Below are 144,179 nucleotides of genomic sequence, written 5' to 3' on the forward strand. Positions count from 1 at the left end.
GAGGAAGAGGAAGAAGTGAAAAAAGAATGAGTTTTGTAGCCCAGATAGCTATGTGGTAACATTAAGTGGCATCAAGGACCTGGGGAGAAAAAAGAGGTACAAAGGAAGAAGAGTGAGTTCAGTTGGGGACATGGAGAATCTCAGATATCCTGAAGACAACTTTGTGGAAATCCCCAGAAGACAGATGGAAACCCAAGACCAAGTCAGAGATATTTGGGCTCAAGAAGAGGTGGGGATTTGCGAGTTGACAGCATCAGGGAGCCTGAGAAGGAGACTGAGAAGGAAACCCAAGGGAATGCAGAGCTGATAACAGAGAGCACAGACAAGTCCTTGACAGCTAAAGATGGCGAAGCCACCCATAGGTAATCAGAGTCAAAAAAAAGAAATCTAGGAGGGATGGGACAATGAGAAAGTGGAGCCCCAGAGTATACAATGTTGCTTCAACTCCCAGGGCCTATGTGGGAAATAAGAATTTCTACTTCTGTGAGAGGCATAGGAGTGTTGAGAAAAACAACATGCGAATATTCTGAGTTATTCAGAAAAGATCAGATGCTCACGCTATAATCCCAGCACTTTGGGAGGCGAAGGCAGGTGGATCACTTGAGGTCAGGAGTTCAAGACCAGCTTGGCCAACATGGCAAAAGCCCATCGTTACTTTAAAAAAAAAATGCAAAAAATTAGCCAGGTGAAGTGTCATGCACCTGTACTCCCAGCTACTCAGGAGGCTGAGGCACAAGAATTGCTTGAACCTGGGAGGCAGAGTTTCCAGTGCAGAGAGAGATTGCTCCTCTGCACTCCAGCCTGGGTGACAGAGTGAGACTCTGACTCAGAAAAAAAAAAAAAAAAAAAAAAAAAAAGATGCATTCAAGGTGGTATGACTGTAGACTATTCTGAGTTATTCAAAAAGAAGATTTATATACCTCAGATCATTATGACTTTGCTCTCTTCAGATTAATCCTGTCCTAATGAAATAAAACAAAATCTTTTTTCATCACTTTATAATCATAGATATGTGAAAGGAAAATAAATCTTGGGACCCCAAAATCACTAAGCCAAAGGGAAAAGTCAAGCTGGGAAGGGCAAACCTGCCTCTCATTCTATTCCCTAAAAAGATAGCTACTAAGATTAAAAAGCTATATACCTACCTCACAAGGAATTTCCTTGTGGACAAAGGAAAGACAGAACTCAAAATCATCTCTCTGCTCACTGAGGTAAGTGCATATATGATTGCCTCCTTTTGAAAGGCTAATCAGAAACTCAAAAGAATGCAACTGTTCATCTTTTATCTACTCATGACCTGGAAGCTCCCCTACCCACTTCAAGTTGTTCTGCGTTTCTGGACCAAACCAATGTTCATCTTACATATATTGATTGATGCCTCATGTCTCCCTAAAATGTATAAAACCAAGCTGTGCCCCAACCACCTTGGGCACATGTCATCAGGATCTCCTGAGGCTGTGCCAAGGGCATGCATCCTTAACTTTGGCAAAATAAACTTTCTAAATTGACTTAGACCTGTCTCACATATTTAGGGTTCACAGATGGTTGAAATATTATAAAGAAATAAAAACTTCCATTAATATAACCTCCATCCTTCATTGGTTCCAGCCAAAAACATTGTCATCGTTGTCAACTCCTCCCTCTGTTTCTACTGCATATTTAACAGAACCACAAAGCTTATAAACTCTCTTTGCAAATGTGTCCAGAATCCAATTCTTCCTCATAATGTCTGCTGCAGCCAGACTGGTCCATGCCTCTGTCCCCTCTCACCTGTGCGTGGCCACAGCCTCCTGGCAGTTTCACTGCTGCTCCTAAAAATCACCTCTCCACTCAATAGCCAGAAAGGTCCTAATAAAATGCAGGCAGGGCCTTGTCACTCTTTAGTTCAAACTCTGACTGACTTTTGTCTTAGTCTGTTTGTTCTGCTATAACAAAATACCTGAGATGGTATTTTATATATAATGGAAATTTACTTCTCATAGTTCTGGAGGCTGGGAAATCCAAGATCAAGGCCCTGGGCAGGTTTGTTGTCTTGTCAGGGCCCTCTTGCTATGTCCTCACATAGCAGAAGGGCAGAAAGGACACATGAGTTAGTTCCCTCCTATCATTTTATAGGCACTAATCCATTCATGCAGGCAGAGCCCTCATCACTTAATCACTTTCCAAAAAGGCCCCATCTCTTAATACTATCAAAATGGGGAGTAAGTTTCAACATGAATTTTAGATGGTACACCATCATTCAAACCACAGCAACTTCCCATCTCACTAGAGTAAAATCCAAAGTTGTTCAAATGACCTAAAGGCCTGACATAACCCAGCTCCTGCTCTCTCCCTCCATCTCTCTCCCAGCTGTTTCTAAACTTCTCATGTCTGTGTTCCTGTGCTTCCTCTCCTTACCTGCTCTCCTCCTGAATATCCACCCAGCATATTCCTCTACGTTTTTCAGGTCTTTACTCTAAGGCCATATTCTCAGAGAGACCTTTTCAGACCTTTCAATTTACAATTGAACCCTTACCCCTTCTCTACACACACACCTCCTCTCCTTATCCTCTCCCCACCCTCTGCTTTATTTCTCTTCTTATAAGATGCTGTCGATACTACATAATTTACTCATGGTATTTGATTACTTTCTGTTTCCCTAAACTAGGATGTTAGTCCGTAAAGACAAGGATATTTGTCTTTTTTGTTCACCGGTGTGTCCCGAGGACTAGAAAAGTCCCTGACACCTTGTGGGTGCTCAAACATCTATGTAGAATGACTGACTGCAGCCTATGGGATGATGCCACCTTCTATGGCAGCTGTGATGAGTTGCCCCTCGTTCCATGCCAGGTTCTGCCAATAGAGGGCACAAGCAGCAGTTGAATCCACTTTGCAGTTTCTCCTGTATTTGTGGAATCAGCCTTCTCCTCGTGGCATAGCTTGGTCCTCCCCAAGACACCAATTCATCAGAGGTCTGAGTTTCAGCTCGACAGGGTCTCTTTTTAAAGTTTTAATAATTCCAATTTCATCCCTTTGTTCACTCAGCCCCACAGGCAGTGGCTTCCTCCTACAGTTGTTAACTCCGTGACACCCTGAAGTGCTTTTTTTTTTTCTTTTTTGAGACGGAGTCTTGCTCTGTCGCCCAGGCTGGAGTGTAGTGGTGCGACCTTGACTCACTACAACCTCTGCCTCCTGGGTTCAAGTGATCCTCCTGCCTCAGCTTCCTGAGACAGGCGCATGCCACCACGTCTAATTTTTGTATTTTTAGAAGAGATGGGGTTCGCCATGTTGGCCAGGCTGGTCTCGAGCTCCTGGCCTCAAGTGATCTGCTTGTCTTGGCTTCCCAAAGTGCTGGAATTACAAGTATGTGCCATTGTGCCCAGCCTGAAGTACTCTTTTTATCCATTCAGTTACTAGTTACAATGTTATACTTTCTTGACAATTTGTTGCATTAAATTCTTTCTGTCCAAATAACTGGTGCAGTTTTAGTCTCCCAATGGATGGACATGGCAGATACAAGCCACCATTCAGGATAACCACCTGCGCCTACAGCCTTCCTGCCTGGCCTCATACCTGTAACGCAGGCACAGAGGATGGGCAAGGGCTCCCTGGCCCTCCCAATCCAGCTTCCATTGGAGGCAACTCCTGTTTCACACTCTCCTCTGTTCCACAGACTCTCTTCTGAACCCCAACATGAAGCTCGTGCTTCCCTGTACCCTCACCACTCCCTACACCTGTCCCCACCATTGCTCCTATCATCTCATTTTGAAGCTGCTTGTTTTTACACCTGTCCATCTCTTCAGACTGGCGACGCACCCAAAGGCAGGGCCATATGGTATTCATATCTGTAGCCCTACTGCCCTGCATACTTCACCCTTGCCCCACTCATAGTAGCTGCTCGGTAACATTCAATGAGCTTAATAAACATTTGACAACCCAGATATTTCAACAGGATATGAAAGCCACTCATTTTAATGAACAGTCCAACCTGACATAAATATTAAAAAAAATCCATATGGCAGTAAAAACCAAAAAAAAAAAAAAAAAAGAAAGAAAAAAGAGAGAGACAGAAAGAAACCAGAGTCTTTGCTTTAATCACCCCCATGCAAAACCAAACCTTCAGATAAAAAGAAATATGGCCAGTCTTCGGTGAGTCTCTTTCCTCATAATGTTGGGCCATAATTATGTTTCATGGGGTCTGCATGTTATTATTTATATTTCTGTGTTGATATTTGCACAGTTGTCAGAGTTTTTGAGGAAGCCTTTTCTCTCTAAGCCCAGAGATGGCTGCACATCTCTTGGAAGGGATGCTGAGGTCCCAAGACAGCCAGCCTCCCTCCTGAGACTAGAAAGCATTATCAGCCAGGCTTTTCTTCTCAGTCTCAATCCGTTCATCTCTCTCTCTCTCTCTCTCTCTCTCTCTCTCTCTCTCTCTCTCTCTCCTTCCCTCTCTTCCTTTCCCCTCCCTTCCTCCCTCCTCTCCTTTCTGATAGAGCATCTAATAGAATCACTTGTGCAATAGATAACAACCCTGTTATAGCTGCTGGTGCTTCCCCTGTGAAATTAGGAAGTGCATTGTTGTGTAATTCAGAAATTAATTAGTAGTAAATGTTTCAAGAATGCAGGTGGAAGTGGGAGCCGACTGCGTTCCATCAGTCTTGCATCTGGATTGCTTTCCAGCTCCAGGGAAGCATCTTGGGCTCACCCAGGGACATCCGCCGTAAAGGACACCACCTGGCCTCTATGGTTCTGAGGGTTGGCACTCCCTTCTTCACCCTCAGCGGTGAGGATATAGCTACAAAGGCCACAAGCTGGCTGCATATCAAGGTGCTCTGACCCACTGCTAGGCAGCAGCCATAGAAGGTGTCTCTTGCTGCCCAAAGAGCTCTCAGGGCCCTTCCAGCCCAGGGAATGGATGGGGTAGATGTTACCATGCAACCTGAATCTTGGAGAGTCCAAAGATTTTCCTCTATCTGGGGAGTAGCCTGAAATTATTTCTCTGAAATAGAAAGGAAAATTATCACATTGGTAACATAGACAGGATCATGGAACAGAAGACAGGACTAAGCAAGGAAGACGACTGCTTCCTGGCCCTGGCTGTCCTGTTGGGGCTGCAGTGACAGTCTCAAAGACAAGGTGAAGCTCAATCTCCTCCAGAAGATTGTGGGCTTCCCCACGCAAGCTCCAGTTTATCCCATCCTCTTGCCTTCTCTCATGCTGTTCCCTCTGTCTGGAATACCTTTCCCTCTCCTTTCCCAGGGCCTCACACAGTACCTAGACTATAGCTGATGCTTAATAAATATTTACTGGATGAATGAGTGAAATTCTACCTGTCAAATTTCTACCCATCTTGCATGAAGCCTGCTTTGTTTCCTGAGTCAGCATTAACCTCTCTCTCCTTTTGGCTGGCTTGATTTTTCTGTATGTCTCCTATAGCACTTACGCTATGCCTTTTCAAATTACTACTACCTGTATATGGACCTGTCTTCTCCATTCAATGGCAAGCTTACTGGGGGCAAGGACTTGTCTTATTCATCTTTGCATCTCTTTTCAGAAACTCTCCGTGCAAACACTGAGCCTGACATGTAGTTGGTGCTTAAGAAATGTTTATTGACAGAATTACTGAGCAGAATTAAAGACAGTGACTCAATCACCTGAGAGACTGTCCACTCCCCTCGGGGTGGTGGGGGTTCCCATTTCAGGTAGCCAGGAGAAGCTGAAGAGCCAAGCAGGAGCAGCCCATGCCTGCTGGGTAAATCCACTGTGCAAATCCACTCATTTGTATCCACAAAGTTCTGGAACAGACTCCCCAGCAATCCCTTCCAGAGCATACACAGGATAATTTTGACTGCGGGATGATTTTTGGCTTGAATTTCATCACCAGATCATGCCTCTCATCTCCTAATCCTCCCTTCCTTGTTGAACTGAATTCAATTCAACATGCCTAAATTGAAGGCTTATAATATACACAGAACCGCAGAACCTTCTAAAATCCCGGCGAGTTTCCATCTGCTTTCCTCTGTTTTTACTAACAGAGCTATTCCCTTCCGTGGAAATTGAGAAGCTGATTCTCTTTGGCAATGCCCTTCCCCTGAGCCTGGCATCTTCAGAGCCTCAGACAGGCCAGGATTAGCACAGCCCTGCCCCCACTGGCCAACAGGAACACTTGATAGTACAACTCTGAGAATATCGCTGAACCTCAAGATCCTCTGTCTTATATTGAAAACTGATCAGGACTAAAGGGAAGCCCAGCAGACAAGGCTCCATAGATGCTAAAGAGACCTGAACTCTGCTTCTAACAATAACTACAAAAGCAATAATAATAATCACTGATATTTACGGCGTAAATCCTGGGGAATGGGCACTTTCTGCATGCCTTTGTACAGTGTCTCACTAATCCTAACAACAATCCTATAAGGTATATATCTATTACTATCTCATTTTACCAGTAAGGAAACTGAGGCACAGGGAAAGGAAGATGACAGTTGAGGAAATCCGTAGACAACTTTTTGAAGAGGGGGGAGGTGGTAGAAATCAAATGTTTTAATAGTGAATGAATCAATGAAATGAAATTTCAGCCCAGGGGAGCCCTTTCAGGGACTGTAAACTTTCTCTTCTTCTCCTCTCTCCACCAGTGAGCTGCTTCTTTAATGGGCAGCGTAATTCACGATGGACTCAAGCTTCCTTCCCTCTGCGTTCAAGTCAGCGGGTGGTCAAGCTGTGTGCTCTCTGGCCTCAGGGGACAACATGACCAAGAGAAGCAGCCCGAGGAGAATGCCTTTGGGATTTTTCTTCTTTCAAAGCTGAAGCTCTGGGAGGGAGTCAGGAGTAGTCAGAGAGGAAAGATTCAGAGGAAAGGGGGATTCTTAGAGTCCAGGAAAAAGATTCCCACAGCAGAGACTCGTTCCCACACCCAGGCAGCGGCTCCCAGCCCAGTTAGTGTTGGAGCCCATGGGGCCGAAGCAGGAGATGGCACCTCCAAGGACAGGCAGGCTTCGACAGCAACCACGGCGGAGGGAAAATTAGACACCCTTTTCCCATTTTGCTGCCCCTGTAAACCATTCTGTGTAGCCCTGGGGAGAGGGAGGAAGCTGGGCAGAATGGGAACTTCGCGTGAGATTTAGTTAGACTGAGAAACATGTAAAGCACATTCATATTGCCAGAGCCCCCTTTTTAAAAGTCCAGTTATTTGTTAATCACTCAATCTAGATTGCTCTAGATTAAAAGGTGCAAGCTAAGGGTCTTCTTTGAGTCCTCATCCAAATAAACTAACTATAAGAGTACATTTTGAAGCCAATCAAGGAAATTTGAATATAGATTCGTTATTCGATGTGATTAAAGAATTCTTGTGAATTTTGTTTAGCTGGAGAATGGTGCTGTGGTTGTGTCATAAAATGTCCTTTCCTAGACATCTATAATGAAGGGTAAAATGTCATAGTATCTGTGATTTACTTCAGCAAAAAATGACAAAATAGGTATGATAAAATATTAACATCTTTTTTTTTGAGATGGAGTCTCGCTCTGTCCTAATTCATAATGACGGGGCTTCAATATACTGTTCTTTTACTTTTACTTATATTAGATTTGTATAATATAAGTAATATCTGGGGCAGACGCAGTGGCTCACACCTGTAATCCTAGCACTTTAAGAGGCCGAGGCAGGAGGATCACTTGAGGCCAAGAGATGGAAACTAGCCTGGGTAACACAGCAAGACTGTGTCTTTACAAACAATTTCTTAAGTAGTTGGGTGTGATGGCGCATGCCTGTAGTCAGTCCCAGCTACTTGGGAGGCTGAGGTGGGAGGATCACTTGAGCCCAGAAGGTCTAAGCTGCAGTGAGCCAAGATCATATCACTGTACTCCAGCTCTGGGCAACAGAGCAAGACCATGTCTCAAATAAATAAATAATATCTAAATACATAAATAAATATATAAATTTGTATATAATTTGACAAGTACATAATAAACAAAATGATTTATATAGAAATAAAAATGTTAAATATAAAGATATAAATATAAATGTTTTCACAAAGAAAAAGAAAAGTGTCAACAGATGGTGGTTAATGAAAGGATCACCCCACATTCCTCCAGCCCCTGGCTCTGCTCCAAAGCATAATGAGGGAGTGAGAGATGCATCGGCAGCCTTCAGCAGACCTTAAGGAACTCAGTGACCAGAACCATGCCTCTGCCTTATTTCCATTCCCCATAAGGTCCTACACTTAACTGATGAACCCTTCCAAAATTGTGAAGAGCCAACATCTGTCTTCACAGCTTGCAAACTCCAAATGATCACCCTGTCCCCCATTAGTGAGCCCTCCTTCTCCGTGCAACTGCCACTAGTAAGTGACTAACGTTGTCTTTTCCAAAGACAGAAGCCAATGGAATAAGCTCAGACATGGAGTGCCACACATCAGACCGGATTCCTGGCAGAGGACATCCAGGACGCGTCTCTTCATCCTTGTTGTCTTAGTCCGTTCTGGCTGCTGCAACAAAGTACTGTAAACTGGGTGCCTTATAAACAACAGAAATTTGTTTCTCATAGTTTTGAAGGCTGAGAAGTCCAAGATCAAAGCACTGGCGGATCTGGTGTCTGTGAGGGCCCCCTTCCTGGTTCATAGAGGGCCATCTGCTCACTGTGTCCTGGAAGGGTGGAAGGGACTAGGAAGCTCTCCTGTGCCTTCTAGAAGGGCACTAATCCCATTCATGAGGACTCCACTCTCATGACCTAATTACCTCCCGAAGACCCCACCTCCAAACACCCTCACAGTGGGGGTTAGAATTTAATGTATGAATTCAGGACTGGGTTACCTAGCACAAACCTTCAGGCCATAGCACTTATTGTAACACATAGATGGCCTCTATAGTCACACCACTTACAACCTACGCCAGGCGTGGTAGCTCATACCTGTAATCTCAGCACTTTGGGAGGCTGAGGTGGGCGGATTGCTTGAGTCCCAGAGGTCAAGACCTGCCTGGGTAACGTGGTGAAACCCCATCTCTACCAAAAATACCAAAAATTAGCTGGGTGTGGTGGTGCATGCCTGTAGTCCCAGCTACTCAGGAGGCTGAGGCAGGAGAATTGCTTGAGCCCAGAAGGTAGAGACTGCAGTGACCTGAGCTCACGCCACTGCACTACAGCCTGGGTGACAAAGCGAGAGCTTGTCTCAAAAAAAAAAAGAGAGAGAGAAAGTGAAAAGGTGGCAGAGGGGTCCATCTCTAAGTGGGTTCTTTCTGATGCTATCTTTTCTGAAGTGGAGAGGTCAGTGGGCATCTTGGTTATTCACCATCAATGATGTCAACTCCCAAGGTCAGCCAACCTCATACGTAAATTGAAGGAAAGGGTTAACATATGGATGGAAGACATGGTTGGGAGACTGAGAGGAGAGCAGAAAAGAGGTAGGTTAGGGTGTGGTGGAACTGCCACATCCCAGAGCCAGAGCTAGAAGCAATGACAGGGGCTGGGGCTCAGAGGGAATTAGAACATCCAAAGCTGCAGAGATGCTGGACATCGGAGAAGCTGGCGGGCTGAGCCTGCCCCGACTCAGAATAACAGCTGGTATGAGAGAGAAGCCAGTCAATGAGGCAGACAGAGACCACCCAGGCAGGCGGGGAGCCTGTCTGCCAGTTGTGCTGGGCCCTTGTGCATAACCCCGCAGAGCCGGGCTGCTGAGACATGGCTGTTGTCAGGACCTTGGCCAGGAAGAGCCTCCTGTTGCCTGCGGATGGGCTGTCTGCCTGGCTCTCCCAGCCCTGCTCCAAGCTGCTTCTGTGATTGTGCATAATTACAAAAAGTCCTGCCTGGGCAGGTGGATGTGAGGAGAAAGCTAATCCACAACTCTCAGCAGGAAATGGGAGCTCACTGAAGATGGTCTTGTTGTGGTGGAATTACCTAGAATATTTCAGACACCCCAAACACCTTTCACCGAAATGTCAGCTTCCGTGTTCCAGAAGGTCTCAGTTGAGTCTGGGAGTTGACAGTGCTTGTGTTTCTTCCTATTTACTAATAAGGAAACAAACTGTGCCTTTAAGAGGTGACACGAATTGACTCTGAAGGCTAGGGAGGGTGGGAGTGCAACAGAGGAAGACCCCCGTGACTCCAGGCTGACTTCACCCCACCCCTACTCCCACTGGGGGAATCAGAGCTCCCTGGGGTTCTCTGAACAAATCAAAGACCCCTGACATGGGAGGCAGCCACGGCTTTCTCTCCTCCTGGAATTGTCAGGGTGGGGAGAAGCTTGGGGAGGGAAGGGCTCAGCAGGACACCCTGCAGGGGCCACATCTCCTCCCAGAGCTCCACAGTCTTTCAACTCCCAGCACCTCCCTGCCAAAAGAGACCCAGCTTTGATGAATCTGCACATCAATGGCAGTCCCCACTGGGGCTTCTGCTGTCAGGCGCTGCTGTGTCATCTGTGAGGGACCAGTGCAAACACAGCCTCTCTGCTGGGAAAACACAGAGAGGCACCTGCTCTGCAGTCTACAGAGCCTCCTCTTCTGCAAAGGGAAAGACAGAGTTCACATTCATTAAGCACCAGGCATTGTTCTAGGTTTTGAGGGAACAAGGGAAACTCCATCTCTGCATCCACAGACTATCCAACTGGAGTGGGGAAGACAAGCAAGTCACCATGTTAATGCAATAAAGTGTGGTGCTGGCTCCCGGAGGGGAAGTGCCGGGCACTGTGGAAGCTGTGGATTCCAGGAGACACTGAGCTTTCCCAAGATGCAGCCACATCTAGGGGCAAGGACGAGGCCATGACTAAAAGCATCATCTCCCACAGCCTTCATCTTTGGGGAGAAGGAAGCAAAAGGCACAGTCTCATGCGTTTGAGAGGGAAAGTGTAGTGCTAGGATCTTTAACCTGCTTCTTGGGCTGTATTGGTAAGGAGTCCCCAGGACAGTCCTTACCTCAGACCCAGGACCCTGAAAGCAAAGGATGTTTTGTAATGAGACAGTATTTTATTTATTACCAGACTATTCCCTCAAGTAGTTAACCCTGCAGGGCTTCAAAAAAAAACTACCTGTTGCAAGTTGATTATAACATAGCACTTTCTACTTAGGGAGAATTGGTTGTGGTCCTCTATAGTGGGTAGAACAAAGACCTGTTCCTGGTTGGCATGTCGATGAGCATGAGAATCACACCAGCTGGGCACAGGAGCAGGCTGCATGGCCTCTCCAGGCAGCTGGAGCATGGCGGGGCACACACCTGCTGAGTCCTGCTGCCGAAGCATCTCTGTCTTATCCCTGACTGGACGAGGAAGGACCCCTTTTCTTCTGGGACCCACAGGCTGCTAAAACAACTATATCTCTTTCTCTCCCATCACATTAACAGAGCCCTCCCTGCAGTGGTGTGATGGCACAGCCCCTCCCTGATCAGTGAGGGCCCAGAGCTTTTACCTCCTCTCTTCAGTGAAGGGCCTGCCCCTTCCTCCCGACTGGGTCTTGGGAGACTCAAAGGCAGCATTGAAGCCAACTAGTGCTTGCCATACTTAGGAGTCGTATTCCTGTAAGGAACATTCATCTACATCTACTTCCAGAAAGAGAAAATTAATCCATAATCAATCAGACTGATCCAGGGCCAAGGCGTGTGTGTGTGTGTGTGTGTGTGCGTGTGTGTGTGTGTGTGTGTGTGTTCTCCTTGATATTTCGTGTCTGCATAGAACAACCAGCCCTGTCCCCATTCCTCCCTTAGGACACCATGGCTGTGCCATCTATTTTCTTACCAACAACAAAGATGCCAGCGTTCAGCTGTGAGCAAAACTAACCTGAACTGCCTTTCCCCTCTAGCTATTTGCCAGGTAAGAATTTTCCTCAGTACAGTCCAGCAGCCTCCCGTGTCTGCAAATAAGGAAGAAAGCCCTGTTCTCCCAGCATCCCATCCCTGCTCCCTTCCTGGGCTCCTTTCCTGAAGGTGGCCTCCGGATGCCTCTCGGTCCACAGAAGACCTCTCCTCTGAGAAATTAACCTACATTTTGTATCTTTCAGCAGTTTTGTATTGTGCCATTTCCCAAGAACATCTTCTTTCCTAAAGCATAAAAAGCCCAGGATACAGCCCAGATAGCATATCACGAGAGAAAGGCGGAAACCATTCTGGCTCACAACTTTAATTGATTGCTTTCCCTCCGCTGGGCCCACCGGGTCGGCTTATATAGCTCATAGCTCAGTGCTGCTGAAAGAGACCCAGGGCAAGAAAGGTATGAACAACCAGTGAATGCCACTGGAGCATAACTGTTCACAAAATTGTAGAGAAGGGGTGACAAGAGGCAAGCAGTGGGGCAGGGAGTGTCACTGATGTCCGAAACCCCAGGTCAGACCAAGACGCAGCACAGCCACTGCAAAGGAAAAGGATGAGATTGAGTTCTTGGCTTCTCAGGGGCTGGGGTGCTTTCACCATCAATGCTCTCCTGCCTCACATGGCAATGATCTTTTTATCTCCATTCTCCAGTAAGTGCCTTGCTCAAACATGGGAAGCAAGGAAGGCCTTCACTACGTCACTAACTCCTGAACAAGGGCACTACAGAAACGTGACTCAGAAAAAGCTCTAGACCCAAAGGGAGCTCCAAAAATAGGTATGTGCATGTTTATTCATATACACACACACATATATACACACAATAGTGTATACTAATATATACACACACATATGTACACAATAAATGTGTGTATATATCTCTATAGATTCCTATATATGTGTATATATCTTTTCTTATATATGTATTTGTTTCTATATGTGTATATATATTCCTATATATGTATATTTGTGTGTGTGTGTATATATATGTATATTTTATGCACCCACACAACCACACTCCATTTTAGGTTCCATACTATTGTCCAGGTATCTGTAAGAATCCACAGGTCTATTTCTAGGAAGGCCTTTCCTGGGCTACAGGAAAGAGGTCAATGGCATTCCCACTTTAGAGAAGAAAAGAAAGTGGATGGGCACAGACAACTGGGCACAGCCAGTAATAACCTGGTGCTCTAGTTCTAGCGCCTCAGAAGCAAGTCAAAGGCCAATGTCTTCCCCTGCCTGGACCCTAGAGATATCTCCACACTTCCTGCTGTCCCCTCTGGCCAGTAAAGGCCTCTGCCATACAGGGATGCAGTGTCCACAGGGGAAGTACTCTGATTTTTTCTGCAAAAACATTATGTGGCTTGTACACAGTAAAAACACTCATTCATTTTGCATCTTCATTCTACCTGTTGCAATTTCGTTTTTGTTTCCTACATCCTTCCATGGGTCCCTCTAAGACAGCTGGTCCTAGAAGCCAGATACTTTATATTGTGCCCACCACCCACAGCTCCATCCAAATTAACAAGGGCTTGCATCTCTGAAATTACCTGAAATGTAGCTATAGCTTTATGGTTACAATAACAATAATAATAAACAAAAATGTTTGGAAAACTGTATAACAGTTGCCTTCCTTCCCCCAGTGCCTGCCACAGAATGTGCACGGTATTCACATGGACCTAAGACAGTCAACAGGAATAAGCACCACTCGGCAACTACATGGTCCAAGAATTTCAGCCAGCAATTCATCAAACCTCAAGACACTTACCTCAGCCAGAGAGAGCTGCACCATGCCGTCCTTGTCTTTGTCCAGAAGGCTGAATAGTTCTAAAACACCAGAGAAGGAATGAAATTAGATAAAGCTGTTCCTGGACTTGGGAACAGTCAGAGAGCTGCCTCTGTCTACCCCATCCCCACCTGGGGAACTCCCCTTTCCCTTACAACCCCTTCCCCTCCAGTCCCCACCTAGCCCCAGGGGCCTCAAAAAGCTAGATCCAGGGCACACGATGAGCTTTTGGGGGATCAGATGCCCCCCGCCAAAACAGACAAACCCCGTTGCCAGCAGAGATGGTCCCTTTGGCATCTCCATCCTCAGAAGCTTTATATCAGAAACATGCAATTACTTTATCAAGGTGCAGTGTTGTCAAACAGATGGTGGTTGTCTTGCGTGTGGGTAATCCAGCCCCTTAGCATTGTCTCTGGCTAACTGACCTTGACTCACTAGAACATAACACCTACCAAACCTCAGTGCAAGGAAAAAATCCCTCCCTAATAAGATATCTAATCTCAAGGCCCAATATGGCAGGAAAATGCCTATTGCCTTCCAGAGGGCCCCCTCCATCACTTCACTGGGAGGAATGCTCTCAATATGATCCGTATTGAAAAACAAATATAAATAGACATTAAAAGCCATCTAAGAACAGTTACTGGGACTCGTTCATCTTGGCCTAGTGACTGCACACTGTAGATACACGATAGTCTGGATGGCAGCTTTGTAAGTCTCCAAAAAAAGGCAGCCTCCGTCCTGGATCTGGCCAGGCTGGACTTCCTCAGCCCCTTCAGGTCCAGTTGCCCCTCACCCACAAGGTGCCAGCATTACAGAAACCCTGTCTATCGTTTTCTGGGCCCCTGGCCTCCTAAAAGCAATGTCTGCTTCTGCCCCTTGGTCCTGCCCCTGCCCCACCTTGCACCTTGGGATTAGTAGGATGGCGCTGGAGGACAGAGTGACTCACTGAAGAGGGTCTCTAGGCGGATCATACAAGCCACGAAGCTGTCAAAGTTGATGCCAAGCTTGCTGCACGCATACCGCAGGGCAATGGTCTGCTGCACCTGGCTATTGAGGGTGAAACCTGAGGGCAGAGGGGGCCTGGGTCACGGGTGGAGCGGAGGACTCAGCACTGTCTCCCATAAACATTCAAGGAGCTGACATCGCAGGGGCCCCTCTGTGGTTCTGTATCAATCTGCAACCCAGGTCTGACTCTGCCTTCTCCAGGGGATCCCGGAAGGCGTCCTGCCATCCATCCCTTTCCTTGTAGCCACTCCTCATCAGGTTCAGCCTCATTCCACATCCAGCACTAGCACCAGCACCAACTCAGCCATGGGTGACATCAGCAAGCGAAAGCAGAGAAGGTGAGCCAGCTGCCTGTCTGGCCAGTTCCTCTCTGTCTCCTTCATAGCCCCATCCTCTGTAATTGCTGTCACCTTCCCAGTAACAGGCAGATATCTTGGAAAAATTCTAAAATATTATGCTATATGGAATCCAGCAATATTCTCCCTTTCCTGGACAGGGAAGGTACTCAACAAAGCTCTGTTGTTGCCTTGATATCCCATATAAGATAGCTACAAATGATGATCACTAGCAATCATCATCATGAGAATAAATATTTACAATGTGCACACCTGGATCCCAAGACCCTGTCTACAGGATGTGTCCTCACCTGCCTTCCTGAGGGCTGTCCTCATCTCGTGGGCATCAATGGTGCCCGAGTGGTTATAATCAGTTTCCCGATAGATCTCCTAAAGCAGGAAAGAAATCCCAAGTAGAAAACAGCCATTCACAGCCCCTACCAGAATCATCTCCCTCCACCACACTGCTTCCTCAAAAGGCCAGGGACACATTCAAAAAGAGACCCTATTGACTCCTCCCAAGAAGGTTTCAGAGCAAAGATAAGAGCTTGGCCAATGCTGGCCCCTTTGCTGTCTGAACAGCAGGGCTTTCAGGGCAGTGGTTGGTATGAGAGTCTCTCATTGCCTTCTTGTTCCTTCATGACCAGTGTGCCCAGGTCTCAATAGTTTTGACCATGATTAAGGATGTGGTCAGACTATGATGGACCAGGAATGAGTGTAAGTGAGGATTAGAACAGAAGAGAGGATGCCCAGAAGGAAGAGAAGAGTTACCAGATACTTCTGAATCTTCAGCCAGAGCGTCTTGAATTCCACCAGCCCCAAAGTGCCCGTTCCATTACTCTAGGCACGTTAAAGACCAACATGATTGAGTCCAAATTCTACATGCCTTAAGGATTTCTTTCTCTTGTGAGCTTGCACGAGTGCCTTAAGGCCTTAGTGAACCTTCCATGTCTGTGGCAAGCAGAGCAGTAGGGGTGACAGTGTGTAACAAGTTCAAATAAAGATTTAAAAGTCAAACACGCACCAAGACCCTCCTCTGAGGCCAAGCACAGAGCTAGGAAAAAAGGGCAAGTCATGAGCTGGCCAATCTACAAAATCATGAATACCCTAATCATCCTGGTTTATTTACAGGGTGGAGCTGTATGATTTGTAAATTCGCTTCTAGATTTACATTTCTGTGATTGATCATTCAGCTAATTGGAGTTTATTGGAATGTCAAAATATTATGGGAAAAGACATCAGGAGCCAGGAACCATGGGACTGGGAGTCTAAGCCACAGGATCTGCCGATAGGCCAATATACAACCAAACAGGAGGATATTATGAGGGATTTTCTGTGTCCAATTTACATTTACTCCACAACATTTTTTTTTTTTTTTTTTTTTTTTTGAGACGAAGTCTCACTCTGTCGCCCAGGCTGGAGTGCAGTGGTGTGATCTCAGCTCACTGCAACCACCGCCTCCAGTGTTCAAGCGATTCTCTGCCTCAGCCTCCCGAGTAGCAGGGATTACAGGCGCCCGCCACCACACTCTGCTAATTTTTTTTTCTTTTTTTTTTTTTTTTAGTAGAGATGGTTTCACCATGTTGGCCAGGCTGGTCTTGGACTCCTGACCTCAAATGATCTGCCTGCCTCAGCCTCCCAAAGGGCCACAACTATTTGTTTTTTTTAACACTAGTCAACAGGGGTTTCGTTTTGAACTGCACTTACACTCCTAAAGTTAAGTCTCTTAGAGACTCTGCAATTTTCTCACCAATCACAACTAATCAATAAACAGTATGTACATTACAGCACCAATGTTAAAATTTTGAAATAGCCCCAGATACTCGGGAGGCTGAGGCAGGGGGATTGCTTGAGCCTAGGAGTTTGAGGCTGCGGTGAGCTCAGATCGTGCCTATGAATAGCCACTGCACTCTAGCCTGGGCAACATGACAAGACCCCATCTCTGAACAAATCATTAGAATTCTAAAACAGACTATCACTCTCACCTCCTTTAACTAGGCAAACAAAAAGTCTTGTAAGCCTCATCCTTTAAGAAAGTCGGTGTTATTGGATCTATAATCTGCACTGAGTGTTGAATGCATCATAGCCTTCAAATCCTTACTAATAATTCAACCAACACATCTCAGAAGAGTAGTTTGCAAAGGAAGCTAACATTCGGGTCTAGGTACTCTACAGACTTGTATCTCATTTCATCCTAACAATAGCCACACAAGCTAGGTATCATTATCCCATTTTCCAGGAGAAACTGAAGTTCAGAGCATTTAGCAACCTCCTCAAATGTATACACCTCAATAAGTGGTAGAGCCAGAATTTGGACCCCTGTCTGTTTCTAAGCCTTTATCCCAGAACACCAGTGGTCTTCAATTCCAGACAAAATTGCTTGCAGAGACCACACCTACGGAATCAGGATCTCCAGGAATCAGGGGTTTTTGTTTGTTTGTTGTTGTTGTTGTCTTTGTTGTTATTGTTTGAGACAGAGTCTCACTTTCTCACCCAGGCTGGAGTGTAGCAGTGCGACCTCCGCTCACCGCAACCTCTGCCTCCCAGGCTCAAGCGATTCTCGTGCTTCAGCCTCCCGAGTAGCTGGGATTACAGACATGTGCCTCCATGCCCGAGTAATTTTTGTATTTTCAGTAGAGACGGGATTTCACTGTGTTCCAGGCTGGTCTCGAACTTCTGGCCTTAAGTGATCTGTCTGCCAATGCCACCCAAAGTCCCGGGATGACAGGCATCAGCCACTGTGCTCAGCCAATTTTTATAATTGTTTTCTATCACTTTGTAGGACATGTGAAAGCCTGTATTTTTAACTGTATTTTTAACACCCCATGGGTGATAAAGTACTGATGCATGCTATAGTACGTGAAACATCATGTTCAGTAAAAAAAGCCAATCACAAAGGACCACATATTGTATAATTTCATTATATGAAATGTCCGCAATAGGCAAATTTACAGAGACAGAAAGTAGATTAGTGGTTGCCTAGGGATGGGGGTGGGGGTTGGGGGAAATGGAGAGCGACTGGTAATATGAGTGCAGGGTTGCTTTTTAGGGTAATGACAACGTTCTAAATTATGTGATGATGGTTGCGCAACTCTGAATGCACGAAAGGCATTGACTGATATACTTTAAATGAGTGCATTGTATGGTATGTAAATGATATCTCAATAGAGCTGTTATTTTTTTAAGGATTCCATGGGTATTTCTGCTGATTCAGAACCACTGCCCCATACCACCTAAACTGTGGAACACAAACTCCTGAAGAGTGGCAGAGAGTCACACTCCTCTTGGAACTGTGAAAGACACAAATACCATTGGGAATAATGAATGGGTAGATTACAAGGCAACTCTCAAATCTAAACTGAAGTCAACAGACAGGGTTTGATGACAGTGATTCAGAAACCAAGGAACTATTTGCAGTAAAGTGAATCAACACTTAACAGTTCCTTGTGGCCCACAAATTAAATTGTTAAGCGTGGAGAAAAGACACGAGGGCTAAAGAGCCCCAGCCTTTTGCAGGGAGTGGCAGCCTGAAGCTCAGAGGCCAAAAGATAGCACCAGCCCTCCATGGCAGATCAGCCATGCAGAGGTGGGCACACACGCTCTGTCATCCAGGACCACTCTGCATGACAACCACGCAAAGGAAAATCCTTCCTCCCCTGCAGTTAACGAAAGAACCCACAGTAAAGATCATCATGGATTAACAGAGCTCGTCATGGATGCGGCCCCAAGGAACGGAGAAGGACCCTCCAAGGCTTCAATTTTTAAAGAAATCACCTTCACCATCAGCACTGTGATGAATGGCAACCTGGACCCACCGTAGGCAAAGCTCTAAGGAAGTGATGTTACACCACTCACCCTCTGTGCCTTCACACCTAGAAGGTTCGTTCCACCTAGAATGCCTTAACCTTCTCCATTCCTCCCAAAAACTACTGCCCATTTGCTATAGACTGAGTGTTTTTGTCCCCCAAAATTCATATGCTGAAACCCAATCCCCATGTGAGGGTATTAGGAGATGGGGCTTTGGGAGGTAATTAGGTCATGAAGGTAGAACCCTCAGAAATGAAATTAGTGCCCTTATAAAACAAACACCAGGAAACTCCCTCACGCCTTCTGCCATGTGAAGTTATAGCAAGAATATGCCATCTATGAACTAGGAAACCAGCCCTCATCCACCACAAAATCTACCAGCACTTTGATCTTGGACTTCGCAGCCTCCAGAACAGTAAGAAATAAATTTCTGTTGTTTATAAGCCACCCAGTTTATGGTCTCCTGTTATAGCAGCCAGAACAGCCTAACACATCACACTTCAATATCAAGTGAGGGTTAAATTAGATCAGGGAGAACAAATAGGTTTTATCTTGTATGATAATTCTAAACTATCAGTAGTGGCTGTCCACAAGCCATGTTAACATTCTGAAGCAAAGATCAGATAGTGATGTGGATAGCTCAGGAAGCAGGGAGCAGTAGAGGGTGGGGGTGGGGATGGGTGGAAATGAAGGAGAGGAGGAAGATGAAGAGATGAACAGAGTGTGGAGGGAGGAGGTACGCAAATGCCCCATGCTTGCTACCTCCAGATTACATGATTTTAAATAAGTCACCTAAACACTGCACACCTCGGTTTCTTCACCTGTGAAACGGAGATAATCTCAAGCTTTTTGAGGGACATCCATGATATGATACATTTTTCCTTTGAGGCTTCAAGTACAATCCCTGACATATGCTCCATGCCTGCTCGTTCCCCTTCTCATTTTTTACCCTTCCCTTCCTTCTAGCTGGAAAAGGTGGAGGAGTCTTTAAAACCAGGACGAAAGTAAAAAAATAATGCAACATTTAAAGGATACATCCAACAGACTGATCATTTCCCTGCAAGTGTTGATGTTGAATCCATCGAACGTTATGTCTGTTCCTAAAGATTTAAATAGAAAAGGAGGGTGGGAATTGGATCATTTGAAGGTGAGGGAAAGAACCTCCAAGGTAGAAGACCCCCAAAGATACCATCCAAGAGTGTGGAGTCAAACTTGGTCTCTGCCAAATGAGGAGAGCGTCATGGCAGGCTTGTGGGCAGATATGCCTGAGCCTCCTGGTGCCCTGGGAGATAGGACACACAAGCACCAGCATCCAAGTACAGCATCTGAACCTTGGCTTGGCTCCCCACAAGCCACAGACTTCAGCAAATTAATATCTTTGTGCTTTAATTTCCTCCTCCATCAAATGGGAATAATCATAACAGTAACAATGACCATAATTGCCCCAAAGACTGGTTGGGTATTAATTGAGATAATAGAAGTGAAGTTTTAGCCCAGGCTTGATATATGATAAGTTCTTAATAAAACAACTAACTTTATATGGCTAGGTATTGTTATAAGCACTGCACAGCTACTCTTCAAAATAACTCCATGTGGTAGATGCTATCATTATACCCATTTTATAGATGAGGAAACTGAGTCCCAGAGCGATTATGTGATTTGCTCAAGGTCACAACCAGTAGGGAGCAAAGCTAGGAGTTAAATGCAGGCCAGCCATCTCCACAGCCTGAGCTTTTAATCACAACATACAGCCACTCAATGACAGCTGCTGCCCTTCCTTACTAAATTGCAGGCATGTCACTGGAGCTCCAGCCATCCCTGGCCTCCACCCTCACCTTCCATATACCTGGGAGCCAAGACAGGTGCCAAAGACCCTGCAACCCCCTGTCTTTCTCTCCACCGTTCCACAACTGCAGGAGCAAGAGTGGTTTGGAGAGGAGATGGGCCTGTGCTCTGAGCTCTGGGGATCCATCTGCTCAGCCCTGGGTTCGTCCCTGTGAAGGGTATGACTTGCTTCCTGGGCCAAGCCTCTGCTTCCTGAATTCTCAAGCCCAGTCCTGCTGCAGTGAGTGAATGAGAGCCCATCAGTCACTGGAAGACCTAACCTGGCCCATCCCTGGACTCGGAGAGAAACCAACTCCCTGTGGCCTTCTATGGGCTGGGGCTCAGAGGGGAGATGCAAATCTTCCCTCCTGAGTGCAGTTTGACCCTCTGAAAGCTCTGAGGCTTGCAAAAATCTAAAGATGGGGAACTGAGGACAGTCTAGGAGAGTCAGAATCATCCCTTCTTCCTCCTTCCCCCAAGATGCGCTACAGAACTGGATCTTTCATCTGCAGAGGTTTCCACAATATCCAAGTTATTAATTTTGTGAAAAAATTTCACTTAAGTCAATCCCAGCCCAGCTCTTTTTCTCCTGGGACTCAGCCTGCAATTTCATTTGACACTATGGAGCTTTGTTCCCGCAGGGGCTGGCTGGTCACCAGCGCCAGCCCAGCCTTCAACTCCACCTTCGTCTCCCCGTCTCCTGCCTCTCCTTCTTCCCCTCTTGTCTTGCTGGACTGAATCAGAACCCTGGAGTCAGACACCAAAGCCCTTTCTCCTATCTGTGGTGCTCCCAGCCCAATGCCTGCCTGCCCCTCCCTCACCCTGTCCCAGCATCTCCTACAGATTTTCTGAAAGACCCCAAGAAGGAACTTACGTTTGGAAAATGCCTCATTCAAAAGCATCTTGAGTGCATTGGCAGTAATCTCAGAATCCTAGAAAGAGGAACCCAAATGCAAACCATGTCAGGCCCTGACAAGTTGTTTCAAGACAGTGAATTAATGTAGTGCTTCCTCACAGTCAGACACCGGGTCCACTGGCCCTGTGACTTTTGTTTTGTTTTTGTTTTTGAGACAGTCTTGCTCTGTCACCCAGGCTGGAGTGTAGTGGTGCGATCTCTGCTCACTGCAACCTCCACCTCCCAGGCTCAAGCGATTCTCCTGCCTCAGCCTCCTAAGTAGCTGGGACTACAGATGCATGCCACCACGCCTGGCTAATTTTTGTATTTTTAGTAGAGACAAGAGTTTCACCATGTTGGCCAGGATGATGTCAAACTCATCGGCATCATGATCCGCCCGCCTCGGCTTCCCAAAGTGCTGGGATTACAGGCATGAGCCACCGTGCCCGGCCAACCCTGTGATTTTAAAAGCAGGTGACATCTATAAAAACTCAAATTCTCCTCTTCTTTTGGGGACCCCAGGAGCCTGGCCAGAGGTGTGTTAGTGCCACGAGTGTGGTATGCAGTGTAGCAGAAGACTCCATGCCAGGGCGCTGCTGCCTTTCACAGGGCTCTCTTGAACAGGGATAAAGTAACAGGAACAGCAATGATAGGATTGAACCAGATGTGCCAGAGCCAGTGTGGAAGATCCTTAAATCCTCATACCAGTTCCACAGCCATTTTCGAGTTAAGGAAGTCACGATTTTGTAAACTGCTGAGCACTGTATACATACAACATCATTTGTCATTTTCATGTGATGTAATTGCTTGTGGTTTGTAGCTACCAAGAGGCAGAGCTGGACTTGGAAACCTAAGGTTGGTTCACCCCAAAGTGCCAGCTTTCCCCACTGCACCTACAGGAATTGGTATTTCACACAGTAGCCCATCTCAAACCGGGGACAGAGATTGAGAGAATAGGATATTCTGTGTGCATCTGGGATAAACACTGAGTCAGAGGGAAGAGTCATCCCTTAACTCTCAGACGGAGGACAGATCTCAGGCAGGATGACCAATGAAATGCAGAGAAAGGGTGCTGCGCTGATGTTTGGGTCCCAGTCTGAACCCAGTCCCTTATTCATCATGTGACTTTAGCCCAGTCACTTTCCATCTTCCCATCCTCCACTAGCCAGACCCTGGCAATTCTACTGGAAATGAGAGAGGCGAGAGCTGCACAAAGCAGTGTATCCTCTGAAGACAATTGGCCTCACCCCAGCACAGAGTGGTCAGTCCCAATAATAAGGCCTGAGGACCTGGGCCGGGCACGGTGGCTCACATCTGTAATCCCAGCACTTTGGGAGGCCAGGGTGGGTGTATCACCTGAGCTCAGGAGCTCGAGACCAGCCTGGCCAACATGGCAAAACGCTGTCTCTACTAAAAATGCAAAAAGTATCCAGGCGTGGTGGCTGGCATTAGCTACTTGGAAGGCTGAGGCAGGAGAATCACTTGAACCCGGGAGGCAGAGGTTGCAGTGAGCTGAGATCACACCACTGCACTCCAGCCTGGGTCACAGAGCAAGAGTCCGTCTCAAAAAAAAAGACCTGAGGCCCCTTTAAAAAGCCTCTGGGGTTAGAAGACCACCCCCATTAGCCTGCCAGGAAAGAAATGGGATGTTGAGAGTCTACATTTGGACCTTGACCCCATTTCTCATGAGGCCTTGTTCTTCAGCCAGCTCCTTAACCTCTCTGTGCAGGTCACTTTAAAAGCAGAGCAAGGAGAGTGACCAATACTGCCCCATGCAGCCAGAGAGAAAAGTAAGATAAGGTGCATGAAGAACTAGGCAAATATGAGCTTTTCCTTTCATCATTCTTGATGTTCTTAATAAAATATGACCCCTTGGCAACTAAGGAAACAAGGTTTTGTTAGCAAAAATACTGGCCTATAAATCCATCTAAAACATAAATTGGCTTATCTTTGCAAGGGTTTTATTCAATGGCTATGCAAAGAAACTGTTCCCAGGTTTTATTTCCTGCGAGGGATTCTGATGTCTTTTCTTCTATTTTATCCTTAAGTCTAGAAAGTCACCCTGAGCTTCCCTGGGGGGGGCGGTGGAGACCATTGTTTTTTTCTCTTCAGGGTCCTTTTCACACTTATTATCCTCCAAAGAGCAACACATTCGCTGTATTTATGGGGCCGGTTTTGACATTTCAAGTCCTGGCTATGCTTTGACTTATGGCCCCCACCGGGCTGCTACCAAAGTGAATGCAAGGCAGGGCGGGGGAGAAGGATTGGGGGTTCTTTTTTCTCTGCTCCAAGTGCCCAAGTTACATTCATGTCAGGCAAAGCTTGGATTCCTCAGGCTGCTGGTCTCCCAGAGGGCAGGTAGGGCTGCAAGACAGTGACAGGGAACAGGGCTAGTCCTGCACACTAATCCCAAGCCAGGTTAGCTGAGCTGGCTTCCACTTCGACTGGGCAATCCCCACTCTGAAGCGTATCGATTTGGAGAGGTTTTGCCGTCTCAGCTTTTTATTCAGAGGCCCCAGTCTGACAGGGCCAATTTGCAAACAGAAAGCATTTGGCAGGACCTGGAGATCTGGCTTTTCTATTTTCTCAAGAATCAGTCGATGCAGCAAGAAAAGTGGCCTCAGTACCAATTCCCAAGCAATGTAGGAAAGGTCCTCGATCTTAAGACAGGATGGTGATAGACACAGAAGCTGGGGACCCCTGAGATCTGAGTCTCACCCTTTTTACTCCTAGAAACCTCCGGGAGTAAAGATTGAAGTGACCCGAACATTCCTGAATATTCTCCTGCCCACCTGGGAAGCCGTGTTTGCCCTCCACTCACCTTCTCTGCCAGCTTCTCAAACAGGCTCTTGAACTGGCTGTCTTCCTGATCCACCTCACTGGGATGTGGCTAAAAAGAAGGACATTTGCAAAGTTAAAATGGGAATCGTCAAGGAGAATGAAAGACAAAGATTTAAAATTCATTCCTTCATCCATTAGTATCTATGATGTACCTACTGTGTGCCAGGCTTTGGGCTAAGTGGGGGCACATGGTGGTAAACCAAGAGACAGCCAAGGTTCCGGCCCCCGGGAGCTTACATTCCAGCAGGGATGAGCAGGGAGGCAGCGCTGGGGCCTAGCAGTTTTCTCTCTAAGTGACTTGGGGAAGTGAGCCCCACCAACCCAGAATTTCTGAATTCCAGTTACCACCTGAACCACTTTCAGAAAATGACACCGACACCAGAAAATCTTGGTGTGAATCTGTGGACTCCTAAGGGAATCACTGATAATTTTCCAAGGAGTCTGAACTCCAGAAATTGCGTGAAAACTTGGGGTCATATTTAAACGCATTTTTGGCTGGGCACGGTGGCTCACGCCTGAAATCCTAATGCTTTGGGAGGCTGAGGCAGGCAGGTCACGTGAGCCCAGGAGTTTGAGACTAGCCTGGGCAACATGGTGAAACCCCATTTCTACAAAAAATTCAAAAATTAGCTGGGTGTAGTGGCGCACACTTGTAGTCCCACCTACTTGGGGGTCTGAGGTAGGAGAGTCGCTTGAGCTCAGGAGGCTGAGGCCACAGTGAGCCAAGACTGTACCACTACACTCCAGCCTGGGTGACAGAGTGAGACCTTGTCTCAGAAAAAAAAATTTTTCTTAGCTTTCATCAGATTCACAAAGAGCAACATGATTTCAAAAGTAGTTGAGAACATGGCCTAGTAGAAAGAGCAGAACTAGAACCCAGGAGTTCTAATAGCAGATTGGCCCCTTACTGGACACTATCTCAGGGCTCTGAACATCCATGGCCTCTACTCTAATATTGACTTAACCTGACCATTTTCATGGGGCCATTTTGGGAATCAAATGAGAGCTAATGTGAGTCAAAGTCCTTTGGAAATTACAAAGCAATATCTAAATGCTTCTGTCCAGAGACTTTCTGATGTGACAATGGGCTCTGCCCAAAATAGAACAATGCCCAGCTGTCACCACAAGACAGAATGGAAAAGTGACAGCTTCCCAGATGACATGAAATTTCTAGAAAGCCGGGTCAATTTCTTCCAAAACTATCACTAAGATGAGTACAAAAGGCCCAATATAGCTTGATGATGCTGTACTCATAAGGATAACCACTGTAGTGATAATACTTGTCTTTGTTGAGTACTTACTACCTGTCAGGTACTTTGCATGGATTATTTCATTTAATATTCATGACTGTCCTGTGAGGTTCGTCTCATTACGGTCCACACTTCACCAATGGATAAACTGGAATTTTAAATGTTACTTCATTTTAAATGTTATGTAACAGGCCAAGATCACACAGCTAGCAAACAGTGAAGCCAGGATTAAACTCCAGCCTATGCGTTTCTCCACCACCCTCTGGAATGATCATCACAGAAGATGCTCTCTGCATCTGACTACTCTCAGCCTCTCTGCGGCTGTTTCCTCACGTGTAGAATGAGGATATTAACGTCTACCATACTGTTTTACATAGAAGATGTGCTAATCCAAAAATACATCTGGATTTTTAGAAGAAAACATGATAAACACATCGTATCTCATCACACATCTATGATTTTAAAGTGGTTTTGTAGGGGATAAAACAACATTATATCATTCATGTAATACAGTATACCAAAATCTTGTGAGATGTCCATAAAGTCTGGACATGGAGGAATATTCTATTATTCTGGGGGAAAAGCATAAAGTTGCATATAAAAAACCAACAACAAAACAGTATACGGATATGGACACACACAGGCGCAGAGCAGGCACCCCGTCACTATTGGCTATCATTGGACACGAGGGAATTTTTGGACACTGGGAATGAGGGAAACGTGTGTACATGGTTGCAACTGTGGTTCTTCACAATTTGTTCATTCAAAAAAAGATTTACTGAACACCTGGCACATGTTGGGAACTGTTCAGAACCTGCATCTGAATGCAATGGTGAACAAGGCATAGTTTTGTTCTCAAGGAACTTATTATAGTGGAATTTTCTATTTCCCTGATACGATCTATATGAAAATGCTTTGCAAATGGTATGGAAGCATGGCAAAAGCAAGGAATTATTTTCTTGTTATTCATTATATCACATGTTGGGAATATCTTTACAACCCTGCTCAAAGTGAACATGGCTAAATTCCAAGAGTCTGTTTGTTCACCGTGTAATTTTTCCTTCCCTCATTCAAAGCAGGTGATTCTGCTCTTCAAATGTCCAACTGTTCGTGACTTGAAGATTTCTGCAGGGAGTAAAACAGAAGTTCCTGAAGGCAATAGCCCTTCCTGTCTCCTGTTAAGTCCTGAGTCCCCTGAGGACATTATCTGTGTATTCTGGAGTGTGTGTGTGTGTGTGTGTATGTGTGTGTGTGTGTGTGAGAGAGAGAGAGAGAGAGTCACAGCACAGTGGTGCCCTAAAGAGAAAAAGCAGGGTTTCCCTGAGACCAAGAAGATGTTGAAGTTTGCAGGATCTTGAGGATATGGGAACCCTTGAATGGCTCCATAACCATGTCCTGGTACCTCAGCAGGGGAGGCTGGACCATTGGCCTGAGGACTCCCAGTTCACCAAAGATTCTAGGCCCCATGCTGAGCACAGAAGCCCAAGAGCTGTCAGTCATAAAGGAACCTGTGAGCTGACCACAGGCTTAACCAGTATGGACCCAGGACCAGAAGAGACTTCCTGTTGCTTGGGGGCTTTAGAAAACCCCAATACCATAGGAGGTGGAGATGGGAAGTCCCAGTAGTGACTAAGATTGAACTCCTGCCAACCTGGTGCAAGGGGGGCTTAGAATCAGTTAAAGTTGATTTAGCAGAACCCTGCCCTTCCCACACAAAAAAGGAGGGAGAATAATTCTTAGCACCTGAATTCAAGCTCAGCTCCATACTCTACACTGGCAAACGGCAGCCTTTCTAATATGCCTGGGACCCATAGAAAGAGATACCACTGTGAGCGATAAGTCCTCCTGGGAGCAGTGAGAAGGCTGAGCTGGCATCAGCAACTGAGGCGAGGGGTAGGAGGGAAAATTCTGCCCAGCTCAGATCACCAAGAGTCACAAGCACAGAAAAGGCCTCTGGTGCCAGGTATTGCCACCGACTCGAGGCAGGGGCCGCTTTTGACCACTGGCTGAAATACAGTGTACAGGGAAGCAGTCACACCAGTTCAGAAACTCACTGGAATCACTCCCCATCAGAGAAATGCAAATCAAAACCACAATGAGATACCATCTCACACCAGTTAGAATGGTGATCATTAAAAAATCAGGAAACAACAGGTGCTGGAGAGGATGTGGAGAAATAGGAACACTTTTACACTGTTGGTGGGACTGTAAACTAGTTCAACCATTGTGGAAAACAGTGTGGCGATTCCTCAAGGATCTAGAACTAGAAATACCATTTGACCCAGCCATCCCATTACTGGGGATATACCCAAAGGATTATAAATCATCCTTTGCACATGCACACGTATGTTTATTGCGGCACTATTCACAATAGCAAAGACTTTGGAATCAACCCAAATGTCCATCAGTGACAGATTGGATTAAGAAAATGTGGTATATATACACCATGGAATACTATGCAGCCATAAAAAAGGATGAGTTCGTGTCCTTTGTAGGGACATGGATGCAGCTGGAAACCATCATTCTCAGCAAACTATCGCAAGAACAGAAAACCAAATACCGCATGTTCTCACTCATAGGTGGGAATTGAACAATGAGATCATTTGGACACAGGAAGGGGAACATTACATACCGGGGCCTATTGTGGGGAGGGAGGCGGAGGGAGGGATAGCATTAGGAGATATACCTAATGTAAATGACGAGTTAATGGGTGCAGCACACCAACATGGCACATGTAAACATATGAAACAAAACTGCACATTGTGCACATGTACCCTAGAACTTAAAGTATAATAATAAAAAAAAAAAACCTTCAAAAAAAAAAAAAGAAAAAACAGACATGGGACATGCATTTTCTATCTGATAAACTCACAGTAAAAACCCCCAGGGCAAGATGGATCCTTATTTGGCACCATCTCATGCATCAGCAGAAACAGGAGCCTGTAAATTTGACACATGTCAAATCACAGAATATATCTGCCCTCACCCCCATTCAGCCGAAGATGCCAAGCCCAGCAGCTGGGAGCACTCCGTGTGGCATCTGCAGCCAGAGACACGTCAGTGTTGGACGGAGGGGTGCAAGCTGGGCCTGTGCCCCCATGTAGGTGGTCCTGCCCCACCCCAGGCCCACTGGCCACAGACACAGCATGGCTCTCAGGGAGCAGCAGCACCCAACATACCCATCACCCGGCACACCACCATCTGAGGGCAAGGACAGTACATTAAGACACAGTGAGGGATAAAGGGAGTCAGGTGGTGAACCCACACCGCAAACCCTACATATTTCTTCCTCCAAAGTCGGCTCAGAACTATCTCCTCCATGGGGCTTTCCCAGACTAGGCACTCCCCCAGCACCCCTCAGACTACACGTCCTTAAGTTTAGATGGGTTTTCTGGTGTGTTCTTTTCTTCATCTTTTGTGCATATTTTCATCATTTGTCCTCCAAAAGACTGGAGGTCAATCCAAGAGCAGGACACTGGATCTGTTCTCCCGCGGATTTCTCTATCCTTCACAGCACAGCTTAGGCACAGTGGGTGCTCTATCTGTGGGTCCTGCTTATCAAACGTGGAAGACGATGCTAAGACCTCCCCCAGGGGATAGGGATATATTACAAAGCCTGGGTTCCAGGGCTACTTCTGTCTCATCTTCATCAGGAAGAGACAGGGACTAGAAAATGTTGTGGCCCTAACTAATAAGAAGTTACCATCCTTAATACATAAAGAATTCTGAGGAATCAATAAGAAACCTGGAATGACTGCTATGCAACAGTGTCAGAGTTTGGCATACAAAAAGATTGCATACCTCATGTGGGTTTCCAGCTACCACATCCCCAATTTCTCTGAAATACAAAGAAAGAAATAAACCTAACATGAGTACAGAAAGTACAGCTAATGGCTGGCTTCTTCGAGGAAGATTTTGGCCCTTCTGAGAGATTGGCCTCACACCCCAGACTTCATTTCCTACTAAAAACTGCATAAACAGAATCTTTAGCCAGGATTCGTCTCCCTCACCTCCTCAACCTCCACCCCACCCAGAGTTTTTCATCAGAGACAAGAGCTTCCCAGTGCAATTGGCCCTTCAAGGATTCCAGAGTGTTCACCCTGATGGGTCACTCCCAGGGACAAGAATGGTAACTGGGGTAAGGTAGGGAGAGAATTCCCCAGAAGGATGATCCCTGTTGACATGTCCTCTGGGGACTGAGCCAGCAAGCTCACAGTCGTTGCAGGGGTGCATAGATGTTGTGTGTGCTGTGGGGGGTGTGTGTGTGTGTATCGTATGTATGTGGTGTGTGTGAATGATATGTATATAGTGTGTATGTGGTATGAGGGTGTGCTGTGTGATTGTGTGGCGTGTACACTGTATGTACATGGTGTGTGTGAGTGGTGTACAGTGTGTGTACTGTATGATGTGTGATGTGTGCAGTGTCTACGTATGGTGTGTGGTGTGTTTGGTGTGTGTGATATGTAATGTGTGGTGTGCATGTGCTTATAGTATGTTTGCTGTGTGTGTGGTATACATGTTGTGTGTGTGATGTATATGTGTGGTGTGTATGTGTAGTGTGTATAGTTTGTGTAGTATGTGATGTGTGTGATATGTAATACATAATGTTCATGTGTGTGTGGTGTGTGGTGTATGTGTGTGCATGGTGTGTCCATGGTGTGTGTAAATGGCATGTGTATAGTTATGTATGGGGAATGTATGTGGTATATAGTGTGCAGTGTATGACTGGTGTGTAGTGTGTGTATGTGTGTGTACATGGTGTATGTGTATCATGGTATGTTGTATGTACATGGTGTGTACATGTGGTGTATACCTGGTGTGTGTGTGTTGTGTATGTGTGGTGTGTGTGTGGTATGTATGTGTGGTGTGTGTGCATATGTGTGGTGTATATGTTACGTGTGAGTGGAGTATGAGTGTGGTATGTGGTATGTATATGTGTGTAGGTGGTACATGTCATGTGTATATGTGTGTGGTGTATACATGGTGTGTGTGAGTGGAACATGTGTGTGGTGTATGTGTGTGAGTGGAGAATGTGCACGTTGTGTATGTGTTTGTGGTGTGTATATGTGGCATGTGGTGTGTATGTATGTAGTGCATGTGTGTGGTGTGTACATACATGGTGTGTGTGAGTGGAGTGTGTGTGTTGTGTATGTATGTGGTGTGTAGTGTGTGTGTGATGTATGTGTGTGGTATGTGGTGCATGTTTGTGTGGCGTGTATGTGTGTGGTGTGTATGTGTGTGGTACGTGGTGTGTATGTGTGTGGCATGTGGTGTGTATGTGTGTATGTGTGGTGTGTATATGGGGGGGTGTATGTGAGGGGAGGAGGGGTTCTCCGGTCCAGGTCCCACTCTCAGGGCCTCACATGCTCCTTCTGCAGGGGTGGAAGCCCCAGTCCAGGCCGCTGCTGGTCTCCTGGTTCCCTTTCTCTCCTTGACCTATAGAGCAAGGTGGAGGGGTAGGAGGGGGACACCCAGCGAAGGGTCCTTTGGCCTTGTAGTTTCTTAGAGCTTTTTTCTGGGAATATGTACTGGGAACTGGGGTGGGTCCTGCACCTGCATGGGGCCACTTCTCTTTGTGGGCCCACAGACAACTGTTCCCCACCACGGAGGGAAGGAGACGCACAGGGCCTGGGCCTTCTTCTCCGAGTACACTCTCAAGCAGAACTCGCCGTCTTTGAAGGGCTCAAACGTGGATGGCACCACCAGGTACTCCCCAGGGGGCAGCCGGGCCCGGCCAGAGACCTCCCGCAGGTTGACATAGGTGCTGGTACGCGCCAAGGGCTGGTAGTCCAGGAAGAAATCCCGGCCCACATGTGCATCCGTGTGGCTCTCCAGCTGCACAAAACAACAGGCAGAGTCAATTTATTGCTAAATCCTGGAAGATGAGAGCCCAAGAGTTCAGCTTTATCGTGCTGATTTAGGAATTATTGATTTTTACCATTGCACTAAGAATCAGGAGGCCACGGATTCTGTTGTGAACTCACTGTATGTCAATCATCAAGTGTATTTTCAGTGCCTTCTGGGTGCCAGGCCCTGTTTGAGGCATTGATCTTGCCTTTGTGACCTTGACCTGTGGGCCTCCCCAGTTAAACGAAGGTTGAGTAGCAGGATCTCTAGTGTGCGCTCAGCTTCTCTCTGGATATTTTTCCTCTCTAATCCAATAGACTCTTTTATTCTGCAGCTGTCTCTGGGAGTGTGGCATTGACCTTCCCAGTATAGGCCCAAGGCTGGAGAAAAGAGCGTAAATCCTAGTCCTCAAGCAAAAGCTGCCACAAAAACTTGCTCACCTTTGACTATCTGGGAAAACTGCTCTGCAAAGAGACTACGATGGTCAGTCTGGGAGCCCAGGGAGGCAGCTCTAAAAGAGACAGGCAGAGGGGGCAGCCACAGCTAGGCCTAATCCGGAGTCCCCCCAGCCTCCCCAGGGCCTCGACTCTCCTCAACAGGCGATGATGCTCTCCAGGACCCACTTATTTGTTGTGAGGAGGTGGGAGGCTGTTGGTGCATGACACAGGCTAATTAGTGTCTGCAGAGTGCTTCCAAAACACAGGTGCCAACATTATTATTGCTGTAATTAAGCCTCCCCATAGCACTGCGTCTTTACGATCAATCTTCATCAAGATGCCTGTGACAGAGGCCAGGTGCTGATACGCTGCAAGGGCTATAACTTCTGTGTGACCTGGAGCTGAAATGTCCACCCCAGAGTGGACAGTGTTCACTCGTGGTCATCAGACCCTCTTTGGATTACAGATCTGTTAAGCAAAGAAGGAAGCAGGCCACCTGCCCCCACTACCCTAGCCAGGACTCCACATAGAGCCCCTAGGAAGTCCTCACTGACCCGGCCACTAGGGTGCCCACAGTGCTTGAGATTCTCCCTAAAAATGCTTACACTCTGGGCAGGAGAATGCTGGCGGTGTGGCCAGTGAGGACGTGACCAAGGCCTACACGTCATGAGTTAAAGGTCATTTTTGCCATACCTGATGGTAGCAAAGGGAGGAGACAGGGCACTGGCAGGAGAAAACACTCAGGAGAGTTGAAGTAGGGAAGCTACTCTAATTTGGCTTGGGTTGGGAAGGGGGCAAACTGAATTCCAGCAAGAATCCAGGGTGGAGCAGGTTAGAGAAGTCCTATTTGGGAGGCCAGAGTGGGGATTGAAGAACACTGAGGCAAGATCTAGGTAAGACTCTGTCCTACCAGGAACCCCAAGTAAGCAGGTGCCACAAGGTCCCTGGTCCCCACATCTGCCCATGACATAGCACAGCTCAAAGTGACAGGAGGGAGGTTGGGCAGGCTTAACTAAGGGTGGCTGTCAGTGTGGGGTCAGGATCAACAGCAGCACCCCAGGGTAACTTGTTAGAATGCAAATTCTCAGGCCCCACCCTAGACTGAAAGAATCAGAAACTCCAGGAGCAGGGCCCAAAAATCTATGCTTTAAAAAGCATTCTAGGGGATTCAGAAGCACATTCTAAGTTTGACAACTGTTGTCCTGAAGGCCCCCTGGCACTTGCAGAGCACAGGATCCAGGGTGACACATTGAGGGCACTGTGAGGTGCTGCTGGAGAAAGCTCCATTGTGTGCGTATGTCACCTCTCACTCATAGAAATGGGGCATTTCTGATGGGAACCACCATCACCCAGACTTAACTCAGCTTTGGTTTTAATTATTTTCTGGTACTAGTGAGGTAGGAGGTAAGACTCAACTCCTAGCAGGAGGCTGGACCAAATGGAGCACTAGCTGAAACAGGGAAGAGGTGAAAGCACCTCTCCATAAGACATAACCACCAGTGTGCCATATCAGTTTACTGTTGCCTTGGCAACATCCAGAAGTTACTGCCCCTTTCCATGGCAACAACCTGACAACCCAGATGTTAACACTCTTTTTCTAGAAATTTCTGCATAATCTGCCCCTTAATTTGCATATAATTAAAAGTTGGTATGAGTGTGGAACTGCCTGTCAGCTGCTACTCTGGGCTCACTGGCTATGAGGTAGCCCTGCTCTGCAAGGACCTCTGCTGCTGCTCTACCCTGCCACTTCAATAAAAGTTGCTGTCTAACACCACTGGCTGGTCCTTGAATTTTTTCCTGGGTGAAGCCAAGAACCCTCCCAGGCTAAGCCCCAATTTGAGGGCTCACCTGTCCTGCATCGGTAAGAGGTATTTGCTCTAAACCATTCACTTGCTTGTCTGTTCCCTCCGTAATAATAACATGCACTTTGTGAGCCAAGGGCAGGCGGACCAGTAATCTGCAGCCTTGGACCAAGGCATACACTAGACTTGATGAATTGAGCCTTGTTGGCACATGCTTCATGGCTAGCCAAGCTTGAAAACCCAGAAGAACTGGGGTAAAGCTGCAGCAGGGTGGATACACCTCTACCTAATTAGTGCAACTGACTCCAGCTGGAGGAAGCCCAGATAGAACACTGGTTCTCAACCTTGGCTGCCCATTGGAATCACATTGTTCAGACCACCAGGGTATGGGGGAAAAGGTCACCACTGTTCCTTCCATGAGGGCCTGACAGATGGGACTTGCAATGGTCCTCACCCACTCTCAGAGCTACCAGCCTACTCATGTGGTTTGATTCATGACTGGATCATGTAAGAGCTGTGGAACAACCAGCTTCTATCACAGGAAACAGATGCTGCCGGCTGCCCATCCTGAAGGCAGCCAAACTATTTCTCACCAAAGGAAGGAATTTCTGTCAGCACTCACATACCTCCTTGGGAACCTGTGGGGAAGAAGAAAAGAGCAGATCACCTGAGGTGCTCCAAGGTCCTCCCTCTGCTCCTTTTCCTCCCTTCCTATGTCTTGCAAACAGACTATGCAGTCCTGGGGCCACTGAGGAAGACGTTTGTGCTAAAGTGAGAAGCCAGTCAGCATTTCTGAAACTGGAACATTATTGATGAATTTCAAGGCCATCTATAAACAGGATCCTAGAAATCTGGTGGGGGCCCACCAGATTTCTAAGTTCTACTTTCATACTTTTCTAGTTGTAGAATCTACCAAGATCTCAAATTCTTCAAGAGTAATAGCCTTGGGCTTTCAATGAGAGCTAATCTCTTCTTATAGACCTACAGACCTAGAGTCCAAGATCAAGAGCTTGACCAGAGTGAGGGAATCTCACTTAACCTGAGCCATAGTTTATTCTGCCCTTGGCTGTGGTGAAATGGGTCAAGAATAGGCACGTGACCCAAGCTGAGCCCATCAGAGACTTACTTCTCTGGGATTTCTGAATCAGAACTAACAGAAGGGGCTCCTTTCTTAATGCAAGTGATATTAGGGAATGAAGAAATCTAGACTAGCACAATGTCATCAACACTAGGGAGGCGATGTCAAGAGAAATAATCCTGGTAGTATCTAAGTCCGTTATCCCAAGCCTCCATCTCCTTCCCTTGCTTTGGTTTCATGAGCTGGTACATTCTTTTCACTACCCTAGCTCAAGTTAGGCTCTATTTTATGCAACTGGAAGTGTTGACCCCCACAAGAGAGTAGCTCTCAGATCCAGAGTAGGAGCTTCCCCATGCCTGGGGTTCCTATGCCAGGCTAGAGAAGAGGATTCAAATCCCCCAATTTGTCCCTTTCCATTCTTTGTCCCTGACACATAGGCCCTTTTGACCAGAAGACCAGTATAACCATTGTTTGTGACTTAGGTCTATGGTCAACTGCCGATAACTCTGAGAAACAACAATATTAGGGAAAATGCTAGCATGCTCACTTCTGGAGCCCCCTGTGTCATTGGCAGCAGAAGCAGAAGAGTCCAGGGTCACAGTCATTCCTCTAATTTTGAGTGTAAAACCAAAATCACCCATGCAGAGGCCTCACAAGTATCTTCCTCTTGGCTCCTGGCCTAATAGCCTTTACACACCCTTGGCAGGGGCTTTCCTAACCACGTGGGCCATCTTTTCACAAACAACTTGACCACCTCTGCTGCCATCAATATGCTCCAGATTCACCCTGCCAAGAATCACCCGACAGGAACTGAGCCAGGCAGGTGGGACCTCTTGGTGGCACAAATCCAGAGCAACGAGGTAAGGGAGCAGGCCTTAGCCACTGCCCATGGGTGGATGGAAAGAAACAGTCATCTTTGAAATGCAGGATCCTGACTGCAAATGACAGGCTGGCCTGGCATCACTGCAGGAAGATAAAGAGGAGAGAGAGGAGCCCAGACAAGGAGGGCTCTTTAGCCTTTGGAGGCGCCTGGCTGCCTCTCAGTCGGCAGCAGGTTTTCATCCTCAATCCAAACTCCAGTTAAAGCAAGAGGAGAGAAATACAGGAATAAGAATATGGCTCCCACTCCCTGCAACCCCAGCTACTCCCCATAACCCCAGCTACTCCTGATACCCTCTTAACCTGACTTTTAAACTGTTTTCACTTACAGATGTCATGCTCTAAATTATATGCCTCTGGCCAGATGTAGAAGGACCACAGATCACATACACTGGAATATTTTTTAAGCAGCTGTAATCTGATGACTAAAAAACTGATATGCTTTATATATTATTTATAAGTGCAAATGTCATGCCACACAAAGCTATTTCAGTCCCTTTGAAAGAATGCTTTGCTGGTCTAGTTATATAAGGTAGGCCTGGCCGAGCGTGGTGGCTCACGCCTGTAATTCCAGCACTTTGGGAGGCCGAAGAGGGTGGATCACCTGAGGTTAGGAGTTTGAGACCAACCTGGCCAACAAGGGTGAAACCCCATTTCTACTAAAAATACAAAAATCAGCCAGATGTGGTAGCACGCACCTGTAATCTCAGCCACTCAAGAGGCTGAGGCAGGACAATTGCTTGAACCTGGGAGATGGAGGTTGCAGTGAGCCAAGTTCACAACACTGCACTCCAGCCTGGGCAACATAGTGAGACTCCATCTCAAAAAAAAAAAAAAAGGTAGACCTGATGGATGAAGAACTGAGTAGCCCACCTTGCATCCATGCCCACCTACTATCGACTCTCCAAAACCATCACTTAACTTTCAAGCTGTCAAGAAATGTCCTTCTGGCTGGAATGTTCTCCCTTGAAGTCCAGCTCATCTTTCAAGGTTCTCATCAAAATCTCCTCCATGAAGCTGAGGTGACCCCAGCCCATTGTGTCTGGTCCCCATCACAGCAGATCTGCCCTGCTCTGTTGCCAGTGGAGTGTGCATCTGACTCTCCACTTCAGATTGTGAGCACCTTGAGGACAGTAACTATGTGATATTCCTCCATGTCCTCAGCTTACAGTACAGCACCCAGCACATAGTAGATGCTCATTAAAGTTTGTTGACTTGATGTGCATACACTAAGTGCCTAAACAGGTTTTTATCTCTTCAAACAGAGTCTGGCTTTGTGCTACTAACATTCTAGGTGGAGATGAAAGAGCTAAGCTGGAGTAGAGTTGGAACTTATTTATTTGCAATTCCTTTCTCCTGCCATCAATTAGCAATTATTTTCCAACTCCCATTCTTCAACATAAAATACACTCGCGTGCCCGTGCATGTGCACACATACACATATACACCCTAAACACTAAAGCCCTAAATTCCAGAATATGAGAAATAAAGGGTGGGATGCAGATAGGATCTTGACAATTGCACTATTTCCTTACTGGTTTCTTATTACAATATTTTTTATACATTAATTTATACTGAGATATTGGGCCTCCAGTCAGCTCTTGGTCTTCCTGATTAGAATTGTATTTTTCCCAAGAAATTCTTTTAACAAAATTGTTTTTAAAAACAACCACCATAAGCCCCGCTGGAATTTGCTAAAAGAAGTCTTTGCCTGTATAAAAAAGTGGATTCCAACTTGTTTCTGGCTAGACTTGTCAAGACACAAAGGTCTTACTTTAATATATCTGTGAGGCTGTTAAGTCTGTAGAGGGGTGGCTGCCAGGAAAACTGGCACGTTAGCCAGGGACTGCAGCGTGAGCCCAGAGTCAGCTGTATTCCAGAGTCCAGAGACACCAGAACTGAAAACGGGCGCGTGGTTTCCATCACCCCAGCTCATGCCCTGTGTGCTCCAAGTGTCTCAAGGCCTCCCAGGGAATAGTTGTCTTTGGCTCCCATATCCAGCCTCCTTCCCTGACTCAGTGATGCCCCTCATCCTCCTTGTGCCACCTCAAGTGCCTTATGCCCCCATGTTCTTGGCTCTTGTCCCTGGGGAAGCCTGTACTTGGAAAAGAGTCCAATGAACACCTGTACACTGAGCCCTCAATGACAGGCAAAGGTTAACGTGTCACACATCTCAGTGTTAGCAGCAGAGACTTAAGCCATAGCAATGAATCTCTAATTGTGGAATTCAGGCCTCAGTAAGGCCACTGGGATTGTTATAGAGGGGAGCAAGGACACTTCTCGATTAGGAATACTCCAGCAATAAGAAAGATGTGCTACAATGACTGGCCAAGATATTCAGCCCCAAAACATCAAGTGAGTAATGAAGGACAAACCCAGCACAGCAGTACCTGGTAGACAGCATAGCCGATGCTAAGCATGCCCTGTCCTATCCTCTTCCGTCGCCTGCGATTTTTCTGCATCAGACCCAGCAGCACTGTACAGCAGGGTTCACCAATGCTCTCCTCCTGGTCTTCATCCACTTCATCCAAATGGATTTTGAACTGAGGATTGGTCCAGTAAGTGGCTGGAAGTCACCCAGGTGATGGTGGTTCCCCATGTAGCGGGTGAGGAGATGAAGAAGAATAAAGTAAAAGGAAGAACCTTGATCATCCCAATGAATGCACAGCTCTGTCCAAACTGTGCCTAGTAAGCAGGCCTCAGAAAGTGTCCTTTACAAGGTGGTCAGGCATTTCCTCCTACCTCCCTACACATCCACACACACAGACATATCCCATCGCATTTGGAAATGTGTGCTTGTCCGTTTGATCAACGAGGAGCCCAGAAGCGCTTGGCTGGGACTATTCAGGATCCCGTGATCCGAGGGCCACACTGGGCAGCACTGCCTCCAAGTCTTCCTGGGGAAAGACTTAACATCACCTTGCTCTCAGCACTTGACCTGTGAAGGCAAACCCACCTTCTGGAGGAAGGGAGATCTCTGGGTAAAAACCATGTCCCCAGGACAGAAGAGGAGAAAGTCCCAGAAGAGACTAGCTACGAAAGAGGTCTCTGCCTGACACTATCAAGACAACTGCTCTTGCCATCTGATTGACACCTATTCTCCCTCTGAGAGGGCCCCAGCTGCAGAGCACAGCTGGCAGCACCCCTGAGAACTAATCTGCCGTCCATCACCCCAGGGTCCTTACAGGATGGCTTCAGTGTCGCAGCCTACTGACGAGACACACTTTCTTCAAGAGAAAGTCATTTAATAATGCATGAGGAATCACGATTGGCAGTTAAGAAGCAGTCCTGCCACACCACCTATGGATATTGAAAAAGATTCCTTCATTTCAAAGATGGCTTTTTAAAAATCTCTCAGAATAGTAAGTACACAAGCCAAGCCACAGAGAGGTTAAAAGGATCATCCAAGGACACGCAGCAAGTCTATGACAGAGTCCAGTGGCAGAGCATAATTGCAGAAGACATGCCTGACAGGTGTCTCCACTCTAGGGCCTCAACAATTTCAATAATCATGTGCCCTGGTGGAAAAAAGAAGTGGAAGGGCGTGGGATTTTTCCTTACATCCTTTAAAGAGGAGTCTAACTTGAAAAATAACAAGGCATTCACAGCTGACCAAGAGCCATTGATTATCACTCTTCTTTACAGTAGGATTTCTTATTCAATTCCACCTTCCCAGAATCCCCAATTCCAGGTTTGTTTGTTTGATTGATTGATTGATTGATTTTAGGGCTCAAGTGTATGGATTTTAAAGTCAGATATCTGTGGATTCCAGAGGAGACAGAAAAAATTCCGTAATCGCCTATACTTCCATCACTACCAAAGGGCAGGAACTATCCATGTCTTCCTGACAGCTAGTTGGCGGCAAGGATGGGATTGTGATTTGGTGTTTGCAGATACCTTGGGCACCCCCTACGGTTCTGAGCTCCGAAAATGATCCATGCAAATCTCCTACACATTTTCTAAGAGCTTGCTAATGGTGAACAGATTTTAATTTCTCCCAAATGCAACATTACTGCAATCCATACATATTTTGTTTACTCCTTAACAGTACTGGAGGAAGAGAATGGGCCATAAAACAATGTGTCCCGTTTACATAATGCTACACAGTTTACAAAGTGCTTCCCTACACACTGTGTTCCAAGGCTCACAGTGACCCAGTAAGGTTCAAAGGTCGAACCCCATCTGGAGGATTAGGAGACTGAAGCTCAGAAGAGGGAAATGCCCTTCCCAGGGTCTAAATCAAACAACAAGGGCAGGACGTGGACCCCTTTCCTTCCTCTCTGTTTAGCACTCTGGTCATAGCTGCCTGAACTGGGAGCTTTGGGTTGGATGGGTGATGAAAGAAGAGAGAACTTGTCAAGATCCAGCATTGCACCCAGGTGGGGTTTTATTCTAATGCTGCTTCCCTAGCACTGAGCACAGCCCTGCAGTGAGCTCTGTTCAAGAGAAAAAAGTGACTGGCCCTGCCTCATGTGCTTACAGTTTAAGTCAATAAACACATCAACAGCAAACCAGGCAGGGAGCATGGGGAGCAGGAGGTGAAAAGTAGAGAGAGCAGGATTTGCTTTTCTTCATTTCTGCTTAGAGATGTGGGGCTGTTTTCCCGAGTTTCTTCATCAGGTGCTGCCTCAGCTGATTCAACCTAGGAGGAGCCTACACAGGGGACACATTAGTGATCTTCTGTGAGCCAGGAAAGCTTCCCACCTTTCATCAGGTGAGGACCCAGGGTTAGTGCGGAGGCCATGCTATATGCCTATACTATCACCATGCTATCTCCACCAGGGACTGAGTCCCCATGACATGCATGCCCTGCGTGTGGCCACCATGGACCACGCTGTCTTTGCCCCTCCACCTCCAACTCAGGCACAAACACACAGTGAAACAGCAGCTCTAATGGATGCAGTCTATTGAAACAGCAGATGTTGTACCCGTGTTCCCCTAGCACACCATCAGCCACTCTGTCCCAGAGCTCAGCGGGATGACTGTTAGCCAGCTGGGTTGGGGGAGTGGGGAGGAAGGGGCAAAAACCCAAGGGAAGAACAGGAGGCCTTAGCATAAGGTGCCAAGAGCAGCATTAGTGTGGAAAGCGCGTCCTTTGGAGGAGGGGAGGGTGGGCGAAGCAGGGATGGTTTGAACACACAGTTCAGGCTGCAGCTGAGCGGCTGCAGAGCCACTGCCCACCCTCACAACCCTGGCCCCCAAGCCCTAGGAAGAAGCAGGACCTCCAGAGGGTGCCCAGAAGTCAAAGAACAAAGTCCAAAGGCTTTATCCAAAGATTAACATATAGGGCTGTGCACAGCGGCTCACAACTGTAATCCCAGAACTTTGGGAGGCCAAAGTTGGTGGATCACTTGAGCCTAGGAGTTCGAGACCAGCCTGGGCAACATGGTGAGATCCTGTCTCTACAAAAAATTTTTTAAAAAATTACCCAGGCCTGGTGATGCGTGCCTGTGGTCCCAGCTACTAAGGATACTGAGCTGAGAGGATCACTTGAGCCTGGGAGGCAGAGGTTGTGATGAGCAGAGATCGCACCACTACACTCCAACCCGGGCAACAGAGCGAGGTCCCGTCTCAAAAAAACACACAACATACCAACAAAAAATTATATAAAGTGACCCAGCTCAGGGAGGATAAGCTGGAGGAGGTTGGGCCGAGGCAGCCCTTCACCTTACCTGGGTAGTTCTGGCAGCCCCCAGCTGTGGAGCCGCGGGTCCAGCGGCCATTGAACAGGACCAGGTTCCATTTGTGCACCTCCTCACTACTCAGAGAGTCCGGGGACAGGTTGCAGATCTCCAACCGAGAGAATTGCCTCACGAAATCTGAAAATGACATCCTGGGGGCAGAGGCCCCAGAGGGCTCTCAGTGAAGAGGGCTGGGTTGTGATTAAAGGCACGCATACCGGGCACGGGAAGGAGCCGTGGCACAGGCCCTAGAGGCCGTGGGCTAACTTGATCTTTCCTGCAGCACACTGATCCAAACACGCAGAGATGACGGTCCACATTCTTCACTAGCGCTAGCTTCTTGGCTCTTATAGGGAGCCCCCCTCACGTATCTTAACAACCAAGCAAAGGATCTGAACTGTAAACTGCAAAAGACCCCAGGAGGTCATCTCAACAAAGCCTCTGCCTCTAGATTGGGTTAAGTCTAAGCTCACAAGAGGTTTATTTTTGTTTAATTCAGAGTGATGTACAGTTAAGTCGTACCATATTCAAGGAGTATCCTTATTATCTTCCTTAGCTCACTAGCAAAGGAAGTTATCCCATATTGATGGTAGGTAAATCTTAGCTTAAACAGATAGAAGCAGTGCTCTCAGTTCACTGGAAAGATAGTAGAACTGAGAAAGACGGGCTGATAGTTAAGCCAGGCTGAGGGCCCAGATATCATGGTTTCAGAGCTTTAGACGTGCTGGTATAGAGGTGGAATTTTACCAGGACAAAGGGAGGAGAAGAATGAATTCATCATGGTCAGGAATCACGTTGCCTTCCTGGAAGACCTAGAGACTGGCTGCACCCACATCAGAACGGAAAATGGACCCATCACCAATGGGACAGCGCTTCAGCAGAAAACTCACCAGAATTCTCCATCCTCAACTTTCTTGTCCAGTTCTTCCTTCCGCTGGGGGTCTATATGATTCCACTCTGGTGCACTGAGGGGAAAATAAGCAGAGGTGGTCGCTTCTGAGGGGTTCTACACACAGGGCAAGTGTTTACTGCACCCAAACTTCCCCCTAAGAGCCAGAAACAAAATACCAAAAGCACCGCATGCAGACAGAAAGGCAAGATAGACAGTGTGGGGTGAGCACACTGTCTAGGGAAGGGACACAGACCCAGGACATGGACTCCATGGGTACTAGCAGGATGGCCTTGGACATACGACAGGAACATTAGGGCTCAAACATTATTCTCTAATTTTTACTCTCCAGACACATTTGACATTTCTAATTAAGACTCCCAGGCCCCTGTTCTCAGGAATGGGGAGGCACAGGAGAGGACATGGATGAGTTCTTGTCACTAGAAAGGCAGGCACTCCAGTACCCATTAGTCACTTGTCACTCTGGCTTATCCAGCAGTCTGGGGTGAATATGCTGACAGAGTCTAACCGGCTCTGGGGACATGGACTTGGTTCACTTCCTTCCACCTGCAAGAATGATCATCCAGCCCAGTACTACGGCAATTTCCCAGAAGTAACGTCAACCTGTGAGACCTCCTGCTGGTGGCCTTTCAAGGGGAATATCCATGCACTTTGTTCGAATGCCATCTCCAGCTTCCTGACCTTTACAAAGTTAGGTTTTCCTGAAATAGGTATGTGACATCTAAGTAACAGAGCAGCAGCAAGATCCATCTTAAAAAATAAAAATAAAAAAAATAAATCCCTGCTTGAATACCTTCTGCAAAACCTAAGCACCTTCTCTCCCCAGCATAAAGCTGTGGCGCACTCCAGCCCAGCCTCTCCCTCCAAGCTAGGCGTTAAGACCCCGGGGCTCAGCAGGACAGTTCCCAGGGCCTCTTCAATTCGCTGAAACATTAATTTGATTAAAACCAAATCTCAGAATGTGCTTGTTATAAACAAAGATTAGGGCAGGAGTTGGAAAATTCTAGATCTGACCTACTGCTCCAATTGGTTTTTGGTTTTTTTTTTTAACTTTTTTTTTTTGAAATAAAATCTCACTAATCCCTGAGCTGAGCTTAGGGACGTCACCTTAGAGATTCAGCGCCCTCCTTCTCCAATAGCTGATACATGTAACTATCCCAGGTTGCATCTCCAGTTGGTGGGGCCTCCAGGCCTTGACAGTCACCACCTCCCACCTGCCAGGCAGCGGGTGCTCAGGGAAAGGAGAGAAAGTCAAACAAGCCCTTTGGACAGCTCGGTAAATGACTTTTGGTAAGAATGACCCAAATTCAGGGTTTCAATTTCACATAGCCCTGTCATCCTTTTAGGGAAGTTGGCGGAATGGAGGTTTTGGGTTTTGCTCAAACTTAGGCAGTGGAATGAAAAATCCTTCCTACAGGAAGCTCATGTGTGGCCCTAGAGACACGTGTTTCTTCATGACACAACCCTGAAGGGAGTTACTACCCCCTGTGCAGTCATGACCAGTCATGATGCTGTGATTAAATGTGGCGATGCCCTTCGAGAGCCCTGGTGGCATCACAGAGTACCGACAGCACTTGAGGATTAAGGATATATTGGGAGGGGGCATTATTGTGACCAATTTCATTTCTGGTGGTTCTTTGTCCATGAGACTGGCTAATTATTATTATTATTATCATTATTTAAACGGAGTCTCGCTCTGTTGCCCAGGCTGGAGTGCAGTGGCACAATCTCAGCTCGCTGCAACCTCCGCCTCCTTGGTTCAAGTGACTTCCAGCTAATTTTTGTACTTTTAGTAGAGACAGGGTTTCACCATGTTGGTCAGGCTGGTCTTGAACTCCTGAGCTCAAGTGATCCACCTGCCTAGGCCTCCCAAAGTGTTAGGATTACAGGCGTGAGCCACTATACCCGGCCGAGACTGGCTAATTCTAATTCCTCCCCCACACTAACCTGCCTCCCCCAGGCCAGCTGTGCTTACTGGACAGAAACCATCCTATGCTTTCCACCCTCCTGCATCATGGGGACATAGATTCCAGGGCACAGCTGTCCTGGGACATCACCACCTCTGACCGACTCAGCAAAGAGGCCTGCCCAAGAGGAGTCTCTCCAGTCAGTGATGAAACCTGCACAGGGCAGGAGCGAGTGCCGCTGCCTCATTCATCACTGCTGCCAGGGCCCAGGGCTCCGAGGGTCAAATTTCATTTTCTCAGCATCCTTGTTTCTTCTTGGTGCTGAGGGGTTTGGCCTTTGTCAGAGTGTCCAGTGTTTGTGGAGTGGAAAGAAACAGACTGTGAGTGATCGATTTGACCTTTGGACCAGCACGGTGTGTCAGGTAAAAAAACACAAAAACCTTTCAGCGCGAAGCAAAATTCCACAGAGCCGCCAAACTTTCAAATGCCAAAGCAGAAAGCCAGAATCGAAGACTACAGCCCAGTGGTTTTTATTTTGCTTTCCTCAGCCTGGATCCATTTAATACTCTTTGCTGAACACACTGTGTGATCTGCAGACAGGACGTGCTGCTGAACTCACTGTGACATCGATCTCATAATTGTGTGTTTTACACGACACCCTTCCGCAGAGGGAGAGAGGATTGGAGAAGCAGGGAAAAAACCTACTCATCGCTCCAGGCTCCCGACCACTCCACTTCACCCCATGGATTCCTGAGTCTGATCAGCCTCTCTGGATGGCCCTGGAAATCCACCTGCAAATTCCACACAGAAAAGCAGCTGAATTACTATGTTGCTGTTGCCTTGCAGGCATGTCTGCACCTGAGAGGATCTGCACTAAATTGTTCAAATGTTCCTAAAGGACCACACTTTTATTTTCCCTTAACGCATCTTTTCAGGCTTGAGCCAAGTACTCTATTTTTCATAATTTGTTTGAATAAATGAAGAGTGAGTCTAACCCAAAAACAAGCTTATGTCTGCTTTAACTCAGATTTAGATTTTATAGTTGACTAAGATCGACTGAGCTCTTAATACATGAGGCCTAATGATAATAAATGCCCTCCCAACAAACACCAAAGCATGGCAGTTAACATTTATTGAGCAGGTACTATAGATGAGGTGTTGTGCTAAGCATTTAAGATGTGTTATTGCCTCATTTAACACTCACGACAATCCTGAGAAGATAAAGAATTATCTTCATTTCATAGCTCAAAAATCTGAGACTTAAAGAAGTTATGTTATCCAAGATTATCTAGTTAGTAAGTGGTGATCGCAGGCTGGGAACCCAGGCAGTCTGTCTCCAAAGCCCACACTCCTAAATCCACATATACTGCTTTCCCCTATTTATTGAACACTCAAGCATAAGCCCCTTGCGCCCTGCACACACACCTGCATTCACATATGCACACACCAACTGCATAAGCTGTTAGGTCCTCATTGTCTTCATTTCCTGTGTATCCCCCAACTCGCCTAGCCCAATGTTTACATGTATATGTTCAATTCCCCTTTATGAGATTATCTTCATTAAACAGCGTATTTGGGCCGGGTGCAGTGGCTCACGCCTGCACTTTGGGAGTAATCCCAGCACTTTGGGAGGCCAAGGCAGCATATCACGAGGTCAGGAGACTGAGACCATCCTAGCCAACATGGTGAAACCCCGTTGCTACTAAAAATACAAAAAAAAATTAGCTGGATGTGGTGGTGCGTGCCTGTAATCCCAGCTACTCAGGAGGCTGAGGCAGGAAAATCACTTGAACCAGGGAGTCGGAGATTGCAGTGAGCCAAGATTGTGCCATTGCACTCCAGCTTGGCAACAGAGAGAGACTCCATCTAAAAAAAAAAAAAAAAAAAAAAAAAAAAAGAAGCGTATTTATGAAACACAAACACATGTAAAGAACATATATTTCATTTAACACTATTTATTTATTTATTTGTGAGACAGGGCCTCTCTCTGCCACCTAGGCAGGAGTGAAGTGGTGCGATCACTGCAGGCTCAACCACCCGGGCTCAAGCGATCCTCTTACCTCAACCTCCTGAGTAGCTGGAACTACAGGCACGCTCTACCATGCCTGGCCTATTTCACTTAAATAAATAACAAGAAGTGGGACATTCACTGCATTTCCCTTTCTGCCTTGGCCATTGGGAAGCCCAAAGCAAAATTAATTTCTCAATTATAGCACTGCCTTCAGCCTGGATTGATGTATTATACTGTATGGTTTTATTGTGTCTATTCTTTTAATGGTAAACCATCAGCTGGGCATGGTGGCTCAAACCTGTAATTTCAGCACTTCGGGAGGCCAAGGCAGGAGGATCGCTTGAACCCAGGAGTTCAAGACCAGCCTGGGCAACATAAAGAGATGGTGCCTCTATGAAAATTTTTAAAACTTAATAATTAGCCAGGTGTGATGGCACTTGCCTGTAGTCCCAGCTACTTGGGAGACTGAAGCAGGAGGGTCACTTGAGCCCAGGAGGTCGAGGCTGAGCCAAGATCATGCAACTGCAGTCCAACCCAGGCAAAGTAGCAAGACCCTATCTCTAAATAAATAAATAAATAAATAAATAAATAAATAAAATAATTGTAAGCCACCTTAAATCCTTTTTGAAAGAAGACACAATGTAGAAAATAAAAATAATGAATAGTATAGCCCTTGTTTTTTCCTTGGGTTGGAGAGTAAGGAATACTTGCTTGCCTTTCCATGACTCTACTCCCCACTAAAAGCTGGGACTACTGCCCCTTTTCCCATTTGGGGATTCTGTGAGTTCCCACTGTTTTGCCCACACAAACATATTTTTTCGAACGTCTGTAGAATCTAGCTGAAAATCTCTACAGCTTTCCTGGCCTCATCTAAGGAGAGGGCTTGCATTTAGTTAAAACCCGTTGAGCAAAAGCTCAGAGAGGTTATGTTGTCCATCTTCAAGTGAGTAAGAGTCAGAAGAGCCTTTATTTATTTTTTATGTTTTAGGGGGAAAAAATTACTTTTTTGTAGCGATGAGGTCTTACTATGTTGCCCAGGAATGGCCTTGAACTCCTGGTCTCAAGTAATCTTCCCACTTCAGACTCCCAAAGTGCTGGGATTACAGGTATGAGCCACCACATCTGGCCAGAAGAGCTGTTCTAATGAGCAAGAGCTAATGCACATCTGTGGTATCGGGGTTCTGCACAGGCGGAGTGTACCCCAACATGACAGTGAAGCTCAAAAGCCAATTCTGAACCTTCTAGTAGTAATCACCTCTTTCTTCCTGCCAGGATGGCTTGGATTCATGGAAATATTATCACATGTTACCTTCCCCCTACACACACAAAATTTTACCTCTTCAACTCCAGTGACAGAGTATGCGTGACTCTTAACCAACTTCCGGCTGGTGATGGCTTCTGCTTCAGCTGCACTGGAGACCTAGGTAGAGGAGAAAGTTCATTCAGAGTGGCTGACCCTTACCTCTCAGTGGCTGTCCATAGAATGCTTTCCAAGGACACACTACACAGCCACTGGGGGCTTCAGCGTGGGACTAGGGGTGCAGGAGTGGCAATGAACCTCAGGTAAATAGAGCCATCTCCAATCAGACTCCCTCTTTAATTAGGCCTGCAGTTCCAGGCCAGTGCAGGTGCCTGCCAAGCCTGAAAGACAAGTTACCAGCCTTCAAAATGCCACCAAGAAACTGGGAAGTCATTTATTCTCTAAGAGTGACCCCCGGCTGCCTGAAGAAGGCTAATTCTCCATGCTGATGGCTCTGGACAGGTCCCAGTCCTCCAAGGTTCTCCCTGAGCGGACTCCTCATTATCCTTCCCATTTCCTCAGCACGCTGTCTCCCATGCCCCGTGCCACCCCTCCACCAAAAACACACGTCTCCTGCTGGGGTTTGCAGAGAGAGGAAAAAAGGAGGATCTTCTCACTTTGTCCTTCACATTTCTAAAATCACCAGGTGAGGACAAGAGAGGAAGACAGAGCAGCCAGAAGGCAGCTGGTCACAGGAGCCTGAGGTGGTGATAGGACCTCAGGGCTGGGGGCCTCCACCCTCTGGTTTCCACAGCCACCTTGGAAATCCACACAGCTCAGCCTGGTGTCCGGCCACAGCCTCTGGTTTCAGAACTTCTCTTTTCTTCAGGGATCTCAAGATCCATCAAGTATCATCAAGTATCACATTTGTTTTCCAAAACCTCAAGATTATTTAGCAAAAAGGACGTAGAAAACAGGTGGCCAAGGATCCAGGGATCCTAAACTATGTTCTTAGGGCCATTCCAGCAGTACTGAAGGGGCTCTAACAGCGAGAGGGAAATTGGGACTCCTGCAATGCAACTAACCCCAGTTCCTACCTACCAATTAGGTCTACCAGCCCCTACATGTGCAGGCCTATGTGTCACCAGACTTGCCCACTAAGCCCCAGACTCTGCTCTGACCCAAAGCCTTCCTATGCCTCTTTCCCGCTGTCTCGTCCCTTCCCTACCACACAAGGGGTGGCGGTGGTGGGAAGATGGGGCAGTACACAAGCCATATGCCTCACATCAATGGAGCAGCCCAGCAGAGACCCCGCACGGAGGGCCTTCCTGATGATCTGATATAGATTGGCTGGTGGTTTCTTCAGGTCATAAAACTCAGAGATGCCACCTGTGAAATCCTCAAACCCCTCCACTGTGGAACCTCCAGCGAGAGCCTCATAACAACCATTGAGCCTATTGGAAAATAAAGAACACATGCCCCATTAGCACCCCCAGCAAGGAGACCCAGGGATTGGGGACTGGGACAGTGCTAGGACGTACTGTGGCCTGGAAGATAAAGGAGGGCTCTTTGCCAATTTTGCCTTTGGGCCAGGAAGGTGCTTAGGCCACTGTTTCGTGTGCCCAGCTCAGCACTTCACTAGAAACTGACCTCAGCCAACCTCTCTCCAGCCACCCTCTCCTTTACAAAGCCAAAGGCAATCCCTCCAGAGCTGGCCCCAGCTGCTTGGGTTTCTGGGGCTGGGGCCACAGATGGGGAGAAGGAGAACTTTCCCTCAAGGCTGAGAGGCATCTGCTGAGGCTTACTGGGAAATAGGACTAGAAAGGAACTGGGGTTGCAGAAAAGGGTATCAGTAAACAAATGTAATTAAAAGAACCCCAAAGAAGGTTTTGAACATCAAACGCCGGTGAGAAGAACTCCTGAGGAAAGAGCAGACACTTTGTTGAGTTTGCTATCTAGTACATTTGTTTTATTATTCTTCTTCATTCTTTCAAACATTTACATTGCCCCAGGAACCTACCTTGGGATTTGAAAGAGGAAAAACTCAGGCCCAGAGGAGCAGGGAGGCTCGCCCCACCACATACACATTCACCCGAGGCAGAGCTGAGATGCTAAACTCCCCGCCCAGATTTCTGTTTCTCTTAGTTACTGAAAAGTGCTCTCTCTCCAGCTCATGGGGGTCTGGATGCTGGGAAAGACGTGGCCATGACGCCCTGAGTTTGGGGTGGGGAGGCAGACATTGGGGGGACAGGTGAGAGCTTTCAGGGAGGCTCTGGTGTCTCCCAGCTCCTGGCTTCCCCCACTTACTTGGCATAGGCTTTCTCCAGCAGGGCACTCCAGAATTCATTGCCTTGCTCCGAGTGTAGGAAGAGCAGCTGTCCATTCTTGGTGGGCAGCCTGTCATCAATGACCACTTCCACCCACTCTCCGTACTGCCAGAACTGGGGAGAGGCGACACAGTGGCAGCTCACATGAATAAGCAGATGTGTAAAGGGAGTCCCTCCAGGGGACCTCACGTGGGGACTCTGTGCCATCAGTGTTCAAGTCTTGGCTCCGTAGGAGCAGGACCTGTGTCTGCCTTATCTGTGCACATAGGAGATGCCAGATGAACCCGGGAACATCTAGTCTAGGGTCTGCGTTTGTGCACCAGAGAACTTGCCCAGCGCCACCCAGTGGCAGCAGGAAGTGATTCAGACCCACACCTCCTGACCCTCAGTCCACAGTGCTTTCCTCAAGGCCACCTGGCCTGGGGGAGCTGGGAACGGGGTGGATGTGTGGATATCTGGATGGATGCATTGAAGCAGGTACTTAGACTGAAATGTGCATCAGAGTCACCTAGAGGGATTGTTAAGACATAGATCACTGTGCCGCAAACCCAGAATTTCTGATGCAGTGGGTCTGCGGTGGGACCTAAGGGTACGGAAAGCAGCGACAAAGGGCCTGAGCAGAGCATAGTACCTGAAAGTGAAAGATTCCCGCATAGTTCTCCTGGAAGTTCTGGTCCCTGGGGACCACCCGGTAAAGCAGCTCTTCATTCAGGGTCAGGGAGGCAATGGCAGCCAGAAGCCAGCAGTCACCTGCACAGTGTCACGGGGGACACAGATTGGTCAGGCCCAGCCTGCAGGGGCCCTGCGTTCTCTGACCCTGTCCCATTTAACCCAGAGTCCACGTTGCCCCATTCCCTTCTAAGTCAGGCAGAGTCTTCTCCTCCGGTGCTGGAAATGCACCTGCAGCCATCAGCTTCCCCTGCCTCCCTGGGATTTGTTTACTGGGAGTCCATCCTCTGCTCCTCCCTGTGGCTGCCCCTCCCCCACATGCTGATCATTTCCCCGCTCCTACACACTCAGCCAGTGGAGTGGAAGAGAAAAGAAAACAAAGAAAAAAGAAAAGAAAAGAGGAGAGGAGGGAAGGGGAGGGGAGGGGAGGGGAGGGGAGGGGAGGGGAGGGCAGGGAAGGGAAGGGAAGGGAAGGGAAGGGAAGGGAAGGGAAGGGAAGGGAAGGGAAGGGAAGGGAAGGGAAGAGAAGAGAAGTCCGTTTGGCCCCTTATTAGCAGCTCTGATTAATTTGGTTGAGGGAAACATTGAAGCTGTTAATCCAATCTACGATGTGTACATGTAAGAGTGTGTGTGTGTGTGTGTGTGTGTGTGTGTGTGTGTGTGTGTTCCTTGCCCCTCCTGACCTTGGATAATGGAGAGTTGGCTCTGCATGGTCTGTTTACAGTATTGCCCTTTCTTGTTTCAGAGTTCACCAGGAGAGCCTTGATGCCTCGTTGCTTAAAACTCCCTTGAGATATTGCTTAGCATTAAATCATCATAATTTGAGGCAGAAGAAATAAAAGTCAAGAGAGGTTACAAATCCTGGGGTTTGGTGTTGGTCACATTGGAGATTCAAGGAAATGCAAAAGAAAAAGAAAACCCCTTTCTGTGCAAGTTGGGACCCATCACACTGATGCCACTGAGTGGTGCTTCCCTGGGAGGCATCATTGTCCCTTGCAGTGTCAACTTCAAAAGAAGCAGCATGGGCTCCAGGCACCGCTGCCTACCTTAGCATCCAATGGTGAATCTATCATCTTGGAAGTGATGTAACTTTGCTCACGTCTACTTATTTGCTTATTTCACATCAACCTCTGAGGTCTCAGTGTCCTCAAGTGTGCTTTTCATCGTGTGAAAGGCTATTGCATCTTTCTGGCCTAGTACTGCTTCTTTCCACCTCCACTGTAGATCCCTAGCTCTAGTAGTCTAAGATTTGGTGAACAAGTCCCTATTTCTCCTATTCATTCCATTCAAACAGCTCCAAAATCCTGCCTGTGCATTTCAGCCTTTATCTTTTCCATATAAAAGATCTGAATCTTTTCAATGTGTGTTCAGATGTAAGGCCCTTCAACCTTTTAGAGACCATCTGTGGACCTTGTCTCACTCTAAGTTTTCTTTTAACACTGTGGCCAGAGCTACATACATATTGTAAGTGTGAACACATTATGGTTTTCTCAGAAAACCTGTTGCCTGAGCAAGCAGTAAGCCAGGAACCCACATCTGAGGAGCCATCACCTTCATCATCACTCAGAATTGCTGCATCACCAGGTCGTCCTAGAAAGCCCCGGCCTCTGTCTGCCTGGATCTTTCCCAACAAAGAGGTTCATGATCTGACCCCAAATTAATTAATTCCTCTCTTTCTCTCTCTCTCTCGCACTCTCGCGCTCTCTCGCTCTCTCTCTCTCTCTGTCTCACACACACACATACGCATTTACTTTCTTTTTCTTCTAAGAGACAGGGTCTTGCTCTGTTGCCCAGGCTGGAGTACAGTAGCACCATCATGACTCGTTGCAGCCCCAACCTCCTAGTCTCAAGTCATTCTCCCACCTCAGTCTCCTGAGTCACTGAAACTACAGGTGCATGCCATGCCTGGTTAATTTTTAAAAATTTTTTCATAGAGACAGGATCCTGCTATGTTGCCCAGGCTGGTCTTGAACTCCTGGACTCAAGTGATCCTCCTATCTTAGCCTCCCAAAGTGCTAGGATTACAGGTGCAAGCCACCATGCCTGGCCATATTACTTTTTGAAGAGCTTTTCTGATCCAGGAGGCAACCTGCTTCCTGCCTCACTCTCTCACCAGGCTCTCCTTCACAGACAAACACTATCTTCCTAATGGCAACAGGGCTCCTAGGTGAGACTAGACCTGGTAGTCGAGGGAAACAGAGTTAATGTGGTTGGACTGGCATGAGTTATGTTGCTTCTCACCAAAGAAGCCTCAAGCAGGGCAGTATCTTATTAAAAGGCAACTTCCAAAGGTTGAGCAAAATAACAGAGTTTCCTCCTCCCACCCAACTCCTCTCAGCCCAGTTTTCTTCTATGAACACCTGTGATCATGTCACTCCCCTGCTCGAAATCTTGCAACTGTCCTCCATTGCTCACCAATGAAATACAACCTAACAGGGCACCAACACCCTTCACAATATGACTCCAACCTACTTCTCCAGTCTTTTTCCTATTACGCTCCCCGCTATGAATCTAATCTCCCAATCAAACTTGGATATGTACAAAACATACCCTGGTCTTTTTCATTGATGTGGTTTTTCTTGTTTGTTCCCTCTGCTTGCAAACTTCTTGCTGAATCTTACCCCTTCTCCATGAAGCTTTCTCTGATACCTCCTACCCTCCAGCCAGAAGTCACCTCTTTTTTGTATGTGTCCTAAAGACCTTATTTACGCTTCTCTTGCAGAGTTATCACAAGCTGCCTCAGATCACGATTCACACCCAGAGTGGCCTCAAAACCCCATTTATGCATCAACTCCTTGGCAGAGCTTTCCTTACCCCTGCCACTGGCCTGTCTCACCGGCGCCAAGCCCTTCCTCTTCACACCTCTCCAGCAAGTTCTAAGGCCACTTGAGTACATCTGTTTGTCTCTCTCCCCATCGCTCTCTCTCTCTCACTCTCTGACCTCTTCTTGCAAAGCAGCAATGTGGATTCACTCATCTCGGCATCCCCAGCAGGCGGCTGACACATAGAAGCAGCTCAACAGATGTTTGATGAATAAAAACAAATAAGCAGATGACCACATGAATCAATGAATCATATTTTGTTCTTCTGCAAATCTCCAACAGCATCTTACATATATTTGCACCTCAACCTCCCAGGTCTGTAGGGAAGTGACATTCAACAAGAATCTGCATCGAACCTGACAGATTTCACTTCCACCAGCATCAGGCAGTGGGAGATAAACAAGGTAAGCCAAGCACGGAAGCCCAGTCTTCTGGGGAGTGAAGGGGGGCGACTGCTCTGTAACACGTCTAAAGCAAGTGGCTTCTCAAAGAGATCAGAGCGGCCATATAGCCCTCATTACTGGGCGTGGTCCTGGTTCCCTTCTGATGTGAAGGTTCTGGCTCCCTGTCTAAGCTTCTTCCGACAGCCCACCCAGAGCACTCCCTAGATATTACAATTCAAGTCACGGCAACAATATGTCCCTCTGTTGCTGACATCAAACGAGGTGGCCCAGCTGGAGGAGAGTTTAATTTTCTCTTCATCTACCTCACTCCTGACATTTCACAGGGTCTACCCGGCTCTTGCAAGCAAGCACAGAGGCTCGAGGAGATGCCGTGGCTGTGTAGGCTTTTGGATCCTTGTCAGTTACTGCATGAAGTGTGAATGGATTGTCATGACGAGAATGCGTTTTCAAAGGAATATGTCCAAATGTGCTTCCCTTCAGAGTCCTCTGGAAGATGGACATTTACTCCGTTGTTTACATTTCAGAAACTTGTTTGGGGACCTGCCAGCAGAAAAACAGCTTTGATCTTGGAGCATAGGTTTTGTTTTGTTTGTTTTGTTTTGTTTTGTTTTGTTTTGTTTTGTTGTTTTGAGACAAGATCTCCCTCTGTTGCCCAGATGAGCAACCACAGCTCACTGCAGCCTTGACCTCCTGGGCTCACGCAGTCCTCCCACCTCAGCCTCCCAAATTGCTGGGACTACAGGAATGTGCCACCATGCCCAGCTATTTTTTAAAAATACAGAGATGGGGTCTCACTCTGTTGCCCATACTGATCCTGAACTCCCAGCCTCAAGCAGTCTTCCTACCTTGGCCTCTCTAAGTGCTGCAATTACAAGCATGAGCTACTACACCTGGCTAATTTTCAATTTTTTAAATTTCAAAAGCAGTCAGGAGGCTTTGAGATACTAGTTAGGTGGTGAATAAGGTGGACAAAAAACACTGGGAAATACCTTGATAGACAAGTCCCTCCTCCCAGCTACCTTCCAGCTAGCGCTGCTCAGGAGTTAGTCCTCACTCATGCGCTTTAAGCAGAGATGCACTCCGTGGGAATTTAGGGAAGGTTTCCATGTCCTGATGAAGTGGGGCAGGCTTGGCTGGCAGTATTTTTTGCCCATTGCCCTTCCCCCTTGTCCCCATCTGGAAAGTTCACATTGTGCTTGGAGGTGCAGAGCCAGCTTGCAATCCCAAGGCTGCAGGTGCAAGATGAAAGTCAGCACAGGAGATTGCAGAGCAGAGCACAGTGTGAGTCTAGCTCTCCAAGGGCATTATTAAAGTTATACTAGCCCCGGGCTATCTACCTCTAGTTTTCTTGTTATAAAAGAAGAACTTGCCCCCTATTTGTCTGAACCACAACAGTGGGTTTTATGCTTCTTGTAGCCGAAGGTTTTTCTAACTGATATTAGAAGCATGACTACAGAGTGATTTGGTATGCCCCATAAATTGGCTCTGAAAAAAGAATTCCACAAAAGGAATTCCAAAATAAGGTTGGGAATAGCCTTTCAAATACACACATTTTCCCATGCACTGGGTTAAATTTATTCTAGGGAGACTAGAAGACCTGAATGGGAATGCCTGTGTCTGGTTCCCAAATGGAGATAAATGCTCTCTAAAAAACTATAACAAGGCCGGGCGCGGTGGCTCACGCCTGTAATCCCGGCACTTTGGGAGGCCGAGGCGGGCGGATCACGAGGTCAGGAGATCGAGACCATCCTGGCTAACAGGGTGAAACCCCATCTTTACTAAAAATACAAAAAAAAGCTGGGTGTGGTGGCAGGCGCCTGTAGTCCCACCTACTCAGGAGGCTGAGGCAGGAGAATGGCGTGAACCTGGGGGCGGAGCTTGCAGTGAGCCGAAATCGCACCACTGTACTCCGGCCTGGGTGACAGAGCAAGACTCCGTCTCAAAAAAAAAAAAAAAAAAAAAAAAAAAACTATAACAAAAGCTCTCTTTAAAAAAAAATGTATTTGAGAGGCCGAGGTAGGCAGATCACTTGAGGTCAGGAGTGCAATACCAGCCTGGCCAATATGGTGAAACCCCATCTCTACCAAAAATGCAAAAATTAGCCAGGCATGGTGGCAGTCACCTGTAGTACCAGCTACTCGGGAGGCTGAGGCAAGAGAATCACTTGAGCCCAGGAGGCAGAGGTTGCAGTGAGCCAAGATCACACCACTGCACTCCAGTCTGGGTGGCAGAGCAAGATGCCGCCTCAAAAAGAAAAAAAAAATTAAAATCCACCAGGAGACAATAATCCTGAATCAAACATTGTTTAAAAAAAAACCCTTAATTCAAAAATTCCCTTTACACATTAAAATCAAAGCTTAAAGGTCTGGATGTCTAATGTTATTATAAACTGTAGGTAGCAAGAACTCAAGCTATAGCTTAACGGAATTTCCCAAACACCAAGGGAAGAAATGGAGATGCTTCTGGACTGCAGGTAGAAAGAAAGAGGAAGGAAAGAAGAAAGGTCAGACATCGGAATCCCTACGGTGGCCCCTACCTTACCTTGAGGTTGAACAATGGCTGAAGTGGAAACAAGAGTAAAGCCTCAGATAGTTGGAAGCAGAAGTCAAAGCAGAGAACACGTATGTCCTGCTTCCCATTCAGGAATCCAGGAACAGAGTAAAGATGGCATCATGGAGCACTTAAGAAGAAGATGAAAGACAATGGAAGTGCCCCCAAGTCTCCCTCAGGTATTACGTAAGATTGAGCTGAGATTGACTAGCGGGCTTCTCCCATTGGTGGAAGGACATTGTTTGACCTTCCTTATACCCAGGTGCCATCCTGGGATGGTGGAGGAGGAACCAGACTTTACAAAGTGAGAAACCACCTGTCTTCATCCATTCATGCTGCTATAACAAAATACCATACACTTGATGCCTTAGAAACAACAACACAACTCTGGAGGCTGGAAAGTCCAAGACCAAGGCACCAGCAGAGTTGATATGTGGCAAGAGCCCACTTCCTTGTTCATAAATGGCTGTCTTCCAGTTGTGTCCTCAAATGGCAGAACAGGTGAGGGGGCTCTCTAGGGCCTCTTTTATAAAGGTACTAATCCCATCGATGAGGGCTTTGTCCTCATGATTTAATCACCTCCCAAAGGCCCTACCTCCTAATACAATGATATTGGATGTTAGGATTGCAACATATGAATGGCGGGAGGGGGGACAGACACAAACATTCAGTCTATAGCACCACTCAAATAGAGTAATTAAAAGCAATGTTTATCCAAAAGAGAGAAGAACTTGAAACAGGGAGAGGCATAATACCTTTAATCAGCTAGTTTATGTTTCCCTCCTACTCATGGTCCGTGGAAATTGGGGCTCCACAGCAAGCTGAGAGTAGTTGAGCAAAATAATGAATGCTGTGCTGATTGCACATCTGAGTGTAATGTAAAGATTTGACCCTGCTAATATATGCTTGTTTTTTAAAAATCCATCTTCAATATTTTATCACAGCTGAGGCATCCTTAGCCTACTCTTCCACAGAAGGCTGCTCTAAATGTTTTTATACACAGGGAGCTATTTCAGCTCTGTACATCACCACGAAGCAGTCACAGAGCCTCCCTTCCCCCACTTGGTGAACATGCCTTTGGAAGCCCTTGGCGTTTAATTCATGCCATTTTGACTACCTTAAAACACACACACACACACTGACTTTTTTTTAAACCACTCCTTGTGGAGCAGGGCTAATTCATAGGCAGTGTGCCCAGAGTCGACCCACACATTGACTTTTATCTCTATTTGCTTCATTGACAATTCCCATCTCTCTGGCTAGACTTGGAAGTTGCCTGGAGGCAGACAGTGGGCATAGTGGTTCTAACAGACCCCAGCATAAAATGCTTACTGACTGAACTCACCTCAATATAATTGTGTCAAAGGTGATTTGAAAATTCAGATCTTGAGTAGCCTGTCACTAGTAAAGCTTTCTGGGACTCACTTTCTGCTTCCCCCCTTTTTCTCTCACTTCTGCCTTCTCTGGCTAAAAGCAAATTTTGACATTCAAAGAAAGGCTCTGACTTGCTTCTCAAGCTTGGTCCCCATGCCTCAAGTAGAGCCTCATCTCCCCCACCTTCTGACACCCACCTCTCTGAAGACTCTATGTGTATCATGGTTAGACTCAGGTCTACCTGGATTTGAGAGACTGACCTTTTGACTTCCCTCAAGCCATGTAATTATACCATTCTTCATTCCCTCCAAATGATAAAGATGCCCACCCTTACCCACTGTGACCAGAGGTGAACCTAGACTTTTCTAAACCTGGCGGACACCAGCTCAACTGGGTCTCCTGTGCCCCCGCCCTGTAGCCCTAGCACTATCTGTAGCCACACTCCACCTCTGCCCTCTTCCCCAGCCCAGCCCTGGAGCACAGATGGCTCCAGCTCTGCCATGGCCTCTTAGCATCCTCAGGTACTCCTGTTTGCTCCTGTCACCTGCTCCCCTGATTCCCATCACCATCCAGCAGCAGCACCTGGGCAGGCTGGCCAGGTGGCACATGGGACTGGGGAGTGAATGAGTCAGCCATGTTCCTACTCCTGAGCATCCTAAGCAGGATCCTCTGTTTAAGTTCCCATCTTCTTAGAATCACTTAGTAAATCTCCCCTATCTTGCACCAACCTCCAACCCTCCTGGAGGTCCTCTCCCTTCAGGCTTAAGGGGTAGCTCCTGTATGCCATCATCACTCACCAGTGCTTACCAAGTATCACCATGTGTGGGGCCATCTGCAGGACACTAGGACAAGAGAGACCTAAAGGACACTGTCTCTGTCCTTGAGAAGGCTACAAACTTAGAAGAGTAGAAATAGCACAGGTTTTGGACTCGGAAAGCCTGTGTTCAAAGCCCCGGCCCCTTACTTATCTGTTGAGTGACCAGCAGCAATCACTTGACTCCTAGGATTCTCAGTTTTCTAATCTGTAAAATGAGTTTGGACCTCATAGTTTATTGTACAAGATCATCTGATACTGAGCAAAAAGGGTGTATTTGTAACAAGAAAAATGTTTAGGGATATCTGTATATATCTCCAGTTGACCTTCTGTATCCATGGGTTCCATATTCATGGGTTCCATATCCATGGGTTCAACCAACTGCAGGCTGAAAATATTTTTAAAAAATGGATGGTTTGTCTGTATTGAACATGTACAGACTTTTTCTTGTCATGATTCCCTAAATGATATCATATAACAACTATTTACATAACATTTACACTGTATTAAGTATTATAAGTAATCCAGATGTGATTTAAAGTATATGGGAGGATATGCATGGGCTATATGCAAATATTACATCATTTATATCAGGGACTTGAGCATCTGTGGATTTTGGTATTCACGGGGATCCTGGAACCAGTACGCCACAGATACAGAGGGAAGACTGTATGGCGGGTGTGTGTGTGTGTGTGTGTGTGTGTGTGTGTGTGTGTGTGTGTAGTCTCCAGTTGGCTAGGGAGGACATCATGACATAAAAGATATCAAAGATACACATGAGTGTATATGTAACAGCAGGTATGATATTTTTAGAGCGCCTCTGGAGTATCTTGATTAATGTTCCCCCAAGGGTAAGCCAGCTTCTCTCTCCCCGACTGAGTACAATCTCTTCCAATAAGCAACTGCTTTTTTTGCTGATAAGGAACAATTCCCTGGCCTTTCCATATTCAGGACAAAATAGGACCTTCAGTGCCTCTGGGAATTGTAGGCAGGGCCTTCTGCTGACACCCCAGGCTCTGTGGTCCCTACTCTCCCTCAAACAAACAACGTAGAACCAAAGGAAACAATCTCAGGCAGAAGCTCACATGCACAATTAAAAACATGAGTCGCTATGCTGGGGCCCTGCTCTGTCCTAATCCATTCACCCCATTACCACCTGCCTGCTCTGAGTCAGGTTTAAAGCACCGTTCTCTGTACCTTCTTTGAACCTGCAAATGTACTTCAGCCTAATGGACTTTGCACATCTGGAAGTTGCCCACAATAAATCCTGCTAATGTAGAATTAAAGTAGGTTAATCTGACCAGGTGAGGTGGCTCACGCCTGTAATCCCAACACTTTGGGAGGCCAAGGCAGGTGGATCACCTGAGGTCAGGAATTTGAGACCAGCCTGGCCAACATAGTGAAACCCCATCTCTACTAAAAATACAAAAATTAGCTGGACGTGGTGGCCCGCACCTGTAATCCCAGCTACTCAGGAGGCTAAGGCAGGAGAATTGTTTGAACCCAGAGGGCAGAGGTTGCAGTGAGCGGAGATAGTGCCCCTGCACTCCAACCTGGGTCACAGAGAAAGACTCTGTCTCAAAAAATAAATAAGTAAATAAAATAAAGTAGATTAATCAGATGGCTTTTGGACAGGGTAAGTTCCTAGAAAGTGCACATGAGAAAAAAAATGTACTGTAGGCTCAGCCTTTTACCCTCCAAGAGTTGAAATCACGTAAGCCACACCCTCATCAGTGTATTGCACAAGGAGAGTGGCTTCTGTTACAATCATTTTAATTGGGAAGCCATTAGACTGGGGCAGCTAAACCACTTTAAGTTTTTACCTAAGCAAGCCAAAGCCCGATGCAAACAGTAAAATGAAACTAGAGACTTTACCAATCAGAAACCACCAACTAATCCCTAAAACCAGTCTTTCCATGTAATCAATCAAATGTGTTGTATTTCTCTTACTTCCATATTCAGCCTCTAAAAGCCCACGCTGCTGCAGCGGAGCTCTCTGAATCTCTTCTGGTTTTCAGGGCTGCCCAAATCACGAATCCTTCTTTGCTTGAATAAACCCTGTCACATTTATTTTGTCTAAAGTTTTTCCTTTAACACTTCCTGTATTTGAATCTGCCTGTGCTTTGCACAAGACAAAGTGGCTATTTAATGACCATTTGCCAGACAAGTAAAGCTGAGGCTCTGAGCTCAAGGGACCCCGAAGGCCGGACAGTGTCAGCGCCAGGACTAGTTCTAGCAAGATGATGAGTTTTCTGCCTTCCCAAATCTTGCAGTGCCACGTGGAACCTGAAGTAAATACATTCACATCATTTGAAATAAATGCCCTAGACCTCTGTACAAGAGAAAAAAGAAATTTCAGGAGCAGTCCCTCCTCCTGTAAACCTACACATAGCTTCTCATCAGCCCCTTTTCATCCTCACTTTCCAATTGCCACCAACCACCCTTTCTCCCCATCCTTTGCTAGCATTTGGTTCACCCTCTGACTTACCTCATGAAATAGCATCTCCTTACATTGCAATAACATAAAACAGCCTGACTCCTAGAGTTGTTATAAAGATAAAAATAAGATAAGATACACAAGGTGCCTAGCTGAGTGCCTGCCACATAGAAAGCCCTCAATAAACCTCCTTATTATTCACTGTTATCACCCAACATACAATTAACACAAACACCAGGGAACCCAAACAAGTGAATCAGCAAATGTTTATTGAGCGTCTACTGCCTATAGGAAAACAAAAACTGAAATGATACCAGGAAGTTGCTGGTGTCCTTCCGTATCCACCCCTGTGTTTGGTATAGGATGTAGGACTACTATCTCACTCCTACCACCTGCCTTCCTGCCCAGGTGTCCTGTCTCGGGCATCAGAATCACTAGTTTGTCAGTTGCTGAAGCCCAGGAGCCATTCTGATTCCTTTTCTTCACTCCTTTCATATCCAATTGCTTCCCAAGTGCTTTTGATTTTATTCCTAAATAGCTCTCAAATCCTATCCTCCTCCCTAACATTCCTGCCATTGCCTCCACTCCCAGTAAGACTATAAGGGACCCTCTTTCTCCAAATAGTCATTATCCAGGAGCAGTAATTAGGAGGTTGCAAAAAGAAGCAAAATTGTCATGATGTGAAAATATTCATGAGTTTTCACCCAACCATCCCTCCCCACCTAACACTAGACACACTAGAATTACCAACCATGCCCACCTCACATGCAGATACAATGCAAGGTGGTTGCAAAGTGACACTGAACATTCTGCTCAAATTGCTGGATTTCATGAAGTCGATGAAAGTGATACTGGAGATCTGCTTCAGTGCCACTGACCAAGAAGAAGTTGGCAGAGTTAAAGCGGTTGCAGCTGAGGAAGGAAAAGTACTGAGGTTCAAGGCAGGACTGGTCCTTGAAAAGGGAATGGTTTGAGTGTCAAAGTACTGAAGGAGGGCCTTAGAGAAACTAATGAAATCTTTGAAAGTTTTCATGATTCTTCCTCAAAACTCAATCGGGAAGTGAAAAGTGTTGCATCCTGATGTCTTGTCATCTTTTCAGCATGAGTTCTCCCTCCAAAAAGTCAATAACTGATTCATTCCTTGTTCTAAGAGCTAGCGCAAAGCTGCAATTATTACATAAGTATCACGAAATATGAAGTCACATGAAAATTTTTTATATTTGTTTGTATTTTTTTCAAAGTAAGATACTAATCAAACCTTTTTTAAAAAAACTGTTTACTAAGAAATATGGGCCCCCATTTTACTTTCAGTGGTCCCTTTCCAGTATCAGTTATCTGCAAATAATGAAGGTTTCCTGTCTTGCAATTGTCTCTTTCTGGTGTCTGCACTCTCCACACTGCAGCAAATCTGGCTATAAACAGCCCTGCTCTAAAATCTTCCATATTCCCCATTGCCCTTAGGAATAAAGTCCAGAATTCTTCACACAGTGCTGGAGCCCTGCGTGATCTGGCCACTGCCCCCCTCTCCACTCTCAGCCTTTGCACTGACTGCTCCATGTTTGCCCCAGTCCTACCACTACTTTGCAAGTCCCCTGCCCCAGTGCTATGCACTTCCTAGCCAAAGGACCTTTATCATCTCCTTCCTGCAGCCTGGAACCCTCTTCCCCACCCTCTTTCCCAGAAGAGGAAAGAGTGCCTATTTGTTCTCTGCTGTTTCCTGGCATGAAGAAGACACTTGACAAATATTTAAATGAGTAAGTGGGCTGTGAAAGTTCTTCCTGATTCTGACAAATGAGTATGTCAGATAAACCACATGTTTCCTCACTCCTATAAGCATCCACAACCAACCAACAGTACTTCAATCCACCACCATTCAACACCGTGAGCCCACCTCCTACTGTACCTGTAAATTAAGAACCTGGCACACCTTACTAGAACATCATCCTCCTTTTAGAGTGGATGATAGCAAGTTACCAGTGTTCTAGAAGCAAGATTATAGAGAACACCAATCCTGGGCATAACAGATACCCAGAAAACTCAAAAGGGCCCAAGTGCTGTGTTTTCAGCAGACGGTGGGTTATTGGGGTCACCCAGGGAAGAAAGCCACTAAGAGTTTCAAAGATTAGCCCCAAGTCTGGTATTTTTCTGAAACAAAGAGTTTCAAAGATTAGCCCCCAAAGTACTGGTGTTTTTCTGAACAATGGTAACATGACTCATTTATGGCAACTATATTTTTTATAGCCTCAAAATAACTCTTTGGAGTCATGCTACATATAATAAGGCACACTAAATAATCCACTTCTGCTGCCCCCCAAAGGTTTCCCAGCACCTCCACTCCTGGTTCCCATGACGACCCAGAAGGGGCCTCTCAGACCTGATGTCAGACCTGATAGCAGCGTGGGGGCCAGCTCCACAGGGAAGGCAGCTATCACACATCACTACATTTGGCCGAGGACAATTCTGGGCCAGGGGGGTCTTTGGCTTCCAGGAGCTACAGAGCACCCCAGAGAGTTAATGTACTTCAAAACAGAGGAAAGAACAGGAAAGGCTGGCGGGTCATCTTTGAATCAGAAGCCATTTTTGCCTTACCTTCTAAGTTTTCAGTGGAGAGGGAAAGGCAAAAAAAAAGCAAGCAAACTCTTCACAGCTGAAGAAGCTTGTTCAGATTATTTCAGAGCTCCTCCTAGTTGCTTATGAAGCCCACCAAGCCAATTCTCATCCATCTTGTTTCTGTGATTGTGGAAGGAATAAGACTGAATGGCATGAAACAGCTTCAGGACTTTCTGCCTCACCTCCAGCTTTAAATCAAACCTTTAATGCTGCTTAGAGGGAAAAATTTTTCTTAGTAAATTAAAAAATGGAATTGATTCACCAGAGGGGGAAAAAACCCACTGAGTAAATATATTTGAGGCTTATGTAAATACATCTCAGAGCCTGTTTCAAGGGAAAGCAGCTTGCTTACTGAGTTTAATTATAATGCTCTTTGGTTTCAAAAATAAGACAAAAATGCTAGAAGTCAGGTATAACAGGGAAAGAAATGAAAAGATGAGCACTGAGATGGAATTGTTAGCTCCAGCCACGGCTGAAATACACATGATGAGATACAAAAATGGCATGTTGTCGTTATTGCTGGGGACAGTCTTGACACACTGTCAAACGTCCCCTCCAAAAATGATCCTAAGTGGCACGGCAGTTCCAACTCCGGGCTAGGTATCCTGAGGTTTCCAAATGTACAGAGATCTTTAAATTGCATCGAATATTAAACAGAGATAATGGCATCTCCTAGCAAGATGAGAGTGGTCTTCCAGGCTCAAATATACTGAGATGAGATGAACTGCCCTCAAATGTTAAAATGCCAAGGAACCCAGTGGGGTGATGTGAGCAGAAAACAAGATATTTTGAGGCTGGGAAAATATCCTGAGTACAATGCTGAAGAGCAAAAATATGTGAAAGGAAATAGGAAGGAAGCAAAACTCTTAAAAGGAGTAGTAGAGGGGACCCTGGCCAGGCTGGTGGGCAGGGCCACTGCAGAGAAAGCCTTCTGACTGCACAGAAGCCTGGAACACAATCTACAGAAGCACAGAGTTTCTCTAAACACCAAAGTGAGGACAGCTTGCAGTAGCTCAACGCAGATCACAGGTGAAAGCTGACTGGAATGTAGAAAGTCCCCAGGGTCCGCACCATAATTCAGGCCCAATAGGGGCTTGATGTAGACTGAAGGCGATAAACCTGTCCTAACCTGCTTGCAGATCTCGTCTGTCCAGTGCATACAGTCCTGGCCAGCGTAGTGATTTCTAGATTTCTAGAAAATCTAGACTCCTGATTTCCTTTTTTTAAAAAAAAAAATTTAATACAAACAATCCCACAGTACTTATTGTCATCTTGTAATAACAAAAGGGTAATCAAAACATATGAATAAATGTTCATATTGGACAAAGGACACCTAAAAACAAACTATATCCTTCTCAACAATTTCTCACTTCATTGATCATTTCTAGTTGGAGACACTGTGTAGCTGAGTAATATTATCTCCTTTTAGCATGATCCAACCCAGTTGTTTTCTTAACTTTGTTTTAGAATAAATCTCTTCTGCATCAACTAATACAAAGTTCATATACTCATCAAAACCAGTGATACAGCCTTCTATCCAGATATTCACTTGCTCATAGAGCCATACCTGAATCTGGAATCTATTTTGTAAGAATCTGAAGATGAGATCGATGGGCTCTGTCACAGCCTTCTGCACTTTCTGGCCCTGACCATAGTACACCATGATGGAATTTCCTAGATTTCTGATTTCTTAGAAAAACTGCAAAATCTGGCCAAAATTTCTCTCTTTACTTATTCTACAAATGTTTACTGAGCATTCACTCTGTGCCAAGTATTCCAGGCCCTAAGGATACAACAGTGGGGAAAAATAAAATCCTTGATGTTATGGAGTATACATACTAGTGAGAACGGCAAACAATACATAAACACATGTGGCAGGTGGTGGTAAATCCTGTAAAGAAACCAGAGCAGGGTGAGGGGAGTGAGAGTTTCTAGGGAAGCACTAGGAAATGCAGGGCAGTCAGGGAAGGTCTCCCAGCTCCTGCGTGGTGACATCCAGCTAGAGTGAGGTGACTTCCTTGCTCGTGGTTCCTCCTCCTTCTCTCATGGCTTCCTCCTCACACAGTGCATGCTCTCTGGTTTGCCACAGTCCCCACTGCTCTCTCTTGTTACCTCCTCCTGGACTGTTTTACTCATTTATGTGGCCTCTGTAGGCATCGGAGTTGTGGCCCCCAGAGTTAATCCTTCCCTAGATCTGTCTGTATTAGTCAAGGTTCTCTACAGGGACAGGACTAATAGGATAGATATATATATGAAAGGGAGTTTATTAAGGAGTATTGACTCACACGGTCACAAGACGAAGTTCCACAATAAGCTGTCTGCAAGCTGCGGAGCTTTGCAGTCCCCAAACCCCAAAAGCAGGGAAGCCAACAGTGCAGCCTTCAGTCTGTAGTCAAAGGCCCGAGAGCCCCTGGCAAACCACTAGTGTAAGTCCAAGAGTTCAAAAGCTGAAGAATTTGGAGTCCGATGTTCGAAGGCAGGAAGCATCCAGCGCAGGAGAAAGATGAAGTTGGGAAGACTCGGCAAGCCCTGTCCTTCCATATTCCTCGGCCTGCTTTTATCCTGGCCACGCTGGCAGCTGATCAGATGGTGCCCACCCAGAATGAGGGTGGGTCTGCCTCTCCCAGTCCACTGACTCAAATGTTAATCTCCTTTGGCAACACCCTCACAGACACACCCAGGAACAATACTTTACATCCTTCAATCCAATCAAGTTGACAATCAGTATTAACCATCACACCCTCCAACTCTGGATACCCAGGATCCAGCAGAGGAAGGAGACACTGCTCCCAAGCTGGCATGCAAAACAAGTCAGAGCAAATGGAATTTGAGGAAATATGAGCCTAAGCCAAGTCTGAAGGGGATGGGGGGACCACTCCAGGCATTGTCCTGTTAAATGATGGAGAAACACAGTTTTTGAGTCCTGAACACGTGTACAGAAGGGGCTCCAGATGCAACTGGGGAGGGATCCCCAGGTCTCTCTCCCACTATAGAGCGGAAGGCTGGGGTCCCAGGTGGCAGAGCATCAGGGACCAAGGTTGAACAAGAATGCAGACCAAAGTAACCAGGTACTGGGTCATGAAGCCAGAGAACACATCCCAGGGCTGCTTAGCTACCCTATGGGACCCCTGAGGGAGGCACAAAGAGGCCTCCCAGAGCAGAAGGGAGAGGGTAAACCAAAGTGCTCCACTTTCAAGGAGCAGGTTTGGGGCAAGGTATGGAGTGGCTTCATCCCATTCCCTAAGCCAGCAAGAAATGCCACCTGTAAATTTACAAGGTGACTATGGGAGTACTGTGGGGAAAATAGACTGCACTCTGTACAGGGAAGACCCAATCCACTTCTGCCAGCTGGCGAGGGATTGCCCAGCCCAAAGCAGCAAGAACAGCTGAGACAACAAGAGGGAGGTGACACAGCAACCACAGGGCCAAGAGAAAGCACTAGAGAGAGAACAGTGTCTGCACAGGACTTGTTAGATGGGACTTGTTTCCATTCCTCAGGTTCATGGCCTCTTAGAAGGGTGTCACCTGTCCTTTCTCCCGTGAGCAGGTGGTATGGATTTGCTTCCAGAAGGATCAGCCTTTTCTGGGAGCATCCTGCTCTATTCCTGGGATGGCGGGAGCCAGCCTACTGAAGAACTGAGGGTGTACATCTCCCAGCCAGTGCCAGATGCTGCTGCCAGGGCTTCCAGTAAATGCCCAGAGCTGCCCTGAATGTGACAGAGGCCTTAACACAGCCTGTAACCTCACGCTTCCTACTTCTGCACCAGCCTGCCTCCACCTTTTTCTCTTCAACCACATCCCCAAGAGAGCACGCATAGGCTCCCTTGAGCCTTGGGGACTGGAACATTGCATTACTGATGCTTAATCAATGGCATTGTCTTCAGATCTCTTTTAGTTGTCCCCTTTAAGAACCATCCACAAGTGCTGGAACTAATGGCTGAGGCGGGGCAGCAGGGTACCCCTAATAAGTCAGAGAGAGCTGAAGAAACCCAAGACTCACGGCCAGTCTGTGACAGAGAAATTGTCCTTCGGCCCTGGGATGATGTCTGCAAAACTGAAGGCACAGGCAGAGAGCAGAGCTGGTAGGTGTGAAGTCAAGTCCTACCACTGGGGTCTGTGAGAGGTGTTAAAATAATTATCCCCTAGAATGCAGAACAGATTCATTTTAACAAGCAACCCTCTCAGTAGGAATCAGGAACACTCTAAGACTTGATTTTCAGACCCAAACCTCAGGCGGCCCAGCTGAGCTGGAGCTCAGAGAGCATCTCCTGGCCTGGGACCACCTGCCACCTCCCATAAGGTTCAGAAGGTGTCTTCCTGGAGACTCAGGCTCATTGGCAATTTTGCACTTTTCTTACAAAGGGAGGAATAGTCAGGTCACCTCTGAGTAGGTGAAACTGGAGAACACTGACAAAATTCTCTTCTGGCAAAAAGAAGTCTCCCCTGGCAGAAGGAGCCCAGCATGCCTGTGAGGCAAGATTCTTAACCTTTCCTGTGCATTGTGAAAGAAAAGTGGAATCTTGGGACCCCAAACTCATTATGGTAAAGGAAAATTTAAACTTGGGAATTGAGTTGCCCAAAAACTACCTTTCTTTTCTTCCCAAACAGATAGTTGTAATTTCACAGGCTTGCTTTATCCTATGTAAAATGCAGATTTACTGAACACAAGAAAAATGCATCAATGACTTTTCCTCTACCCACTTCTTTTCACATGTAAAATGTAGATTCACTGAGCACTAATCAGAGCCTCACAAGAATATAACCACTTGCCTCATTGCCTACCCTCTCCTTTTTTTTCTTCCCTCCTGCTTGCTGTTTCCTCTTTAAATGTTGAAGTTCCCAAAACCCTCTTTGGAAAAAGAACAGGTCACAGATCCTACTGTGACTTGTGTTTCTTTTTCCCAGATGTGTCCTCAACCTTAGCAAAATAAAACCTCAAATTGATTGAGACTTGCTGCGGTCACTTGTTGGTTTACAGGAAGGACCTCTTTGGCAAATGCTTCAGACTAAAAATAGGGCCATAAAAACAATTATACTGAAAGTTATCAAAATATGTTTATTAAAAAGTATAATAATGCTATGCTTTCTATTAATGTCTTGAACAAAAGATTTGGAGAGGGGCCTGACAGACAACATAATTATGAAATGGCAGTGAGCAGACGTGGGGTTTTGGATATTTGCAGCAACTGTCATGTGATATGAAAATTACCCCGGATTTCCATGACTGTACTTCATCTCCTGCAGTAATACTGCAAGGAGCTAAGTTAGTGAAGGTTTGTGGAACTCTCCACGCAAAGCAGAATTCTTTCGTGCTCCTGAAATAACGTGCAATATGCAAATCCTCCTGTAATCCACGACCTCAAACTCTCATTAAAGTGGAAGGAGTTGTCCTGGACCCTTTGTTCAGAGTAGAAAGGAGAGTGGTGTTAGTGTAACAAAACCGGAGGGGGATGAGCACCAGGACCCAAGATGGAGGTAAAAGATGTGCCGCGGAGAAAGGGAACCACTGCGGGTAGCAAAGTGAACTTCCCCTGAATCAGTTAAGCCCCCTGGATCGCATGGAGCTGTCATCTGCAGTTTTTCCCACCTGCCGGAGGCCTGACCCTGTGCTCTCCAGAATCAATGAGTAGATTTGGCCCTTTACGTTCCCTGAGGTTTCCCTGATTGCTCATTAAAAGTATCTGCTCAGTCCTAGTGAATTGATTTACTTTGCCACAGTCCTCGAAGGATGCTACAGATCAAAAGGTGTCCAGGAAAGTGATCTTAAAGATGCTGACGCTACTCCCAATTACTGACTAGAGATGTGCACGCCAGGACCCTGTTCCAGGAGTCCAGGCCTGGCTCTGTGGGGAAGCGTGGACTCACAGAGGAAAATCAATGTGCTGGATGCAGAAGAGAAGGCAACTGGATTTAGGTTGTTGCTGTTGGTTCCTTGTTTGCCTTTAGAGACATATGAAAAGGTCCAGTCATTCTTTTTACAAAACAGAAATACAGAATATAAAACTCTACTCAATAAATGCAACAAAAATGAAAAAGACATCCATTTCATAGAGGTGAAGAGAAAAATCAGGTCAATAGAGAAAAGGGGGTTAGAAGAGAAAAACACACACAAGCACAAACACACGCAGTATAAGACAGAGTGAAAAATAGATGGGTAAGGCAGGAGATAGAGAAAGAAACCCTGGCACTTACCAAACCCTTAAGGCAAAGCTCATCTCACTCATGAATCCCAGTGGAAAATAAACCACCCACTAGATTCAAAGTTTGGATAAACGTTTTAGCAATGTGTTACTCAAAAAGCACTCTAATTTCTTTCTACATTCTGGAAGTCTCTGGTCCTCATTTAGGAAAGAAGAAAGTCTCTTGCTCCCCATTCCTGAAAGCAGCAAGCATCAAATTTCAGTTTTTAGAGACCAAGTTCTTCTACTTCTATATGTAGCATTGCTCATGTGGCCTCTGGGCCTAGTTACACATAAAGACGATTCAAGTCCTGTTGCATTTTCACAACCATAGGCACAAATGATACCATGCCTTAGTGTTTCCCTACCTGTGGATGCACTCAGGTAAGAACTGGATGGAGCTTGCATGGCAGGTAGAGTTAGCAGTTACTACTGAGCCTGTGAGAGACAGGCTTACTCTGAGAGTCCTGCTGGGGTCCCCAGGATGCAATGAGCACTGTGTTCCTTTATCCACAGCCACCATCACAGGCTGGGGACAGTCTCCTTCATGACCTGTTCCCAGGACATCCTTCCACTGTCAAGGATCAGCCAGCACTTCCAACCCCCTTAATGTACCCACCCAGCAGTGTCAGCAAGCTGGGGACAGACATGTAGACAAGCTGGTTTGCATGAAACTCTGAAATCTTTTGAAAATAGAGACACATAGGCAACCTCAGGATGGAATTTTTATTCTAAATGCCTGATCCAGCCTGATTGCCAAGAGTGATACTGGCAAAGGAAAATGAAAAATACAAAAACCCTTGGATTTAGGCTGTCTGTGTTTTCAAATGATTTAATAATGATGACAGGCAGAGGGTTTACACCAACAGATCAAAAGTGCAACAGACATTTATGGAGCCCTGCTAGGCACCAGGCACCATGGATATATCAATGTGTAAGACAGTCTCATGGAGTGCACAGTCAGGACTCCCAGGGTTATTAACATCCCCCTCCACCCATGGGAGCCCCCATTTCCTAAAGGACAAGGAACCAAGTGTCAACTCTCTACCTATCACAGCCACCTGACCAGCTGGCTTTGATTATATCCACACTTTACAGCTGTGAAATCTGAGATGGGGAGGGCAGAGGTGCAACAAGAAGACTACCTGTGCATACTGAATTAGATGCTGCTAGTGGTAGATCAAGAGAGAGAGAGGAGGGGCCCTTGGCAAAGACATTTCCAGGAGCATTGCAGAGTGATGGATTTAGGAGAGGGGGAAAGATGCCAGGGCCATGGGGCTCAGAGGGAAGAGGTGGCCTTGGAGAGGGAGAGTGCAGGCTGGACCAGACCTGGGATCCCCCTCCATTTACATGTTGGGGTGTACCTGCCTTATTCTGTCTGCCCAGAGCCATGGCCATGCCCCTTCTTTTGGAGAGTTCTCCCTGTGGTTTTAGAGAAGGTTCCCAGTCACAAGAGCCTCCCAACAACAAGAATGGGCCCCTGATCCAGGCTGGGCTAACCATATGGCACCTCACTGCCCTGGCTGCAGTAACTGGCTCAAGGAGTGGCAGAAGACCCAAACCATAACATCACAGTCCTTTTCTGAGATCAGTAAAACCGAAGCAGGTTTACAATTATACTGAGAGAAAGTCTGGAATCATTAGTGGTCCTGTTTCCTGCCAGATAGGTCCTGTCTGCCATGGAAGATAATGAAGCCAACCTGTAGACACCAACAGAGAAGAGAGATGGGCAGAGAGTGTGCCAGGAACATTTAGATCCCTGGAACCAGGCTTCGAGGCCAACAATGCTGTTCGCCTTCCATGATCTAGTTGGATAAGCCAGTAAATTCTCCTTTTCCTTAAGCTATTAATAGTTGGGTTGGACTTTAAAAGCCAGTGACCAAAGGAGTTCTAGTTGATATATGGGTATGACTTATAAGGCGTTGCACAAAGCCAGAAATGGGTACTATATTCATAGGACAAAGTCTATTTCAGTGGCCACAGAGGTCTGGAGATGCTCTGAAATATGCATAGGCCAAAATGCAAGGGAGAGAGACTGTGATGGAACGAGCAGTGGAGAGACTGGCTGGGTCCCTGCAGTTTCCTGAGTGATGTGCACCCTTGAGCGTCCACTGGAAAAAGCACCCACAGACATGACCCACAGGGGACCACACACTTACAGCTTACTCCATCACCACATGGGGCAGCCCTGAGTCTGCCTCGCACTCCAGTAAGACACTGAGTGTGGGTGGCCCTTGCTAGACATGGTGAGAATAGGCTCCACTGAGAAGATGGAGCAAGGAAAGGCTGGGATTGCCAGGAACAGCAACTTTGAAGAAGAACTCTCCTTCTCAGTGTGCCAGGAGGCCTGAGTGTTGTGGGAGGGCTTTCATTTGAGGGCTGTTTCAACAAAGGATTAGTCATTTAATTACTTAAATGGAGGTAAAATCATACTGTCCTCCTTCGGGGACTGAGCTGCCCAAAGAAAAGTCATATTCTACAGGAAAAAATCACTTGAAACAATTGGATCCTTGGCATTCAGCTCCCTCAATCTTTATTTTCCTAAAATATGTCTTCAAGGAAGCCAGCTCCTGGGCTCTATGTAAGCATAAGATCTGATGGTGGCCAAGAGACTCACACATTTAGGATGAAAATTTGGCTTAGCAAGGACAGTAGGGAGGAAGGGACAACACATAGCCCACCCTGACAGAAGCAGCCAGACTTCGGACCTGCTGGCAAATAGCCTCACACACCCAACATGAAGTGTGAACAAGGAGATCCACTGCCACGTGTTCTATACGAATGCAAGAGAGAAAATAACTCAAATGTCCATCCTTTGGAGACAGGATAAATCCACCACAGTGCACACTCACGACGGAGTGCAACACTTGGAATGGTTCACAGAGAACCAAGTTCTTTATAGACTGGTGTGGAAAGATCTCCCAAATACTTTATTAAGTGAAATAACACCAAATAATGGCAAGGTGCCAAACAGTGTTGATAGTGTGCTGCCTTCAATACAAGAAAGGGATATTTAGAATATGTACTTAGATTTGCTTGAATTTGCATAAAGAAACACGGAGGAAATTTTTTGAGTGGCTGCAAGGCAGTGAGCAATGGAGTCAGTGGAGACAGCTGGGAAACAGACTTCACTGGGTGTTTTCAGTTGCTTTAATTTTTTTTTTTTTTTTTTTTTTTTGAGACGGAGTCTCACGCTGTTGCCCAGGCTGGAGTGCAGTGGCGCGATCTCGGCTCACTGCAAGCTCCGCCTCCCGGGTTCACGCCATTCTCCTGCCTCAGCCTCCTGGGTAGCTGGGACTACAGGCGCCCGCCACCGCGCCCGGCTAATTTTTTGTATTTTTAGTAGAGACGGGGTTTCACTGTGGTCTCGATCTCCTGACCTTGTGATCTGCCCGCCTCGGCCTCCCAAAGTGCTGGGATTACAGGCTTGAGCCACCGCGCCCGGCCCAGTTGCTTTAATTTTTGTATTGTGTGTATTCAAAATAATGATGAAATAATAACACAGAACTCTATGAAAAAGACATCATTTTCATCATACAAATAAACTGTTTTAAAAAAACCCAGCCTGGACAACACAGCAAAACCCTGTCTCTACAAAAAATACAAAAAAATTAGCTGGGTGTGTTGGTGCACGCCTGTTGTCCCAGCTGCTCAGGAGGCTGAGGTGGGAGGATCACTTGAGCCCAGGAGAAGGAGGTTGCAGTGAGCTGAGATCAGGCCACTGCACTCCAGCCTGGGAGACAGAGCCAGGCCTTGTCTCAAAAAAAAAAAAAAAAAAAAAAAAAATACATATATATATAAAAATATATAAATATATATGAATGTATATATTTATTTATATTTTTATTTATTTATTTATTTTATATATATATAAACATTTTTTTTAGAAACCCTTAGAGCAGATTACACTGTGCTGTGTTGTACTCTGAAAAGCCAACAGAACATTTAACAAACGTTAATGCGTATCAGGCCCCAATTCAACAAGTGCTGTGTGCTGCTCCCTTGTTTTTGGGAATACACACAGTATGTCGAGTGGGAAATCTCTCCTCTTAATCTCTCACAATTTACCCACTGTTCAGGACCAGCCCTGACTCAGATCCCTCAGGCCACAGAGGCTGTTGCAACTCAGCCCCTAGCTCCCCACCCTGATGCTCTGGGTTATAGCCTTGGCGCTGTGAATCTTCTTTTCTACTGGCAGAGGCTCAGTCTGCGCCTGGCTCCTTTCAGGAGGTTGGACTCCCTAGCCCCTTTCCACTCTGTTCATTAAAAACCACCGCAGTGGCTGGGCTCCCCGGGGCAGCCACCACAGAGGCTGCCCCATTTGTTCTGATGTGAGCTGGATTCGGAGAGCTGGTTGGGTTCATTTCCTGTGCTAACAGCCTCCGTCTCCATTGGCAGCACGCACTCACCATGGTAACGCTCAGGCCGCTTTTTGGAAACCCTCACTTCTCCTTGCTTAAACCTATTCAAAGAAAAATCCATCCAAGCCCATCAAGGAAAAGGTACTTATTAAATACCTTTCCCACAGTTAACACATCTCCAACAAGGAGCTGTTTGGGGCGCACTCGAAGTTGTGTGTCCCTGAGACACAGGCATAATTAGGTTAAACATGGAGCTGGAAGTAAAAAGGCACCACACTAACCCAGAACAAGAAAAGGTCAGAACGCTACCCCTCTGTGAGCCCTCACACAAAAGCTCGGGAAATGGAGGCTGTGGTTTTCAGGGAACCGGGCACGCGCTCGCATGTGGCACCCCGAATCATTCCCGCTGCTTGATGTCACGCTCTGTGAGCTCTTTCTAAGGTGTATTTGCTATATTCATTAAAGGAGAGAACATTGGAAGCATTTAAAATAAAACGCCTTGTGATTTTCAAAATCATGAACATTTCCAGCAGGTTGAAGAGAAAGGGCTTTCCTGGTGACAATAAGAATAAGAAAAAGAGAAAACCTCCTGAAAAAAATAAAGGGGGGGTGGTTATGGGATCCATGTGATGCTGAGGTTTCTGTTTGTGTTGCCGATTTTCAGTGAGCAGCATTTGTTTCTTTTCCGCCTTCATTTCCAGTTCTGTATTTTGCAGCTGTCACTGGATGGTGGTTTGGAAGCCCCTCAAATTCAGTTCAGAGCCATGTTGTCCATAAAATGTAAGGATTGTCCAATTCAACACAGAAACTCCCATCTGTGAGGCCTTGGTATCAGGAGGGCTTATGAGATCAATAAAGCTCGTCTGCTACCAAGGAGAGCCTCGGTTTCTGACAATGGAGGCTAGAACTTACAAAACGAAATGAAATTATGTCTTAAACTCAACTGCCCCCAATTTAAAAGGAGCATGATAAGGTCAGAAATGAAGGCTTTTGATTACAGGATCCCAGGCCTATGAAAGAATGCCTGGCTAGAAAAATAAGATTCTTGTTTTCCTACTAATTATAAAAGCACTTATTATGACAGCCCGTCATTCCATAGGACAAATTATGCCTACTTAAAGGAAACTACAACAAAAACACGGTATAGCACAGATATGTACTCTACGCCTGTAATCCTGGCTCCTTGCTCCAGCATTAAAGTGGTTAAATGAGCTGGCAAAATCTCTCATTAGGGGGAGCCAAGAGGTAGTTCCAGCATTTGGACCCACAGTGAAGGATGTAGTCTCAAAAAGCACAAACCCAGACAGACACATCAGGTACCTAATTCACTCAGTGAAGTCTCACAGCTTCATCTGATGTTTACTCATGACACATACACACCCACCCTCTCCCAGAACAAATAAGACTCTCCCCGATTACTCACCTAGACCGCCCTGACAAATGTCTGTGCGCGTGGCTCCACCAATGATAAACTGAGGGCTGGGACACAACTCCTGAAAGCAATTTGGAACAAAACACAAGTCACAAGGTGCTCAGTGACGGTGGCAGCCTGGGGAAAGGAACATCAGAGTCCCAGAGTGCAGAGCAGGAGGAAAACCAGGAGATCGTCTACTGCCCATCACATTGTTTTATTGCTGAGGACTCTGAAGCCCAGAAAGGAGACGAGCCCTGCCCACAGTCACACAGCCGGGGATGAACAGAGCAGGAGCTGGAGTCCAGAGCCCCTGCCAGAACTAGTGTTTTCATTTTTTTTTTTTATTCTTATTATTTTATTTTTTTTTTTTGAGACAGTATCTCACATTGTTGCACAGGCTGGAGTGCAGTGGCATGATCTCGGCTCACTGCAACCTCCGCCTCCCAGATTCAAGTGATTCTCCTGCCTCAGCCTACCACATAGCTGGGATTACAGGCATGTGCCACCACACCTGGCTAATGTTTTTTTGTTTGTTTGTTTTTTGTTTTTTGTTTTTTTGTATTTTTAGTAGAGACGGGATTTCACCATTATAGGCAGGCTGGTCTCGAACTCCTGACTTCAAGTGATCCATCTGCCTCGACTTCGCAAAGTGCTGGGATTACAGGCATGAGCCACAGCACCCGGATAGGACTAGTGTTTTAATACTATATGTGTGGTGTGAGTGTGTGGGTGTGAAAAGGTGGTGAGGAACACGGAGGTAGGCAAAGGCTGAGATAATATGTGATGAAAAATGATATCACCTATTCAGAAAACACCCCTATTTACATAAAGAGAAGATTAGAAGAATATTTAGCACACTGCTGTGCACCCTGTGGGCACTCGTTAAAGTCTTGACTAAATGATAATGACTCCATGTGCTGATGGACACACTGAGGTGTCAGAAGTACCATGTATCCTGAGAAGAGAACTCGTCTCTGATACATTCACACACCTGACCTGCACTTCCTCCACTCACCTATCTCAACTGGCATCTGCCTACAAGCAGTCTCATGGCCCTGGTGCTCTGTTGGGGCACAATGACACATGCTTTAGTCATCCTTTCTTTGTTTACCCAGCAAGGATTTTTTGAGTGCCCATTTTGTATCCAGTACCCTTTGAACCATGGCAGGCAGGGGAAAGAGGGAAACATGGTGAAATGCAGAAAGAAAAGAAATAAACCACATAGTTCTTGGCCTCAAGGTGCTTGTGGTGTATATAGGAAACCAAGACTGACATTATGAAAAAGTCAGAGAAAAAAGGCTAGTGCATAATAATAGAATGTAGGCTATATCCACAAAAGGAGAAAAAACACAAAGAGAGAAAAATGAGAAGGGCCCAACAAGGATGATGGCTGCGAGATTTAGTGGGTGGGAGATGATGCCTGTCCGTTAGAAAGGTAGGATGCAGGAGCAGTCTACGTACTGGTTCCTAAAGAAGAGATGGGTCTACCTGTTCACCAGGCAAACTACAAGGGGAAAAGGACAGGACCTCAACGGACAAAACGGAAGTCAGCCTACATTTAATCAGAGGCATCCTGGGCTGCACTACATCAAAGACTGTCTGGCCACAGAGAGAGAGAATCATTTCGTTCTTACTTCATAGAGGTGAAGAAAGGGCAGATCAAAAAGGACCGGGAAGCAGGAGGGTGGGCTGAGGGCAGACGCTTGGGGTCTGGATGGAGCTGGCAACAGGGATTCTGGGATTCTGTTGTGGGAGGTGGAGCCTTCCAGGTGGCAGCCCCATAGCCTCTATAAGGTGACAGCTCCTGCTGAAATGGCAGAAACAGTTCCTGTGGGCTGACTTTTTTTTTTTTCAAGTATTAAAAAAATTTATGCCGGGTGCAGTGGCTTATGCCTGTAACCCCAGCACTTTGGGAGGCTGAGGCGGGCGGATCACCTGACATCAGGATTTCGAGACCATCCTAGACAACATGGTGAAACCCCGTCTCTACTAAAAATACAAAAATTAGCCAGGCGTGGTGATGCGCCCCTATAATCCCAGCTACTCAGGAGGCTGAAGCAGGAGAATCCAGGAGGCGGAGGTTGCAGTAAGCCAAGATCACACCATTGCACTCCAGCCTGGGCAACAAGAGTGAAACTCCGTCTCAAAAACAACAACAACAACAACAAAAATTTATTTACCTGTTTTTCATTGAAAAATTAGTACATGAACATGAGAAAATCCCCAACAGTAAATAATGGTGTAAAACACACAATCCCTTCCACCTCAGAGTCCGCACTGGTAACGTTTCTTAAGTGTCCCTCCAGAAACTGTCTTCTGATATAAAAGCACATCTATATACATACACACATTTTTGTCACATATGTCTTGTACTTGCGTCTTTTCTTAGGACATAGAGAGTTTTGTAACTTCATTAAAAGTATCACACGTTATTTAGCTTGTTTATTTTGTTTCTATTTATTTATTTGTAAATAAAAGTTCTCTAGTGATGGACCTTTAGTTTTTCATTTATTCATTCGCTTTCAGTCTTTTGCAATCTCTGGTAGCAACTTAAAGAGAAAGGTGGCACCAGCCAATCTGGGTGTTCTAAAAGTGTGTAGCTGCAAATGTTCACCCTGGGTGCTCAAGAGCTCCCAGTCTCCAGGCAGTCATTTTTTGGCAAATAAAATGCAGAGAGATCTGAAAGAGTAATAAGTAAAAAGAAAGAGAAAACAATTTTTAATTTTAATGTTGTTTTAAAAACAAAAGAAGGAAAAGGCTGTATTGTCAAGAGGGAAGAAAAGACAGCACACTCTATAGAGGTTTGGAAGAATCTCTTTTCTTAAAAACTCTCTTAAAATAGGTTCTTGGCTGGGCGTGGTGGCTCATGTCTGTAATCCCAACACTTTGAGAGGCCAAAGCAGGTGGATCACCTGAGGTCAGGGGTTCCAGACCAGCCTGGCCAACAGGGCAAAACCCTGTCTCTACTAAAAACACAAAAATTAGCCAGGCGTGGTGGTGGGCGCCTGTAGTCCCAGCTACTCAGGAGGCTGAAGCAAGAGAATCACTTGAACCTGGAAGGCAGAGGTTGCAGTGAGCCAAGATTGCACTACTGTACTTTAGCCTGGGCAACAGAGTGAGACTCTGTCTCAAAAAATAAATAGATAAATAGGTTCCTGTTCTTCATTCTCCATTCATCTGTCAGTCTCCTGAAATCTGACTTCTACATCCATAGCTTCATGAAACTCCTCTCACCCATGTCACCAATAACTAACCTCTCTTTGGATTTGGTACCATTGGCTATTCCTCTCTGAAAGTTCTGCTCCCTTGACTTCCATACCCTTACTCACACTTGATTTTCTCCTCACCTCTCTGAGCATTTCTTCTCAGTCTCTTTCATGCGTTCCTCCACTGTGCTTGCCCCTAAGTACCAAGGAACCCCTGGCTCTTGGTCCTGAACCCTCTGAGATTATCCCATTTCATACAGCAGTAACACCCCTAAGTATTTTTGCTCGGTGACATCATTCAACCCCATGGCTTCAACTATTAACCGCAGAAGATGCTGATGCTTCCAAAATAACTCCCTGAACTGTATCTTCAATTACTTGTGTCACAGTGCTCATGAGATAGAATTTCATTAGATTCATATCTAATAAGCTTCCCAAGTTCTATTAAAATGTTGAGTTTGGGTTGGAAGACAGAGTGATTGGCAAAGGCTACAGACAACTGAAAGTGAAATATACAGAATGGTGCTAAGTGATTTGTAGGTAGATGGAATGTCCATTTTACTATGTGGTACTCAGTATAATTCAAAAATGTCCCCACTCCAGAAAAACACATACACACACACCAAGAAATGTCATGACTAATATGTTGCATGAATCTTTCAGGGACCACAGAAAGTCCCCAGCTTTGGGCTGGGCATGGTGGCTCATGCCTGTAATCTCAGCACTTTGGGAGGTCAAGGTGAGCTGATCACTTGATATCAGGAGTTTGAGACCAGCCCAGTCAACATGGTGAAATCCCGTCTCTACAAATAAAAATGCAAAAACTAGCTGGGCATGGTGGTGTGCACCTGTAATCCCAGCTACTCAGGAGGTTGAGGCATAAGAATTGTTTGAAACCAGGAGGCAGAGGTTGCAGTGAGCCACGATTGCGCCACCGCACTCCAGCCTGGGTGACAGAGTGAAATTCTGTCTCAAAAAAGAAAAAGAAAATTCCCAGCTTTGCAAGGAGATTGCATCTCACTATGATGCCCAAAGAACTTACCCCAAGTCTTCTCTCCATTCCTAAGTTGCTGTTGAAGCACAGATCAGAGATACAAAGTAATTGGCAGTCAGAGAGGTTTTAAAGAGGCAGAATTCTGTAAAGAGGCAGCCTCACACCTACCCACACTTGGAACCCTTTTTTAATCTTTCCTAATAACAACCGTGTCTTTTTAGTAATACTGTTTTCTATTACTCAAGTGAAGATTTCAAAACACTCCATAAATACAAATTACTCTAACCTAGGATCAGCCTCTGATGACCAGGCCTAAGGAAATACAGGTATCAGTTAAGAATCCAAGGCAGTAAGTGACTGAAATCCACACTGTCTCAGTGATGCTGACTACTTGGCCACACTGCTCTCCTAGAGCGTTACCCATGTCTGATAGCTTTGGTTTGCACTTTAGGAGCCCTGGTTTTTAGAACCCCCAGAGATGCTGCCATCTTCATCATCATCACCTTCAAGGAGAGCCACATTGCTTGACCCAGAACTTCCATCCCTCTGTGATCTGGCCCCACTGGATGTTTCCAGCTTTGTCTGTCAGTTTCCCACAGTGAGTGATTACGACTCTCCTCCCATCACGACAGACTCCCACCTTCCTCTGAATACACTTGCTCCCGATGCACTGCCACAACCCAGTGCCTCTGCCCACACCTGCGCCTTCTCTTCAGTCTCTCTCCCGATTCTCTTCCAACAATCCCAACTCAAATGTCTCCAGTAATTAACCTGCCCCAATTTCACTGTCAAATTTAACTGCTTCTTCCCATGAACTCCCATGCATTTTGTTCATATTTCTACTTATTTCACCCTCTGGATATTCTGTCTTATAATAATAGCTAGATTTCCTCATTCAAGCCTCCCAAAAAACAGTGGGTGGGTAATATTATTATCCCTATTTTATGGATGAGGAAACTGAGTCTTGGGGTGGTTAGTAACTTCTCCATGGTTCCTCAGCTAGCAAATGGCACAGAGGGGACCAGAAACCTGATCTACCTGACGCACGAGCTCATGCTCTTAACCACTCTGCAGCCTGCCAGCTGTCCATATGTCTCTCCCTGAGGAGCCAAAGCTCCACAAAGCCTCCTCTCCAGCATCTGAACACAACCAGCACGCAATAAATCATGGCTAAACTGAAAACTCCAGATTCACTAATCTAAGACATAGCAGCTGAAGAAAGAGTCGCTCCAAGCTGAGACCTCTCACCCTCATCCTTATCCTAACCTCCCAACAATTCATCCCCTTGACATTTCTCTTGAACTGGGTCCTTACTATGCAGCTGACATCACTTCATTGCTGTCTTGCTGTATTTCTCCTTAAGATCAATAAACCACTTAATTGCCAAAAAGTGGACACTTCAGGGAAGAATATCATTGACTGCGCTGCACCAGGGCCTGCTCATGCTGGGCATTCCTCAAACCACAGGACCTGGGCTGGGCATTGACCAAGCACAGAGGGGAAGTCAGAAAATAAGGAGGCAAAAATCTGCCTGCTAAGAACACCCCCTGATCTCGCATAGCCAACCATGCTGTTTGTGATAGGATTGTTCTTGCCCAACCCTAAATAGTCTCAGGATTGTGAATAACCAAAAGCTCATCCTGAGAACCCATGCTTGACCTTGAGCCTTTCCTCTGGGCAAACTTGTCCTGAAACCCTTGGGACAAGAGCCCAAGCAAATCTTTGCCCAGTTGCTTATGAACAGGCAGAAACACCCAGCAGTGACAAGATGTCAAATGGTATGATTTCAGAAAACATCTAAGTATCAAGCTTTATTTTATTATTGAAAGGACAAAAACATGTGTACATATACGTTCAGCACATCTCATCTCCTTTCCCCCAAAGGCCGGTAGAAGTTAACGTCTGTGTGGGAACCAGGATCATAGGAGTCACATTTAGTCAACTGACTTAAAGCCCCCAACACTGAAGAAGTACAAAATCACCCTCAAAAGCAGCAATGAAACAAAAAAGCAAATGGCACAATTAAAAATAGGCAAAGGGGCTGGGCGCAGTAGCTCACACCTGTAATCCCAACACTTTGGGAGGCCGAGGCAGATGGATCACTTGAGACCAGGAGTTTGAAACCAACCTGGCCAACATGGCAAAACCCAATCTCTACTAAAAATACAAAAAAAATTAGACAAATGTTGTGGTGGGAGTCTGTGGTCCCAGCTACTTGGGAGGCTGGGACATGAGAATCACTTGAATCCGGCAGGTAGAGGTTGCAGTGAGCTGAGATCGCGCCACTGCAGTCCAGCCTGGGCAACAGAGTGAGACTCTGCCTTTAAAAAAAAAAAAAAAAAAAAAAAAAAAAAAAGGCAAAGGACTTGGTTAGACATTTCTCCAAAGATAATCTATAAATGGTCAATAAGCACATGAAAAGATGCTCACCATCACTGATCTTTGGGGAAACACAAATCAAAACCACAATAAGATATTACCTCACACCCATTAGGATGGCTACTATCAAAAAACAGAAAATGACTGGCGCAGTGGCTCACGCCTATAATCCTAGCACTTTGGGAGGCCAACGGGGGCAGATCACCTGAGGTCAGGAGTTCAAGACCAGCCTGGCCAACATGGCAAAACCCTGTCTCTACTAAAAATTTAAAATTCGCTGGGCATGGTGACGAGTGCCTGTAATCCCAGCTACTCAGGAGGCTGAGGCAGGAGAATCACTGGAACCTGAGGGGCAGAGGTTGCAGTGAGCCAAGATTGCGCCATTGCACTCTGGCCTGGGTGATAAGAGTGAAACTCCACCGGGAAGGGAAGGGAAGGGAAGGGAAGGGAAGGGAAGGGAAGGGAAGGGAAGGGAAGGGAAGGGAAGGGAAGGGAAGGGAAGGGAAGGGAAAAGGAAAGAAAGAAAGAAAGAAAGAAGGAAAGAAAGAAAGAAAGAAAGAAAGAAAGAAAGAAAGAAAGAAAGAAAGAAAGAAAGAAAGAAAGAAAGAAAAAAGAAAGAAAGAAAAAAGAAAGAAAGAAAATAACAAACACTGGCAAGGATGTGGAGAAATCAGAACCCTGTGCACTGCTGTGGGAATGCAAAATGGCACAACCACTATATAAAATAGTACAGCGGTTCCTCAAAAACTTGAACATAGAACTACCATATGATCCAGCCACAGGTCATATCTTTTGGGTATATAACAAAAAGAACTGGAAGCAGGGTCTCAAAGAGAAGTTTGTATACCCATGTTTGTAGCAGCATGATTCACAATAACCAAAAGGTGGAAGCAACCCAAGACCAAAAATGGATGAGTGAATAAACAAATTGTGGTCTATATACACTACAGAATACTATTCAACCTTCAAAGGAAGGAAATTCTGACATATGCCACAGCATGGATGAATCTTGAGGATATTATGCTAAGTGAGTTATGCCAGTCACAAAAAGATAAATACTGTATAATTCCACTTATATGAGGTACCCAGCACAGTCAAATTCAAAGAGACAGAAAGTAGAACAGTGGTTGTCAGAAACTAGGGGAATGGCTAGGCGCAAAGGCTCACACCTGTAATCCCAGCACTTTGGGAGGCCAAGGTGGGCAGATCACTTCAGGTCAGGAGTTCCAGACCATCCTGGCCAACATGGCAACACTCCATCTCTACTAAAAATACAAAAAATAAGCCAGGCATAGTGGCGGGCGCCTGTAATTCCAGCTACTTGGGAGGCTGAGGCAGGAGAATCGCTTGAACTCGGGAGGCAGAGGTTGCAAGTGAGCCGAGATTGCGCCACTGCACTCCAGCCTTGGCAACAGAGAAACTCCATCTCAAAAAAAAAAAAAAAGAAAAAAGAAAAGGAAAGAAATTGGGGGAAGAATGAATGGGAAGTTTTTAAATGTGTATTTAGTTTCTGTTTTGCAAGATAAAAAAAAATACTGGTGATGGAGGGTGGTGATGGTTGCATAGCAATGGGAATGTACTTAATGCCACTGAACTGTGCATTTAGAAGTGGTTAAGATGGTAAATTGTATGTTATGTGTATCATACCACAATTTAAAAATAAATAAGTAAATGCAACAAGTAAACTTATAATGCACCACATTTCTGGATACCCCAATCTGTTTGCAAACCCCTGAAAGGCCTCTTGGGAGGAAAAAATAATAATGAACCATTTAGGAACAGGCTAATTTTCTCAGCGTTCAGTGTATGTTCCTCATAGAGACAGGATCAGAATCTTTACTGATTCAGGAGTCTATTCAATAACTTGTAAGATCTTAGAGGATAAGTCTGCATTCTCTAATGTAACCTTGTGGTATATGAGCATGAGCCTGCCCAAAAGCAGCTGTGTGATCATTTTTCACTGATGATTAGGGATGGAGAGGTTAAATTTTGACACACATTTATTTACTCAACACACACTTGAATACTCCAGATAGGAGCCCTTCAATTGCACCTTCCACATTACTCAGGTTCCACTGCCTGATGCTCTGAATTTTACTTCCTCCATTGACAGCCACAAATCAGCACATCCAGTCTACAATTACCGCATTTCCACAGACTATGAGAACAGGTGAAGACACGGTTTGGGGAAGAATAGGCTATGTGGTTAAGGAGGTAAAGTCTCTAAGGATTTCAAAGAAAGGAGAAAAATTAAGCAAAGGTTAACTGAAACCTGACTTTGGTCTCTAAAGGAAATTTTTCTCCCCCTTCTTCCCCTACCCCAAGACCCTTGGGATCTGCAATAGTACCCCTCCCTAAGGCTTTTCACCACCCAGTGGTGACAACCCAGGTTCCCATGGCCCATCATTTATGCCTCTGTAGAGTTCTTACTTCATTCTGCCTTGGGCATCAGTCCTTTATTCACACCTGTGTCTCCCCACACTTTCCATCAGAGCTGAGACCACAGCTCACTCCTCAGTTTCTCCCTGACCACCTTCCCAATCAGTGCAGAGCCCATGCCTGGCACAAAAAAGAAGCCCAAAAAAACTGTCCGTTGAAATGAAATGTGGCCGTCTTGAAATTAGAATATAAAACCATAACTCCCAATCTGGATTTTATCAACATACCAGGTAACCTCAATTATAGATTTCAGAGGAGAATGGGAAGATGAACCACGGTGTGTGGGAGGGCAGCATGGCCAAGGAGTTATTCTCAGAGATGAAAACTGTTGCACAAAATCAACAGGATCAAAGCAAAAAGGGTAGAGGTAGCTGGAGTTAAATAGTGATTTTGACCATTTTAGAAGAAGTGCTCTCCCTTTATCTTCCTGTTTCAACCACTGCCAAGAAAATAGGAACCCTGACTTGATTTCCCTATCATGGCTTAGAAGACAAAAGGTGCCCAGGTCGTTTCATAGTCCCGCTCCTGAGACATTGCTATGAGCTCTGTTGAACAGAGCACTTGTATAGATGAGCTCAATTCTCAATCTGTATGGGGGCGGTTCTCAACCCTGAGGTTAAATCACTTGACAAGGGTCACATAGTGATAGGTCATGGGCCGAGGTTTTGGGAGGACCGTTCTCCACCCCTTGCCCTTGAGCTTTGGGTAGTATCAGTAACTACATTTAGGAGCCCCTGCCTTCCATCCGCATCCCCAGAGCCCCAGCTCCCACCTCTCCACTCACCAGCCCTGATGGAATGTCAATTCATGACCTTGAGCAACCATGCACCTTTCAGCAATGATGTTGTCACAATTTACCAGCGGGCTAACTGTATCCAGCACTGAGTTGCTCCATTGTGCACTGGTCCAGGGACCATATGCATTAATAACAACTATGTATTCTGCGTCTATTATGTTCTGGGCACTATGCCCTGAGATTTATCTCCAATTCTCATACCAACCCTGAAAAATAAGGTGCCAGTAAATGCCATTTTACAGATGAGAAAACTAAAGCTCACAGAGTTTACCTGCCCAAGACAACACAGGCAGGGCTAGGATTCATATCTAACTTACCTAGTTCCAAAGCTCATCCATGCTCTTCTCTCTATACCTCACTGCCTCTGAACAAGAGTTCAGGCTGGCTATGGTGGCTCACATCTGTAATCCTAACACTTTGGGAGGCTAAGGTGGGCAAATGGCTTAAGCCCAGGAGTTCAAGACCACCCTGGGCAACACAGCACAATCCTGTCTCTACAAAAATATATAAACATTAGCCGGGTGTGGTGGCACATGCCTGTAATCCCAGCTACTTGGGAAGTTGAGGCAGGAAAATCACCTAAGCCCAGGAAGGTTGAGGCTGCAGTGGGCTGTGATCGCACCACTGCCCTCCAGTCTGGGTGACAGAGTGAGACTCTGTCTCAAAAAAAAAAAAAAAAGAGTTCAAAAGACGGTGGGGGGGTCCAGGCGCAGTGGCTCACACCTGCTATCCCAGCACTTTGGGAGGCCAAGGTGGGTGGATCACTTGAGGTTGGGAGTTTGAGACCAGCCTGACCGACATAGAGAAACCTCGTCTCTACTAAAAATACAAAATTAGCCAGACATGGTGGCACATGCCTGTAATCCCAGCTACTCGGGTGGCTGAAGCAGGAGAATCACTTGAACCCAAGAGGTGGAGGTTGTGGTGAGCTGAGATCGTGCCATTGCACTCCAGCCTGGGCGACAAAGCAAGACTCTGTCTCAAAAAAAAAAAAAAAAAAAAAAAAGGTGGTGGTGGAGGGGTCTGAAATGTGAGATCCAGACACTTAGGATCCACAGCCTCAACTTCTCCCTCAGTTCCTCCTGATCAGATGTAAGGCCCCTCCACCCTGTATGTCACTCAACAGCAAGCCCGCTTCCTTACCGTGGGCCGCTTCCAGATGATGCCTTGAGTTTGCGGAGAGCCTGGTCCAAGATCCTTGTAGCCCAAAGCTGATGGACATGCCGGGAACTCGGGGTCCTTAAATAGGACCCCTGAGTCCAAGCACTGTTGCCTCAGGGTCTTGAAATCCTGGCCCAAGTATTTCAAAGCCTTTTGGTTGGAGCCAAGACCTTGAGCAGCAGCCCGCTGCCTAGATACACCAGCCGCCTGGGCTGCCATGCCGTGGACTCTGTAGGGTGGACTGAAGGGCGAGGCTGCACCGTACTCTCAGACACCTGCTCCACTGGGAGGGGAGCTATAAGGCACTAAGGGAGGTGGAGCAGACAAACATTTCACCTGAGGCCCTGTTCCAGAAGGAAGTGAGTCATGGTTAGGGACAAATATGTACCCAAGGTCCAGGCCGGCCAATCTGCCCCACCTTCTTCTTCTGCCTTTTGCAAATCATTTGGGGTCTGGGAACCTTCCAGGGCCCATCCCAGGCCATTAGCCTAAGAAATCCATTAGGATCTTTACCCCCACCCCGGCATCCCCTCCACATACCTCTTTGCAAGATCCGCTTGCCTTGCATCAAGCCCATTGACTGAGATAAGAAGGCTCATTGTGCAGCTTGAAGCAAATATTCACCAAGGAATTGGAGGCATGGCTCTGAGCAGGAAGAAGGCAAGTGGTTACTACACGGCCCTCTTCCTGCCAGAAAAGTTTGGGTCCATATTTCCTAGGGAAGCAAAAAATATCAGAGAGTGGTGATTCATAGGCCAGATTTGGAATAAGCCCTACTGGAGGAGGTTCCACCTGTGAGTGAAGGCTTTGGCCTCTGACTGCCTCCGTTTCTATCCTGGCTCCCCCAGTAATTCACTCTGTCATGTTGGGCAAGTTATTTAACCTCTTTTATCCTAAATTTTTTAATGTATGAACTGGAAGATCATAGGAGACCCTACCTCAAAGGGTTGCTTGGAAGAGTGATGAGATAGTACATGTCATCTGCTTAGAACAGTATGGAAGTAACATTCAGTGAATGTCAGGTATCACTATTCCTTGGAGCCAGGATTCCCAGAGAGGCCTTGGAATCAGAAGCCTTGATTCCAATCTCAGAAGTGAGTTACAAGCTGTATGACCTTGGATTAGTCACTTCTCTCTGGGCTCCAGTTTCCTACATCTGGTCTACCTGAAGGATATCAACCACATCAATGCTTTTTGAAGTTCAGTGTTTGTGGCACACTAGAAAATGGTCCCACAAAGATACCAAGTCCTCATCTTGAGAACCTGTAAATAGTCCCTTATCTGGGAAAAGGGTTTTTGCTGCTATGACTAAGTTAAGAATCTCGAGATGGGAAGATTATCCTGACCCTAAATACACAAGTATCCTCATAAGAGGAAGGCAGGGCCGGGCGCGGTGGCTCACGCCTGTAATCCCAGCACTTTGGGAGGCCGAGGCGGGCGGATCACAAGGTCAGGAGATCGAGACCACGGTGAAACCCCGTCTCTACTAAAAATTACAAAAAATTAGACGGGCGCGGTTGTGGGCGCCTGTAGTCCCAGCTACTCGGGAGGCTGAGGCAGGAGAATGGCGTGAACCCGGGAGGCGGAGCTTGCAGTGAGCCGAGATCGCGCCACTGCACTCCAGCCTGGGCTGGGCGACAGAGCGAGACTCCGTCTCAAAAAAAAAAAAAAAAAAAAGAGGAAGGCAGAGGAAGATTTGACAATAGACAAAAAGGAGAAGCAATGAGATGAGGCAGACAGAGGTTAGTGAGATCCTGCCCCACTCCAGGGAGCACCGGCAGCCACAGGAACTGGAAGGGGCAAGAATGGATTCTCCCCTAGAGCCGCTGGAGGAGCGTGGGCCTGCCGACATGTCAACTTCACAGCCTTGGGACTTCTGGCCTCCAGACCGGTGAGAGAATACATGTATGTTGTTCTGAGCCACCACATCTGTGGTCATTTGTTACAGAACTTGCAGAAAACAAATACAGTGTGCAGAAGAATCCCCCGGAGCACTCGCTCAAAATGCTGATTCCTTAATAGGTGCTACCACAAATCCTCCACCCCCATCCCCCCCAAAAAAAGAGTTATAATTCAGAAGGTCTGAAGTAAGACCCAGGAATCTGTAGTCTTCAAACCATTACCCCAGAGATGATGCTAATACAAGGATCCAGGGCTGCCCACTGAGAAGCTCTGGACCAGCCGACCTCTGAGGCCTCCAACTCTGATCTTCTAAGCCAGTGACAGTCCATGTGTTAAGCACTTAGCTAGGTGGGTAGGTTTGAGCAAGTAGAAAGAAGAGTCGCTCCCCAGGTGTTCAAAAAAACATGTGGTTTCCCAGATTTCATCAGAAATTCAAGGCCAGGCCAGGCATGGTGGCTTAGGTCTGTAATCTCAGCACTTTGGGAGGCTGAGGCAGGAGGATCACTTGAGCCCAGGAGTTCAAGACCAACCTGGGCAACATAACAAGACCCAGTCTCTTAAAAAACAAATAATGAAAAAATTAGCTGGGCATGGTGGTGCATGCCTGTAGTCCCAACTACTCAAGAAGCTGAGGTAGGAGGATTGCTTGAGCCCAGGAGGTCAGGTCAAGGCTGTAGTGAGTCACCCACTCCAGACTGGGTGACGAGGTGATGAAACCCTGTCTGAAAAAGAAGGAAAGAAAAAAGGAAGGAAGGAAGGAAGGAAGGAAGGAAGGAAGGAAGGAAGGAAGGAAGGAAGGAAGGAAGGAAGGAAGGAAGGAAGGAAAGAAAGAAAGAAAGAAAGAAAGAAAGAAAGAAAGAAAGAAAGAAAGAAAGAAAGAAAGAAAGAAAGAAAGAAAGAAAAGAAAGAAAGAGAAAGAAAGAAGAAAGGAAAGAAAGAAGAAGAAGGAAGGAAAGAAAGAAAGAAAGAGAGAGAGAGAAAGAAAGAAAGAAAGAAAAAGAAAGAAAGAAAGAAAGAAAGAAAGAAAGAAAGAAAGAAAGAAAGAAAGAAAGAAAGAAAGAAAGAAAGAAAGAAAGAAAGAAAGAAAGAAAGAAAGAAAGAAATTCAAGGCCAAAATGGCCTTCAGAGGCTAAAACTAGCCTCAGAAAACTATGGTCCATGCCCCCTTAGGGACCCCATCTTTCTTCCCTCAACATCACTTTCCCCTTGATTCCACATCTGCCCACTATTAAGCTCATCCCGTGTTCACAGTTACATTTTCACCAGCCCACACATTTGACCCTGTCTCGCTTGGGTGGCCCCAACTACCCCTAAAACCAGAACCACAACTCCATTCAGTCAACAGAGAATGGTCATTGCAAATCTTGGCCATGTCACTGCCAAGCTTAAAACCCCCCATGGCTGCCCGCTGCTCCTGGGAGAAGAGCAAGGGGGCTTTTGCACAGCCCACTAGACCTCGAGCAGCTGGCCCTGCCCAACTTTCCTCCCGCTCCATTCTCCCCTCCTGGCTTTCTTTCCATTCCTGGAATGTTGTGTTCTGTACCGCTTCAGGGCTTGACATCTGCTGTGTCCTCCACCTGAAATGTTCTTCTCCCCACCCCAGCCCTGTTCATCCAGCAGACCTGGGTGCCCCAGGAGAGGTTTTCTGGACAACTCCACACTCATACTAAGCCACTTTCCCCTCTTATACGCTCTCATAGCAACCTGCAAGATCCTGCCCCACACCAATTCCTGCAATCATTTAATTAATGTCTCTCCATCCCACAAGGCTCTGATCTTCATGAGGATAATTACCCCTGTTTGTTTTACTCATTGTTGTATTCCTGAACCCTAGAAAGCTCCTGGAACACAGTAGGGACTCAATAAATATTTGTTGCATGAATAAACACCTATAGTTATGAGATGTGCTGTGGATAAATGTGCACCAGGTATGAGGAACCTGACACCTTCCAGCAGGGTCATTAGTTCATTAACAAGTATCCTATGGGATTGTTTTTCTTGCCTCTTTCTCCCCTGCACCTCCCAGAAACATTCCCCTTAGACTGACTGAAATGAGCAAGCCCTTCCTCCACCCAATTTCAGAGTAAGCACAGCTGGTAATTTTCCTTCTGCACAAGGGAACTCCTTTGGGGTTAGCAATCTCCTTCCCACCCCACCTGCCTGATTACCTCGCACCCACATCCAGATGCTGCACAAACAAACCCTTCCTCACTGAGGCTGGCAGGTCTGAGCCACTGCAAATAGAGCCCTTGTGTACCCAGGCACAAAAAAAAAACAACAACAAGTGGAGTTGAGAAGTCTCTGCTCCCCAGTGCCTTGTGAGCAGACAGCAAATGTCTACATGTTCTCCAGTCAGGTACCCAGGAGGAAGTAGCCTGCAGCCATTGTCTCTGTCCACCTGGACAGATGTCTCTCCAGTCTCACACCCCAGGCACCACAGGAGCCAGTGCCAGCTCCTTGCCAAGCAGCCTGAGGATCCACCAAAGGCTGATGAGGGTGTGCAGACACACCTGACACATGCCTGGCAGCATCTCCTTAATAAGACTTCTCGGCAAACAGCCCAGGTGAGTGCTGCCTCGTCTCTGTGCACACCAGCCAAGTGGGGATGCTGAGCTGTATCTATACCTGGCTCCTCTTAGTCAAAAGGATGAAGGCTGTATTGTCCCCTTAGAAAGGAAGACAAGTCACCCTTGTTGCACCCAGGGGTCCAAGTGTTCTTTTCAGATGATTAAAGTTTGCAAAGCTTGTTGTCTTGCATTAACTATAACTTTGGGGAAAAGATGGGTGAAAGCTAACTGCAGAATTCTCTCTCTTGGGCCTGACAGTTTCAGAATGCTAAGGCAAGCAGAGGTTGAATCCAGTGTCAAGAGGATTACAGAGCTCTCATACGTTGCTGGTGGGAATGTAAAATGGTGCAGCTGCTTTGGAAAGCAGTCCAGCAGTTCCTCAAAGTGCTAAACATAGAATTACACAGTAACTCTGAGTAATATCCTACTTCAAGGATTGAAAGAGAATTGAAAACATATGTCTACACAAAAACGTGCACATAAATGCCCATAGGAGCATTATTCATAATAGCCAAAAAGTGGAAACAACCTAAATGCCCATCAATGGACAAATGGATAAACAAAATGTGTTATATGCATATGATGGAATATTATTCAGTCATAAAAGGAGTCCATAAAAGGAGTGAAATACTGTTACATGCTACAACATAGATGGACCTTAAAGACATGCAAAGTAAAAGAAGCTAATGACAAAAGGCCATACATTGTATGATTCCAGTTTTATGAAATGCCTAGAATTGCAAAGCCATAGGGAAAGAAAGTAGAGTAGTGGTTGCCAGGGATTGGGAAGTGGGGCTGACTGCTAATAGTTACAAGGTTTCTTTTTGGGGTGATGAAACTATTATGGAATGAGATGGTGGTGATGGTTGCACAACTAAAAATCACCCTTTAGACCAGGCAGTGGCTTACAACCGTAATCCCAGCACTTTGTCAGGCTGAGCTGGGAGCATCGCTTGAGCCCAGGAGGTTGAGGCTACCGTGAGCTAGGACTGCACCACTGTACTCCAATCTGGATGAACAAGTGAGACCTGTCTCAAATAAATAAATAAATATCACACTTTAAATGTACACTTTGGTGATGTTTATGTTATGTGAGTTATATCTCAATTTTAAAATTGAAAAGAAGAAAAAAAGGCATTGCAGAGGGGAAGGCTGGCTATGATTCAAGCATTGGTAGGTGGTCTCTAAGGAAGAGATTGACTTCCCATCTGCCCAGGATATCAAGTGCCCAGCACATGCATAGAGCTGTAAGAGTGAACCCTACCTAACCAGAAGTCTGGATGAGTTGAGGTGTGCAGGCTCATTCTCTCTCCAGGTCTGCAGGGTCGCTCATGGCATCTTAGGGGTCACACCTCAGGCCTTCATCCTGGCAGGAAAGAGCTCAGTCAAACCTAGTTGGAAGGCCAGCTGAGACTGTCCCCAGAGGCCTACAGATCCTGTTGACCTGGTATGACTAAGTAATGCTGCAAAAACTCACATTTGAACAGAATGCAAGGTCTACATAGCACTTTCCTGCCATGGCTGTCTAGAGATTCATGACAAGTCTGTAAGAAAGATCATATTGTCAGGCTACCCAAGGTCACTCAAGTAGCAAACTTGAGACCAAGTCTTCTGATTTTAAATCCCATGCTCTTTTTAAGGCACGCTACCCACACATACCAACAGGGAGACCCGATCTGGGCAGTAGGCTGTGAAACGTGATGCCTAAAAGGAAGAAATCCAGTGACTCACTCAGCCCTCCATCTGCAAGCCATCTCTGTGCCAACACTCCACTGGGCAGGGGTCGATGCTGGCAGGAAGATAAAAGGACAAATAGAGGCCAGATGCATTTGCTTAGGCCTGTAATCCCAGCACTTTGGGAGGCCAAAGCACGCAGATTACTTGAGCCCAGGAGTTCCAGACCAGCCTGAGCAACATGGTGATACCCCATCTCTACAAAAAATTCAAAAAATTAGTCAGGCATGGTGGCAGGTGCCTGTAATACCAGCTACTCAAGAGGCTGAGGCAGGAGAATCACTTGAACCTGAGAGGTGGAAGTTTCAGAGAGCTGAGATCGCGCCACTGCACTCCAACCTGGGTGACACAGCAAGACCCTGTCTCAAGAAAAAGAAAAAAGAAAAGAAAAGAAAAAAAAGAAAGACAAATAGACACTATGCCTGCCCACAAAGAACTTCCATGCAATGGAAAGACTGGGCAGTGCTCAAAGAAAGAGTGGTTGATTCTGAGGATGATGAGTGATAAGGAAGGCTTCATGGAGGAGGTGGCCTTCCAGTTAGATCTGTAGCATAAGGTGCTTGAAGGATGATGAGGATTTTGAAAGAAGTCTGTGTAAAAAGGGCATTGGAGGCAAGGGGAACAGTAAGAAAATGGCAATAAGGAACAGCTCTGCACACAGTACCAAGAGAATATTAATTATCTAGAATGAGATTATTCTAGATCACTCACTCCTGGAGTGAGGCAGGAGGCAAACAACAAGAGGAAAAACACTGGGGTCCTTGAATGCCATCCTAAATGGGTGTGGACTTCTTCTCTATAGTTAGGGTGCAGTTGCTGTGAAACAAGCAAGAATCAATGATGGCTTAATTCAGGTAGTGGCACTGGGGCTGGGCAGGTAGGGAGAGGAGTTCCCAAGTTTCCCTCCTCTGTGAGTCCCAGAAACTGGGGATGAGTGTGGAGGAAGGGAAGACACAGCCAGGATACTTCTTGTGTTCTTATTATATAATAAGAAATACGTATTTTGGTCTTTGTCCTCAGTTCCTGGCACAAAGCTTCTAAAATCTTTGTAATTTCCTGGGTGATAAATGTGATAGGAGCATCTTTTCTTGTAATATTTGGCCTTTGACTCCAGTTCCTGACACAGAGCTCCTAAATCCCTGGAATTTCCTGGGAATAGAAGAGTCTTTTGTTCTAATAAGGTGACTCTTGGTGGGCTCTTGAATGGGAGCTAGTCCCCAGAAAGAACAAGCCATGATTAGAAGCTTGGAAAAAGCCAGGCAAGGTGCTCACAACTGTAATCCCAGAACTTTGAGAGGCCAAGGTGAAAGGATCACTTCAGCCCAGGAGTTCAGGGCCAGCCTGGGCAACATAGTGAGATGACATCTGTACTAAAAATAAAAAATAATAAACCAGCTGGACATAGTGGTACACACCTGTAGTCCAGCTACTCAGGAAACCAAGGCAAGAGGATCTCTTGGGCCAGGAGATTGAGGCTGTAGTGGGCCATGTTCGTGCACTGTACTCCAGCCTAGGAAACAGAGAAAGACCCTGTCTCAGAAACAAAAGAAAAGAAAGAAAAGAAAAAAGAGAGAGAGAGAGAGAGAGAGAGAGAGAGAGAGAGAGACAGAAAGAAAGAAAGAAAGAAAGAAAGAAAGAAAGAAAGAGAAGAAAGAAAGAAAGAAAGAAAGAAAGAAAGAAGGAAGGAAGGAAGGAAGGAAGGAAGAAGGAAGGAAGGAAGGAAGGAAGGAAGGAAGGAAGGAAGGAAGAAAAGAGAGAAAGATAGAGAGGAAAGGAAAAGAAAGAGAAAGAAGAAAGAAGAGAAAGAAAGAAAGAAAGAAAGAAAGAAAGAAAGGAAGGAAGGAAGGAAGGAAGGAAGGAAGGAAGGAAGGAAGGAAGGAAGGAAAGGAAGGAAAAGAGAGAAAGATAGAGAAGAAAGAAAGAAAGAAAGAAAGAGAGAAAGGATAAAGATAGAGAAAGAAAGAAAAGAAAGAAAGAGAGAAAGAAAAAGAGAGAAAGAAAGAAAGAAAGAAAGAAGAGAAGAAAGAAAGAAAGAAAGAAGAAGAAAGAAAGAAAGAAAGAAAGAAAGAAAGAAAGAAAGAAAAGAAGAAAGAAGAAGAGAGAGAGAGGGAGAGAGAGAGAAGGGAGGGAGGAGAGGGAAAGGAGGAGAGGGAAAGAAGAAAGAAAGAGCTTGAAACTTTCAGCCCCACTCCCCATCCACCAGGCAGGGGAGAGGAGCTGGTGACTAGGTTGATAATCCATCATGCCTATGAGATAAAAATCCCTGAGCTACAAAGAACTAAAAACAGAACTATCATTTGATCCAGCAATCTCATTACTGGGTATATACCCAGAAGAATATAAATCATTCTGCCATAAAGATACATGCATGCAAATGTTTCTTGCAGCACTTTTCACAATAGCAAAAACATGGAATCAACCAAAATACCCATCAATGATAGATTGGAGAAATAAAATGTGGTGGTGCATATACACCCTGAAATACTATGCAACCATAAAAAAGAACAAGATTATGTCTTTTACCAAAACTTGGATGGAGCTAGAGGCTATTGTCCTTAGCAAACTAATGCAAGAATACCAAATACCACATGTTCTCACTTGTAAGTGGGAGCTAAGTGATGAGAACTCATGAACACAAAGAAAGGAACAACAGACAATGGGGCCTACTTGCAGGTAGAGGGTGGGAGGAGGGAGAGGAACAAAAAAAAATAACTACTTGGTGCTAGGCTTAGTACTTGGGTGATGAAATAATCTGTACAACAAACTCCCATGAAAGGAGCTTAGCTATATAACAAACCTGCTGTATTAGTCCATTCTCACATTGCTATAAAGAAATACTTAAAACTGAGTAATTTATAAAGAAAAGTTGTTTAATTGGCTTATGGTTCTGCAGGCTATAGAGGCTTCTGCTTCTAAGGAGGCCTCAGAAAACTTACAATCATGGTGAAAACAAAGGAGAAGCAAGCACATCTTACATGGTGGGAGCAGGAGGAAGTGGAGGGGAGGTACTACACACTTTTAAGATAGCACTAGGGGTATGGTTCTATTAAACCACCCCCGTGATCTGATCACCTCCCACCAGGCCCCTTCTCCAACACTGGGGATTACAAATTGACATGAGATTTCGGCAGAAACACAAATCCAAACTATATTCTGTCTCTGGCCCAGCCCAAATTTTGTGTCCTTCTCACATTGCAAAACACAATTATCCCATCTCAACAGTTCCCCAAGTTTTAACTCATTTCAGCATTAACTCAAAAGTCCAGTCCAAAGTCTCATCTGAGACAAGACAAGTCCCTTCCACCTACGAGCCTGTAAAATCAAAAACAAGTTAGTTACTTCCAAGATACAATAGGGGTATAGGCATTGGATAAATACTTCCTTTCCAGAGGGGAGAAATTGGCCAAAACAAAGGAGCTATAGGCCCCATGCAGGTCCGAAACTCAGCAGGGCAGTCATTGAATCTTAAAGCTCTGAAATAATCTCCTTTGATTCTATCTTTCACATCCAGGCCACGCTGATACAAGGGCTAGGCTCCCAAGGCCTTAGGCAGCTCTGTCCCTGTGGCTCTGCAGGGCTCAGCTTCCATGGCTGTTCTCAAGGGCATTGAGTGCCTGTGGCTTTTCCAGGTGCACAGTGCAAGCTGTTGGTGGATCTACCATTCTGGGATCTGAAGGATGGTGGTCCTCTTCTCACAGCTCCACTAGGCAGTGCCCCACTGGAGACTCTGCATGGGGGTTTCAACTCCACATTTCCCCTCTGCACTACCCTAGTAGAGGTTCTCCATGAGGGCTCCACTCCTGAAGCAGACTTCTGCCTAGACATCCAGCTATTTCCATACATCTTCTGAAATCTAGGCAGAGGCTCCCAAGCCTTAACTCTTACCCTCTGCACACCCACAGGCTTAATGCCATGTGGAGGCCACCAATGCTTGCAGCTTGCACCCTCTGGAGCAGCTGCCTGAGGCATATCTGGAGCTTGAGCCACCAGGACACAGGGAGCACTGTCCCAAGGTTGTGCAGGGAAGTGGGGCTCTGGGTCCAGACCACAAAACCATTCTTCCCTCCTAGGCCTCTGAGCCTGTGAAGGGAGAGGCTGCTGTGAAGTTCACTGAAATGCCTTCCAGGCATTTCCCCCATTGTCTCAGCTATTAACATTCAGTTCCTTTTTACTGATGCAAATTTCTGCAGCTGGCTTGAATTCCTCTTCTGAAATTTTTTTTTCTACTACATGGCCAGGCTGCAAATTTTCCAAAATTTTATGCTCTGCTTCTCTTTTAAATAAAAGTTCTAGTTTTAGATCATTTATTTCCTTATGCATATGACTGTAGGTTTTTACAAGCAGCCAAGTCACATCTTGAATGTTTTGCTGTTTAGAAATTTCTCCCTCCAGATACCCTAAATCATCTCTCTCAAGTTCAAGTTCCACAGATGTCTAGAGAAGGGGCATAATGCTGCCAGTCTCTTTGCTAACACATAGCAAGAGTGACCTTACCCCAGTTTCCAATAAGTTCCATCTGAGAGTTCTCCATCTGAGACCTCCTCAGCCTGGACTTCATTGTCCATATCACTATCAGCATTTTGGTCACAACAATTCAACAAGTTTCTAGGAAGCTCCAAACTTTCCCTTATCTTCCTTTCTTCTTCTGAGCCCTCCAAACTCTTCCAACCTCTGCCCATTGCCCAGTTTCAGTCACTTCCACATTTTCAAGTATCTTTATAGCAATGCCCCACTTCTCTGGTACCAATTTTTTTTATTAGTCCATTCTCACACTGCTATAAAGAAGTATCTGAAACTGGATAATTTATAAAGAAAAGATGTTTCATTGGCTCACAGTTCTGCAGGCTGTATAGGCTTCTGCTTCTGTCAAGGCCTCAGGAAACTTACAATCACAGTAGAAGGCAAAGGGGAAGCAAGCACATCTTACCTAGTGGGAGCAAGAGGAAGGGGGAGTGCTACACACTTTTAAAACAGCACTAGAGGGTGGTGCTAAACATTAAACTGTCCCTATGATCCAGTCACCTCCCACCAGGCCCCTCCTGCAACACTGGCAATTCCAGTTCAACATGAGATTTGGGTGGGGACACACTCCAAACCATAGCACTTGCACATGTACCCCTGAACCTAAAATAAAAGTTTTTAAAAAGAAAGAAAGAAATCTACACATACACACACAGAGAGAGAGAGAGAGAGAGAGAGAGAGAGAGAGAGAGAGAGAGAGAGATAGAGAGAGAAGGCAAGGTCACAGGTAAAAAAAAAAAAAAAAAAAAAAAATCCCTGAGCTACAGAATTCAGAGAGCTTCCGGGTTGCTGAACTCATGGAGGTGGTGGGAGGGTAGTGTGCCCAGAGAGGGCATGGAAGCTCTGCACCCCTTTCCCCATACCTTGCCTGTATTAGTTTGCTCTCATGCTACTGATAAAGGCATACCCGAGACTGCATAATTTCTAAAGGAAAGAGGTTTAATGGACTCACAGTTCTACATGGTTGGGGAGGCCTCACAATCATGGCAGAAGAGCAAGGGACATCTTACATGGTGGCAGGCAAGAATAGGACATGTGCAGGGGAACTCCTTGTTATAAAACCACCAGATCTCATGAGACTTATTCACTATTAAGAGAACAGCATGGGAAATACCAGCACTTACGATTAAATTGCCTCCCACAACATGTGGGAATTGTGGGAGCCACAATTCAAGATGACATCTGAGTGGGGACACAGCCAAATCATGTCATTGCCCTATGCCTATGTATCTCTCCCATCTGGCTATTCCTGAGTTGCATTGTGTTATGATAAACACATAACTTAGTAACTTTTCTTTCTGCTCTCTGTGAACTATTCTAGCAAATAAGTGAACATGAAGAGGAGGTTGTGGGAACCACCAATTTGTAACCAAGTCAGACAGAAGTTTTGGGTGACCTGGGGACCCACCACTTATGACTGGACTCTGAAGTGGGGGTGATCTTGTAGGACTGAGCCATTAACTTGTTGTAACTCAGGCAATTAGTGTCAGAATCGAGTTAACTTGTAGGACACCCAGCTGATGTTGGAAAATTGTTCGGTGAGGGGAAAAACCCACATATCTGGTGTCAGAAGCGAAATGTGTTGTGAATAGAGGAAAACAGTGAATACTTCTTATACGCCTCTGAATGCTGGCGTTTGACAGAGACCCTCACCTCACCTACCCCAGAAGCTGAAACAGTTCAGGACTTATATTTAGTGTAAATAGGGAGACATTTTGACTTTCTCTGAAAGAAAACTACTGGCTAGAAAAGAGACAGGCTGGGTGCAGGGGCTCATGCCTATAATCCCAGCACTTTGGGAGGCTAAGGTGGGATGATAGCTTCAGCCCAGGAGTTCAGGACCAGCCAGGGCAACATGGCAAAACTGCTGTCTCTACAAAAAACAAGAAATTCACTGGGTGCAGTGGTACACGCCTGTAGTCCCAGCTCCTTGGGAGGCTGAGTTGGGAGGATTGCTTGAGCCCAGGAGGTCAAGACTGCCGTGAGCTATGATCATGCCCATAAATAGACACTGTACTCCAGCCTAGGCGACAGAGTGAGACCCTGTCTCAAATAAATAAATAAATATAATAGAAAAGAGATGGCATAAAGGTGGAGAGTCCTCTGACCTAGTCTTAGAAAACAAGGCCATAAAGGTAGGAACTGTGTCTATCTCAAGTTCATCATGCAACCCTTCACAGAGATCCATATGCAATATGGGGACTTACGAGTGTACTTTGAGATTGTTCTTGCTGGGCATGTCACTATACCACACGCTTCCCCACCCTCAGTTCCTACTGCCAAGCGGCCACAGATGCACCTGCATTGTCAGTTTTCTCCTTCTCTACTGGATCATTTACTTTCCCATACAAGTTTGCTATAGTTTCCCTTGCCTTAAAAAAAATGTTTAATCTTTCTTGACTCCATGGCCCTGTCCTGTTCCTTCCTTTCTTTTTTTTTTTTTTTTTTTTTTCTTGAGACGGAGTCTCTATCGCCCAGGCTAGAATGCAGTGGCATGATCTCGGCTCACTGCAGCCTCTGCCCCCCGGGTTCCAGTGATTCTCCTGCCTCAGCCTCCTGAGGAGCTGGGATTACAGGTTCACACCACCATGCCTGGCTAATTTTTGTATTTTTAATAGAGGTGGGGTTTTGCCATGTTGGCCAGGCTAGGATTACGGGTGTGAGCCACCACGCCTGGCCTCTTTCTTTCTTTTTACAACAAAATTTCATGAAAGTAGTATGTATTCTCGGCCGGGCGCGGTGGCTCAAGCCTGTAATCCCAGCACTTTGGGAGGCCGAGACGGGCGGATCACGAGGTCAGGAGTTCGAGACCATCCTGGCTAACACGGTGAAAACCCGTCTCTACTAAAAAATACAAAAAACTAGCCGGGCGAGGTGGTGGGCGCCTGTAGTCCCGGCTACTCGGGAGGCTGAGGCAGGAGAATGGCGTAAAAACCCGGGAGGCGGAGCTTGCAGTGAGCTGAGATCCGGCCACTGCACTCCACCCTGGGCGACATAGCGAGACTCCGTCTCAAAAAAAAAAAAAAAAAAAAAAAAAGAAAGTAGTATGTATTCTCACTGTCTCTTCATTTCTGTCCTGCCTTTCTCTCTTACCATCACTTTAGGCAGATGTTCAGGGTAAAATCATTGGCCAGTATCCAGGTGGTCTTGATGTTGCTCAATCCAATGGTTAACTCTCAGTCCTCTTCTTAGTTGACCTGTAAGTAGCTAATTGGACATGGGTGGATGCTCTTTCCACCTAGAAATAGAGAGGGGGAAGAATTTCAGGAGGGATGTCTTTGAGGGCCAAGAGGAAATCAAACCTAGAGCCCAAGGGGAGAGGTTGGCCATAGCTAAGAGCACAGATAGTTCATCCCTTGTCACAGGGGAGATGGCAGATACAGTGTGAGGATAGGTGTCACAGTGGGACCTTGGGAAATTCTATTTTCAGCACTTTGACCTTTCTCATGGAAATGGGAGTGAAGGGCTTTAGCTGAGAGTGAGAATGGGGCAGAGGTGTTGGAGGTTTGAGAGAGAGAGGAGGTATAAAGTAAGTGATCTGGCTGGGCACGGTGGCTCATGTCCGCAATCCCAGCACTTTGGGAGGCCAAGGTGGGTGGATCACCTGAGGTCAAGAATTTGAGATCAGCCTGACCAACATGGTGAAACCCCATCTCTACTAAAAACACAAAATTAGCCAGGAGGTATAGTGCATGCCTGTAATCCCAGCTACTTGGGAGGCTGAGGCAGGAGAATCGCTTGAACCTGAGAGGTGAAGGTTGCAGTGAGCCAAGATCATGCCACTGCACTCCAGCCTGGACAACAAGCAAGAAACATTGCCTCAAAAAAAATTTAAAATAAAATAAAATAAGTGATATTGAAAAATGGATAAGACATGGTGCTGCCAGGTAGCATTAAGGGCCAGTTGAGTTAGTGACTATTAATTTAATGTAAGACAGATCAACACATATATTATTTATTTTTTGCAAATGACAAATTTTCCCAAATTCAGTGGTTTAGAACATCAAATATCTATTATCTTACAATTTCGGTGCCTAGGGAATTTGGGGATTTAGCTGTGTGGTTCTGACCTCTAAGACTTTCATGAGATACTGACTGGAGCTATAGTCAACTGACGGCTCAGCTGTGGTAGGAGGATCTCCTATCAGGATGGCTCACTCGCATGGCCAAGGGCAGGAGGCCTCGGACAGGAGGCCTCGGTTCTTCATTACGTAGCTCTCTCCTTAGGCTGTTTCAATGTCATCATGATATGGCAGCTGACTTCCTCCACAACAAGTAAGTGATACAAAAATCAGAGAGGGAACTGCTTTTTACAATCTAGTCTCTGAAGTTGTCTACTCACTTCAGGTTTATTCTATTCATTAGAAGCAAATTGCTATGTCCAGCTTAAAAAGAGGAATTAACCTCCACCTCTTAAAGTAAGGAATACCAAATCATTTATGGGCATTTTTTTAAACTACCACACCTTGATTATGTGCTTTACTCCAGTCACACTGAGCTGTACAGGTGCAGGTCAGGCATAGGGCAGATGGAAAGTTGGATTAAGTAAGGTTATGAATATGTGAGAGCAAGAAATCTAAGAACCAGAGCCTTGATGGTGCCAGGCCTCCCAAAATCAGCACGTGAATTCCGCTGTATGTTGGCTGCACATGGCTCCAGCAACCTCAGCATCAGAACGGTGGGTCCTTACGCTGCTGCACCCCCATTAGCAAGCTTCAGCTCTGGTCACCCATCTAATTCAGTCCTACTGTCCACTGGCCTCGTTGGACTACTCATTGTTTTTTGTTTGTTTGCTTTGAATTGAAATCTCACTCTATCACCCAGGCTGGAGTACAGTGGCATGATCTCAGCTCACTGCAACCTCCACCTCCAGGGTTCATGTGATTCTCCTGCCTCCCAAGTAACTGGGATTATAGGCACCCGCCACCACACCCAGTTAATTTTTGTATTTTTGGTAAAGACAAGGTTTCACAATGTTGGTGAGGCTGGTCTCGAACTCCTGACCTCAAGTGATCTGCCCACCTGGCTTCCAAAGTGCTGGGATTACAGGCGTGAGCCACCGCATCCAGCTGATTACTCACTGTTTTTGCTCCGGCACAACTTGGACTTCCCCATGGCCTATCATAGCCTCTCCAGTTCCAACTCTCTTGTGACTTGCCTAATACAGCTCTCACAACTTACTAGCAAATAACTCCTTTGTGTTTCTGTCTAAATTGCCAAAAGAGAAATATCTAATTGGCCCTGGTACCTTCTTAAGCCAGATCACACAGGTCCCATGTCACTGACCAAGCTAAAGTGCTGGTTCCTATGGCACATGACATCAGTGCCCACACCCCTTGGAGCCCTGTATGTTTGCAAACTCACAAGCTCTGGTGTGCTTGCACCCCCAGCAGCCAGCCCCTGACTTCCTTGGCCAGAGGGCTGTACCTCTCTCTCACCCTATCAGAGCCACCTTGCCAGAAGTGGCTCTTCAACTGGGGACATATGTCCCTGGGGTGCTTGGCAACATGCTGAAGCATCAACACGACATGTTTTCTTGGACTATGCATTTCAAAGTTTTTTTTTTTTTTTTTTTTTTTTTTTTGAAGAGGAATTTTTAACTTTTTTTTTTCTTTTTTCCTTTTTTCTTTTTTTTTTTTTTTGAGATGGAGTCTCACTCTATCACCCAAGCTGGAGTGCAGTGGTGCTGTGCTGGCTCACTGCATCCTCCACCTCACAGATTCAAGTGATTCTCCTGTCTCAGCCTCCCAAGTAACTGGGATTAGAGGGTGCCCGCCACCACACCTGCCTAATTTTTGTATTTTTAGTAGAGATTGTGGGGGTTCACCAGGTTGGCCAGGCTGATCTCAAACTTCTGACCTGAAGTGATCCGCTTGCCTCAGCCTCCCAAAGTGCTGGGAGTATAGGCGTGAACCGCTGCACTCAGCCAATTTTTAATACTTTTAATAAGAATTATGTATAGGAAGCTGCCAGGCTCTATTTTCAAGGAGTACGTATTAGCTCTTCTCCACATAAAGGGTCATTCTCTTTTCCCTGTTTAGTGGAGAAATTTTGAATGTGGAAAATATAACATATGCATACAAATATATGAAGTAAAACTCATGAAAAAAAGAAAATACATACAAAAAGAACAGAATAGTGATCTCTTTCGCCCTGAAGAGTGGGAAACGAAGTGAGGGAGGAGCATATAGAGAAATGAAAGTTTTAGGTAATTTTTTAGTTCTTGGGTGGGGTGGTGGATACATAGGAATTCATCATACTTTTTGTTTTGTTTTTGAGACAGTCTCACAGAGTTGCCTAGGCTGGAGTGCGGCGGTGTGATCGTGGCTCACCACAGCCTTGAACTCTTGAGCTCAATTGATCCTCCCATTTCAGCCTCCCACGTAGCTGGGACCATAGGCACACACCACCGTGCCTGGCTAATTTTTTGTATTTTTTGTAGAGATAGGGCTCTCCCTATGTTGCCCAAGCTGATCTCAAACTCCTGGGCTCAAGCGATCTTCCCACCTTGACCTTACAGAGAGCTGGAACTACAGGCATGAGCTACTGCGACCAGTTCGTCATACTACTAATAATAACTTAAAGAAATTAAAGAAAGCCATGTGTTGGCCAGGCACGGTGGCTCACGCCTGTAATCCCCGTACTTTGGGAGGCTAAGGCAGGCGGATCATGAGGTCAAGAGATCAAGAGCATCCTGGCTAACATGGTGAAAGGCCATCTCTACTCAAAATACAAAATTAGCCAGATGTGGTGGCACATGCCTGTTATCCCAGCTACTTGGGAGGCTGAGGCGGGAGAATCGCTTGAATCTGGGAGGCGGAGGTTGTGGTGAACCGAGATCGCACCACTGCACTCCAGCCTGGTGATAGAGTGAGACTCTGCCTAATAAATAAATAAATAAATAAATAAATAAATAAATAAAGTAAAGAAAGCCTTGTGTTGACTAATAATAATGAGGGTATTATGAATCAAGGATGACAATTAATCCAATTTTGAACATGGACAGTAAAAAAAGAAATCCCCACAGCAGGTAGAGAGGGAGATATTTTGAGTTAAGAATCCTGTCTAAGGTGCCTCAGATCTAACAAGCCTGTTCCTACAGCAGGCCTGGCGGTGAAATCAGCTAGGAAGGTGGTATCCACAGGCCCTCAGTCACTCTCCCTTGCAGTTAGGGTGTAGGCTGCACTTTGTATTTCACATTCTTGGGCTGGTAAGAGATAGACTATAGTTAAGCCTCAGATGAGTATAATTGTATGAATTAAAGTACACATGTATACTGAGGGCTCATTTCATGTGTGAGTCTCTAAAAATGTCTGTGACTACAACTTAAACCAAGACAACCTAAGGATTTTGAGAAGCACTAAGAGTATCCAGAGAAAATAGTAACTTCGATGCAGCCAATACAAGCTCAAGACTGACAGTCTGCAAATCTAGATTCCAGCCTCTACTCTGCCACATTCTTGAGTGACCTGGAGAAGTCACTCAAGGTCTTCCTTTGCTCATCTGTCACAGAGGGCGTGGGAGCCTGGAGCCCAGCCCTCCTGTGCACCCTGTCTAGCTATGCTTCTCTGGAGGTGAAAGGCTGATGGGCATTGAACACAGCCATCAGCTTGGGAGCTGGGCCAAGCCTCACCAGGGAACAGTGAGGGGCTCCCTGTTCTGACACCACACAGGTGCACACACACACCTGCTCATCAGGTCCCCGGCCGACCCCTTTACACACACCGTCTCCTGCTTCTGCAACAATGCCGTACAATAGCAACTATCATCAGCCACATTCTACTGGTGAGAAAGCTGAGCTTCATCCACAGTTCCTCAGTAGTAGGAGTAGGACTGGAACCCAAGTGTGTTAGCTAAAAGCCCACACGTTTATCCAAGATACCATATTGACACTGTTTAAAGAATGCACTTAGGGAATTGAACTGGTGGAGTCTGCATTCTTGTCACAGACAGAGTCCCCTCTCCCCTCCACATCTCCCCCTTACCCCCAACACAGGACTGCTGGGTTTCTCTGCTGGTCCCAGGTGAGATACTCCCTCACCTTCCAGCAGCAGGTGACAAGGACCAGGAGGCACCAGAGACAACCCCAGCTCCTCACTGCAGGAGCAAGGGAATATGGCCTCTGAGAGCAGCTGGGATTCTAGGCAGCTGAAATTGCACTGCGCAGCGACAACACTCAGTGGTAATGCGTGTCAGAGGGATCAGTGATGGCTTCAGCAGCTGGTGGTCTCTGCTGCCCCCTAGATGTCTGTTTCCTTCAACAGGCCTCACAGATTAATTTAAAACCAAGTGTTTGGTATAATATTGCATAGTAACGCTCTTTTCCTGCTTCATCAATCATGCATTTATCCTACCTTTCCTGTGTGGACTGTAAGTAGTTAACAAGCCGATGCTCTTCTTAAGAATTGCAGCTAATAGGAGAACAAGTGATAGAGGAGTCACCATCTTGCAACCCTTAATGAAATAATGAGTCTGGGTAGCCATCACCAACGGATGCTAACACAATTAGGTGAAAGCCTAAAGGAGACCTTTGTTAATAGATGGATCTGACTGAAACACCCAAGGCCACTCATCAATCTGTGCATCTATGCATGGGACATGATTGCCTTCTCATATAATACAGTGTACAATACAGGTCCAGCTGTGAAGACCTCTGTCCTCCCCCAAAAAATGAACTGAATCCAATCAAACCTCTAGATTTCACTGCCAGTTTAGAGAAAACAAGAGGCTAGTCAGGGTTTCTTAGCCTCTGCATTATCGACATTTTGGATAACCACCAAAAGAATAGTAAAAACCAGTCTAATGGTGAAACAAAATAATAAAAAATAGTTAATGCAAAAGAAAGCAAAAAAAAAAAAAAAAAGGAGAGGAAGGAAAACATAGACTTGATGAGCCAAACAAAAAGCAAAAAGAAGAAAGTAGGTTTACATACAAATATATTACTAATTCCATTAAATCTAAATGACTACATTAAAAACAAAATTCTCAGCCTAGTTAAAAGCAACAAAGGACATAGCTTAACTATAAATATATAGAAAGGTTAAAAATGAAAGCACAGAAAGAAATGCATGCAAACACCAAAAGAAAGCTGATATAGCTATGTAATAGAAAAAGAACACCCTGAGGCAAGCAGTATTATCAGAGATAAAGAGAAAGATTTCATAATCATGAAAGATCAATTCAGTGGGAAGATGTAGTAAAATTACATGCTTATAACAACGTAGCCACAAAATAGGTACAATAAAAATTGGCAAGACAAAAAGGGAAAATATGCAACCTTGGTATGAGATTTTAATACAATACTCTTAGTAATGGATAGAACAAGCAGACAAAAACACCAATAAGGATATAGAATATTTGAATAACACAATTAACAAACTTAGCTTCCTTAGCCTATGTAGAATACTGCACCAAACAGCAGCAAAGTCCATGTTGTTTTCAAATGCACGTGGAGTACTTACCAAAATTGGCCGCCACACAGTCCTGGTGGCATGGGGACATTTAGTGCATAGTTGATTGATATCGGAGACTGTACCTGACCCAACATGGGTCAATGAGTTTTTTCCCTAGATTTTGGGGCTTGAATCTGATGGTTGAAGCTGTGAAAAATAAAGCTTGGGCACTTTTCCTCCCACCTTGAAAAGGGGATCCCAATGTTTTCTGAGTCTCTGTTTAGGTTATTCCTGAGGCCATGCATATTCTACCTTGGGTTTACAATGACATTCCAGAATCTTTAGCATGCATTTACTTTGGACATTTTTTTACTGTGATAAAATATATGTAACATAAAATTTACCAGCTTTAGCATTTAAGTGCACAGTTCAGTGGCACTAAATACATTTGCATTCTTAGGCAACATCACACTATCCATCTCCAAAACCACAGCTTTCATCTGTTCATCTTCCAAAACTGCAGGTTTATCTCCATTGAACACCAACTCCACATTGCCCTCTCCTTGTATCCTCTAGCAACCATCATTCTACTCCTAGGCTATTTTGTGACTCAGTTTCTCTGTCACTTAATAGAAGAGAGGCTCCATTGCTGACTGCAGGGATTGTTCTGTGTATACAGGCCTTCTTGCATCTATAGGATTAGGTTTACTGTAGGAAACAAAGGTAAGAGAAATATACATCATATGGGTTTTTGGAGGAAGAAAAGAGACAGCACAAAATGGATGAGGTTTTTGCATTGGGTGTCCTATGCACAGGACTCAGCAGGCCTGCCATGGATCTACCTGCCCAACTCTTTCCCATCGAGTTCATCTTGTGGGCCACTTCCAAAATGTAGATCCACAGGCAAGTTTCACAGCTCTGCTGCTGTCACCTGTGGCAAGCTTCTCATAGTGCCTCTGTGGCTTAATGTCATGAGCCTCTCCATTGTGAGCATTCTGTTTAGGGTCTTGCACTATCACAGCCTGGCAATGAGCTTCAGATGTTTTGCTATAACCTTAGATTTAAGTCATCACATGGCAGGACCAAGACCTATCATGCATTTACTTTTGTTTTCGGCTTAATTTGAGTTGGTTTTGTTCCTTGTACAAAAAGAATCTCTGTACACAGCCTCCTATTAATTTTTTAATTAATAGATTTTATTTTTTAGAGCAGTTTTAGGTTTACAAAAAATTGAGAGGAAAATCAGGTGTTCACACACAGCTTCCCAATTATTAACATCTCACACTACTGAGGTACATTTGTTAAAATCAATAAACCTATGTTGACATGTCATTATCACTGTAGTTTACATCAGGGTTCCCTCTTAGTATGTTATATTTTATGGTTTTTGACAAATATATGATAGTATGTATCCACCATTATAGTATCAGACAGAATAGTTTCACTGCCCTAAAAATCCTCTGTGCTCTGCCTATTCATCTACCCCTCACCAAACACCAAGAAATCTTCTTTTTTTTACTGTCTCCATTGCTCTGCCTTTTCCAGAATGTCATATATTTGGAATTATATGTTATGTAGCCTTTTCAGATGGACTTGTGGTATGGTTTGACTATGTCCCCACCCAAATCTCATCTTAAATTGTAGCTCCCACAATTCCCACATGTTGTGGGAGGGACCCAGTGGGAGGTAATTGAATCATGGGGAAAAATGATTTGAGCCTCTATCATCACAAACAATCCCATTCTATCTCTAATAATGATTTTTGCAGGTCTTTGCAGTGCTGCTCTTACGACAGTGAATAAGTCTCATAAGATCTAATGGTTTTAAAAACGGGAGTTTCCCTGCACAAGGTCTCTCTTGTCTGCAGCCATGTAAGATGTGCCTTTCACCTTCTGCAATGATTGTGAGGCCTCCCCAAGCATGTGAAACTGTGAGTCCATTGAACCTCTTTTTTTTTATAAATTACCCAGTCTTGGACATTTCTTTTTCAGCAGCATGAAAACAGACTAATACAACTTCTTTCACTTAGTAATATGCATTTAAGTTTCTTCAATGTCCTTTCATAACTTGATAGCTCCTTCCTTTCTTGCTTTCTTTTTTTTAATTTTAACTATACAATAAAGCACTAAGTTAAAGAAATTAAACTACGGAATATCTATCTGCTCAATGCACATCTTCTGCAGACTGCCGAGAACCACTCTGTGGTCAAGTGATCTCTTATCAGAAAGGAATGCTGGTTAGTTGCTGTGTTAAAACCACAAAAAGGCCAGGTGTGGTGGCTCACGCCTGTAATCTCAGCACTTTGGGAGGCCAAGGCGGGCAGATCACGAGGTCAGGAGATCGAGACCATCCTGGCTAACATGGTGAAACCCCGTCTCTACTAAAAATACAAAAAATTAGCCAGGCATGGTGGTGGGAGCCTGTAGTCCCAGCTACTCCGGAGGCTGAGGCAGGAGAATGGCATGAACCCAGGGGATGGAGCTTGCAGTGAGCGGAGATCATGCCACTGCACTCCAGCCTGGGCAACAGAGCAAGACTCCATCTCAAACACACACACACACACACACACACACACACACACGCACACGCAAAGAAGGGGGAGTCCAGTCACAGCCTCAGATAACTGGCTAAAGGCAATAAGTTAATGAGTCGTCTGTTTCTTGTTCCCCAGGGTTGATTTCTGCATACTCCTTAGGAAAATTTTCTGGTTAAAGATGAATAAGGATGGGGCATATTGAGGTGTGTCTGACCTCCCATCCCCTCATGGCTGGGAACTCAGTTTTTAAGGTTCCTCTGGGGTTCCTTTGGCTGACAGGCACTGCATTCAGTTGGTTGGGAGGCTTAGGATTTTATTTTTATTTCTTACTCTGCTGTCATCATCTTGAAAATATAAATTTTGGTGCTCACTTCAGCAGCACATATACTAAAATTGGAACGAAACAGAGAAGATTAACATAGCCCCTCTTTTAAAAAATAAAACAGAAAATACAACTTTTGATGTCTTTAGAAATGAGTTGCAGAAAGGTGAGTCAGAAAAATCTTATGACCAATCAAGATTTCACATCAATAAAGTATTGTTATCCATTGTATTATATAAATTGGTGAAACAAAAAATGGTACATTTTTGCAATTTGTAGGTTTATGTCATGACTCATATATCACTATTATCCCTATTACATTTTATAAATAAAAATTAATTTTTAAAAAAAAAGCTTTATATTTTAGGGGTTTGTTTGTTTGTTTGTTTTGAAACAGAGTCTCACTCTGTTGCCCAGATTGGAGTGCAGTAGCGCGATCTTGACTCACTTCAATCCCTACCTCTCAGGTTCAAGTGATTCTTGCCTCCCAAGTAGCTGGGTTTACAGGTGCCCCACCACCATGCCCGGCTAATTTTTGTCTTTTTAGTAGAGACAGGGTTTCACCATGTTGGCCAGGTTGGTCTTGAACTCCTGACCTCAAGTGATCTGCCCACCTCAGCCTCCCAAAGTGCTGGGATTACAGGTGTGAGCCACCACGCCAGCTTTATATTTTAGTATTTTAACTACAGTTTTTTTCCTAGATTTTTAGCAAGATAAGCACATTTTCATTTTGCACCCAGCCCTACAAATTATGTAAATTACATGGCCAGCGAGGAGGATAGGTTCCTGTGAAGCTGATTGTCTCTGGTTGTCCTGTAGGAGTCTAAGGGAGAAGAGTAACACTTTAAGCTATTATCTGATATTTACAACTTCGTGTGAATGACTTTCAGATACTGTGATGAAAGAATACTTTTAAATGTGTGAAAAAGATCTCCTCAGGGCACTGCATACAAGGAAAATAGGGAGACTACCATCAAGGTGGGAAAGGGTGATACAACAGGGCCAGGGTCCTGAAGATAAACTCCAGATTTCACCCAGAGTTAGGCTTTGTTAGAATCCTGTTACTAACAGGACACAAATCACACAACGAACTATTAAAAATGAGAGGAAAGCACACAGCACAACCATTAAAAAGTAAAAATTAAGCTGTCATTTATACGAGTCATTAACAAAACTCCCTTATCACCGGAAGCATGCTAACACCATATATAAAATTGAACATGTGGGGACATCATTCAACCTCTTGTTTAAAACTGGCTTTGAATGGCCCAACTCTAGAGAATTTGAACTGCTTTTTATTATCTGGGGTCCTCTGGAGAGAGATCAACTTCTCAGAGTTCTAAATAGAGAAAAATATCTGGAGTTAATTAAAGTACGCCAATACTGTCATTTTCCATGTGGGGTGGAAAGAACTAATGTGTAGTTAGGATATCAGCAAAAGGCTAGTAGAAACATGAAGTCACTGGTAAATTGAATGCACAACTCCGGGGAAGTGATCAAAATGCAACTGTTTTGTATATTCTGCTACTTGTTTATTTTTATTTCTATTATATGTCTATGGCCACCTATGCAAAAAGTGAGGACCTATTTTCATGTGAAAGGAACCTCCACAGTTAAAAACACTCTAGCTAAGGGTAGTGAAGTAAACCAAGCCACTCCTGTTCTAAACAGATTTTAGATTCAGAAAGAATTTCTCTCTCTCCCTCTTTTTTTTTTTTTTTTTTTTTTTGTAGAGATGGGATCTAGCTATGTTGGCCAGGTTGGTCTTAAACTCCTGGCCTCAAGCAATCCTTCTTCCTTGGCCTCCCAAAGTGCTAGGATTATAGGCTCATGCTAGACAGATTCAAAAAGAATCGATTGAATAGGGGCGAAAAGAACTAATTCAAGAGATTTTGTCTATAGCATTTTGACTGTATCTTCTCAGTAAGGACAAAAAGAACTGTAAACAAATATTGAACCCTAGTTGGTAGTTGTAATTTTCATGGTAGTATGGGTTTGTGATTCTAAAACTACTTTCTGTGTATTTTTGAATCAAATAAATTAATAAATATATTCAGAAGGATGAAAGCAATATTTCTTGTTGTTGGAGAACAGAATTACAAATATGGAAAGAGGGAAAGTTAAAGTAAATCGCATTGTGGTCATTTGGAATTGGAGGCCAATTTAAACTCAAGTGGCAGGGTATAATTTTTTTTTTTTTTTAGAGATAGTCTCACTGTCACCCAGGCTGGAGTGCAGTGGTGCAACCTTGGGTCACTGCAACCTCCGCCTCCTGGGTTCAAGCAATTCTCCTGCCTCAGCCTCCTGAGTAGCTGAAACTACAGGCATGCACCACCACGCCCAGCTAATTTTTTGTATTTTTAGTAGAGATGGGGTTTCACCATCTTGGCCAGGCTGGTTTCCAACTCCTGGCCTCAAGTGATTCGCCCACCTGAACCTCCCAAAGTGCTAGGATTACAGGTGTGAGCCACCACTCCCAGCTGGGTATAATTTTTTTGTTTTGTTTTGTTTTGTTTTTTGAGACAGTTTCGCTCTTGCTCCCCAGGCGGAGTGCAATGGCATGATCTCGGCTCACTGCAACTTCCACCTCCCGGGTTCAAGCAGTTCTCCTGCCTCAGCCTCCCAAGTAGCTGGGATTACAGGCTTCTGCCACCACACCTGGCTAATTTTAGTATTTTTAGTAGAGACGGGGTTTCACCGTGTTGACCAGGCTGGTCTCAAACTCCTGACCTCAGGTGGTCTGCTTGCCTCGGCCTCCCAAAGTGCTGGAATTACAGGTGTGAGCCTCTGCGCCTGCACACGTTTAATTTTTTTGTGAGTTAAAATTGTATTTTATTTATTTACTTTTATAAAGAAAGCATTATGTTTAGGATTTATGTACCTGGTTTTTTAAAACCTCATTGACCTCATTAATGAGAGAATGAGTGGGATGGTAAAGCTGGTTTAAAGAGAACTTGAAAGATTAAGTATTACGGGCACTGAATAAAAGATGTTAAAATAGGATTTTGGGGTGGTATACAAAACTGGTTAATGTTATACAGGGCAAGAAGACTATAACCTTTGGGATCTAGGGTTTTTGTTTTTTATTTGTTTGGTTTTTATTTTTTGTTTTAGTTTTTGTGGTTTTATTTTTTTCCCTGAGTAAAATTATTTGTAGCTATACTAGACAAAAATCTACATCTTAATATGTAACGTTATGGTCCTGGTCCCATTCAATAGTGAATAACAGATCAAATCAAGGTATATTCTCCTAAAGAATAAGAAAATTCATCCTGGTATGGTGGCTCACACCTGTAATCCCAGCACTTTGGGAGGCCTAGGTGAGCAGATCACCTGAGGTCAGGAGTTCAAGACCAGCCTGACCAACATGGTGAAACCCCATCTCTACTAAAAATACAAAAATTACCTGGGCATGGTGGCAGGCGCCTGTAATCCCAGCTACTTGGGAGGCTGAGGCAGAAGAATTGCTGGAACCTGGGAGGCGGAGGTTGCAGTGAGCCGAGATCGTGCCACTGCACTCCAGCCTGGAGACTCCACCAAAACAAAAAGAAAAAAGAATAAGAAAATTCTTGGCTGGGCCTGTTAGCTAGAGAGTGAACAGAGTGTCCTCTAATATAGAGAACAGAGATCTCTCTGTCTTGAGGCACTAGAAGCGATTTCAGTAGCAGTAAGCAGTCAGATCTTGGTTTCTAAATACTATTCCCCACTAGAGAAAAAAAAAAAAAAAAACAAAAACAAAAAACAAGGCTCCTTGAAGAAATGCTTAATTTCCCCCCCACAAAAAAAGAAATGTTTAATTCCAGAGCTAGGGCAGAAAAATTATAAGTGGAATCTGGAATATCTTCATGTTCCAGGAAGTAAGGGAATGTTCGGAGAACGATGCGGACATGTCAGAAGGGCACAGGAGCTGTCCCGAAGGGACTCTCCCTGGCAAAATCTGGGGCAATTTGAGCGTCAAAATAAATAACAATAGTAATGCATTTAATCCATTGAACAAAATAGAAAGCCATCTGCCCTTATTTATGTGAATAACTGGGAGATAATGGAAAACTCTTCCTAGCAGTCATGTACCAGCCAATAAAGGAAGAAAAAATACTATAATTTTTAAAAACACTATTTTGTAATAATCATAGTAGTGGTTGGTTCAGGCAATGAATGCAAAACCAGTAGGTAAAAGTTTGTTGAGGAACAGAATATGTATATGGTCTCAAAGTAGTTCCCAAAAAATAATTGATTAATTTCAAAGGTATTATAAAAATAGTAATTTTACAATGGAGAAAATGACAGCCACCACCTTCACTAAATGGTCGAAATTATCATCATCAGAAATGGAGCAAATCAATATCTTGTGCCTCCTGATGTAATGTCCTGAGAAAGACATATCACTTTTATGATATTATTGCCAAAAATGCATAACTTGAATCCATTCATAAAGAAACATCAGACAAATCCAAATCGAGAGGCATTCTACAAACTAACTAGACTGTGTTCTTCAAAAATGTCAAGGTCACGAATGACAAAATAAGGCTGAGGAACTGTCCTAGCTTAAAGAAGACTAAAAAGACATAATGACTAAAGGCATTTTATGATCCTGTACTGGATCATTTACCTGAGAAAAAAAATTATGAAGGTTATAAAAGATATTATTGGGACAATTGATGATATTTGAATATCAATTGGATTAAATCATAGCAATATGTCAGTGTTAAATATTCTGATTTTCATACATCCTGAAGTACTTAGGAGTAAATGGGCACAATGTCTGCAACTGACTCTCAAGTGGTTCAGAAAAAATATACACACACAGGCACACAGCACATATATGCATATGTAATGGGGATATAATGCTGTGGATATGCATATAATGGTGTGTATGTAGATGGATGGATGGTAGAATAATAAAGCAAAAATGAAGCAAAAAGTAAATTATTGGTGAATCTGGGTAAAAATTATGCAGGAGGGGTTTGGACTAGTCTTGCAATTTTTCCATAATTTTTGATAAATCTGAAGTTTATTTAAAAAGAAATCCTTCAAAAGACACCCCAAAAGATTGGTGTCGGCCTCCATCACATCAGTTCATGGTGTGTAGTCTTAGGCAGACTGGTCTGGCCATCCCAGGGGTGGGGGCTCACACTTCCCAATCAACCAGCAGGGAACAAGTGAGATGAGGCTAACTAGGCACCATCCTCCCCTTTGGATCATAGGCAGAAAGGACCAAAGCAGCAGGCGGCCCTCCAGCACATGAGGCTTATTTCTCAGTGGAATGGCCAGGGACAGCCTCAAGCCATAGCAGACTCACCCCCACAAACACACTAATACCTGTGGAGGGGAAGCCTGGTCTCCTCTGGCCCCTGGCACTCTACCCAGAGGCCCTGCTATCTAAGATGTGTTCTTAGCCATGGTGCTATGAACCTTGGACTTCTTGCGGGAGAACAGGGAGAAGAGGCCTCAGAACTGTAGTTTGCAGCTGCAGCTCCCTCTCCTGCATGTTTTCATGAAGGAAAATACCTTCAGACATTAAACACCCAATGTTCAAAATCTTAGACACGAAGTTGGGAGAAAAGAGAATTAGTACTCATCATACTTTTTGCTGAAAAATGATAGAGATAGTTTTAGGGGCCAGGCCCAGTGGCTCACACATGTAATTCCAGTACTTTGGGAAGCCAAGGCAGGTGGATTGCTTGAGCTCAGGGGTTCAATATGAGTCTGGGCAACACGGCAAAACCTGGCCTCTACAACAAAATACAAAAAAAATTAGCTGGATGTGGTGGTGTGTGCTTGTAGTCCCAGCTCCTCAGGAGTCTGAGGTGGAAGGATCATTTGAGCCTAGGAGGTCAAGGCTGCAGTGAGATATAATCAAGCTATGATCGTGCCACTGCACTCCAGCCTGGGTAACAGAGTGAGACCGTGTCTCAAAAAGACAGAGAGAGAGAGAGAGAGAGAGAGAGAGAGAGAGAGAGAGAGAGAGAGTTTTAGGCTAATTTAAACAGAAAAACAGTTTTTGGAAGATTTTTTTATTGTTACAAGACGGACCGTGATTGATGTAAAAATGCTAACAGACACAGTAAAAAGATATAATTCCTCTAAACATAACTAGAAGACACAAGAATTTAACAGCATGGCCACAGCTGTACAATACAGGATGTTAGCTGTGTTCTCCCCAGCGAAGAGTCAAGTTCCTCCTGCCTTCGAGTACTCAGGAAGTTGCCCTCCTGCCAACAGTACCCAGCCATAGGCATGAGAATCCTACTGGGTCCTCTGATAAGCTCATTTTGTCATTGTTGTCTTTAATTCCCCAAGTGGCAAATCCCCATCCTCAAATGCTCTGGCAGGCTCGTTTCCATCCTGGCTAATATCCTGATGGGCTGCATGATCCAACCAACTGCAAACTGAGAAACAACATCTCCAACTTGTCCTGCGCACATTTTCTCCCTCCTCTCAGGAGCCAATGTGAGCCAGTCCCGCACGTTCCAGAGCAATACAGTGTCCCGACTGAATCGATGGCCACTTGTAGGCCTCTCCAGGATCCAACCATCCCACGTAGGTCTTCCCGAAGTGCTGTCCACTCAGAAAAGATCTGGCTGAGGAAACAGACACAGAGAAGCCACGCAGCGAGAACCACAGCCTAAATCAGCCCGTAAGAACAAGATGGGGAGACCACCATTACTGCCTCCTGCTGGACACTGGGCAAACTCCTTCGCGGAACTCACAAGCCCTGTGTGTCCCAGCACCTGCTCTCTTCTCTGGCCTCATCTCCCATCACCGTCCTCGTCTGACAGTCCACACTACAGCCACCGAAACTTCTCTCAGTTCCCAGCCCATTACTCAGTCATTTTGGAGCCCTCTCCCCTTCCTATCCTCTCTCCATCTATCCATCCATCCTTACACGAATTTAACTCAGCTCTCAGGCCCCAGTTGATGCCTTCCTCCCTTAGGGCCGGGCACGGTGGCTTACACCTGTAATCCTAGCACTTTGAGAGGCCAAGGCAGGTGGATCACTTGAGCTTAAGAGTTCAAGACCAGCCTGGGCAACATGGTGAAACCCCTTTTCTATGAAAAATACAAAAAGTAGCTAGGTGTGGTGGTGCACACCTGTAGCCCCAGCGACTCCGGAGGCTGAGGTGGAAGGATCATTTGAGCCCAGGAGGTCGAGGCCACAGTGAGCCGTGATCACACCACTGCACTCCAGCTTGGGTGACAGAGAGAGACCCTGTCTCAAAAAAAAGACTTCCTGGCCATGCGTGGTGGCTCATGCCTGTAATCCCAGCACTTGGGAGGCCGAGGCAGGTGGATCACTTGAGGTCAGGAGTTTGAGACCACCCTGGCCAACATGGCGAAACTCCATCTTGACTAAAAAAAAAAAAAAAAAAAAAAAAAGTTGGCTGTGTTTGCACGCACCTGTAATCCCAGCTACTAGGGAGGCTGAGGCAGGAGAATCACTTGAACCTAAGAAGCAGAGGTTGCAGTGAGCCAAGATCACGCCAGTGCACTCCAGTCTGAGTGACAGAGTGAGACTCTATCTCAAAAATTAAAAAATAAATTAAATATAAAAAGACTTTCTCAGTGTATGTGGTATATCTAAGACAATAGAATATCATTCCACCTTAGAAAAGCAGGAAATCGGTCGGGCACAGTGCCTCACGCCTGTAATCCCAGCACTTTCAGAGGCTGAGGCGGGCGAATCACCTGAGGTTGGGAGTTCGAGGCCAGCCTGACCAACATGGAGAAACCCGGTCTCTACTAAAAATACAAAATTATCCAGGTGTGGTGGTGCGTGCCTGTAATCCCAGCTACTCAGGAGGCTGAGGCAGGAGAATCGCTTGAACCCAGGAGGCGGAGGTTGCGGTGAGCTGAGATTGCACCATTGCACTCCAGCCTGGGCAACAAAAGTGAAACTCCATCTCAAAAAAAAAAAAAAAAAAAAAAAAAAGGAAGGAAGGAAGGAAGGAAATCCTGTCACATGCTACAATGTAGATGAAACTTGAGGATATTATGAAGATATTATGCTAAGTGAAATAACCCAAGACTCCCCAAATCTGGGTGAGGATCCTCAGTAATTTGTCTCCATAGCACTTACCACAGTGAATTGCAATGGCCTGTTGCCCACTGTCTATGTCCTCTGTAAGGACAGTACAGTGTCCTGTTCACGGTTGAAGCCTCAGTACCCAGCATTATGCCTGGCACGTATGTGGTCACAAATGATGATAGAAAGACCGACATAAACAGATGGATCAGTTCATGAGGCGCTCAGTATCAGACTCCAGAGGGCTTTGGGATGTGTAGTCATGACTGCCTGAGATCCAAAGCAAGATGCTGAAAAGCATCAAAGGCCTTTTGAGATAGTGGTTTCCTTTTCCACGGCTAAATAAGGGATTTTCTTGCTTTGAAATAACAATACTGCATTTTGCCACGTGGGGGAGCTAATGCAACATCAAAGAGGCCCTCCGCGGCTCCATTTTACCGTCATCAGCTTCCTGGGCAGGACATCACCCACCATTGCTCACAGCGGAAAGCATGATTGTGGTCTAGTAACATTACTACTATAAGCTTATTTTTGTTGTTCAGGGAATCTCGTTGTTCAGGAAAACTTTCCAAGACACAGAAATCATTCCAGTTCCACAAAAGGAGGGAGTGGGTTATTTTCTCTCCAATGAGAGCCTGTCAGCCTGTTGGTGCAGAAATACGTGTGCAGGCTGTGTTTAATTGTGAGTGGGGGCCGGGCGCAGCTGCTGACGCCTGTAATCCCAACACTTTGGGAGGCCGAGCCAGGTGGATCACCTAAGGTCAAGAATTCGAGACCAGCATGACCATTATGGTGAAACCCCGTCTCTACTAAAAATACAAAGTTAGCCGGGCATGGTGGCGAGCATCTGTGGTCCTAGCTACTCGGGAGGCTGAGACAGGAGAATTGCTTGAATCCAGGAGGCAGAGTTTGCAGTGAGCTGAGATCACGCCACTGCACTCCAGCCTGGGTGACATAGTGAGACTCCTCAAAAAACATAAAAAATGAAAATAAAAATAAAAATTGTGGGTGGAAATAGACTGGGAGAAATCCCCAAATTATTGTATCTTCATAAACTCAAGCTCACACTTGGGAGGCTGAGGCAGAAGGATTACTTAAGGCCAGGAGTTCAAGATCAGCCTGGGCAAAATAGCGAGACCCCCATCTCTACAAACACATATACACACACAAATTAGTTTGGCATGGTGGTACATGCCTGTAGTCCTAACTACTCAGGAGGCTGAGGTGGGAGGATCACTTGAACCCAGGAAACGCAGGCTGCAGTGAGCTATGATCATGCCACTGTACTCCAGCCTGGTGACAGAGCAAGGTCTTGTCGCTTAAAAAAAATAAAAATCCAAGTTCTTCTCTGTCAGGGCCTGCTTCTGAAGGGTAGGCCAGCAGGATCAAGGGGCTGCAGTCCTGCTTTCAGGAAGACGCTCTCATGGCCCCTGAACACCTGTGATAGGGCTCAGGAGCCTCTCCACCAGAGCTGCCCAGATCCCTACTCCTTCCCCACCAGCCTGACCACCACACTCCCCTCTTTCGCCCTCCAATTCCAATCCCTCCATTCCCCTTACAAGGTCCTATAGTAGCTAGTCCCTCCTCACCTCTTGGCCTCACTTCTGGCCTCCTCTGGCCCTTGACAAAGATTCTTTGCTTGACCAAACTTTAGTGAGCCTCCTAATCCTTTCCTAGGCCCATCTGTGCACTTTCTTGAAAAATTCAGTTTTAAGAGGACCCTGCTAAGTCAGTTTAGCCAGAACCCCTCCATGCCTCGCTATCTGATCATCCCCAATATCTACTTGTGCTCCTCATCCTCCACCATCGAGGTGACGTCCAATGACCCTGTCCTGTCTTCAGCAGGAATCGGTTAGGTGAGTTTAGCCAGAATCCCCCTTATTCTTTATGTTTCCTCTTAGTAATTATCCGTCACTGACCCCCACTCTTATCCTTGGCTATGCATTCCCACCTGGCCATGCCGTATTCAGAGTTGAGCCCAATCTCTATCCACCCCTGCAAAACGCCACTGCAGTGGCCCCTATTCCTATTGCAACGGTCCTGAATAAAACCTTGCTAATCATACCTTAACAAGTGCCATGGAATATTTTTTCTTTTTTTCTTTTTTTTGACACCAACCTCACATTACCACCACCACCCTCCCCCAGGACCCCACTCCCAGAACACACCCAACCACCCCCATCCCCACACACAGAATGCTCAGGGGGCCAAGGGGACGTCAGAAACTCCGTGGTTTCTAGCACTTTTTAGTCCACCGAAATGCCCCCAGGAGTGGCAATGAAGTGGAGAGGCTGGGCTGTGTGTTGACAGCCAGTCTGGTCCCAAGTAGACCCCATAGAGATGTCCTTGGCCCTTCATCCCCTCTCCACACCAGCACCAGCCCCCACAACTTACGGATAGACCAGTCAACCTCAGAGAAAGAGCGGGGGAGGAGGGAGCAACAAGAAATGCTTGTGCGGCTGTGTCCAGCAACATTCTTATCTTTCTCCTAGAGGAATTCAAGCATTAAACCCTGGGGGAGAAACCTTCTGGTTCTCTTGTAAAGGAGGGTTCACTCCACCCCACCCTAAACTCAGACATTTGAAGCAATCCTAGTGGATAGTAAATCTGGGCTCCTCGAAGCTCTCAATTGAGCAACCCCTTTAGCAGGACATAGGGCCCAAGGAGTGTTTCCCTCACCCTAAATCAATGATTCCGACATCAAAGATGCCAACAAGTTTTGCCTGGGAACGGTTTGTGCCTATGACCTTTCGTTCAACAGACCTTTACTAAGCACCCACCAGGTGCCAGGCACTATGCCAGGATCACAAAAGTGAACGAGAAAGACATGGTGTCTCTGTTTCAGAAATGGACTGGCTAGCGGGGAATTGCACACGTAAATATTTGTAACACCAGGTGATACATGCTCTCACAGAAGTTACGTAAAAAGTGCTAAGATGACAGCTCTGATTATTCACTATTGTGCTTTTCAGTTTATATTCAAGTCCACATCGCAGAATACATGTTAGAGAACACTTACGTCTTGACATGACTTGCACTTTTGATCAGTCCGTAGACTGCTTGGGTGGAAAGAAATTCCTCTAAGACACTCCCTTCTGAGTATGAGTCAGGAAGCTGAGGTCTCCCCAGCATAGCCGGGTCGGGGCAGGGTGACAGGGCCTCCCGACACACCCAGCGTCCAAGCAGACTGAGCAGAGCCTGCAGAGTGGGTGGCAGGATGACACCTCTCCCGGGAGTCTGGAAGCCCCAGCTGGCTCCGGCCCTCCCTAGGGCTGCGGGACCCTCCCTTCTCTGGCCTCAGCTTCTTAGCTGCCTTGGTTAGACTAGACAGGAGGAGACAGCTTTACCCTCCTTTCCACTTCTGAGCCTATGCTCTTGTGAGTCTCATTCTTGCCATGAAGAATTGAAGAACCTTTGTGCTCTGAGTCAGAAGCTATGTGGCCACTTTGCTAAAATGTGACTCAGACACAGACTCAGCCCTGAGGCCCATTTCATTATATTCCCTTATTTGGTCCCAAGTAGCATTTCCATATTCTCTCTGGGGAGCTGGTGGGCAGAGCCTTTCTGTGGGCCAAGGAGGAGCTCAGGTGCCAGACACTTAGACTCTGATGGCTCTGTAGCTAACTGGCCCATCCTCAGAGACTAACGCAAAGGAACGAATTTCTAGGATGTTCAACTATGTGGAGAAGACAAAAAAAAAAGCAAAGAAAAAAATATTTTTAAAGAAAGAAAGAAGGCCAGGTGCGGTGGCTCACACCTATAATCCCAACACTTTGGGAGGCTGAGGCAGGAGGATCACCTGAGGTCAGGAGTTCAAGACCAGCCTGGCCAACATGGTGAGTCAATACTAAAAATACAAAAATTAGCCAGGTGTGGTGGTGCACACCTGTAATCCCAGCTACTCAGGAGGTTGAGACAGGAGAATCACTTGAATGCGGAAGATGGAGGTTGCAGTGAGCTGAGATAGTGTCACTGCACTCCATTCTGGGCAACAGACTGTCTCAAAAAAAAAAAAAAAAAGAGGAGGGAAGGAAGGGAGGGAGGGAGGGAGGGAGGGAGGGAGGGAGGGAGGGAGGAAGGAAGGAAGGAAGGAAGGAAGGAAGGAAGGAAGGAAGGAAGGAAGGAAGGAAGGAAGGAAAGGAGGGAGGGAGGGCGGGCGGGCGGGCACGGTGGCTCACACCTGTAATCCCAGCACTTTGGGAGGCCAAGGTGGGTGGATCATTTGAGGTCAGGAGTTCAAGACCAGCCTGGTCAACATGGTAAAACCCTGTCTCTACTAAAAATACAAAAATTAGCTGGGCTGTAATGATGCATGCCTGTAATCCCAGCTACAGGGGAGGCTAAGGCAGGAGAATTGCCTGAGCCTGGGAGGTGGAGGTTGCAGTAAGCTGAGATCGCACCACTGCACTCCAGCCTGGGTGAGAGAGTGAGACCCTGTCTCAAAAAAAAATGAAAGAAAGAAAGAAAGAGAGAGAGAGAGAGAGAGAGAGAGGGAGGGAGGGAGGGAGGCAGGAAGGGAGGGAGGAAAGGAAAAGAAAGGAAAAGACAGGAAGAAAGAAAGGAAGGAAAATAATACTAAATTATATGGAAAATGACTTGGACGCCATCAAACTTCCACTAGCTGTCCGTGAAAGCCGAAATTAATATGCTAAAAAATTACTATCTCTAAGTCCATAGAAAAGTCTCCTCGTATATATATATATCAAGAAGAGAACAAAACGAGGAGGATAGGACATAACCCACCTCCCAGAGGGAGACGCAGCCTCGGCCAGTGGAAGTGTCCTGGTGATATTCCCCCAAGCACTGCTACATTTCCAAGTGGCCCCTGTGACTGGAAATGAGAAGCATAGGGGTTGTTGACCTAGGTAGGTTTCGAGGAAAAAAAAATCCACAAAGTTACAAGTAGAGGAAGGAGAGGAAGGAGCTGGTGAAGGAGATTGAGAAAGAACAGCCAGGAAGGTGGAAGAAAAACCAGGAGAGGGAGGTGTCCATGGAAGCAGAGGGAAGAAAGTAAGGGAATGGCAACCGTGGCAGTGGCAGCTGCTGGACACAGAGGGTAAGAACTGAGAAGGTTTCCCTGGATTTCAAATCAAGGAAGTCATCGGGGACTGTGGCCATTGCACTTGGAAGTGTGCTGACAAGTAAGGCTCAGAATGTTCATGTTCTCCCCCGTTTGGAAACCACATTGCTCCATCTAGGACAGAGGTTCCCAAAAGCAGTTTCGTATTCAAATGCCGACTCCATTACCCACTGACTGTATAACTGTGGGTGAGTCATTGAATATCTTGGTGCCTCAGTTTTCTCATCTGTAAACATGGAAACAATGACAAGACCTATCTCATAGGGTTATTCTGAGGATTAAATGAGTAAATATGTGCAAAGCATTTGATTTTTGTTTGTTTGTTTAGATGGAGGTCTCCCTATGTTGCGCAGGGTGGTCTCAAACTCCTGGGCTCAAGTAGTCCTCTCAACTCTGCCTCCCAATGTGCTGTGCCTGGCCATGTACGAAGCACCTGAGATAAGAACGTGTTCTCTCCAGGCTGCTGCAGCCAATGACACCACAGTAGAGGTACTGGGCTGGTCATTTCTGCGCAATGCAGACTTTCATTGGCCCACCTTTGCTCCAGAATCCCCACTGGGTTGGCCAAGGCTTTCTCAGAGTGGCACTGCCGTCTGTGGATCCTCCTACCACACTGCCTTTCCTTCCCCCTCTGTTTTCATAGGTGTAAGGTTTATGTTACGGTCTGAAGGCTTTTCCAGACTCCTCCTGTTCTCTCTCCCCTCTAGTTACACAGGACTTACCCCAAAAAGTCTCTTGCTTGTCTAACTTTGCTTTGGTATTTGCTTCCCAGAGGACTCAAGTTGACACACTTGGTTAAACAGAAATCTTTGCTACAGGACTTGTCAGAGCCTTTAATATTAAAATATACACATTATAACTCATCAAGAGGGAAAAGTATAAAGCATTTCCCAAATTCATTTGATCACTAAAAACTACACACTCACATCCACACACACCACAGACCCTCTCATGAACATCTCATGAAACATGTTTTGCTGAGTAAAGTTTGTTAAACATTGAGCTAGGCCAGCCATGGTGGCTCACACTTGTAATCCCAGCACTTTGTGACGCCGGGGCAGGCAGATCCCTTGAGGTCAGGAGTTTGAGACCAGCCTGGCCAACATGGTGAAACCCCATCTCTACTAAAAATACAAAAATTCGCAGGGCGTGGTGGCGCATGCCTGTAATCCCACTACTCAGGAGGCTGAAGCACAAGAATCACTTGAATCCAGTGGGTAGACACTGCAGTGAGCCGAGATCACACCACTGCACTCCAGCTTGGGCAACAGAGCAAGACTCTATTTAAAAAAAACACCAAAAAACATTGAACTGAAGACCCCTAAAGTTCTATCCAACCCTGGGATTCTTTCATATGGATCTCAAAGTGTGAAACGCCTCAGTCGCCTAGGGCCTTATTCTACAGAAGGGAAGCCCAAAGGCTGGTGTGAATTGCATTAGCAACTCAAGCTATATTTATAAGTCTCCTCCCATCTGATAATTGCTTTGTCAGCACCATTTTCCCTATTCTACAGATGGAGAAATTGAGGTCTAGGAAGACCAAGACACTTGTCTCAGACCCACAGTTGAGGTCTTAGTTTGCCACTGAGTCACGGTCAATGTGACACAAGGATGGAAAACCAAAGGGAGCCACAGGTGAGGGAAGGGAGATGAGAAGGGTATCTGAAATCTCAGCCCTGCAATATGGGGGGCCACAGAAATAATGAGATGTCACTGGGCTCAGCCCTGCGCCTGGAAGGAGGGAGGTGGTCAAGGATATCAACAACAACAAAAAAATTCCTGATCTCAGGGGAAATACAACATTGAATTGAGGGGAAAACATAGAAACACGTCTAGACTGTCATAAAACAAATGTAACGGAGGCAGGGGAAATGTGGAGCCCTGGTGTGAGTAGGTGATGGAGTTGGGTGGCTGTCATATGTCACAGCAAGATGGGTAGTTGGCTGCCCCGAGCCCCATCCTGCCCCTCCCTGTTCCAGCACCCTGGCCCACCAGCTCCTTCCTGGCAACTCCCATACTCCCCCAGTTCATCCACTACAGGATTAATGGCTAACTCAGTGGAGGCTGCCTGCCCCTGGGCCAACACCAACTTCCCATTCAGTAAGCCAGTGTCAGCACTACAGTGGTTTGGAATACTTTCAATATCACTCCCTGCTAACAAGTCTATCCATGGACTGACTGAGAAAAGAAATGGAATGGGGCAAAGTAACAAAACAAAGAGGCAAGATAGAGCCTATGGTTACCTAAATCACAATTTAGACAAGCACTGGTGATCTTGCACGCAGAGAACCACTGCTGAACCATACTGGGGAAACTGGTTTCTGCCCCAGCAGATGTGTTGGGGAAATGACATGCTGACCACCACGACAACATCCTCGGAAGACTGAGTGGCAGAGTGCTACTTTGGCTTTCTTACCACGTGAACTTGAGCATATATCTGGGCAGTTCTAGAATTTCGATGTGGGAAGGACTTAGGGATGAAAAAAATAAAATGTGGATGGTAGATGGAGTTTGGGGCAGGGGCCTAGAGGCTTGTTTTGTAGCTGTTTTTGCTTGGTAAGCTCCCTGTTCTGACTTGGAGACATATTTATTAGGGAGCTGGCTGACGGGAATTATGGATGGGGCCAGCTCCTCTCCCAGCACCCTGTGGTGCTGACATCTGAGGTGATCACTTCCCATGCAGTGGAGAAAAGCATGCTTCTCTATATTTGTTCCATACATCAGGAAGCTTGAAAACAGGATTTGCTGCCACATGTCAAGTACTCACGTGCCTTTAGAAGAAAGACGCCATTGCTGCCGATGATAACAACGATAGCATCTAAGGTTTTATAGTTCCCCAAATAATTTCACATACACTGTGATTTGATGCTTATAACAATCCTGAGAACTATGCAAAGTAGATATTATTTCCCCATTTTAAGAGATGAGAGAATGGATAGTTAGTATTTTGAAAATTGCCAGACCCCACACATGTAAGACTTCACGTATTAATAGTAAAGTTACTACTAGGGAACTCCAGCTATGAAAACCCCTCTGGGAGATAGCACTGGTGGGTGAGGGGCTGCAGCTTCGGCTCTAGCCTCCTGGCAAGGGTGGGATGTAATACCCTAAGCTCCAACAGACTGGGAAAAGAGAAGGGGCTTAGAAAATTGTCTGGGCTGCTGGATTTCTTTCCAGAGTTTCCCTCTCTCCTTCTACTGTCAGCACCTCTCATCTTTTGCAACACCAGGGAGAAGCCTTTCCATCGCCTCTTCAGCTCTTGGAATCCCTCGAGAAGCCCCCTCCCTGTTGAGTGGCATCTAACAGGCTTGTCCAATACCCATGCTACAACTATGAGGAAAGGAGAAACCCTGCAGCTGCTTCAGAAGAGAAAGAAATCTCTTCAGATGAAACCGTTCTTTGCAGCCCTGTGGAATTCATATTCTCTCTGATCTCCTTTGGATTCAGATCATGGACCTGAAAGAGGGAGGGGAAGAAAACAGGGTCTTTTCCTCAGCCTGGGCCTGCCGTTCCCTCTGCCCTTCTACACTGGGCATGGACAGACCCCAGGGGACCGTGGTCTAGGTGTTGGCAGCCAGGCTGGCTCTACAACACATGTCAGCTGCTCCACTGGGCCTCCGTTTACTCATCCATACAATGAGGCCATAAGCTCTCCCTTGACTAACTGTGAAGATTAAGTGCACAAATATGTGTAAATATGTGTACCGTGCACAAATATGTCAAATAAAAACTGAGACTGACATGTGGAGGTGCAAAATTAAAAAGGAAGTTTTGGTTAGTATCTCCAGAACCTGGCTGGGCACGGTGGCTCACATCTGTAATCCCAGCACTTTGGGAGGCCGAGATGGGTGGATCACCTGAGGTCAGGAGTTCAAGACCAGCTTGGACAACATGACGAAACCTCATCGCTATTAAAAATACAAAAATTAGCCAAGCATGGCAGCAAGCGCCTGTAATCCCAGACACTCAAGAGCCTGAGGCAGGAGAATCGCTTGAACCCAGGAGGCAGAGGTTGCAGTGAGCGGAGATCGTGCCATTGCACTCCAGCCTAGGTGACAGAGAGAGATTCCGCCTCAAAAAAAAAAAAAAAAAAAAATTCCAGAACCTGCAGAGTGTGCATCTGATGCATCTCAAACATCCAGGGCCAGGGAGAAAATAATCTAAAGAAAAATGCTACTGAAAAAGATTCCATTACCACGGCCCTCTGAGACACACACATTCTTACTCTCATTTTTTCTCTCTCTCTGTCTCTCTGTCTCTCTTTCTCTCTCTCTCTCTCTCTCATTTACTCACAAGGTCAGTGGCCCAGACCCAGGCAGTTCTGGACAATCCCAGCTGTTTCTGACTCACCACCACCCTCAGGGCTGGCTGACTCACTCCAGGAAGGTTTTCCACCATGAAGTGTTTGTCTGTGTCCCTGTGTTCCTGTGAAAAGGACTGTGTGGTCAGAGAAAGAGAAGACTTTGCTGGGTCCAGTGAGATAGCATAGTGTGAGAGGCTTTGGGAAGTAGAAAAAGCAGCATTTACTCAGGTTTAAAAACTAGACTTTGTCCAAATGGTTGGGGAAAGCAGTCATTGTATGTGTTTGCAAATAAATTTGGGTGGCATAGGACTGACTAAAGCCCTTTGTAAGCAGCACCCTGTGTGCACAGCGATACCTAGAAGGCTGGTAAGGGGAGCTGTCAGGGCTGCACCAAAGATGGTGTTGCCTAGCTGGGGTAAAGGAAGTTCAGGTAACCCAGGAGGCTCTTCTGCTCCCTGGCTACGCAAAGCTTCTGATTTGACTGGAATGATAGGTTTGATCTGCCCATTTGTTGCTAAAATGACTTGAGAGGGAAACGACCTCCACCTGCCTGGGAGGAGTCACTTCCTCCAGAGATGAGCTGTCCTTGAGGAGATCAGCGGAGGAGAAGCCTGAGCTCTGCCCCACTGGGCAGGAGGACAAGCTTTCTCCCAAGAGCCTCAAGCCCAGAAGAAGTTAGGGTGGGGCCAATGGAAATCAGACAGTGGAACAAATGAACAGCTTCCAAGGACAGGGCTGTCTCTTTCCTCTGTTTTCAATTGTAATGGTTTCATAAAACCTTTGCACCAGAAACCCATGAGCTAGAAATGAATGCCTGTATCCCCATCTCTGGACTCAGAGTCCAGAGCGCCAACCATTACACAATGAAAGCTGTGTCCCCATCTTATTCAAGAGTACAGAAAGCAAAACCTGGTGGTGGACGGTGGTACCTGCCCATCAGGCAGCGTGCCCAGACTTGCAAACCAGAGAGGGAGGATGTCAAATAAAAACCAAACCATGGGAGACTGAGGCGGGAGAATCACTCGAACCAGGAGGTAGAGGTTGCAGTGAGCCAAGATCGCACCATTGCACTCCAGCCTGGGTGACAAGAGTGAAACTGTCACACACACACACACACACACACACAAAAAATCCAGACTTTGATAAAGGGACACTTCGACAGAAAGAATAACTACTGCAAGCCAGGCGCGGTGGCTCACACCTATAATCCCAGCACTTTGGGAGGCCAAAGCAGGTGGATCACCTGAGGTCAGGAGTTCAAGACCAGCCTGGCCAACATGATGAAACCCCGTCTCTACTAAAAATACAAAAAATTAGCTAGGCATGGCAGCTGGCACCTGTAATCCCAGCTACTCAGGAGGCTGAGGCAGGAGAATCACTTGCACCTGGGAGGCAGAGGTTGCAGTGAGCGGAGATTGTGCCACTGTACTCCAGCCTGGGCAACAAGAGTGAAACAAGAAAGAAAAAAAGAGTGTGAGAGAGAGAGAGAGAGAGAGAAAGAAAAGAAAGAAAGAAAGAGAGAGAGAGAGAGAGAAAGAAAGAAAGAAAGAAAGAAAGAAAGAAAGAAAGAAAGAAAGAAAGAAAGAAAGAAAGAGGAAGGGAGAGAGAGAGAAAGAGAGAAAGAGAAGGAGAGGAAGGGAGGGAGAAAGAAAGAAAAAAGAGAGAAAGAGAAGAAAGAAAGAGAAAGAAAGAAAAAGAAAGAGAGAAAGAGAGAAGGAGAGGAAGGGAGGAAGGGAATGAGAAATAAAGAAAAAAGAGAGAAAGAGAAGAAAGAATGAGAAAGAAAGAAAGAAAGAAAGAAAGAAAGAAAGAAAGAAAGAAAGAAAGAAAGAAAGAGAAAGAAAGAAAGAAAGAAAGAGAGAAAGAGAGAAAGAAAGAAAGAAAGAAAGAAAGAAAGAAAGAAAGAAAGAAAGAAAGAAAGAAAGAAAGAAAGAGAGAGAGGAAGGAGGGAGGGAGGAAAGAGAGAAAGACAATTCCAATGCAGAGAACCTGCAAGCATCTCAGAATCAAACAGAAAAAAGTTCTTCTTTTCTAGGGTAAAGGAGGGGCAAGTGGAGATAAGCAGACTCTTTGGAGGGGAAGCTGGACGAGTGAGGGGAAATGACCTGTGGGAGCTGACAGGAAAAGGATCTAGCTGTGTTCAGTCGATTCCCAGGAGAAGCTGGGCAGGGAGGTGACTTGGCGGGGACACTCCACTTTGTACTTGTTCAGGCTTGGGGGCAAGCAGAGTTCAGGGATCTGTAGGAAAGAGAGAAGTCTGACCAAAGTTTTGTCAAGCAAAGCGGGTAAGTAATGGGCGACTATGGACACATGGTCAGAGACAAGAATAGATGGGGCAGAGGAATAATAGTGACAAAAATACTTGTTTTAAGAAAAGGTAAAATCACGGCTCTCATATTAGTATAAAATAAACACATTTTAAAGATTCCATTTCAGTGGAGTGCAGTGGCTCACACCTGTAATCCTAGCACTTTGGGAAGCAGAGGTGGACGGATCACCTGAGATCAGGAGTTTGAGGCCAGCCTGACCAACATGGAGAAACCCTGTCTCTACTAAAAATACAAAATTGGCCAGGCATGGTGGTGGGCACCTGTAATCCCAGCTACTCGGGAGGCTGAGGCAGGAGAATCGCTTGAACCTGGGAGGCAGAGGTTGTGGTGAGCCAAGATTGCACCATTGCACTCCAGCCTGGGCAACAACAGTGAAACTCCGTCTCAAAAAATACATATAAAAGAGTCCATTTAACTTGATTAAATGAGGCAATCTGGTGGATGTTATAACTGGTTCAAAGGAGAAGCCAAAGCAGCACAATTTACATGACATAAAGAGTATTGAAATTGAATATGCAACTAGACAAAAAGCTAGTCTCTCTACAGGGGGAATGTAGGCCTCTACTGGACAGAATGCATTTGCATATCCATAGGAAAAATTATTTTGCTACAGTTATCTACAACTTAGATAACTTACTTAGAGTTACTTAGATAACTGTACTTTGCTACAGTTATCTACAACTTAGAGTTACAAAATAACTCAAAAGCAATGAAAGGGGCCTGTGTGGAGGCTCACACCTGTAATCTCAGCACTTTGGGAGGCAGAGGCAAGGGGATCACCTGAGGTCAGTAATTCGAGACCAGCCTGGCCAACATGGTGAAACCCCATCTCTACAAAAAATATAAAAAATTAGCCAGGTGTGGTGGTGTACACCTGTAATCCCAGCTACTTGGGAGGCTGAGGCAGGAGAATCACTGGAACCTGGGAGGCAGAAGTTGCAGTTCGCTGAGATCGTTGAGATCATGTCACTGCACTCCAGCCTGGCTGAAAGGGGGAGACTACATCTCAAAAAAAAAAAAAAACAACGAAAGGCTAGAGCCAGATCTTCTGGAAGGAGATGCTCTAAAGCAGGGTTTCTCAGCCTCTGCATGACTGATGTCTTGAACTAGATCATCTTTTGGGTGCAGAATGTAAACCAAAGATAAAATTCTAAGCCCCCACTGCACCCCTCCACCCCCAACCATCTAAATGGATGGTTCCCCCTTAGTCGGGGCTCTTAAAATTTTAACCTGAAATTTTCAGGCCATGAAGGAAAGGGGAGGTCAGACATGCCTCATTATACCTCTCCGGTGTGAACATCAATGCAGACTTTAGGTCTGATAAGAAACATTTTACAGCCTGTTCACTCTGAAGCCTGCTAGTTAAAAGTTTCATCTATGTGATAAAACTTTTGTCTCCACAACCTCTTATCGCAACCCAAACATTCCTTTCTATTGATCCCAGGCCTTTAGGCAAACTCAACCAATTGTCAACCAGAAAATGTTAAAATATTTACCTATATCCTGGAAGCCACTCCCACTGCCCCCACCCACGCCCCCACCCCCCGCCACCTCACTTTGAGTTGTCCTGCCATTCTGAACCAAACCAATGTATTTCTTAAATGTACTTAATTGATGATTCTTGCCTCCCTAACATGTATAAATCCAAGCTGCACCCCAACCACCTTGGGCACGTGTCCTCAGAGCTTCCTGTGTCACAGGTGTGCGTCTTCAACCATGGCAAAAATTAACTTTCTAAATTAACTGAGACCTGTTTCAGGTTTTCTGGGTTCACAAGAGTTATCCCGGACATTGTAAGATGCTTAGTAGCATCCCTAACTTCTACTTAGTAAAGGCCAGTAGCACCTCATCTCCTAGCTGTGACAATAAAAACTATCTCCAGACATTCCCAAATGTTTCCTGGAGTGGGATATGGGACACAACTGCCCCAGTGGAGAACCACTGCTGTACACCATGCACAATTTTCCAGTGAAACCCAAATTCCTTCCTACTACTGTAGAGAAGGAGAGGAGGTAATTTCTTCCCATCTGCCTTTCTTGGCACGCACCCATGTCTCTGTGTGTGAGCTGAGAATCACACCCTGACTCCACAACAGAGTGGTCACAGTAGCCAACACAGGCACTATTCTAAGCCCTCTCCAACAGTAACCCAACTCATCCTACCAGTTAAATATGAGTTTCAGATAAACAATGAATCATATTTTCTTTTAGTATAAGTATGTATGCCCATGCAATATTTGGGGCCTACATATACTTTAAAAGTATCTGTTGTTTATCTGAAATTCAAATTAAACATTTGGGAGGGCTGTTGTTTTATTGGCCAAATCTTTTTATTTTATATTATATTATTTTGTTTTTGATATGGTGTTTTGCTTTGTCACCCAGGCTGGAGTGTAGTGGCGCGATCTCGTCTCACTGCAACTTCTGCCTCCTGGGTTCAAGCAATTCTCCTGTCTCAGCCTCCCAAGTAACTGGGGTCACAGGCACCTGCCACAATGTATTTTTAGTAGAGACGGGGTTTCACCATGTTGGCCAGGCTGGTCTCGAACTCCTGACCTCAGGTGATCCACCTGCCTCCAGCCTCCCAGAGTGTTGGGATTACAGGCGTGAGCCACCGCGCCCAGCCTTATTGGCCAAATCTGACAACCCTATCTGTAATCAAATAAACAGCTGAGCAGTAGTAACTGCAGCATCGTGATTGCAACAGGCCTCCGTGGCTTAGAGTCCCTGTTCTGCCTGTGACCGTTGTGCCACATTGGGAAGTCATTTAGCCTCTCTGAGGCTCAGTTTTCTCATCTGTAAGATGGGAACAATATCAGTGCCTTCTTCAGAGTTGCTGGGAGGATTGAATGAGATGATGTATGCAGAGCCGTTAAGACGGTGTTTGGCACAAGGTTCAGGGCAGCTGATTTAGTTTCCTCAACTTCACTACCTGATCCTCTGCTAACTCCCCGGGTGTTTTCTGGACGGCCATAACTACCCTAGCCTCCGGTGTCGCCCAGCCTTCCTCCCCATTGAGTGTAAAGGTGGCCTCGGGTTCCGGTGGGAGCCCCAACTCTGGACCGCGATTCGCGAGCCTTCCCGCGCCAGGCCGCGCCATCCCGGGAGCTGTCCGCAGATGGCAGCACCGGCCCCGGGTCGCGGCGGTCCCGGCGCTCCGCAGGCCGCAGGCTGGCCTGGTCCCGGGCCGGGAGCCCATCAGGCCGGGAGCGGCTGAGGCCACACCCCGCGGGCCGGGCCGCTTCCCTCCGGTGAATCATCGCTCGCAGCGGCGGCGCCCGCAGTGTCCGCAGCAGCGCGCAGGGCCCTGGCCGCGCCCCAGCCGAGCGCAGCGCGAAGTCGCCCCGACCTTTCTCTGAGCAGCACGGCCGCCGGGGCCGCAGCATGGCGGGCATCGCGGCCAAGCTGGTGAAGGACCGGGAGGCGGCCGAGGGGCTGGGCTCCCACGAGAGGGCCATCAAGTACCTCAACCAGGACTATGAGGCGCTGCGGAACGAGTGCCTGGAGGCCGGGACGCTCTTCCAGGACCCCTCCTTCCCGGCCATCCCCTCGGCCCTGGGCTTCAAGGAGTTGGGGCCCTACTCCAGCAAAACCCGGGGCATCGAGTGGAAGCGACCCACGGTAGGAAGTGCACGGCAGGACGCGGGCAGGGCGGGGTGCCGGGCAGGGAGGGGTGCAGCTGGCCCGCGGCGCGCTGGGGCGGGGGGCAGCCGGGGTGCTGCAGTGGGGAAGCCGCAAGCCAGGACCCCGCAGGCCTGCGACACCTACACGCCGCCGGAGTCTGGGACTCCTTTCGAGCGTGGGGGAACTCCCGGGGCCTGCCCTCCCTTCCACCCACCACGCTTTCCTGGGCGGGTCGGGGCGAATCACTGCACTCAAATCCCACTAGCAGGCCAATTTAGGACTTCACAAAAACTCAGGGTGACACAGGAGGCCGGGGTGAAACTTGTAATTGAACTGTAGCGGGGACCTGGAAGAGGAGGGGAATCGGGTCTGCAGAGAAGGGAGAGGCAACATCCACCAGACAAAGTCCGTCTCCAACTGGGGTTCTGTCTGTTCGTGGAGGGGGACAGGCCAGAGCCTGGTCATTTTGTGACTAAGGATAGTCTCATGCAGCCCTGGGGTTACATTTATTTTTCCAAAGGGGAGCCAGCGATACCTCCCATAACATCGACAATGGTAATTAACCCAGGACACGGAGGTGTCTCATGATTTGCCTGGTGGGAATCCTCACTGGGGAAAGCTCCGGGAGCCCTCCAGACCCCATTATCCCGTCCCCCAGGGTCTCTGACCTCCCGGCCCTGGGACAACTTGCCCTCCCCAATCTACTTGTCCATTCCGTTTCTTGGGGAACCGCCTCCTTTGGGACTTCCCCAGGCTTCCCCTACCACGCCTAGGGAAGCCTGCCTGAAGTCCAACTTCTAGATTCCTGTTATGAGAACAAGCCTTCCAGCTCTGCTTCCACACCCGGCAGCCTCCCAGGTCACCTTCTGTTTCCCTAAATCCAGCTCATAGGTAGCGAGGGCTGCAGGAAGCACCCTAGCCCAGACTCAGAGCACTTGGATTCACCTTCTTGCTAACCTGCTGGGTGACCTTGAGGAAGCGGTTTAAACTCTCTGTGCCTCCGTGTCTTCATCTAAAATAACACACCCTGCCTAGATATTTTCTCTCTTTCGTGGCCCTCCAGACCCTGCCATCCTGGCCTCCTTTCAGTCTCTCAAAGAGCCAGTTCTTGCCTGCACGAGGCCTTCTCACCAGCAAGGCACGCTCTTACCTGGAGTGTGGCTCACTCTCATTCTTTCCAACTTAGTCACATGTTCCCTCCTCAAACAGGTATTTTCTGACCCTTCTTAGCAGCCACCTCCCCACCTTGTTATTCTCTAACTCTCACCCCACTCATTTCCTTCATAGCATTGTCACAGTTTAGAAATATAATCACATGTATTTGTTCTTCCTACTGAACTGCAGGAATCATGTGTATATTATTTACCAGTATATCCCCAGTGCCTAGCACATAGCCATGCCTTTCACAGTATTCATCCATTCATTCATTCACTCATTCATTCAACAACATTGATGGAGCACCTATTACATGCCAGGCACTGTCCTGAGAGCTCAGGAGATACACTAGTGAACACAAAAGAAGTGACTGTAGAATGAATGGATGCAGGATTGTAATGAGCCTCAGATGAAATTATGGTTGCGAAAGTGGTAAACTGACCTGACGTGGTGCCTCACGCCTGTAATCCCAGCACTATGGGAGGCCAAGGTGGGAGGATCGCTTGAGCCAGGAGTTCAAGACCAGCCCGGGCAACACAGTAAGACTTGTCTCTATAAAAAAGTAAAAAAAAAAAAAAAAAAATGAAACGCAAACCAAGAGAATGTGTTCACTTTACATTTGCATGGCACTTTACAGTTTACACAGTGAGTTCACACTCATTCACTTATTCTTTCGTTCATTCAATAAGCATTTCTCGAATACCTCCTATATGCTAGGCACAATGCATATGGTTTCTGCTTCTGAAGACTTACTTCTGAGGCTAGTGAGGTGACAGAGACAGGTCCCCCAACAGTTGGAAATGCCTGTGGGACTTCCAGATGAGGATATAGAGGTCTAGAGATGATCTAGGGCCACTGCTTAGGGCAGGCGGGCTGTGCACTGCACTACCAAGGAAGAGTGTGACTATTACGATCCCCATTTGCCAGTTGAAGAAATTGAGGCTTGGGAAGGTTAAATCCTTGCTCAGAGTCAAGTGGATATAGGCCATAGATCCAGGACTGTGTGTAGTCTGTGCATGTTGAGCCCACCCTTTATGGCTGCGTTGTCTGCCTCTATCCTACCTTCTCAAATGCTGCTGAGGTCAGGCAAGGAGAGCACAATTGTTTCCACTGGATTTGAACACTAGCAGGTCATTGGTGAGTTTAGCAGAGCAATTTCAATGGAAAGGTGAGGGTAGAAGCCAGATTGTTATAGACTCCAGAGTAAAGGAACTGGAAATTAAGAACGTGATCAACTCATTTAAGAAGGGCCCCTGGGAAGAGAGGAGAACTGATAGGTAGAGCAGGACCTGGATTTTGAGAGCCTGTTTTTTTTTTGTTTGTTTGTTTTTTTCATATGAGAACAACTTGAATGTGTCACATGTTGAATCACGAGGAGGAAGGGATTAAAGATAAAGGCAGGGAGGGGCAGTGAAACAGGGTCCCTGAGGAAGTGAGAATACGGGTTGTGGGCAGGAGAGGGGAGCAGGTTAGCCTTGCAGCAGGAGGAGCTGCTCTTCCTCGGAGAGAGGATTTCACAACACTGGCAAGAGTGGCTCCAGCACCTGGAAGGGGGATTAAAGCAGTAAGTCCAGTGGGGTCCAAGGGCCATGCAGGGGCACAGTGAGGAGAAAGCAGGCATGATCCGGGTGGCACATCGGATCCTCCCAGCAACCAGTCCATTAGGAGCAAGGGCAGATATTGTGAGCCCCTATGTTTCCCCCAAGAAAATCAAACCTCTGAGAGGTTTCTCACTTGCTTATCTTCAGTTGGCCAAACTCAGCCTCAAACCCGTATGTCCTGTCTCCAAGTTCAGTGACTGTTATCATCAACTTCTTCAACAGTAGTAATAATAGATCACATTTATGGAGTGCTTGCCAGGGCATGTTTACGTTATTATCTCATTTAACACTCAGAACAATCCTCTGAGTTGGGTATTTTCATCGTTCCCATTTTGCAGGTGAAAAAACTGAGGCTTCAAAAGATTAGGTGACTTTCCAGGGTCCTAGGACCTATACAATAAGTGGCAGAGCCAGGATTTAAACCCAGGTTATCAGAATAATGCAGCAAAGCCCAAACCCTCAACCCGTTTTCACTGACTGGTAAGTCCCATATTTGATTCGATGCCCTACATGCTGTGCGCAAGTTTCAGTTTTCTGAAGCATCGCTCAGCACCACTCTGAACTCTGACTTCTCTAGAGTCTGCTAACGGCATTCGAAAGTTTCTGAAGTATAATGGAAAAACCCTGCTGGGGTAAGTGCCTGGCACACTCAGGATTATCACTGTGATTCTTTATAATAAACAGGCTCCCAGCACCAAGCCCAATCTATTCCATCAGCTGGATAAGAGCTCGCTGACAGGCCTTGGGCCAAGCTGGCTTCCTTTGCCTCAGCAAAAGAGCATTCTGATTCTCTCTGCCATCCCCAAAACCAATAGGAGCAGAGAGCAACAAGGCAGAGGCATGAAGGGAATGTCCTCTGCGGCAGACGGTGCTTCCGGAAGAGCTCCCACAATCTGAGCCAGGATGATCAGGGGCTAGATCCAAGTCTCACATAGGCAAACTTCTGCTTGACAGAGTGGGCATGCCGAGCGCCGTTGGGTGGAGGCAGGCGTGTGCAGCCCAAGTGGACATGAGACGCAGGAGCAGCTCCTTCAAGGCAAGGTTGCCTGAGCCCAGAGAGGCCCAAGTTTGTGCCCCAACTTCCTCTGTGGCTTTTGGGTGGGGCTGTTCAGAATCGAAACACACTTGGAGGGCTACTGAAAGGGCTAAGAAGTGTTCAAGATTGGCTTCCATCAGTCTGCTCATGACAACGGCCCCGGAGATTTTAACACCCTTGGACACTTGGTACTAAATCAATTAGAGGCAGGGCAGGAGCAGAAAGAGTTGGCGCATTTGATCAGTAAGTTCCAATGCCAGTGCTGTCTATTATCTGTGAACTGTGTTAACTTTGGACACATCACTTCACCCTTTTGAGCTGTTTCCTCGTCTGTAAAAGGGGGATAATACCCATTCCATGCAATAAAGCTTTGAGCGCAGTCTCTGATGTAAGCAGGTACAGAATATATAGATGCTCTAAGTTTCATGACCCCATGGAATAATTCAAAAGGGTTAGATCCCCCCTGCCCTCAAAAGGGCATGTGTTAGGAAGACAGAGTAGTACCTAAGTAGTAAATTGCAGAGTCCAGAGACTCTGGGACTCAGACTTGAAGGGATGAGTGAAGATTGGACTAGGAAGGACTAGGAAGGAGGACTTCACAGAGGAGGTGACAGTGAGCCTCAATGTATGATGCAATATGGAAAAGGAGGGAAGAGACTGGGAAAGGAAGGAATTTCATGCAAGCAAAACAATTTGCATGCAGTAACAGAGGAGAGAGGGTGCTAGCCCAGTGGATAGGGTGGCTCTGGAGTGTGATGGTCTCAACGTCTGGCAGAAGAGGCTGGACTTGCTGCTGTGGCCCCTGGGAAACAGCTCTAGGCATTCCAAAGTGTGTAGGGTCCAAATGCCTGCCCTTCTCAGACAGGACCGCCCATCCACCCATCAGGGCCCAGGAAGCAGGGGTCAGAAGGACTTCATGACACAGAGCTCTGACTGTGATGACACACTTTCCCCAGAGGGGAGAAGGGGTTAGAAGATCCACTGAGAATGGAGGCATCCTAGCTGCAGAAACACCTACCTGGGGGGCTAACAGCACTTTGTGGGTCTTGTTCCCAGGAGATCTGCGCTGACCCCCAATTTATCATTGGAGGAGCCACCCGCACAGACATCTGCCAAGGAGCCCTGGGTAAGTGATGGATTCAGAGCAAGCTGGGGGGTCCTGTCTGTAAGGCTGTGGGTGGAAGAGATGAGGGACAATCTGTGGCTTCTCTCCCTTCCCGAGCAGCTTGGCAATTTCTATTTGCAGAAGCTCCATGGAATTTCTTGGCCCTAGGGGGCAATATTTCTACCTTCAGCCCCATGCTGGGGCACACAAATGAGGCCTCCTGTGTCCCCTGCACAGGGCTAGTTGCTGAGGTTACAGAGATGCTGCCACTGGGAGGACCAGGGGGCTTCTGGATGTCAGCCACCCCTTGGTATGCACCTCCTGGAGCCAGTATTACCAGTGGTTCATGAAATAGGCTCTGGGCAGAGGACCAGGTGAGAGGACTCGCCCAGGCCAATGACAGCACTGAGACATCAGTTCTCTGAGGTTCAGGGACCAGGGAAGGTGACTCAGTGTGAGGGAAGAGGAAACTCTAATGCTCACTGCTGAAGGAAGTTAAAGTACCAGGGCATTTCGGTGTTTGCAAGACCAGCTCACCGTGGTATCACAGCTGTAATGATCATTTAAGTAAAAATTAACCAAAGTAGCTGAATTGTCCGAAACCTTGCTTTCTGGAGCCAAGTTCAGATTTGTTTCTGGAGATAGTCCTTGTTGAGGGTTTGAACCCACAGGGTTCTCTACCTTTAGTATGAAAACTCCCAAAGCTCCTAGGAAGTCCCAGCAATGGGGCCTGGGGCTGTTATCTAAGATTCTCATAGAATCCACCCTCAATGTTCTTTTACTCATAATAAATGCGGGCCTATAATTACTGGAGGAGATTATTTTGCTCTGATAAACCAAAAATCTATTTTCTGCCATCAGCGTCCGCTGGCTGGCTCCCCAGGCAAGTTCATCAGTAACAAAATCAATCAACTAGAGTTGTACCTCCTGTCCTCACCCACCTAGCAGAGGTTTTGTTATTCCTATACCCCTAATACCAGCTGATAACAGCTAATATTTATCTCTAAATCACCGTGATTATTCTCATTTCATAGATGAGGATGCAGAGGTCCTCCTACAACTGAAGTGGGGGCTGGTACCCCTGACCCCAGGGTATGTTTAAATCCTGAGCTATACTCCCTAAGAGGGGACCTGGAAAATTTTCTAGCCCTGAGGGATGTCAGGGCATCTGTGTGAATCATTAGGACAGACAGACTGTGAGGGAGAACGTGACCTGAGTGGGAAAGCTTGTCTGAGCTCAGGCTCTACAGATTCCTGAGATGCCAGAGCACATTCTTACCTGCAGAAAATACTCCTTTCATTTCTTTTCTTCTCGCCCCACAAAAGACAGAAGATAGAGGTCCTTGGGAACCCAAGGTTGATCCTCCAGGAAAATGTATTCATTAGAGAAAATGGAATTGATGGAAACTTTGACCAACCCTGGGGGCTTTACAGAATCCAGAAACAGCCGGGAACAGTGGCTCACGTCTGTAATCCCAACACTCGGGGAGACTGAGGCAGGTGGATCACCTGAGTCAGGAGTTGGAGACCAGCCTGGCCAACATAGTGAAACCCTGTGTCTACTAAAAATACAAAAAAAAATTAGCTGGACGTGGTGCTGGGCGCCTGTAATCCCAGCTACTCAGGAGACTGAGGCAGGAGAATTGCTTGAACCCAGGAGGCAGAGGTTGCAGTGAGTGGAGATCGCACCACTGCACTCCAGCCTGGGCGATAGAGTGAGACTCCATCTCAAAAAAAAAGAAAAAAAGAGAGAGAGAGAGAATCCAGAAAGAAACACAGCAACTGCCTAACAACTGCTTCAAAGTTTAACAACACCTTAAGGGCCAAAGTTCAAGCAACAAATACATGATTTAAGTCCTGTGTAAATACCACTGGGCCATTTGGAGAGGAGACAGCAAAGTTTAACATTCCTGGGAGAAATTCCCCTCCCAAGGGAATTATAAACCAGATGAAAATGTAAACCTTTTAAAAATGTCTTAGTACCTAGTCTGTAATTTCTCGGGTGTGTGTGTGCGTGTGTGTAATGCAGTATTGGTCATTTTGTTCTTTTGGCCTTTCATTTTGGAGGACTCTAGTTAGATCAGTCTGTGAAATGTGGTATACCGTATTCTCGCCCTGATTCTGGCATGTGGGCAGACGGTGCTGATGGGGCCTTGATCTTCACCAAATGCCAACAACTTCACAAGCACCAGGAACAGAGGCCATGACAGTGACACTCTGCAACATGGCCAGAGATATGAGCCTAGAATCAGCTCTGTTGGTAGTCGGAAGACTGGGCAAGTAATTACCTGGAACTTCCATCACTTCCAAAAGCGGAGAAGGAAGGAGAGTGAATAAAGTGACCTCAGACACCCTGTAAGATGTTGTATTCAGCTATTCTAAAGCCATTCCCTGGTTTCTGACCAGCTATTCCTCATTCCTTGTGCTAGAGGGTTAGAGCACCACACGATCATCCTTTTTTTCTCTCTTTCTTTCTCTTTCTCTCTCTCTCTTTTTTTTTTTTTTTTGGCAGGGTCTTACCTTGTTCCCCAGGGTTGGAGTGCAGTGGCAGGATCTTGGCTCACTGCAGCCTTGGCCCCTGGGCTCAAGTGATCCTCCTACCTCAGCCTTCTGAGTACCTGGGACTACAGGCACACACCACCACACCTGGCTAATTTTTGTATTTTTTGTAGAGACCTGGTCTTGCCATGTTGTGCAGGCTGGTCTTGAACTTCTGAGTTCAAGTGATCCACCCACCTCGGCCTCCCAAAGTGCTGGGATTACAGGTGTGAGCCACTGTGCCCGGCCAAGATCATTCTTTATTACACACATAAGGAGTAATAACAGCACCCATCACCTACATAACAATATGCAATTCATGGGGCATTTTTTCACTACAGCATGTCATGTATTCATTCCATATCTAAAGTAAATATTTTCATCTCACTGTACAGATAAAAAAAAAACTGAGACACAGAGAGGGGAGGGTAAATGTAAAGCCACACAGCTAATAATTGCCAAAGGATTGAACCCTGGTCTGATTTTAAATCCTACACTCTTCCTAACCCATGCTCCCTCCAATTTGCCATAGTGCTGTGCTGAGGAACCATTCTCAGCAAAATTCATCTTCTCTACCTGCGCTTTCTACCCTGAGCCTTATTCAGTTCCCCCAGGGAACTTGGGCAGGTGACATTCTTAGACTTGTGCACTTCGCAACGCCCTGCCCTGTTTACTGTGCTGCCCAGCAATGGTTAATCCAGAAATACCCACCCTCCTTCCCAGAAGGCTCAGATTCCAAGCTTCACCAAAGTCATTTAAACCATGTTTACAGAGCTGCTCTCACCAAGAGCCATCTCCATTGCAGAACGTAGTTGTATAAGAATTGATTCAGCAGAGAAAAATCTGCCCTGCTGGAGGAAGGGCTGGAGACCCAGATGGAGCCTCCACTGGCTGACCCTGCAGCTAAATATGGCTCTGAAATTGTGGGGTAGTAACCACATTCTTACAGGTGCTTGCCACTTGAAATGGCTCCCAAGGACCCAGAAAACTTGGTCCAAGGCTGAGCTGCTCCTACCTCTGTTGCTTTGCTTTGCACTGGGTCACCACTGAGCTTTCCCCACAGCTTCACCGCTCACAGATGAAGGCAGCTACCCCAGCCAGGGAGGCGTAGGTCACCTTGCAGGCCTTTGGCTTCCTGGGGGAGAGCCCAAGGCTGCCAAGGCTGTTGAAATAGCACACCCCCATTTCATTGTAACCCAGCAAATGTTCCCTGGACCCTTCAGGGGTGGGTCAACCTGCCTCCTCCTCAAGATGTCACATGGACCCCCAGAACACTCACAGGATTCCCCACACCACAGCCTAGTTCAGCAGCGAGTGGGGAAGGAGCAAGACCAATGGGAAAGGCAAGCCAGATGGGGAAGTTTCCAGTCCTGTTCCCTCTACCACTCATTAGCCATTTATTTGGACCCAGCCTCTCTGAGCCTCAGTTTTCTCTTCTGTGAAATGGGAATAATAATAAGGCTCCTTTCCCAGGGCTGTGGAGGAAAGTGAGATTTATACAGGCAAATACACTTGGCACACTATAGAATCCCAGACAAATTCAAGGGACTGGGATTATCATTACTGATTCCAGTTATGTGAAAACTCCTTTCGCCAAATTGCCGAAGAAAAAGAGAATGGTGGAGGATGAGAAGAGGAGGAGAAGAAAATAAGTTGGGTTGGAAACCAGATCCTCATCCTTGAAAATTTCATAATCTAAGGGTGGAAATGCCAAAACGAGGAGAGACAAACTTGTGGCCTGTGTTAGGGTAACACACAGACTGAAACTCAGGAGAAGAAACATATGGGGAGACAATGAATACAAAGAGGTCAGATGTGCATTCCTCAATTTTAAAAATTGAATATTTCAGTGTTTTAAATAATTTTTCTTTCTTTGTCTTGCTCTGTTGCCTACACTAGAGTGCAGTAACAGAACCATAGCTCACTGCAGCCTCGACCTCCTGGGCTCAAGCAATCCTCCCACTTCAGCCTCCCGAGTAGCCAGGACTACAGGCATGCACCACCTCACCCGGCTAATTTTTGTGTGTGTCTGTGTGGAGATGGGGTCTCACTATGTTGCCCAGGCCGTTTCAAATTCCTGGACTCAAGCAATCCTCCTGCCTTGTCCTCCCAAGTGCTGGGATTACAGGTGTGAGTCACCACACCTGGCAAGTAATTTTTAAATTATAAATTTAAAAATGCGTTTTTATAATAAGTACCTTTAAAAATGTTAATAGACTTTTTTTAAAGAACAGTGTTAGGTTTATAGAAAAGCTGAGATGACAGTACAGAAAGTTCCAGATACCTCATACCCAGTTTCCCCTATTATTAACGTGTTACATCAGTGTGGTACATGTGTTATAATGAATCAGCATTGATGCAGTATTGTTAAAGTCCATGCTTTATGCAGACTCTCTTAGTTTTTCCCTAAGATTCTTTCTCTATTCTGGGATCCCATCCAGGACCCCACATTTCATTTAGTTGTCAAGTCTCCTTCGGCTCCTCTGGGCTGTGACAGTCTCTCAGTCTTTCCTTGATTTTGATGACCTTGACAGTTTTGGGGAATATTGGTCAGAGATTTTTTAGGATGCCTATCTACTGGAATTTGTGGTGCCTTTTTAATAAGTATGTAGTGGCTCACACCTGTAATCCCAGCACTTTGGGAGGCTGAGACAAGAGGATCACTTGAGCCCAAGAGTTTGGGACCAGCTTGGCCAACATAGCAAAACTCTGTCTCTACAAAAAAATTACCGGGGCTTGGTGGCACATGCCTGTAGTCCCAGCTACTCGGGAAGCTGAAGCAGAAGATCACTTGAGCCCAGGAGGTGGAAGCTGCTGTGAGCCGTGCACTCCAGCCCGGTTCTGGAGCCACTGCACTCCAGCATGGGTGACAGAGGGAAAACTTATCTCAAAAAAATAAATAAATAAGTACCCATGTAGTTAAAATTTTTAAAGACTAGCAAATAGATGGTAGCTGGTTTGATGGAGAAAGTAAATCCATTCTTTTTCTTTTTTTTTTTTTTTTTTTGAGACGGAGTCTCGCTCTGTCGCCCAGGCTGGAGTGCAGTGGCGCAATCTCGGCTCACTGCAAGCTCCGCCTCCCGGGTTCACGCCATTCTCCTGCCTCAGCCTCCCGAGTAGCTGGGACTACAGGCGCCCGCCCCTGCGCCCGGCTAATTTTTTCTATTTTTAGTAGAGACGGGGTTTCACCATGGTCTCGATCTCCTGACCTTGTGATCCGCCCACCTCGGCCTCCCAAAGTGCTGGGATTACAGGCGTGAGCCACCACGCCCGGCCAATCCATTCTTTTTTTTAAGAGTGATCTCTTCACCACCAGTCCCAGCACCCCCCTTACCAGCCTCCCAGGGCACTGACATTGTCCATGGGCCATCGTGTCCCCTCAGCTTCTCTTCTGGTTGTAAATGCTCTTGCACTTTTCCCCCTTGTGCCTGCCGTCCACACTCCCAGCTGCCTTCCCTCCGCATTTAAGATCTAAGATCTTAGAGACGAGATGAGACATCTCTTGCCTTAGTGCATCTAAGACAGCTCATAAACAAGTCCGGGTGAACCGCTAACCCTTCTGTGTTGCTTGGAGGCCCCTGTCCCACCCTGGCTGCGCCAGCTTTGGCCATGGTACCCGCAGTCTCCAGCTACATCAGATGCCTGAAGAACAAATCTCTCCTTAGCTCTCCCTGCCCCCTCTCCAGGAATAGGAGCAGTGGGACCCCCTTCAAGAATCCCCCATTTCCCATATGCCTTCCTGCAAAGCCACAGGGCATGCAGAGCGGGATTCCAGGGCTCCAGCCTGCTACCCATGGGCTCTGGATTCAGGGGTGACTCTGCCTGTTTGGGTGCCCCTTTAGCTTTTCCACCAGCTTCCTGTGGCCAGGAGCCAGGCCACACCCCTGTATGACCATAATTGTCTTATCTTATCTCTGAGATTAGAAGGTTGGAACAGATTTTCCTGATGCCCCACTACTTCTGACATTCTGTGACTTTAGAATGTTACCTTCCTCGACAGCCCCCTGCATCCTCACACACCTGGCTTTAGCTGGACTGGTGTTTGTGAGGAATTATATCTCCACCTTGCTCAGCACCAGCCCCCAAGAGGACCAGCCAAGGGACACTGTCATCTGGGGATTTGAGAAATGAAGGACCGTGTGTTCCATGAGGTCTGGTGGGGTCCTGGCTAGCAAC

General features: G+C 46.2%; 3 protein-coding genes and 1 pseudogene across 3 annotated transcripts in view; 2 read left to right on the forward strand and 2 right to left on the reverse strand.

The window, feature by feature from the left end:
• Positions 1-11,598: 11,598 nt before the first annotated feature.
• On the reverse strand, positions 11,599-86,509 carry LOC105478189 (calpain 8). The gene is made up of 21 exons (XM_011735284.2): positions 86,218-86,509; positions 75,270-75,339; positions 50,258-50,376; positions 49,607-49,740; positions 48,585-48,753; positions 47,396-47,479; positions 44,754-44,839; positions 42,122-42,196; positions 41,223-41,383; positions 37,941-38,116; positions 34,220-34,231; positions 31,131-31,342; positions 29,309-29,345; positions 24,238-24,306; positions 21,396-21,453; positions 19,733-19,797; positions 15,662-15,730; positions 15,202-15,280; positions 14,497-14,613; positions 13,533-13,591; positions 11,599-12,305 (listed from the first exon to the last, which is right to left on the reverse strand). Exons 1-21 carry the CDS (start codon positions 86,452-86,454, stop codon positions 12,282-12,284), a joined length of 2,112 nt encoding a protein of 703 aa, XP_011733586.2. The 5' UTR covers positions 86,455-86,509; the 3' UTR covers positions 11,599-12,281.
• LOC139359057 (small nuclear ribonucleoprotein E-like) lies at positions 55,845-73,172 on the reverse strand. The gene has a single exon (XM_071081079.1). It carries the CDS (start codon positions 64,967-64,969, stop codon positions 64,691-64,693), a length of 279 nt encoding a protein of 92 aa, XP_070937180.1. The 5' UTR covers positions 64,970-73,172; the 3' UTR covers positions 55,845-64,690.
• A 22,741-nt stretch (positions 86,510-109,250) lies between the features above and the next one.
• Positions 109,251-109,348, forward strand: LOC112426176 (U6 spliceosomal RNA; annotated as a pseudogene).
• A 22,830-nt stretch (positions 109,349-132,178) lies between these two features.
• LOC105478205 (calpain 2) overlaps positions 132,179-144,179 on the forward strand; it is a 61,318-nt gene continuing 49,317 nt past the window's right edge. The window contains exons 1-2 of the mRNA XM_011735320.2: positions 132,179-132,565; positions 137,417-137,486. Coding sequence (XP_011733622.1) covers positions 132,329-132,565; positions 137,417-137,486 — 307 coding nt within the window. The 5' untranslated portion in view covers positions 132,179-132,328. The remainder of the gene's footprint in view (positions 132,566-137,416; positions 137,487-144,179) is intronic.

This window comes from Macaca nemestrina, chromosome 1 (genome assembly GCF_043159975.1).
Source record: "Macaca nemestrina isolate mMacNem1 chromosome 1, mMacNem.hap1, whole genome shotgun sequence".
Taxonomy (NCBI): domain Eukaryota; kingdom Metazoa; phylum Chordata; class Mammalia; order Primates; family Cercopithecidae; genus Macaca; species Macaca nemestrina.

What these genes read in the sequence shown, in the direction of transcription:
- LOC139359057 (XM_071081079.1), bottom strand. Translation starts at nt 64,969, where the DNA reads ATGGTGTACTATGGTCAGGGCCAGAAAGTGCAGAAGGCTGTGACAGAG.
- LOC105478189 (XM_011735284.2), bottom strand. Translation starts at nt 86,454, where the DNA reads ATGGCAGCCCAGGCGGCTGGTGTATCTAGGCAGCGGGCTGCTGCTCAA. An exon ending in CATTTGTCAGGGCGGTCTAG is followed by an intron (nt 50,377 to 75,269) that starts GTGAGTAATCGG and finishes GACACTGTGCAG; the next exon opens with GTGACTGCTGGCTTCTGGCT. An exon ending in GAATGAGGCATTTTCCAAAC is followed by an intron (nt 19,798 to 21,395) that starts GTAAGTTCCTTC and finishes TTAAATCTTTAG; the next exon opens with GAACAGACATAACGTTCGAT.